General features: G+C 38.6%; 1 long non-coding RNA gene across 1 annotated transcript; it reads left to right on the forward strand.

Moving 5' to 3' along the window:
* The first annotated feature begins 8,017 nt into the window (after positions 1–8,017).
* Positions 8,018–121,409, forward strand: LOC144054108 (uncharacterized). Its single transcript, XR_013294602.1, has 7 exons — positions 8,018–8,219; positions 8,317–8,397; positions 70,028–70,133; positions 99,450–99,525; positions 100,657–100,727; positions 100,940–100,985; positions 120,998–121,409. It is a non-coding gene; the product is annotated as an uncharacterized LOC144054108 (long non-coding RNA).
* The last annotated feature ends 22,770 nt before the right edge of the window (positions 121,410–144,179 follow it).

A 144,179-nucleotide genomic window follows, 5' to 3' on the forward strand; every position in this document is an offset into this window, starting at 1 on the left:
ATTTATATTATGTATAGTACAGTATAGCATTGCGGGTTGCAGTCCCTTCTAGTGCTGCAGCAATCGAATATTTTGGTATTCAAATATCCTATGGAAAATTATTTTGAATAATCAGGTATTTGGATAAAAATAATATTTTTGCATGGTGAAAGAACAATTATGAATACAGAAGGCATTAAAAATATATTTCCACTTACTAATGATCAACCAACTTTAATTTATAGATAAACTTCTTTTTGTTGTTTTTTTACTTACATTTAGTTGTGCTTAACAACACATTATTTTCCTCTCTAGAATGTAGGGAGATTTTAGACAAATTTCTCCCCATGGATTTTGGAATGACCTTTTGTTAAATATTAGGCAACCTCACTCTCTACCCACTTTTAAAACACATCTTTGTTCTTTTGCGTTTGACTCGGCATGAAACTTATTGTTTCAATGTTTTAAAATGGTGCCTGCTGTATTTTGTTAATAATTTATTAATTGTATTTACTTGTGTTATTTTATTGACTTATTCATTTACCCACTTAAGATAATTATTTATTTATTTAGTGTTATTTTTGTCCTGCTCTCTTTATTCCATGACTGATTTTTACTCAATGTACAGCACTTTGTATGAAATGAAATTCCGAGTTGAGCAGTTTTTGTGACGTGAGAACCACAGTTGCGAATTGAGTGATCTCAGTTTATTAAACTCATCTCTAGTAACGGCAACTGTGTCCGGCTGTCAGCATCAAAGTGTGCAATCATCACGTCGATTAGACTGCCTTTGAAAAGTAGTCCGATGACTCTAGCTGCAGCCACGAGCACCTTTAGCACGCTAACACTGTAGTTGCCCTAAACACTGGCAACAGGCACCGCGCAATACAATGTTAGTGTAATTAAGTCGTCTTTTAATGCCCTTAACTCTTTGACTGCCAGACGTTTTCAGAAAAGGGATGCCGTCAGTGCCAGCCGATTTAAGCATTTTGACTGATCTTTCAAGGTCCACAGAAAATTTTGTGTTTGGACTATGGAAACACATACTACCAAATGAAAGATTGGACTCTCATCTTTCATCAGAAAAAAAAAGTTTGTTTCTACCTTTTCCGTTTTTCAGTAATCAACAATAGAAAATGGTTAGTTTCACCCAAATGCTTGTAAAAAAAATTACATTCAACAGTGTAACAATTTGACAAAACAATTTGGCAAACTATTTACAAATGTGTGCAACCGTGGTACTATTTACAATTGTGTGGATGTTTCAAATACAGTTTTTATTTTTGTAACGCTCTCCTGGAGACGCAGCAGGATTTGCACAACAGATTAGTTTCACTGCGATTGCAGACGCTACACTTTTTTGCTGGCTTTTTTTCCCGGGGAATAGCAAGTATATACCGCAGTGTGTGCTTGGCCATGTTGCCATCAAGTCTACTCTCAGGATCATGATACGGTGACGTTACGGTGGTGTTACGTCTGGCTTCCTCATGTCCTTCAGTTCCTATACCGGGTGGTTGATCCATCTTATCCGCTCCATTCATGGTGGCATCGTAGTCCATAACCAGTATCTTCTCCGTGATCAGACTGTACCCACTCCTCCGATTAATATGCATTGGACTCGGGGCACTCTTCGTCGTCCGATTGAACGTCCGCCTGAGAGTCCGCCTGAGCGTGCTCGGTTGTGCGCCGCGTTTTCCGGCGTTAGCATCGCTAGCCGGTGAGGCTTTATGACGTGATCATAGCCGCCGCGTCAACGCTTCCAACTTCGGCGTCAACCTCGGAGTCACCATCATCATCATCGTCGTCATCAATGTGCTCTTTAGCATTGGTCGATGCTTTTCGTCTTTGAAAAAAATGCTCAAGCGTGAGCTGCTTGCAACCGGTTGCCATTATGGCTTCCTCAGCCATTGTCCCCTGAACACTCTAGCTCCGCCTCACGTCTTCTACTGACGCCTACCCAATCTTGTCCAAAGAGAGTCATCGCTGCCATCTAGGGGCCAAAAATAGGCATTAAACTAACTAGATCTGCTTGATACTTTCAGCACAGCTGGCCAAGGCTTTCCTCCACCCGTTTCCAAAAAAACCCCCAAAAAACTTGGTGAACGTCTTTTAACGTCATTGGCGCTCCTCCGTAGGTTTTTACGAAACGTCATTTAATGTTTTTGGCAGTAAAAGAGTTAATTGGCGATCGAACGTGATTTCTGTACAAAGTTGTTTTGTTGACTTTGGTCGCAATTGTTTACGCCGGCAATAAGAACGGCAGACACACATTCCACAGGACGAGCCAAATCATCCGTTGCACCGCGACTGGCAAAACGCTCCCGGGAAAAATGTCAAAATAAATGCGTCCATTGGGATTGCGCTCCACATATTACTCGGTAAGGGAAGGTTTATTTTGAAGTTGGCGTTCTCACCAATGCATTGGCGGTGTTTTGCCAGACGTATCAAATATTCCCCTCATGTATTTGTTTACTTTGCTGGATTTGTCATTGCGCTAGTGGCTCTTATGCTGGAAATCCGGCACCGTGCCGGAATTCTTTAAGCCCTGTTATTATGACGATCTTGGGAAAAAATGCTACTTTATTCTTAAGATGATCGTTTTTCTTGTAAAAAAAATAAAAATAAAAATACACAACTTAATACTCATAACCTAAACATAATTAAGAAATACATTTTGTCTCACTTTTAAAAACTGTTCCCAGGCGTCTTTGATCAAAATACACGAAATATCAAGAATAACAGCGCGTTTCACCCAATATTTATTCATTCATTATTTTTGCATCACTGAAAATAGCCAGTTTTGAGGGAGCTGTCGTGTCTCATGCAAATGAGCCACTGCTCACCCCGCCTTCTTCTACTGCTGGGCCAATGCAGAGTATTGCTATGGTTTAGTGCCAGCTAGTTGTTGAGCCAGATATCTTTAGGACCTTTAGTTCCCTATAGGACTTTCAGACCTCTTAGATCAGGGATGGGCAACTGCCACTCTGTGAGTGGCCCCTTGATCAATTTCCCCCCGAAAAAGAAAAAAGAAAGAAAAGAAAGCACATTTGTATTTTTCTACAATTCCACGAAATTCCTCAAAAAATGCTTATAAATCATCAATTGCGATTTTCTCGGCAATTTTTTTAAAATAGGGATTTTTTTTATCTGCCGGTGTCAATCTCTGAATATGCAGTGATTGACTGTAGTTTTAAGTTGTAATATCACAATTCACCACTACATGGCAGAGTAGGACTAAAAAAATAAAATAAAAAAAGCGGTTCAGGAATGAGATGGACAAGATATACAGTATCACCACAATAATATTGATACATTTTGAGTGAGTTGATTTTTGTGAAAAAAATACAAAATGGGTTCTTGCACTTAATGTTGGTTTCTTCCGCAGTTTTGTGCCGTCCTTGAACGGTATTTTTTTTTTTAATCGAAGAGTCCTTTGAACAGTGAGTGGTTGCTTTGTTGTTTTTAATACATACAGTGAAAAATATATTATCAAAAAATATATTAAACGCGTACATGTTGCATGTATACAATTTTTTTATTTAGTTAAAATAAATTTGGTGAGGAAGTGTGTGGTCCTATGCTTTTATTTTTAGACTTTCTTTATAATCCGTGCTTTGTCATTTTACGGTTTTCCTTTGTCTTTTGATTTATCCTGCTTTTATGTTTAGGTTTTAGCTTGACTTTCATCTTTTCATCTAATCCTGTTTTTAATCATTCTTTCTCTTTGTAAAGCCCTATGGATTTGCCTTGTGTATGAATGTTACTATTGTAACGATGACTATCTACACAGGTGATCTTCTAGGAACTTTTTCAAGGAGGATATAGATGAAATGAAACCAATAGGCTGGCTAAACTTTTTTTGAAATAACAACTGCCAACATTTATTCAATACACAACTAATTTCAATCACACTTTACTTCCCCACAAATGTATTTTGTTCTGTTTCAGCCTTTGGTTGAAACTATCACCTAAAAAAAATAAAATAAAAATAACAATCAGAGCTCTGAGAAAACAAACAAAAATATTGTTCATCTACCCGGTTTGTGTGTTTTTACGGAGCGAATGATATTTTAATTTCTTATCTGTTCGATGAGAAGGTGTGGACAAACAATGTCCTCAAGGTTGGCGAGATCTTCCACTGTCACGCCAACGTAGGTTGTTCGTAAATCCACTGTCCGACTCACACATCACTCCACGAATAGTTGTCCATCAAATGGTTTCATCCGCTTCCATGAACAGGTATTCAAAAAAACAACCTGCAGGGCGAATTATCACTCTCTATCAAATAAACAGGCTTTTTACATTTACAGATTTAACTTCAAACTATTTGGAAATTGAACAGTTAAATTGTAGCGTGCAATACTAATACATAAAACCACACAGTAGTATGTAAGTTTTCTGTAACACATATTCAGGGTACGATTTGTCAGTGCAAATGTTCATAAATCGTCCGATTGTTTTTTCTTATAAACATCTCATCATAAATGTACCGTATTTTAATACATATAGCAATTCACATAATAAGGATGATTATCACGATGCCGACAAAATGGCTCCTACACGACAATAGCTTAGCTTAGCAACATTAGCGCAGTTTAGCACGGCAAATAATGAACACACTGGAGAATGCAAATTCAATGTACAGTCTTCTGCAAAACTCCAGGCAAACAGGTCTGGGCGAAGTTTGCGTTTAACCTGCTGGAAAAACCTTTAACTCGATTTTCACTGTTGTTTCTCTCTTCTGGTATCTCACTTCGTAACGCTCTCAACTGCGCACTAGTTGCGTCACTTCCTCCCCCATCTCTCTCTGACTTCTTAGACATTAGTTGCTTCTGCTCTCTGCTGGACAAAACCTGCTACTGCGGGTGATATAAAAAAATACAAGTGAAGTGTACAACTTGAGTGGGTTACACTATATAAATAAACTTGCCTGGCTTTGCCTTGCTTACACTAATTGTCAAGTGTAGTTTGCTGGATGATGACGAAGTTCTGCCTCCATGAGTGAAAATACAATCCATAATTTTACTATTGTTATAGGGGTTTACGTTGCACTCTGCAGTTTGCATGTTGCTTTTGCTTTTTTAGACTCGGGGCTTAACAAGTACCCCCCGCAGAGAGGGGTCAGGGTGAGTAGTGGATCATTCGCATAAGACAGGACTGCCCCCTCAAAACAGGCTAATTTAAGCAATGCTAAAAAAAGAGCAAAAACACTTTTTGATCCTTGCCGTATTCTTTTAAACTGTAAAAAATGTAATGTTTCTATTGCGTGATATTTTTTTTTCTTCCAATACGGTTTACGCAGAGAAAACACAAGTTCTCCCAGATGAGTGATTCCGTCCTCAGCTGACCAGCAGAGTAATCAGCGAGCAGCAGGCCCGTTTAAGATCAATGTCCTAAATAACCACACCCAACGTGATGATGTGGGGGGAAGTCACAGATCATGGCGGATTAGTGCATCTTATGTGCTTTGGCAGTTGAAGCCTCCATGCGTTTCTTCTTTGCGCCCGCGCGCACACACACACTCACACTACATGCCGCTTGTTTGGCACGGCTGCCCTTCTAATGGGGAAGCGACTTATATTGTGACAGATCAAAAGCGAGTGGCAAGAGAACACATCACAACTGCTGTCATGTAATTGGGAGAAAGACATGACAGTCAGACCGTGAACATTCTAAACTATGCTGTTTTCCAGAGAGGCCCCCCCCAAAAAAGTCAAGTTGCTTTAATGTCATTTTTAAAGAGCAAAAACAAAATGTAGTTTTAGTTATTTTACTTACCTGATATATATGATGAGGGAGGACATTGAAAGGTTTGGGAAAAAAAAAACATCTCAGCAGATTAGCAACATAAAACCAGAGGTGGGCATTCCGACTGTCATGTCCGTCAGTCACTGACAGATGCTCGCTTTTTATTTTTTTGATGAATGACGATTTGAGAAACACTAATGTCAAACTTTACAAAAAAGTTTGACATTAAATTGTCGCTAACCAGGCCAAGTATTGGCGGACTGACGGGACAGTCCATCAGTACTGATGGAATGCCCACTTTTGTCTGTCGGTCCTTAAATAGTGGTGCCGAAGTGATGACAGAACCATGATTAAAATAAAATGACGCACTGACAATTGCAGTTTGGGTCAGCTTGAAAAAAAAATGACGAATGACGGACCAGAAAAAAATTGTAAATTGCCCACCCCTACATAAAACATTCCAACAAAACTCAAAGATTTGAGAACCATGGTGGTCATGGTGAGCTACGACATTGTGGCTAGTATGTAGCGTCTATTTTTTTCCTCAAAGAGCCCAGAGTTTGAACACTATGGCAAGGAGAAAAGGTCCAGAGAGTCAGATATTTTATCTAACGGAGACAGAACCTGACTACTAAACTGCTGAGTTATAATTAGATGTATAAATATATTGTGAGAAATTTCCTTCTGAATTTTGTGAGACGATAGCCCATACAGGGCGGCCATCTTGCTTCTCCCATCTCGCGAGCAGACTACTGTATAAACCAGGGGTGTCAAACTCATATTAGCTCAAGGGCCACATAGAGGAAAATATATTACCAAGCGGGCCGGATCGGTAAAATCATGTTATATTACTTAAAAACAATTGGCGTCAATTATACGCAAATTTTCACTATTTGTGGGTTAGCCCTACATTACAGGGCTCAAATGTAATTATATTGTTCCAAAAAAGGTGGTGTGTAAAATAATGACATCCAGGGCAATTTCATGTACAAGTTGCATTGCTCATCTGAGGATTACTTGTAAAATTAAGAATTTACATGTTTTGATTGTGGCCAGCTGATAAATTGGTCAAACTTTTTTTTTTTGCTTTACAAAATTATCTTGTGGGCCTAATCCGGCCCGCGGGCCGTATGTTTGACACCCCTGGTATAAATTATACGTACAGATTAGACATATACAACTCGTAGACAGTTAGTATATGGCCGGGGGGCGGGGGTGGAGATTTTGTGGCGGGGTGGTCACTATTTTTTTAACAAGTAAAAAAAAATAAAAAAAATAATTAACAAGTGGACGGTATGTGCTGCTTTTGAAGACCCCCTTTTTCTTTTATCGTTCAGTTCTTTAGACCCCAATATTAGATTGGGCATCTTTTGTTGAATTAAAAGGTATAATTCTTTAATAAAAAATATGCAAGTTTCCTCTTGTCAACATCATGAAGCATTTAATTTATACATGCATTTAAGTCAAGTTGTAAAATGTCTGAAATCCTCTTGTTTATGTTTAAGTAATTTAAAACGGTTAGGGTTAGGGTTAATCATTAAATCATTAATCATGCTGTTTCTACTAAGTACTGTCTCAAATGTTCCCCAATTTCGATACTGTAAATGTATAGGATCGTATGCTGTGGAAACGTTTCTTGGGAGGAGCAATATGGCGGCCTTGTGGCTTCAAAAGTCTTGGCCTATCGGCTATCCAGTCATATATATATATTCAGATCAGTAGTGGAACTGTTTGAAAATGTTTATTCTGTCACACAAAGACACAACAGGCCACATGGGAAGCTGGTGAGAAATATTTGGCTCCTTTGATTAGCATTTGAAATCATGTTTTAAGTGATGATGAGCTAAAGCTTCAAAAGTCAAAAGGCATTGAAAAAACGCTTAAGCCAATTGGTTTGAGAAAGGATTCCTCTCTTAAAGCTTCATATGTTCACGAAACCACCCATTGCGGCAGGGTCTGGAATACATTCCCTGCGATAACTATATATTCATATGAAATATGCACTTTACTAAAAGATAAAGTACTTGTCAAGTGATTTGATCTTGAAAGGGTGTGAAACCTGATATACAGTCAATTCTCAGGTTTTCACCTGTACGTGAAAATGCAGCAATGGCATAGGTGCTCACTCACTGCGATATAGCTGCTAACATCCTACACCTACTACTACTGCTGAGATAATGGATGAGTCCCACTGGGTTTACACTCATCCAGTCCCGTAACAAACGTCCAAGCCGGCAGTGATGCCAGTGTAGGAATGTTTGACGCTATTGGAAGTGACAGTTGCTGCTCTCTCTGTCCTCGTGCACTACTGATTCCCACACAGTGACCAATCTCCTCCTCCTCCTTCCCCACAGCCAGTCCTTAAAGAGCCAGGTCACTTTTACTGCTATCGGATCCCTCTTGAACCCCTTGTACTTCCGTTAAACGATTTGATGTATTGAATCATGACAACTTTCCAAGTGGGATGCTGCTTGCACTGCAAGTGAATGAAGGTACAAATTTGTCAGTTAGAATCTCTGGCAAGTGTGCTTTGTGTAGTAAAAGTGGCCTAAATATAGAACTCTGACACATTTACCTCGTACGCCACAGACAGTGAGGAGGCATACGAGAAGGCAAACCGAGGAGACCGGAGCTTGAACCGTAAGACGAGAGAGGGAGTGAGTCAAGACGGTGAGTAAGAGCACGCAGATGTTGTACAGGGTCAAATGCAGGATGAAAATGGCGCAGTAGCTTTTACAAATAGCACTGTTTAGTATTATTTGACGAATTTGCCAAGAAAAAGGAAACGTAAAGAAATAAAAATCAGCCCTCAAAACTAGTTTCACCCATTTGCGTAAAATTGGGTGGAAGTGTCTACCATAACAGGTAGCATGAAAATGTATGCCTGGAATTCAACAGGAAGTCAGCCATTTTGTCTTAAAGTAGCCAGGTACATCCTGGACTGGTCTCTATAAATCGCAGTACCCATACAGTATAGACAAGCATTCACAACTATATGGACAATTTAGAGTATTTCATCAAAGTAATGTGTTTGCAAAGTGGGAGGACATGCAAAGTCCTGCTCACAGTTGGAGGTGAGCCAGAACCTCAGAACTATAAGGAAGAGGTGCTAACCGCAAGGTCACTGCACTGTCCAATCAGCATTTTATTTAAAGAAGTGTATCAGTTGGACTAAAATTGGGCTAAAAAAAGTTTGTATAAACCTCTTAAACTGCATAAGTGTCAACTTTGAACTGTAATTTGTATAATATATGACACATCTATAATTTTGCATATCAAAACATGTCTACAAATGTAGGTAATATTTCAGTTGTCAATTCAAAAAGCAAAAGCAAAACTCATAGGTCGACAGATTTAGTAATAAATAAATAAATAAATAAACTCCTTAAATTGCGCTACAGAAATGAATAAATGTTCCCACCATGTTCTAATTTATTAATGCACCTATGAATATTGACATCAACCAATCATTTCTCTCTTCTTGGTGCCTACGATATTGATTTGTAAAAAAAAAAATATATATATATATTACATTCATGATGTTGCATATCAGTCTCTTTGCAACCTTTCTCAATATTTACTCTATATTTTAATATAGAATAAAAGTGCAGTCACATTATGTTACAATATCATTACTTAACTAATCAAAATGTAACATCTGCAATGCTTATGATAGCTCAAACACATTTTACTTATAACAGACAGTGTAGAGGAGTAATCTAGTACATATAGATAGTTCCCTTACTGCATAGTATGTAAAAGTAAGTGCTGTTAGAAGTTGAATAGTGATAGTGGCAATAAAGCGTAGCAGGTCGCCTCCATCCTGCAGAGGGCAGTGAAGAACCACGATAGAGTGTATAAACTGCACTCTGTCCTCTTCAGAGCCGAGTCTTGCATGTTCTCAAGTGTGTAGAGCAGAAACAGTTCAGGCATATATCTACAAAGGCATGTGTAATCCATCAAAGCTTTTATGGAGCCGCTGACCTTCTTGCGTACACTTAATGACAAGATAACCAGACGATTGTGATATTAAGTTTGCTTCATTTTATGCCAATTTAAAACAATAGTTGCGTTTGTGTGTAAGATATATTAGCGTTTTAAGAAAATCAGTCACTCACAAGGAATAAGCAGATGGTAATATCTGCTTAAATTCCTGTCTAAAATGAACAAGACAGGCCGATTGCCACTTAACGCTACATTATAACGATAACAGAGGCTAAAAGTCTGAAGGACCCATGCTTGGAATTGAACAGGAAGTCGGCCATTTTGGTTTTCAAGAAACCTTTTTGAGGGGAATGCTAAAGCTTGAATTGTGACAAATAACTACTAAAAATTGTCATTCAAATGAGCTCCAATTTGAATCAGGAATACGAGATACAAGGGCAAGGCTTAATTGCCGAGATTAAATTTATTTATACTTTTTAATTATTATTATTATTAAAATTATTTGTTTACCTACACCAATAAATGTGTACAAAGCATTGTTTTGATCAGCATTTTGGAGATTTGCCATGAATAAGGAAATCTCAAACCAGTTAAATTAATGCGGATCTATCATAGCGAGAAAAATTGTACAAAAAACTTTGTAGGGCCTACTCATTAAATGAAATTGAAACAGCCATTTTGGGTCAAAAAGGGAATTCATCCAAATGAGCTCTAGTCGGAAGCAGAATGATGAATGAAGTTCCAAGCTAGTTTGCTAATGTTGACTAAGCATGACATCAAAGTATGATGATTAGTAGAATAATTCCCATAAAATAATGGAAAACTATATTTCATTTGCTATCTAAATTTTTCAAAGGTTTTCTGCAAGAAAGTTTTGTAATTTTTTAATTTATTTAAGAAGGTGAAGTACTTTATAAGCTAGTTTTGAAGGTTACCGCATGTCACACAAGTACGCACACACAAAAGACACTTCTTTTGGCAGTCTTCACATTCTGATCCAATTTATCTTTTGATCTAACCCTGATTTATCTTCTATTTTAATAAAATGGATAAGGCTACTGCTCACCGTTGTTTGCTGTTAATAACAGTTGAGTTTGGGGGGGAAGATAGCAGACAGGGCTGGGTCACGGTGGCAATCTTCCAAACAGCTTTTAAACGCCGCTTGGCCGTTGATAAACAACCACGCTTGTAATTAATATTGTACATTTGCGGTAAAAGGCATTCTGCATAATTACTCCAGTGTCTCCCTTTGGAAAATATGCACATTCAGTGATATTATAAAGAGGACCAGTATATCATATAAAGTCATAAATAATGCGGCGGTAGAATTAATTAATTATATACACATTCCTCATGCAGTACTTTACATTTAACTATGTCAGCAGTTATTGATGCATTCTTTAAACAATGACTGTTTACATGCCTCTTTAATGGAGGTATTTTTCGACGGTACTCTATGACAGTACAGTTTAACTTTAGGTTGTCTGGACAGATTTACTGGGAGGATTATAGTATAAATTGGAGCGAAAACATACAGTATAACGATTATTATCACAATATTGAAAACACTGCAACACATGTACTTTTCTTTGGTCCTAATTTCCAAATTCTTTTATTAGCCGTATCCCACTGAGCGGCGGCGGTTTGTGAGTGTTTGCAAAGAAAGCAAATGTTGATTTTTCATTAGGGTTCGTTCAAGGTCGCAGACTTTAGCCAACAGTTTTAATGGTCGCAAACAGTTTTTCTTGACGCCAAGACATTTCGAACATGCTCAAAACTTCCTGTTTGTGACCAGTAAAACTGTTTGCGAACATCTGGTGAACGTCTTTGCGGGGTGCGGGCTTGAAGTTTGCTGTACAGATTAGCAAGTAGTAAGTAAATAGACAAAAATGAACACAAATCAGATCAAAAGTTGTATTTGAAATTGGAGATCAAACAACATGAAGATTTCAAATAACTATCATGACAAAAATGATCATGTTTACCAGTATATATATTTACTATCATGATATTGCGAAAAGTATGTAAATGAGGGGAAAAAATGACATACATTGCAGTTTGAATTTAAAAAATGTATAAAATCAGGAACTCTGGTGCCTTTTACACAATTCTACGCAATTTTCATGCATACAGGATAAAAAAAAAGACCCATACTTTTATCTGGTTTGGATGTAATTAGGAAGTTTGCTAGGCAATTGTTGGCATCTTTAATAATTATTTGGACATCCATTTTCAGTCAAAGCTAGCAAATTGCAAAGTGCACTTTAAGGCAACACGTTATCCTCAAATAGAAGACAACTGCATGCTAATTTCAAGACGTCCAGTAAATCAGCGGTCTAATCTATCTATTCCTCAGTGTAAGGATTTTTTTTATTTTGGTAAGAAAATCAACAGCTTCCCTCCTGTGAGCTTCCAATTCTATCGCTTGAGAGCAATTTAAGGTACTAACAATAATGACAATTTATTGGTAAATTATTTCATGACTAGTAGAAGACTAGACTAGTAGAACAAGGAGGAAACAGTTGTAAACTGCTTGCCTTATTCTGCCGGATATTTCAAAATAGTGCCTCTGCTGTTTGGAGCCAAGTAGTGCGCTCCACATGAACACGGTTGCTTACATTAATCAACAATGGATTCCGTACAATTGATAGAATTTTTAAATAAATATTAACAGATATTGGCATGATAACAGCCCATCCCTAATAATATGTTTGTGGATCTCTGTTTCATCTGTGCTTCCTTCCTTCTTTCCTTCATTCTTTAGTCTTTACTCTGGTCTCTTGAGGTCTCCCTAATCTGTTGGAATTGAGATGTTTCTGGGGTTGGTATAAGATTCTGATTTTGTAACTCTGTGAGTGGTAGGTTGTGTCTGGTTGGTGCTGGATTCCACTTTGGTTTCATTTTTCTTTCCTTTGATCCTTCCTCTGATCTCCTGAAAACTTCACGACTCAGGCGGGACTCTGAGGTATCCGGTTAAGGTGAGGGGTCTGGGATTTATAACAGATTTTAGATGAATTAAAGAGTACAAACTCACATGCACACAAGCACGCACGCAAAAAAACGAGAGCGATGATGATGACATGTTGACTCGGGAAGGCTGACGAATGGATAATACTGAGCTAAACAATTGATTTCGTACAATTGTAAGAATTAAGAATTAATTAAGAATTTAAATCCGTAAATATAAAAATGCATTAATGCAATAATGACTATGAACAAATATGACAACACCTTTGGCTGACAGTCTTGTTCTTACTGAAAGAATACAACAAAATGCACCGTTTTCATGGCTGACACCCATCTTGCGTCCCCCAAATATTCCTTTGTCCCATTTATAATGATACTTTCAGATTAGTGAACCGTGTTGATGTTCTGTTTTTAAGCTTGGCGACATCCTAATAACAACATACTGTACTCTAAACAAGACCCAATCAGATGAATGTCGCGACCGTTTGCTAGCATCTCTGTTGTGCTCATCTTCTCGTCAGTTTTTCTTCTCTCTCCTTTATTTTCTGTGCGCATGTGTGAGTGTGTGTGCATGAGATGTTGTCTTTGATGGCTGCTCAACAAAGAGAGGGCTGTCTTCGGCTGTAACCTTTCTGCACCAGAATCTGGAACATGACACATGTCAGGCTGTGATAAATGGTGCAGAGTCTCAGTAATTTCACCAGGAATGCCCTTGAGATGCCCAAAACCCCAATCGCAAATGGTATTGTGTTGAATTAAACCATAAAAAGAAATCCTCTCCACCCTTGACATGATAGCGACCGTACGCTGGAAATGAAGGATGTTTTTTTTTGTTTGTTTTTTTGTTCTATTCTATTACTTGCACTATTTTGTCTCTTGTGTAAAAAGGGTGTTTATGCAATGTCGCCTTGCTTTCAACGGCACTTGAAGGTTGTGTTGGATGTGTCATTAGATGGATACCGTGGTGATGAATGACCCAGACTTTGTACAATTTAGAATTTCACCAATGTGACTTCTCGTCACATAAGAGCAAGAATTTAGTTTACGCAAAGGATACAATGAAGCCACAAGATGAAGATTAAGTACCGGATTTTATATAAGTTGCATTTTGGAGGGAAATTATTTTACAAAAATCGAGAAAAAGAACAGTAGAACTTCTACTCTCACCCCAAATCTCCGTTTTCTAATCGTTTTAACAGGCGACAAATGAATTCAAAGCTTCAGCTTCTCTTTAAGCAAAAGTTTGTCTTATTAGCTTACCTTAGCTATAGAATCCCGGTCACTTAGTGCATCTTTTGGGCCTGTAAATAATACACCCAAAATATTTGCCAAACACATAAGAAAATAGGAAAAGAAATAGAAGAAGAAGAAATAGAAGAAGAAGAAAAAAAGGATGTAGTCATGGCAACCAATGTGTGACGTCTTGCTAGTTTAGCATGCATCATCCAACACGAGGATTCACTATTTACCACACCAAAACCGACCACTCTCTACCTTTGCCCGGAACGCTTTGCTGGATTCTAGTTATGGTAAGCCATTTTAAACTAAAAAGACAAACTTTTCTGAAAAAAATAAAATAAAATCTCACAACAATTTCTGTAACCTCTATTAGCATGTGTGTTGACACTCATAGAACAGGTAATGGAATTTGTGGCAAATTGTCTCTTTAGTGGCTGCTCAATGCTTACTACGAGATGGCTGTGTCAACAATAATAATAGCAAGAAGAGTTTGAGAAGTGGGAAAGCGAGCTCCGTTATGTCTTGTTGGAAGAGCCTCCAAGGAAGCGACAACAATATTGTAGTGATTTTCTTATGTTTACATTTGCATGACAGGTAGCAAAGTTTAAAAACATGAACGGATTTGCATACAGTTCTTACAGTTAAAGTAACATTTCTATTAGTGGCAGTTGACTTTTTAAAAAATATTTATATTATTCAAACATGGCCTGTACAGTACAGTTTGTCAATTTGTGCCAGCAAACTATGCTAGCTAATACTATATGTTATCATGCGACTAGGCTAGCTAATACTTTTGATGAGCCACTTTCGGTTGTGTTGAATAATTTAGTTGCTAAATGCAATCATTTATGTAACATGGTTGTATGATTGCGAACATGCTAGATGTATGGTGTTGATGTTTTATGATCCTCTCCATTTTAAGTGCATATTGTCATGTATATACAATTACAAAGCACTTTTAGGCCGGATGTCAATCTTATGCGCATTTTTGCTTTTTACAGTAGATGGTCCAGCGTTGGCTACTGTAAAAAAACATGCGATATAGCGGGGAGTCGAACCATGATCTGCGATCTAGTGGGGGAAGGCAGTAGTGTAGTAATTCATGGACATTTGTTTGCGTATATTAATAGCATCCGATTAAGACATTTGAGTCAGTTTTCATCTACATTAAATAAGTAGGTACAAGCTTTTCTTAGGCACAAGGTGTAGCGGCACCAAGGTAATCTGATTAGGACAAATCGGCACTCGGTTTCGCAAGTCTGCATTTAAAGTGGAGAATCTAATGACTATGCAATTAGGCTTAAACAAAATAGATGATGGCCGCTGACAAATAGTATAGACGTAACTCCCCACGGAGGGTCTGAAAAATCACACAATGCAGAATTAGAGTCCCTGGGAGTCTCTCGCTGCGTCTCGTTGTGAGCGCTGATTTAGCTGGCAATTAATCCACAAAAGCAAAAAAAAAAAAAAAAAACTGTGGCTAAACTACTGCTAAAAAAAAGAAGTTGGAATCTTAATTAGGAGTGATGTGTTAGAGAAGCGATGAGGCCCCCTCGCCCCCCGTTGCTGTTTCCATCCATACTGGTGGGCACGAGAACGTCACATGCTTTTTGCTGTCATCTGCACAGTGCAACTGGGGGCCCCAGGGCTCCTGGGGGGGTCGTCTTCATTGTCCACAACTTGAGCTTCCCCACTATTAGTATTGTAAGGATCCCCAAACGTTGGTACCCAAGGGCCACATTGGATTTTTAAAAACAAGCAGGTCATTTGTGGATAAGAGAATGACAAGAATGAATGAATGAATGAATGAATGAATGAATGAATGAATGAATGAATGAATGAACGATCACAGAAGACTTGGTAAGTTCCATGGTACTAGCCTGACAACCCACACTCACTTTCTTGAAAAAAAAAAAGTGTCTGGACACTGGACAGGCATCCATAGACAGCAATTCGGCACCAGCCGAAAACAAGCCGGCCAATCAAATTGGTCTATTTGCGTGATGTCACGCTGTTCGAATATCAAAACAAAGTGACTCATGACACCATGAAACTTCAAGTTTTTCTCACAACAACGACATAAGTCATTCACTGCTGTCTCTCTTCGGCTAGTAGCCATGTTAGATTTTTACTCCGTCTCAGAAAAAAAAAAAAAAACGGTAAAAGATGGATGGATTTCATTGGGGAAAAAATTAGTTAGTTAATAATTATAAAAAATATAATCATTAAATAATAATTAAGTATGTACAATATTTCATTTATTACGATGAAGAAATTGACCAATTTAATTAACGAGATGGATTAACTCATTCACTGCCATTGACGGCTATAGACGTCAAAAATTCATTTGAACTATTTCTATTAGTTTAACATTTTTTTCGAGTATGAAAACCTAGAAGAAAATTATTGTACATTTAGAACAGATATAAAATTTGTGATTAATCGTGAGTTAACTATTGAAGTCATGCAATTAATTACAATTACAATTTTTAATCGCCTGACGCGCCAAATTTTTAATAATCTTTTATTTAAAAAATAAAATAAAAGATTATTTTTAAATATTTTTCTAGGTTTTCATACTCTTGTTAACAAAAGTGGAAATAAATGTTAAACTAATAGAAATAGTTAAAATTATTTTTTGACGTTTATAGCCGTCAATGGCAGTGAATGAGTTAATCAACCAATTATTTAATGAAATTAGATCAAATGTTACTCATCTGTTTTAGTCAAGCCAAGTCATCTTTATTTATATAGCGCTTTCAAAACAGCTTTAGCTGTCACAAAGTGCTTTACAGAAACACAACATAAAACAAACATAACAGTTATAGTCTGTCTACTTTAGACCCTTTTAATTAAGTGAAATAAAAGAAAAACAATTGTTTACTGAAATAAATGAGTAAAAACCCATACAAATATAACCAAATAATACATTTTAGAAAAAGAAGGGGAAAATTAATGCAACAACATCAAATGCTCTGCGGGCCAAATGAACGAAGGGCCATACTTTGCCCATCACTTGTGTTGGCGAGTAGTTCCAAATTTCGACTACATAGCAAACGCTACAGAGGTTCAAAAGAAACGGCTAATAAATCATCGTATCATATATGCATAGCTTTGCCCTATGTGCACTTCTTTTTCTTTTTTAATTTATTTATTAGCTGTTTCAGCTTTCGCCGTTGGTCATCGAGAGGTCCCCCGTTTTTGAAAAATAGCCCTGGTTTGACTATGCCTGTTCAGCTGGCTGCCTTCAATTTTATACCTGCAAAGTTTCAATCTTGGGCCTCCCCTCGTCCTTTAACACTCGGTTCCCACACTTGCAGCCTCCCCCGCCTCCGCCGCCTCCCCCCTTTTTACGGGATTACTGGTGGAGAGCGCGCTTGTGCTGTTATTTTCAACCTTGGCGGACAGGGTGGTGGGTAGGAGGGGGTTTCTTGGCTGTGTATTCTGGAAATACGTCAAAGAAAAGCAAAAAGGCAACAATTTTCTGCTTGAATATCCCTCTGACTAAATCCATTGATCATCCCCGGGCTTCCTGGGAGAGAGGGGGAGAGATGGAGAGGCATGTTTTATCCTCTAATAACTCCTACCTTCACCCCCCTCCTGCCTCGCTGTTGTTCTGTTGTTGTTGGTCGCACTTGCGCTCTATTCCTCGGAGAACCGGCGAGATTGAAGTTATTTTATGCTTCAGCTCCCCGGGCCCCAATTTGAAAAGTCCTGTGTGTCACTTTTCACACTCAGCTGCTGTCAGATAGCAGGGAGCGCCGCACACTTCTGTCTTTTTTACTTGGTTCTCCCGGCGAAGGCGTCCGTGGTGCGTTGACAAAATGGGTCAAAGTAAAACAAGGCCCGCTTTGTGTATGTTTTAAAAGATTCATAAAAGTTTGGTTCTGGAGAGCGTGTAACTTGCAGCTCTTGATTTATTTTGCCTAAATAACCTTTTGACCAGACGTGCTGGGGAACCACATCACTGTTGTTATGCTAACATTTACAGAGAAAGTGCATTAGAATCTGGAAGAGCAGGAGAACCGGGTCCTCTCTCCAAATAGGTAAAGTAACAAACAAAACAAAACTGTATATTTGCCATAAAATAAAACAATAGAGTAGCTATTCCTAAGCACTGTTCCATGTGATCGCCAGGTGTAACATGGAAAATTGTACAATTTGATTTAACTGGTCCAAAGCTCACCTGCAATCATAGTTAGGATAAAGGCTATAGAAGTTGAATAGGCGGTTGGATGGATGGATATTTTTCTTGGGGACCAACCAATTAATGGCCTGCCAATTTTTTTATCGACCAATATTAGCTCTTTTAAAAAGGCAGTTTTTTTCTTGCCAATTGTAGTTGTTGTTGTTTACACATTACAACACAAAACAAAGACGCTATAGAAGATGGATGGACAGATGGATGGATGGACATTTTTCTCGGGGCCCAACCAATTAATGACCTGTCGATTCTTTTATCGACCAATATTAACTATTTTAAAAAAGGCAGTTTTTTTTGCCAATTGTTGTTGTTTACACATTATAACACAAAACAAAGATTCAAACATCCTCCGTACCCCCAAAAATCAGCCGTGTTTTGCCGATTATTCTCTGTATTTTAAAACTCAAATGTTCTGCCTGGAATGAATATATTTGTTGTTGGAGGCATTAAGGGACCCAAGAAATAATTTATTTTCATCATTATACATATATTTTAATTAATCGGCTGATTAATCGGCGATCTGAATTCTATTCTGCCAAATATCAGAATCGGCAGTAAAAAAAACATTTATCAGGACCTAATTTTTATACAGTACAATCCTATTGATCTTACATAGGTTTTACTCACACACGTTTTGCTTTTTCATGTACAAGAAAATTGAGTCACAAGCTTGATAATAAAATCAGAAATATCAAACACAAATGTTTACAATCTTCAGCAAAAATAAAGGCCTCACACTGTTCCAATACTTTTGGTATTTATATATGTATTAGCAAAGTGTCTAAATCCATTTCCCCCTTCCAGTTCCTAGTACGTGTACGTATGGCCTCTATCATGTTGTGTCTGGCCTGTTTAGTCATGGTGTCAAGGGGGGCACAGTAGTGGCTGTCTAATTGTGCTTTAGCAGCGCTGGCACCTTCCAGACTGGACCCTCTTCACCTGCCAGAAACCTCCGTCTCTGGCAGACTCAATAAACTGCAGCTAATTGGACGGCGATGACAGACAAGCCGGCCCCAATTTATTGCAGTTTGAAGACAAGCCATTCACCTTGCCTCTGTGCTCCCCTTGAGTCATCATGTCGGAGCATCGCTCACAGACAAGCCCCCACCTCTTCCAGCCCACCAAAGCACATATTTGGCATGTGACGTCTCCATTGTGTGATGCAATGGACATTGGATAACCCATAAACACAAATATGAATACTTTTGTATTAGCCTTAAATGATGAGTTTGAATTATTTTATTGGGTCCCTAGGAACATATTTTGTTTGATTTAATTTTTCTGATGAATGAATCACATTTAAGTGGGCATCAACATGCCTGAAAACTCCCCAGTTTTGGCAGGTGTGTATATTTTGGTGGAAATTGACAGATTTTAGTGGTCTTGAACACAACCCTATAAAACTGACTTTGTAGCACCCGTTGAGAAGGTATCTTTAACTCTTTGACTGCCAGACGTTTTCAAAAACGGGTTGTCGCCAGTGCCAGCCGATTTAAGCATTTTGAGTGATCTTTCAAGGTCCACAGAAAATGTTGTGTTTGGACTATGGAAACACACATACTACCAAATGAAAGATTGGACTCTCAGCTTTCATCAGAAAAAAAAAGTTGTTTCTACCTTATTCCGTTCTTCAGTAATCAACAATAGAAAATGGTTACTTTCACCGAAATTCTCTGTTTTGAAACAAAAAACGGAGAAAAAGAGCTTTTTGTGAAACGATGTTATTTCATGCACTCTAGTGAATTGTACACTTCTTTTTGTCCATGAATGATGCCACAAACACCTAAATAGTGCTTTACTTCTGTAAAACGCTTTCACCAACAATGAAAAAGTGTTTTTTGATTGCAAAATACGTTTATTTCCATTCAACAGTGTAACAATTTGACAAAACAATTTCGCAAACTATTTACAAATGTGTGCAACTGTGGTACTATTTACAATTATGTGGATGTTTCAAATACAGTTTTTCCTTTTGTAACGCTCTCCTGCGTGCAAGGAGACGCCAGGACGCGCACAACAGTTTACTTTCACTTTCACATTGGTCCGTTTTGCGTGCAAACGTTACACTTTCTTGACGGCCTTTTTTCCGGGGAATAAAAAGCAAGTAGCAGACTGTACACACTTCCTCCGATGAATATGCATTGGACTCGGGGCACTCTCCGTCGTCCGATCGAACGTCCGCCTGTGCGTGCTCGGTTGCGCTCCGCGTTACGACACCGTCATAGCCGCCGCGTCAGCGGTTCCAATTTCGCCGTCAAGCTCGGATTCACCTTCATCATCATCGTCATCAATGTACTCTTTTAGCGTTGGTCGATGCCTTTTGTCTTGTAAGTGTAGAGCTGCTTGCAAACGCTCGCCATTGCCCGTTCCCTCCTCCATCTAGCTCCATCTAACGTCTTCTACTGCCGCGTCAATGCTTTCCAACCACGGAGTCACCATCATCTTCATCATCGATGATGATCATCGTCATCAACAATGTGCTTTTTTAGCGATGCTTTTGGTCTTTGAAAAAAACGGCTCTGGCGTTAGCTCCTCGCGACCGGCCGCCATTTTTCCTTTGTTTTCCATTCTGATCTCCTGCTCAACGCTCTAGCTCCGCCTCTACTGACGCCCACCCGATCTTGTCAAAAGAGAGTCATCGCTGCCCTCTAGGGGCCAAAAATAGTCATTAGGCTCAAAAAACCTGCTTAAAACTTTCAGGAGAGCTCCGCAAGCCTTCCCAGCACCCGTTTCAAAAAAAAAAAAAAAAAATGGGAGGACGTCTTTTAACGTCTTTGGCGCTCCTCCGTAGGTTTTTGCAGAACGTCATTTAATGTATTTGGCAGTAAAAGAGTTAAAAGAAAAAAAACAAAGCCCCCGGCATCAGTTTCACCAATATGGTGGACCTGTTTATCATAAAACATCGCATGAAAAAGTCTCAAAAACCCATGTCCAAAATTGAACAGGAAGTCAGCCATTTTGGTTTAAATCAGCCGTTTCTGGCAAATTAAAGGGCTTGTATTTTTACAACTCCGACAAGGAGCCCCAACCAGAAGATGGTTGGAGGTCTCCCTGATTTGTTGGAATTTAGATGTTTCTGGGGTTGGCGAAGGACTCTGGTTGGTGGCCCGGTAGGTGGCGGGTGGTGTCTGGTCGGTGCTGGATTTCACTTTCCTTTCTTTTCTTTGGTCCTTCCTCGGGTCTCCTGACGGCCTCACGACTCTGGCTGGAAGTGTTCGGTTTAGGTGAACGGTTTGGGATTTTTTTAATAGGTTTTAGGTGAACTAATGAATACACACACACTCACACGCACACACGCACATACACATACTCACCCACATACAAGAAAAAAAAGAGCAATGATGATGACATGTCAAATCGGTAAAATTACCGAATGAACAATACTGCTCTCCAGAAAAAATAAAAAATAAAAAAAATAAAGGAAGATGGTTGGATGGTGTAAAATTGACAAGCTTTTTGACCATGTCATCAAGCACATGGCATCCTAATTTGATGATGGTTAAGGATTCACCATGGATTCTCAAGGACCCATATCGAAGTTAGCCATTTTGGCTAAAAATCGTGCATTTTGGTCTAAAGTAGCAATTTTGACAAAGTCTTACGAGCTAACCTATGAAAACAGGCGAAGATAAAGGGCAAAGCTGTTTTGCCGTTGCTATTTGATATGGGCATATATGGTGTAAAAAAATTATGGGAATTTCAAACCTACCATGAAATAGGAAACTTAAAAAAAAAAAAAACACCAGCATCATTGTTTGTCCATCATATAAGGACATACAAAAAAGCACTTAGACAAACTCTTATAAGAGAATCAACCAATGAGCCTATCATTTTATATGTTAATTTATTCGTGTTATATGCATTAGAATAGAATATATACACGTTGCATTGCAATTGTCACTGGAATCAGTATTGCCACAGTATGAACGTCAACATAGAATTGTGTAAATTGCCTTTATGAAAACATAAAAGTAAAATTCTACATTTATGTCGGCATATAAACATTATGTCCAAACCTTGACACTTTTGATGTACTCTGCCAAGCACATTAAGTATCTGAAAGTGATAAAGCTTCAATTTGCTACACCATTAGACTAATTACTGCCATAATTAAGCAACTACTTGATTAGAACTAATGGGCACCTAATTATCCAGGAAGAAAGGATCAGGTGGTAATTAATAGAGTCAAGTTGATGTCTTCTGACTTACCGGCGGCCATTACCGAGCATAAGGGAGTGGGAAGAAGACGAATGAAGACAAACAAAAGAGTGCATTTCCGTGTTTACCTTGCCCCTTGTAGCTAACACAAACAACGGTTACACCAGCATGTTGCTAATGAGAGTTAATACAATAAAGTAATAAGAGTATTTCATTTGTTGTCACTGATAATAAGTGCACTTTTACACCACGTTTAACCGTGTGTGTTTGTTTGGGCACGTGTGTGCACATGTGGATGCTATCACTTGACTGTAATTGCATTCCACAATGAACATCTCCGCCAGATAAATAGAGACAAATCTAAAATTTATAGAATTCCACCATTTGCATAAAGTGTATTATCTAAACATAAGTGAAAAGCGGGGGTGCCAAAAAAGGTCATTAAAATTTAACTGTATCGAATGCTGAAATAGGGACATAATCAATCCATCAATCGGCCGGTTATTTAAGGTGTGTGATTGCAATAAGGCGGACGGCAGCGGTCACGCAAAGTCCGGATAGAATATGCATGACCAAGTCAAATCTGACACTTTTTGATGTATACTTCTTCTTTATATTAATGTTTGAATAATATGTGCCTGGAGGGTGGGCTGCGAATTAAAACCGAAAATGAAAGGATGTCTTCGAAAATGTTTTTTTTTAAAATTTTTTTACATTATGTTGAATCACCTGAATTAAGCAGACACTAATGCCTTGAGTGATTGCCAAACGTTTTACTGCCAGTAATGTCAAAAAAAGAATTTGAATGACCAGCATGAAATTACACTAGCATATTAATTGCTAATACTGTAGCCGACTTAAGTATTTGAAGAAAAAACAGTTAAAAGTAAATGTAAAGAAATGTCAAATAAACAAACTAAGCCCTAAACTACTGCTTTCATAAACAACGTAAACTTAGTGAGTTTTTGTGGTGTTGACTCTCATCCAGCTGCAGACAGCGTAGGAGATATGCACCCTTGCAAACAGAAGTTCACATGATTTTCTTTCTTTTTTTTAAAAAAAAATGTTTTTATTTATTTTATTTTATTTTTATTTTTTTCTCTCCTTTTTTTCTGGAGAGCTCAGTATTGTTCATTCGGTAATTTTACCGATTTGACATGTCATCATCATTGCTCTCTTTTAAAAAAAAAAAAAAATAAATAAAATATATATATATATATATATATTTTTTTTTAATATATATATATATATATATATTTTTTTTTTTTTAATTTTGTATGTGGGTGAGTAGTTCACACGATTTTCACTCATGGATGCAGCACTTCCTCACGCCACCTGGAATTTCATACATGATGGGTTAGCCAGGCACTCCAGACACCCAACTTTTTGCACACAAGCCCTTAAAAAGTAAAATTTCCATAATGTGTCCCCTTTCAAGTTACTTTCAGGAAGCCTCACAAAGAATAGAATCCTCAAACCGACACCAATCCCACATGGGCACCGTTTGACATTGACGCTCGATTCTATATTCACAAAAATGTTATTGTTGCTCTGCTTTTTATAGCTCCATGTCATTTTGACAACATTCCAGTGCACGTGGACAGGAAGAAGTTGTCATCGTGGCTATGGGAATTGTCCAGGGAAGGTGAAGGACATTGAGGGAAATGGTTTGGGGGTCTTCTTTTGACAAGCCCAACACAAAGCTTTGGAGTAGCTTTCTTAAAAAGATGATGACGCATAGAAAACAAACTTCCTTAACAAGGAATAAAAATAGACTAGAACTTTCTACAGATTTGGAACTTTTATGAAAGAAGCCAAAGACACAACTCAGTTTTTGTGCGACTTATTGTCGGGCATATTTTCCTGAAAATGTTGGCGCACCTCCAAATTGTACAACCTTAGAAGTATTAACAGAGGTAGGATTGTTGCATGTGCCTGGGATTCAAGTCTTTTCATATTGATCTCCACCAAGCAAACTCACGGGAATATTTTTGAAATGTTGGTTGAACTCCAATTTGTGCAAAAAAAAAGGAGACATAATATGCATTCCACCAACAGTTTAAACCAGTAAAACACTTTTTACATCATTACATCATCATGATATTTCTTATCTCGTTAAAAATAGTCAATTTTTAAAGGCGACCCTCTCTCATACAGTATAAGTGAGCCACTGTATATCCATCCATCTATCTTCCGAAACGCTTATTCCTCACAAAGGTCGCGGGGTACTGGAGCCTATACCAATTACAAATATGGCTTTTGTTACCATGACAACCAGGGACAGAGCCCTGCAACTATCTCCCACTACCACTGTACTGACAACATTGAGCAATCAAGCGCATGCTGGGTATCAGAAGCTAATGCTGTTCTAACACTACTAATTTGTGCAGCCATCAAAACTCAATGCAGCTCTGCTTACCTTTTGACTTTGAAAGCGATAACAGGGGCATTGCATCTGTGGAGGATTCAGACAGTGGTGAGCTTTGTGCAAGGCAGAACATGTATTTGTATAGCACAGTTCATATACACAGCTGAAAAACATTACTATAAAACAGATTATTATAAAACAGAATTGAAGATGAATTCACAAAGCAGAGACAACAAAAAGGTAGCTTATTAAAATTTCAATAAAAATATATACTGACAACATTCACTTCAATTCTGATGGCAACTTATTCCATTTGCGTGCAGCATAGCAGCTAAATGCTGCTTCGCCATGTTTGCTTTGCAAGACTCCCCTTTTGGTGCAACCACCATCCCTTCTGCAGAGGGTGGGTCCACTTAAAAGCACCAATGATTGACATGTCAATCGAAAACCTTTTCATGTATTTTTTTGAGAGGGGGTGGGGGTGTCAAATTGACCATACAAATACCACTGATTTACATGTCACGATGCCATTCAAGAACTGTTTTTATTTTTCATTTTTGGGAGGGGGTGGGGGGGGGCATACAAACACCAATAACAGTATTTAACTGTCATGATGTCAATAGACAACTTTTTTTTTTTTTGGGTAGCCGTTGAGTGTTTCAGACATCTTGAAAGTGGCTCTGTATCTTCATCCAACCGAATCATGACCAGAGAAACTCAGTGTGCAATTAAAGTCAATTATCCACAAAACAGTTTGTTCTAAAACTATTGAGAGCGCTTTCATTCCCCCCCCACCCCCTCCTTCAACACACAAACCTGTAATGAAAACAAGTTTGGGATTTGCAGATGCATTACATTTTTTAACACGTTTATCACATATCTTAAATATTGCATAAAGGATATGTATAAGATCACGCTGATTCTTACATTTACCTTTTTTTTTTCTTTCTTTTTTTTTCTTTTTTCTGGAGAGCTCAGTATTGTTCATTCGGTAATTTTACCGATTTGACATGTCATCATCATTGCTCTCTCTTTTTAATTTTTTTTTTTAACATAAATGATCAAATACCTATCGCTAAAGAATTTTTCATGTTATGAGATGTATTGATGCGCGGCACGGTGACTTCGGCCTTCCAGGGTGGAGTTTGCATGTTCTCCCCTTGCCTGCGTGGGTTTTCTCCGGGTTCTCCGGTTTCCTCCCACATTCCAAAGACATGCACAGCAGGTTAATTGAACACTCTAAATTGTCCGTAGATTTGATTGTGAGTGGTTGTTCGTCTCTGTGTGCCCTGGATTGGCTGGCAACCAGTTCAGTGTGTGCCCGAAGCCAGCTGGGATAGGCTCCAGCATCCATAACATTCCTTGTTAGGAATAAGTGGTTAAGAAAATGGATGGAGATGTATTGGTGAGTAGAATAAAAAAAAAAAGAAGAGTTGAATCCATTTTGGAATAAGGCTGGATTATAAGGTGTATTTGGTAGAAAAAGGCAAGCACTGCGAATACTTCACTTAAAATTTAAGAAGCATTATTTGGACTCTACCTACATATAGAATAAGATCCAACCGAGTCGCCTTCCCCTGCAGCGACTTGATATGCAGTGTAATCATCTGCTCAGAGCAGACGAGACGTAAATGGAAGTAATTAGGGATATGTCAAACATAATTAATAAAACAGGTTTGGCTTGTGAAAACACTTGTCAGCGGGATGAATAAATATTCCGCCTCTTGTGTCTCTCACACCGTCCTCCCCTCGCTCTTTTTTTTTTGTTTTGTTCAATTAGGTCAGGCGTTGCTTCTGTAAGTCAGCGCTGCCCTCTTGTTCTCTGAGCCTTTCCTCTTCTAGCAATGAGAGGACCTGAGATGTGGAGGAGGTGGCGGCGTAGTAGGGGGTGCTGGGTGGAGGTGGGGGTGAGACACCAGCATCCTCTGGAAGGGAAATAAATGTGCCTGTCCATCCAGGGCCTGGATGAAATTAATTGCGGGCTCCTCATGCTGTCTGGGTACAACTGGGGCATTAACATAAGCAATTTGCGTCCAACTTCTGCTTAATAGAGCAACGGACCTGGCCCCGATAAGGCTTTTAAGGTCCCTAATGCATTAGCATAATCATAATATCCAAATATTATAGCGCCGTGATTTGCTAAAGCCCATTCATTATTGATAAGAACAAAAGGTTTTATAAATTACAAAAAGGGGAGCGTGACCTATAATTACGGCTGGCAAATTAGGCCGCGCCGTTTAAGTCGCTTTTGAAGGGAAAATAATGATGTTGGAGACCTTTTTTTCTCCCTTCCGGACGGAAACAAATAATAGATGCCTTCATACGTTTACACGGAGGGTTGAGGAGCACGCTCGCGGGTTCATCAGGGACAATATCCGCATAAGACCAGAGAGCAAAAAGTGTTCCTGACTCCCACATAACTACAGTTAGCCTACCTGCTAGTCCTCAACAGTGGGTTTTATTTTTCGTTTTATAAGTCGTTTCTAGCACACCTAAGGAAGGAATGTGCTGTTGGTTTTATAGATTGTTTACCACGCTTATAGTTAGCATACATTTGTATTGTATCTGCAATTACTAATGGGCAAGCATAATTGGGCGGCTAAGTTAAATAAAAAAAAATAAAAAAAAGAGAGCAATGATGACATGTCAAATCGGTAATATTACCGAATGAACAATACTGAGCTCTCCAGAATAAATAAATAAATAAAATATTGGGCGGCTAAGTAATGAAGTGCTGCCTCCATGGGTGAAAACACAGTCTATGTTTTTAGTGTTTTTATGAGCTTTTTTTCTTAACACACTGGGATCCCACTTGCACAAGTATTGGGCATGCGCCTCGTTGCAACACCCTAGTTCTGCCTTGGGTTTTAGTAATTAGTGGACTTTTAAAGCAGGTTGAATTCAGGGAGGGTGGAGGTAATTTCTTGACGTTTTAAAACTGCTTTGAATTTTTACAAAAAAAAAAAGAAAAATGTCTAATTTGAAGATGCAGTCCAAAATCTGTATCATTCCAAGATTAAAAGTGAATTCTGCGGTGTTCAGGGCGCTAGCAAGATTTGAACGTAGCCTCACTTCATTACCCCCACCTTTGCATCCTTAATTAAAGCTATGCTCCTCACACATGTGCACACAAGTGTATGAGCAATATGCACTGAGTAGAGGTAGACATAAGCCAAGACCACTACGTTCTAGTAGCATGCTTTATTCATGTTGGGAAGTTGCCAAACATGAAATGTTACCGGTTTGTTTTTGTATTTTTTCAGAATATACAATCATTTAAAGCTATGCGAGGTGACAAATCACTGAGATTAACGTGATTGGCGGTTGTTTGCCGGGCCCAACGATACAGTCGTCTGCATTGGAAATCACAATTACATATATTTATCCATTATTTGTCCCGTGGGCTGTCCTTTAATTTTTGTTGCTGTGTGTGTGTGTTTGTGTGTGTGCACGTAAAAGTGATTAAGATTATTTGGTTACACCTTCTGTCTCTAAAGTCTACAGTTGGCCAGTTTTGTCATACCGTGACTAGTTTAGACATTTTTAGAGTTTAGAGTTTAGAGTCCATTTTTAGACTTTTACATACTTTTGCTTTTGCAAGACTGCGATCTCCATCTTTAATTTAAACATAGTTACATTGGGCAGTATTATTTGAAATTCATAATGAATAAAACTAGTACTGGTGGAGTTAAAAAAAAAATACTTCTGCAGATATTTATCTTACCTAGAAATGTTCCTGTTCTTGTCCAATACAAAAATGACCTTCTCGCTGGAGAATATATGACTTTTACAAAGGAAAGTTCATAATACAAAGACATTCTGTCAATTGTTTGCTTTCTAAATGAATATTTACGTATAATTGATGCAGGAATGGTCAATTAGATCAGATTATATTGCACTTTCTAACAAGCTGATTAGAATTTGGTAGGGGGGGGGGGGGGGGCATGACTACACAGTTTGATTCTGAGTACCAAAGCCAGACTTTGTATTCCTCATTCTTCCTTCATATCAGACTGAAGTGCCAAAGGGAGTTATTTTGTTATCTCATTTATTTTTAGGGAAAAAGGGTGGACTAAGAGTCCCCCATGTGGCCCGTGATGCACCGCGCTCCTTATCGTTCATTAACCTCTCTTTATAACGTCATTCACGCAGTTCTCCAGGTCATACATCCAGAAAATGATGCTATCAAAGGGCGGACATATTGTGAATCAACAGCTTTGTTAAAGGTGACTTAGTGTTTCCACTTCCTCTCCTCGTCCCCGTCCAAGTTTTCTAATCTCCGTCTGTCCACAACAATAAGAATTAATTAGCCCGCTTATTTTCCTCTGGATGTTCCGAGGCTCCCCATCTGGATGGAAGCGGGTCCTCTGTGGGCCTGATTAATGGCGTGCGCAGACAGTTGCCACTTCCCCCAGCCATGCCGTGTGGTCTGGGTCACAACTTCCAGAAGGCAACATAATGGTGTGGGAGGGAGGAGCAAAAGTTGCACTCAAGTAAATTTCACTTCTGGTGGTAAAATATGAGACAGAGACATTCAAAGTTTGACATATAGTGACATTCACCAAATGCTTTACCACCCCATTTGCCACCCCTACTGTTGACATTGAATCTCATGATCTTATTAAGAAAAAGGAAATAGTGTGTGATTTTCATGAGAATGCACAAAGGTTGATTGGCTTGGTCCCTGTAATCTGATATTTGACTTTATTTGTCCAACACTGACTATAAATACTACCATAATGATGGAAATGTTAGTTTCTTCTTTGTAACTGTACATGCATTTGGAAAGAACAGCTTGTTAGCTGGGCCGAAGCGTCACTCTTACTAATGGGCCCGTGACTCGCTTGTCAGTAATGTGTCAAAGCAAAGATGACATTTACAGCCTGCTTAAGTCTCTGCCTCCAAACCCCCTCGGGGAGCCCCTCTTGTAATAAATGGTTACTGGGTTTTTTTGGTGTTTTTTTTTTTTTTTTACAAAAAGGTCAGTGGGTTAAGGTTTATTTGATTTTCTCACACTGTGGAAAATGATTTTTTTACATGCTGGGCTCCCATTTTCTCCTTCCCCAGTTAAACTTTCTAACAAATGTGAATAATGATGTGTCTTTGCTGATTGGTTGGGAGATGTCACATGGTTAAACAGACAGAGTGAGCCGGGACTCGTGTGGCATTCTTTTTAATGATTTGGTGGTCAGAGAATAGTGTTAATTTTATCCGCCATTTTTAAATGTAGTCTCAGTTTTAGTCCAGTTTCAATCCTGCTTGTCAGTTTTTATCATAGTTAGTCAACCTCATCCCGTTTTTATTTTGTCCATTTTTAGTCCACTATAAATCTAGCATTTTAGTCTTTATTTTAGTCCAAGAAAACACAATTTTATTCGTCTAGTTTTAGTCAACAACAACTGTCAACGTTTTAGTCTAGTATTAATCATTTAACCCCTGTATTTTTTTTGTCAGCAGATTATGTTGAATATTTCGGATCTAAAACTATTTTACATCAAATTTTCTCTCATCTTTTTGATGAAAAACAACTTTACACACTATTACTGTATATCAACAAGTGGCTACTAAGGCTCCATGCTATGAGCTAGTAAATTAGCCAGCATTAGTTAGCGGTTGGATTAACATTATTATTGGAACGTTAGAGCCATTGGATTAATGTTACGTTATAATTTCTTTTTTTTTAAACCTTTCACCGTGAATTCACTTTAGCAGAGATTTACAAAATCAAATAATCGTTTTCATTCATGAAGTAAAACATCCATAGATTTTAGTACAGTTTTTATTAAGTGAAGTACATTTTTGTCTTGTCTTCATTAGTCGACAAAAATGCAAACTGATTTTGTCCAAATTATTGTTTATTAATGAGGGTTTTAGTCTGGTCTAGTCTAGTGTTAGTCCGGTAAAAAATGTGTTGACGAAATTATTTTTGTTTAGTTTTCGTTGACGAAAGAATAAATTTAACTCGTATCTCAAGGCATCACTGTACACACTTCTGCATCTTCCTCCCACACTACATCCATCAATCTTCTCTTAGGTCTTCCTCTTGCTCTCAATCCCGGCTGCTCCTTACTCATCACCCTTCTACCGACATACTCACGATCGCTCCTCTAGACTTGTCCAAGCCATCTAAACATCTAACCTTGAGTGCTCCCCTGATGAGCTAATTTCTAGTCCTATCCATCCTGGTGACTCCTAAAGGAAAACTCAACATCTTCATTTCCGCCACCTCCATCTCTGCTTCCTGTCTCCAATCTGTACATCATGGGCGGCCTCGCCACCGTCTTATACACTTTCCTCTTCATCCTTGGAAAGACTCTTCTAGTTATCACATAACAGCATATTCTGACTTCAGCTAATCTTTATTCCTCTCCTTTCAAGTGCATGCCTGCACCTTTCGAAATGTTCCTCCACCTGCTCCCTGCAAACATCATGGTCAATAGGGGTTCAAGTCTAACCTCATTTGTCAGCCTATCCGTCACTATTGCAAATAGGAAGGGGCTTAAAGTTGATCTCTGATGAATCCCTAACCACTCGATCCTGTTACGCTCATACATGTTCATCGTCATGCACCACCACAGTTCTTCACTGAGTAGAGGCTTTCGCTACATTTTAGGATGAACGGTCATAATTGTTTGGTAAAGTTTTAAGACAACCCGTTGGGTTTGAGACACTTTACACTGCCTTGCGCCCCCTGTAGGACTGCATTCAATTTTCCATATATGTCCTCTTTAACTCATTCACTGCCATTGACGGCTATAGACGTCAAAAATTCATTTTAACTATTTCTATTAGTTTAACATATTTTTTCCACCTTTGTTAACAAGAGTGTGATTTTTTTTTAATTGTACATTTAGAACAGATATACAATTTGTGATTAATCGTGAGTTAACTAGTGAAGTCATGCAATTAATTACAATTAAAAATTGTAATCGCCTGACGCCCCTAATTTGTAATAATCTTTTCTTTTCTTTTTTAAATCGCGTCAGGCGATTAGAACAGATATAAAATTTGTGATTAATCGTGAGTTAACTAGTGAAGTCATGCGATTAATTACAATTAAAAATTGTAATTGCCTGACGCCTCTAATTCTTAATAATCTTTTCTTTTCTTTTTAAATCGCGTCAGGCGATTAGAATTTTTAATTTTAATTAATCACATGGCTTCAATAATTAACTCACGATTAATCACACATTTTATATCTTTTAAATGTTAAAATTCTTTATTTTTTAGGTTTTCATACTTATTAACAAAAGTGGAAAAAGTGTAAAACTAATAGAAATAGTTCAAATTAATTTTTTACGTCTGTAGCTGTCAATGACAGTGAATGAGTTCATATAAATCGGGAATGTATTGAATTGTGAAAAACTAGACTGCATTGTACAGACAATAGCCCATCCAGCATATGGAACCGAACCAGTGTAGGGAGTGAGAGAGAGAGAAAAAAAATCCCTCATGAGGTCAAGATGAAGACGGCATGTTAGAGCTTGAGGGAAAAGCTGAAGCACAACATCACACCCGACTCTTATCTGCGCTTGCATCGTTCCCCCTGAGAGCTGTGTGCACTCCGGCAAAGTAGCAGGATTCAAAGGTATATCAGGTGCGTGACCTTAGGCTTGAGTGAATATCTACTGCCAAGCAATATCAACGCTCAAACACCCAGCTAGACATGCTGGGGCCAACGCACATGCACAAACTCATACTGTCCAATTTTCCAGAATAAGTACTTTCAAACTATCCAGTTTTCTATGGAATTTGATATTCAGGTCTGAAGTGCCTGCCCAGATGCCGATTGCCCTAAATGAGTGTGAGCAAGCCTTTCTGAATTTTGACTATGATGTCACAATTTAACTATTTGACATCATATCAACCTCACACAGAGTTTCTTCTTAATCTTGATGAACTTAATGAACTTTTGTGGATTACGTACCATGACGAGGCTGTCCGTGAATATGCGTCCATTGACTTTGCGTCATGTACATTGCTCAATCCATTTGGATTCACTTTTCTCCTCATTAACCCTTAGTTCATTGCTTAATGTGTCACGGGCCAAAGGCCATTGTAATCTTTCTCAATGGACACACTGTTCTTGATCAATACGCCTCGTGCTCAGCAACAACTCTCATTGTTTTATTTTCCTGCTGACGTTCCGAGCTAAGGTGTGAAGGGATTATTCCAAGTCTCCAAGGAGCGCCCCCACCCGCCCCTCTTTGCAGTATCCTCAAAGCAGCGGATCCCACCCACTCAATTGTTCCCCGCATAATCATATAAAAAGATTCAGGAAGAGTTGTTTTTTTATTGTTGTTGTGCTTTTCCTCTGCCGAACAATGCCCTTCCGCCGCAGGGTCCCATAACGGCTTACCAGTCTGCTCTCGGCGCACCTCCACCCCTCATCCCACCCTCGCTATCTCCTTTTCCTCATCTGGCCCAGGCCCACTTCCATGTCCACGTCCCATTGTCTTGAGCTGAGGCAGCACGCGCGGGGCTGGGGCCAGTCCAAACATACTCATCTCTGGCTCTGGACGCCTGCCAAGCATTATTTGAGGGGAGGGGAAGAAAGAAAAAAAGTCACCTCCGACGCGACTTAAGACTTGGTGTCTCACAATGGAACAAAGTGGCGGTCAGCGTGACTATCAAAGACAGAAAGAGGGAGGCTTGACTTGTGATTATTTACAAGGTGTCTTTTCGCAATGTGTGTTTGGCGAAACCAAACCGTCGTGTGTGAGTAACTAAGTACAAATACCTAAAGTACATTTTTCAGGTAACTTTTGGTACTATACACTTGAGTATTTATTTTTGCACACAAATATCTGCACTTTCTAATCTTACCCTACCGATCATCATAACGCTAGTAAGGTAAAGTCAACAATGTTCATGATCTTAATCGATTGAGATTTTGGAAATTTGTATGGCGGAAAACAACACGGTCAGCAGCAACCTGGAGGAATGCGGACCATCGAGCAGTAGCAACACTGACGCAACAGATTAAAAAAAAGCAAGATAATACATAACCATGGCCATATTTAATAGAATTCTTTGAAATGAACTCCCAGCCATTTTCACTGAAGCAATCCCCTTCGCTCCCTGGCTATTTTACTAGATTCTGACCTACAGAATATTGTGTTCTATTGCTATAAAAACATGAAACCTACCAAAAGAAAGATTAGTCTCTTCTCTCATCAGGATTTTTTTTTTTAAATCAGTTTCCGTTTTGCAGCAATTAGCATTAGAATATAGCCAAGTTTAATCATTATTCACAAACCTGTTTAAAACTAAGCTTGTTGCAACATGGCCCTGATTGATCTCTTGTACTCTGCTGCCACCTGCTGGCCATTTTTTGTAATAACTACCATTGCTTTAAGTGACATCTTCAGGTCAGAGGCTGCATCAAAGCCTTCTGTATGCTTTAGCTTAAACAAAAAAAAAAAACATAAAAAATACAATATTTAAAATAGAACATGTTTATACGTTTTTGGGAGCAAATGAGTTAATAGCACTAAGAATGTGACATCCATCTAATCCTTTATCTTCTCAGAAATGAGTACTCTGCAAGTTATTAATAATCACTTTTTTGTTCTTTTACTTGAGTGGTGGCAATAAATCAGTACATCTACGACCAGCTCAGTGGCCTAGTGGTAGAGCGTCTGCCCTGCGACTGGGAGGTTGTGTGTTCAGTCCCCGGCCAGGTCATACCAAAGACTATAAAAATGGGACCCATTTGTCACCCTGCTTGACACGCAGCATTAAGGGTAGGAATTGAGAGGGGGGGGGATTAGATCACCGAATGATTCCCGAGCGTGGCATCACTGCTAACCGCTCCCTCAGGGGATGGGTCAACAGATTTTGCCCTACTTAGATGGGTGTGACAATCAGTGGTACTTTAACTTTATTTTGACTAGTGTTTTTTTCCTTTTACACAATTATTTGTAGCCTACTTCTACTCAAGTGCATTAATGTGAGTACTTTGTGTGTGTCACCATCCTCTGTCAGGAAAAGCGAAGCGGGAGCGTTCTCCGGACAAACCTACTTTGGCCGAGGAAACGCTCCTCTCTATTGGCCTCTTTGTGGCCGGCTAATGGTGCTTTCCTGTCAGCGGGCCGCACACTCCCCGTGCAGGGTGCGCTACGTGATACTGGCCCTCTCCGGAGCTCCACGGGAAGTTCTGGGATCGGCAGATAACGCCGCTGCTACTTCATCTTCACATGCAGGAGGCGTGCGTAATCCGTGTTCGTTCATTCGTTCTTTCCATGTTTAATTGGCAATTGAATATTTAAAAGAATAGTTTCTTTCGTTGTTCGTAATCTACCGCACATAAAAAAATCGGATTTTTCGTATTTAAATTTTAGGCACAGTTTTGGGTGTGGATGGAAAATTAGATCATATACAGTATAGGAACCTGTGCTCACGGCTGATAGCAGAGGGCAGCCATCTTGCGTTGCCACTGTTACTGACAAATTTGTTCGGGTTTCGCTGAAAACACTGTAACCAATAGTTTGATCCACCTTCAAAAGATATTGTTGACAGGGAAGATTTCAGATTTTTTTTTAATGAATGATGAGTCTGGCTATTTCTTGGCAAAAGACATTTAGATGACGATTAACACATTTTTTGTCAGCGGAGGTCTGTGGATGCCCGGGGCCATCGCCTCGTCGCCCCCACCCTTTTGCACGCCCCTGTGAAGAAGTGAGATAAAACAAAAACACTGATTTCGACCTCAACTGCCAAATTGAATGCTTCAATAATGTAACTCGGTCCAAATATATAGATAATGTTCCGACACATGTCTGTTAAACATCTCGCTCCGGCCTGGCAGAGTCTAGCAATGTCGTGATGAAAAGCCACAAGGAATTCTCCACTCTACCAGGGTGGGGGCGCGGGTGGAGGGGGTGATGGGGGGTGGCGTACTCTCTGTTTAACACTCTTATCAAATGTAAGCGGAATCAAGTGAATAGTGGCCCACAGAGGAGCCGGGCTCGACTATTCAAAACCAATTATAAAATGATAATCCAGAGGTGTCACTTCTATTTAAATTTGCCAGTTAATTCAAGCATTTGCGCTTGTGTCAGGGGGATTTGTCAAGGACGCCCAAGTCCCCCGTCCACCGTTTTCTCATGTCATTTCATTTAGACGGGATGTTAGCGTTTGTATTAACGTTATTATTATGCTCCCGTAGGGGGGACGTGTAACAACTTCAATATACTGTACAGCACCTTTTAATAACAAAGCAGACTTTTAAAGGAGACATTATGCATCTTTTTCACAATTTAAAAGTTCCCAGGTGTCTGCGGAATACTTATGTGAATATTTCCCAAGGATCAAGAATTGAAACGTTTTATACACCCAATTTTTTTCCCCTTAGCATCAGCCTGTTTTGAGGGGGACGATCCTCTCATGCACAATCCATTGTGACACACTCCATCATTTCTGACAACATGAAATATGAAAAATAGAAGAGAGGACTTAAAGCACCTTATGTCTACAGCAATTAGCTTGATGATGCTATATCTGCCGAGTCATATAGCTCACTATTTTTCTTCTCCTCCAGATGGCGAACAACGTTTCGGTACAAGACATCAGATTGGTTTTATGTAAATTTGTATAGTCAGATAACAGAAATTCACTCTTGATGACTAGGCACGCATTAGTGAGTTATTTACTAATCTGACTGTACTAGTCAAATTACGCAATAAAACAAACCACCTTCACATGAGGATCATCAGTTCTTTTAGCTAGCATGCTAGCATTCAAACTGCCGTGACATAACACGTGGGCAGAAAAAAATATGGTAAACAAACTGTATTAAATCATTAAACCTTTCTTTTGGAACTTAAGAGTTTTAACACTCTTATCAAATGTAAGCAGAATCAAGTGAATAGTGGCCCACAGAGGCGGGCTCGACTATTCAAAACCAACTATAAAATGATAATCCAGAGGTGTCACTTCTATTTAAATCTGCCAGTTAATTCAGGCATTCAAGGACCGTCAACAAAACGGGGCATCTCGAATGCAGTTGAAAAACACTAATGAATGAAGCCTAACAGCAAGACCAAAATGGCAGCAAAGTACTACTTTTATTGCTTTGTCCTGAGCTAATTTCCCTCACGGCATGAATACACTATTTAAAAAAGAAAAAAGAAAAAAAAGAAAAACAAAATCTGACGAATTTGTGAATGCTGAACTGCGAACATGCACCTTAGTTTCTCTGTAAGTGGATCAAATGGATTTCCTTAGTCGGTCACTCATTGTGTCACACTACATTACACTGTGACTATTTTGTCGATTATTTCAAGTCATCGCTTATTTCAGTGGTGCAAGTTTGTGGTATCATTATGAACTAGCGGCAGGAACGAATTTGTTAATTATATGGCACATGAAAGTTGTGAAAAAGCCCAACAGTAAAGAACAATTGCTTGAAATCCTGCTCAAACTGAAAATAAAACTTTTACCCCCGTGTTCCTGAATCTAATAAGAATTTAAATGATGTGAACAAAATGTGTGTCTCAACAATCTGGAAGAAAAGGACCTCACAATGCACATGCACGCATGCACACACACGCACGCAAATATTTACATTGTGCAGTCTCCACAAAGAAAAAGTAATTAGCAAGGGGTAAAGCCAAAAATTAATTGTCCATCAAAAGCAAATGTAGTGGAAAACATAATTTATGGAAGAGTTGTGAAAAGTGCACTTAAGCAAAAGTCTACATTCACTTGATTACCATTTAATTGGATTACTCTTAAATCTGAGCAACAGCGTACGCAAGCTGTGAGTCAAGGGATTTTTTTTCTCTCTTCATCTTCTTTTAGCTTTTAGAAAAATAGTTGTTAATGTCGTGTGTTAGGAAGGTCAACACAATGGTATAAATTATTATAGTCATTGGTGTCCCTCAAGGGGAAATTTAAATCACACTCTTGCAGGGGATGAACGGCTGGGAGTAATTGTTGAGTGGGGGTGTTAGGGTTTGCGGACGGCGGCCATCATGCAACATAATCGCCGTCGGGTTAGACCAGCCCTGAAATGGACCGGTTGTTCTCATACGGCTCAATATCCCCCAAAAACTTTCTTGGGCAAAGTAGAGTCACCTCATATTTGCTACACTTGCTAAAAAATGATCATAAGAATGCACAGAAAAAGTCACGTGAAGGCTAAAGTTCAGGGGGGTACATTATATTGTACTTAAAAAAAAAAAAAAAACATGCTCATGAAGAAAATCCCATATTGTGTCGGTGGAGCGAAAAACCAAAAACTCCATCATTCGCATCTTAAACCCGCCGTCCATGTGTGTTCGAGCACCCATTTGAACTGATGTCTTTACTCAATGCCGTTCTCTCTCCACTTTGGCCCTTTATGTTACGAAAGGACTTGCCCTTCTTCCTGTCAGCCGTCCTCCGGGACCGCCGCTCTCCATGTAGCCTCATTGGCATGCTAAAGAGGCCCTGATATTACATTTAAAAGAGGGACTTACACTTGCCTACTAGGGGGCTTACGTCCTGGGCATTCTAATGTTTTTTTTTGTTTTTGTTTTCCGCCTCTCTCCCAGCTACGGTTCTTGGAAGTCATCCAAGTAGATTGAAAAGATAGGGAGGTTGTAGAGCACGGATAGGGAGCTTATTGACAGCGTTGAGGTTGGACAAATGGAAACAATGCGCTGACTGTTAGCCAGTGACAGGCTTTGCTGCCTTTATTATTGCACGGGGAACATAAGTGTCCCGAGTGGGCTTTTTTTTTTTTTCTCTCTCTCTCAAAGCTTTCTTTTCCTTCTCCCTAGAAAGCCAGTCCACAGCAGCAATTTGTAAGTCAAGAGCCCAGCAGAATGGCCAGTGTGTGTTTAAGGGGGCTGAAGTGGTAGTAAGGGAGGTCTGCATTGCTGTATTACGCCCCTCACATCTGTATTTATTTATTGTCTATTTTGTAGTTAAGCTAATTGCTGGTATGCATTGTAACTATTAGAGTGGGTTGCAATGATGTCATTAAAAAAAAAAAAAGTCATTAAATATAAAATACTCAACAACAAAAACTTAATGCAGCAATGTCAGAACAAGGGGGACATGTCATGCTATTTATATTTAACATATTCCACGTTTACGACATTTTAACAATTTTCAAGTTAACCCAAAAGTGGACAAATATGCTTATCTTATGCAAATATATTTACTGTATTATTGCAATATTGTGTCATACAAACACATTTTCCCATTGTCTTCATGTGTTTGATGTTGTTAAGCACTATACTGATGCACAATCGGAAGTGAGCTATTTTTAGAGTTGCTGAATAAAATATATCTATAACAAGTTAACGCAAGACGGGGTTACGATACTGCCTGTGGACACTCTTCAAGTCAATTCTTTGATTACGTGGATAAAGTGCTTGGCACATATGACAGGTCATGTCTCCCCTCAGGAGCTGTAGCTTACTAGCTTGGCGGTGCATTAGCAGCCCAGGGTTTTAGCCTAGCTTGTGCTCTTCGCTCTCAAAATAGAGAATAGGCGGCGATGCATGAGTCTCCTCCATTTTAGCGTTCTCCTTTTTAGGGACTACGGGGTAGGCCAATTTTGGGTCGTTAATGGGATGCTAAGAAAAATATATTAGCATTAAAGGGAATTTGTGTCATTAATGTTTTAATGAAGCATTATTATCATTAGCCTAAGTATAAACATTAAATATAGTACATTAGATATGTAAATAAGGTACAAAACACTACGCATGTTAAAACTAAAACGTTCAACTAAACCAACTAACTTTAAACTTTTCTAATAAAAGTCAGCTAGCTTAATGCTAACATACAACATGAAATGCCCTTAATGGAATCTAGCATCGTTGCAATAATTATGATATGTCCAACTGATACTTCAACACGTGGAGCAGCAACAAAAACTACAAAAAGCATACTCACAGGCATATATTCTCTTTGCTTTATGGGAACGATAAGTTTAGTTGGAGATTTTCTCTGCGTCTTCTTCAACCATGCTGTATCACGTTTCAGTAGAACTCAACTTCAGTGTTGCCTGGCAGGCTGTGGCACAACATTGTTTAAAAAAAATAGTTGGGTGAACTCAAAATCACAAGGCAACAAATTGGAATTAAAATTGGGGAGGGGGCTTGGGTGGTATACTTTACAACCCAAATATTTCCCATGTGCTCTGTAACTCTACTAATTCTAATGTAGAGGAAGCTTTGCCAAATGTTTGTAAAATACCCCGGCAAACGTGAAGGGAGCAAATTAATCAGCCGTCAGCGTGACACGTTAGCCAAGCACTTGGGAGGGGGCGGCGGGTAGAGGTGTGGGGGCCGTCACCGGAAACAAACTCAGTGACACGCTGATAAAATCCTGCCCCGTGTTTATGTGCCATTTTGCAAAGAAATCAGAAGGTAATCATGTATGAGAGCCGAGGTTAAGGCGCAATGTAACAGACTATTAAGTTTAATATAGATATGTAGAGTAAGCATATGTGTGTGAGTGTGTGGGTGGGTTGGGGGTGGGGGGCAGCATTAATAAATCTGGGCCACGCCAGCCTGCATGCTGCTCAATTGAACTCTCAATTAGCCTCTGCACCAGCATTTGATTTCACTTTTTCTGGAATAGAATTCTGTGAGTTTCTGCGTCTATTAATGGAATGTTGCCGCTGTTCAGCAGATCTTAATTTAGATGCGAGCGATTTGCTGTTTGCTGCATTAACCCCATTAACCACCCTCATGCTAATGTCTTTGCAACATGGTCAAAAATTAAGTTATTTATATATATATATATATATATATATATATATATATATATATATATATATATATATATATATATATATATATATATATATATATATATATATATATACATACACACACATGCAGATTATGCTAATATAAATACATACAAATAATGTTATAATTTTAAAATTTAAATAATACAGTAAAAACTTTTTTTTTGGTGCAATGTGTGGTCCTGTGGTGATTTTTTTTAATTAATAATTTTAATTAACTTTAAATGTTATTATTAATATTATTATTATTATTATTAATTAATGATCATTTATGTGAAGACTATCAGCATGTTGATGATTTCTCACAATCTCTACGAAGGGGATAAACATAATAATGCAACACTATATTTCTACAAATCTTTGCCAGTGTTTATATTTTCAAATGATCACTTCCAAAACATTCCTAGAAAATTACAATGTCTCATCACCGGTGAGCAATTTTAATAAGACCCATGGGCTACCATGCTGGTGACCTCTGCTCTAATTGTTTGTCTCTTTGTGCCCAGCAACTGGCTGCAGTTTGGAGATACAGTAGTCGATGTTAACATGTGCAATATTTTAAGTATGCAAGTTTTTTAAATACTGCAACAATATAAAATATTAAATAAACTGCACTTTATACAATCATTTTTTAGAATTTTAAAGAATTTATAATGGACAGGTATTACGTTTTTGGATATTATAAAAATTAATTGGCAAATGCAATACAAAGTAAATATAATATAACAATATGGAGAAATATAAATATTTACACATTGTTATGAATATTTAAAAAAAATTATACAAAGCATAAACAATGTATGTAGTATAAACATAAGTATAAACAAAATAATTTTTATACTCAGATTTTATCTTGCACAAGTAGACAATATCATTATTTTCCAAAAGTAAATAATACAAAACAATATTATAAATATATTATAAAGTATATCACCTATTAAAATAAAATGTTTAGTGTTCAAATGATATTAAAAAAATTAGAAAGATTTGCTGGAAAAGGCACCATCAAAGTGATATATCACATGATGCCAAACACTGCAGTCAAGTGAGTGGCTGCTCTCTGTGTTGCCTTCAGGGGCTCCTAATTGGATCTGTGTTTAGCAAGACCCGCAGACCACCAGAACTCTCATGCGTAAACAAAAATACAGTAAATCCTCTTTGGTTTTGGCCAGGTATCATTGGATTGTCTCCCCACCACCGACCCAGCCCCATTTGCACGGGAGTCATGTAAGCATACCTTAGTCACTGCACAGGACGCAGAAGAAATGATGTGGTATTAAATTTCAATAACACGTTTTCCCAGCTCCTCCAGAGTACAAGCAATCAGAGCTTAAATTGGATCTGTAACGTATGCTCGCTGACCCACAAATCGCTTGGCCATCAAACAGACTCATTACGTGGCGGCAAGCAGATGAGTGTTTGTGAGCCTTGGAGCGCTTTTTTTTTTTTTTTTGGGGGGGGGGGGGGGGGGTGTTGTGTGTAGTACTGCTAACACAGTTGAGGTATTTAAATTGTGATTTTTTTTTTTGTAATGGGTTTTGACATGTTTCATTTCCTCCAGGGGGGGGACACGCTCCACACCCTCCAAAGTAAATGTTGCTAAAAAGTCATCAAGGCAGAATATTAAAATGCCATCAAATAAGAATTTCACTAATGCGATGGGGTCGGGGGCGCTGGGGCTGCAGGTACGCAGGGCCTGCTGGGGTCAGGGAAGAGGGGGTGGGTGGCGGATGGCACGCTTCCGGGAGAAACACTATTTGTTCCCCTTGGCTGGCTTTTTTCCCTCTTCAATAATTTATTAAACTAGCTAACCCCCGCCCTCCCTTTTTCTTCTTCTTCTCTGCCTGTCCACATCATGTGTCGCTCAGCTTAGCCATCAAAAGGGGGGAGGTGGTTCAACTTTAAAGGGAAGTCAACCTTTAACATTTCTTGACAATAATATGTTATATGTGACCTCACTAGTCTAAACATGACATGCTGATTAATATTACATTTGTGGAATATGAGTTATGCCGTTTTTATCCATCTCAGGGGGCGGCCATTTTGCCACTTGCTGTCGACTGACGATGACATCACAGTTGCTCAGGGCTCAGGCAACGACCAATATCAGCCCACCTCTTTTTTCGGAAGCTGATCTGTGATTGGTTGTTACCTGAGACCTGAGCAACTGTGATGTCATTTTCACTTGACAGCAAGTGGCAAAATGGCCGCCTTCTGATACTGATAAAAACGGCTGGATCTTGCTGCTTAACTCATATTCCACTAATGCAATATTAACCAGAATACCTTATTTAGACTAGTGGGGCTGCATATTATTGTTAAGGTTTTTTTTTGTCTGGGGGAAACTTATTATGGAAAATAGACTTTTTAACCCTTACATAATGTTTAGTTTAAATTCAAACATATGCTGTTAGTCAATTTTTAACAAGAAAATCCTCATAATGATATATACAGGGTATGTTATTCTACACCAATATTTTTTTATGAGTCTCTACATTTTTTTACATTCCACTGTATGCTTGCACATTTCTCAACTGATTCAAATCATTCACTATGCCAAACATGAAAGATTCCATATTCCGCATTCCAAAAACTACGTTCTAAAAGAATGATACTATTCGCGTTTGGGATGTGCCTCCAATTTGGAGCGTAGTGCCTACAAAAAGTGTTTAGGGGATCATTTCTTTTTTTGTTTGTTTTTTTACATCACGACATGGCTGCACAGTGCAGCAGTGTTTGTATTGCACGTCTCGTCCTTTTGAGGCCATTACCAGGCTGACAAGCCACCAGCTGTCTCTAATTGCCCACTAATGGGGGTGCACTGCTCTGATGGTTTGTCTGTGAGTTGCGTTCCAGCTCGACACGGGGGTCCTTCTGGCTGGCCATATCAAGGGGATGCGTTGGTAAAACGCATGTCGCGTTGACGCGTTATTACACTAACACCATCCTTAGCATGGTCACTGCTAATTTTACACACAAGTGTATATCTATATGCACTGTATAATGCTTAAGTCTATTTATAATTCTATATAAAATGAAAAGAATCACCAGGCAAGGAGCTGCTCTAGACCCCAGACCCTCACACCAGGACTCACTCACTAGGCCACATCCCTTAAAGGCACACATCCAACATATGGATGCTACAGTGCTAATAGTAATTTTTCTTTATCAAGCCAGTGAATTTCTTAACATTCTCATGTTTTATAATGTGATATAGTGCTACTTTTCTGCTTCAAAAACATGTATTTATTTATTTATGTTTACTGATTAAAGGCATTTAAATTTATTTCACTTGATTTGGTTTGAGTTACGAGCTTGGTCACAAAATAAATTCAACTTAATTTAAGATACCACTTTAATATTAAGAATGGCCGATGTGTGTTTTTTAGACTGATACCAGTACGAATAGTCAACTCTTGAGAAGTCACCGATACTAAGTACTGATACAACTAGTACTTTTGATACATAAAATTTGCAAAACAAAAACAATGACAGATAGTTTTAAAGGAAGAATGAAATTAATGGCAATGTTCTATTCTTCTTTTAATTTTTAGTATCTGTTCGTAAAACTTTGGCCGTACCGATACCTTAATAAATCCGGGTATCGGATACCTGTTAACAGTACTTGCCCCCCTAGATAATATACAGTAAACAATTACTGTATTAAGGGGGAAAAAATCAATTACGAGTATTGAGCCAGGGTCCCTAGCCTTTGCAAATAGCGAGAATTACTGCATTGTCATGCAAACACTTTCCCTCTATTAAAGGGTGAGCAGTTTAACAGTATTTTTTTTTGGGCATTCTGTACCTGTTATTAGCTTCACTTCACACTTGTTTATAATGTCAAAACGTTGCTAAGAATGTTGCCTGTACATTGATTATTTGAATAATAATTGAGTCATTACATGCCGTTATTTAACACACACAAAAAAAAAAAACACATGACTCGTCACATCAAAGACAAGCGTGCCATTTTCAAGTGTTGCTATTTTCCGTTCTTGTCATTGAAACCTTAGCGGGGAGACAAGGGGTCTTCGTGCGTCCACCCCCCACGTCAGCCTGCCTCGCTAATAGATGTGAGAAGGTCATCAGACATTAGCGGCGGCGCGAGTACGTTAGCATTTGTGCACGGCGGCCGGTGCGCGTGTGTGACGGCGTTGGGACAAGCAGGCCTTTTCACGGTGATGAATGGCTTTTTTCAAGCGTTCTGCTCTCTAGTTATGAGAAGGCTGACCTGGTCATCGGACGACTTTATGAAGCTATAAAAAATGTATGTCAGTCCGCAGTCTCTAATGCCATCCCTAAATGGGGGAAAGGCGGCAGGTGGGTGGTTGGAATGGTAAAAAGGACATTTACCGTCACCCTGTTAATCTCCTTTTTGATTTTTCACCTTTTTTATAGGTTACATTTAAATCCCGGCAAGGGTTTTCACAATCTACTAACTTGTCCTTATTTTCAATTGGACAAATTGGTGTAATTTAAAAATATTTTATTTTGATATTTGACAAACGTAAACATTTTTCCAATCCCTCGCATATTTATATATTATTTATATATTCGGAGTTCAACAAGCCTGGTGAATATTTTTTTGGGGTAGTTTTTATTTTTGAATATGGTCCCAATCCCATCATTGTTGATGCATAATCCTAGTAGTTTGGAGTGTTTTTGCCCCTTTTTTTTGTCTGCACTTACATTTTCTAAGTTATGACAATATTGAGAACACCAAATTCCCCATGTTGTTAGGAAAAATATAATGGCAGAACCAGATATGCGGCTTTACATATTGCTACAGATTTGCTCTGTTAATCAGTATTCTCGGTTTAGGAAAATGAAAAATTAACTATATTATTTTGTTTTATATTAAAGGTCAATTGACTTTTTACTTGTTTTTACTTAAGTACATTTTCAAGTAGGTATTTTTGTACTTTTACTCATGTAAGGGAGTGACTTCAGTACTTCTACTTTTATCAGAGTACAGACGCTCCCCTACTTACGAACATTCGAGTTACGAACAACGGTACATACGAACATGTCTGCGCGCATGCGCGCATGTCAAAAAATGTTCGGAAAGAGATGCTGTAAGTTAGATTTTGTATTGCGCGCCTTTTTCCGAGTACTGTAAAGCTTCTTTCCGCCGCTAATACCGATGTTTGGCGCTGTGAGAGCTCACCCAGCATTGGAGGCTCAGCAACGTGTCGAGGAGGAGGAGGAAGAAACGCCTGTCCGCATGAAGAAGCCATCGCACTCTTCGAGCAGCAAGACCCAAATATTGAACGTTGCACAAAGGTTGCAAATCAATTGAATGATGCCATACAGTGCTACCGCATCATTTATGATGAAAAAAGAAGAAAACTGTGCAATCGTCGTTAGATCGCTTCTTTCGGCCAGTTTCTAGTAAATCCTCCAAGGAAGATACTCATCAACCCTCATCTTCTTCTCCGCGACCCTCAACTTCTTCCTACATTGAAGTTACGGAGGAGGAAGTAACTTTTGAAGCCCATTCCAGCGACGACGAAGAACCTCTCATGATATAAAATCCTCCTCTTCCTCCTCCTCCTCCTCCATCAAATCCTTAAGCATCGAGTACATCTTCCAAAAGTAAGTTAAACTTCATTTTATTTATCTTATTACGTACATGTACATACTGTGTGTGTCTCTCGCTCTCTCTCTCTAACATACGTAGTACAGTACTGTACGTATTCTCTTTAAACATAAATTATAATACAAAATATAGCACTGAAGCAACTTACGAACAAATTCACCTTACGAACCATCGCTCGGAACGTAACTCGTTCGTAAGTTGGGGAGCGTCTGTAGTTTTTTTGCACAAATAACAGTACTTTTACATAAAGACTTAACACTAGTACTTTTGACATCTCTGCCTGAAGAAGATTAAAATGTCCTGTCTTTATCTGTCTCTAATATTTGTTTATTAGATCCCTAGCAACGTAAACTACAATTCTCAAACAACAAATTTATGTATGATATCAATTAACAAAGACGAAAACCAAGGACATTATCGCTAAGAATATAGTTACTTTTATAAGCGGTAGATGTAGTTTTATTTTGTAAAAAAAAAAAAAAAACTTCTTAAAGAACAGTGTGTAAAATTTAGTGCTGTCTAGTGGTGAATTAATAGAATGCAACAGCCTAAGTTCAAAGTGCGTGCATTTTGAAGTATGTGCACTACAGTGCTTCAGAGAGAGACCTCACTTCGCAAGCCTACCACCAATTACTACATTCGCCAAATTCTTCTCCTTCATCCTGTAAATTGCGGTGCAACCTATATAATATAATAGCCGATTGCTAGAACTACAATTATACTAAAAAAATGTACATAGATGTGATGGAACATATTTGTTCTGCTTATTATTGAATTTAATAGGGAACTTTTAAAATTGAATGAAATGAAAAATCGAAAAATTCTACACACTGTCCCTTTACAGAGTTGAATCAGTGCTTCTTCTGTTATCAGAGTCTTTATTTCACACAATCATCATCATTACGTCTACCTAAGTACAGCTTGTGATTACTTTTGCCACCTCTGGTTCTGACAGGAACTTGTTGAATCACCTGAATGTGTGAAATGTAAGAAAATCCCCTCAAGAACTTGGAGGGAATACAGGAATGTTTCCATTACCAGATTAGAGAGGCAAAATAGAGCTATTGGGTGGGGGGGGTGCGGTGGTGCGGTGGTGGGGGTGAACCGCATGACTCTGTCTCTTGGCCAACAATCAATCATGGTTCTTTCTGCAGTCTCTTTAATCTGAAAACAGCTGTAATCTGCGCTCATTGTTGGCCGACTAGATTGTTCGGCAAACTATTACCATAACTGTCAGCCCAAATCGGAGAAATAATCTCATGGCCCCGCGGGGACAGATGCGCTACCCCTGCATTATTGATACGGTCATCCGAGGGAGAGGAGGGAATTATAAGACATAGCTCTATTTACAAAGGGAGATTGGCCCGCTGCTTGAGAGTGACTGAGTCGGACAGGCACGGCTAGAAAGTGAGATACGGCTGAGCCCGGGTGGAAAAAACACATTTCCTGGCTCGTTGAGGGTCAACTCACCCCATGGGTATACCTCTTTGCTGGAAATGAGTCACCAGCATACACAATGGACTGATTTCAGAGAAGTGCTTCCCCATTCACCTATTTTACCGTATTCTAACATGTACTGTGTTTTTTTTTTTTTTGCTTTTGTTTTTTTAACTGGGTTACATGACCCCTGTGTTAAATAAACGAAAGTATTCATAGCGTTGGGTCTCCGCAGGCATTTATTGTTAAATGAAATTCAAGAATGTTAAACACGAGGGTTTCCATTAGAACGCACAGTTGTGCCTGGAGTAAAGGTGGCAAACCACATCAACTCATGCATGCTTATTTAGCTTTTAGCCTGTGTAGTATGTGTGGATGGCTGACCGGTTGAGGGTGGACCCCATTTCCCCAGCTCACCCACGACCCCAATGGGGATAAGCACTATAGAGAATTGATTTACGTGCATTGGTGGTGTTGGTGTTAAAAACCACTACTGTACATAAACATTATTTTCAAACCTGAGGTTACTGATTGTGCAGTGGTACACATGGCTGACTTGTTCACCCAGCGTGGGATTGGTTCCAACTCAGTGACTGTGTGTGTGTGTGAATGGTTGTTTGCATGACATTGACTGGTGACCAGACTGCCACTTTGTTGCCACGTACAGTAAGGAGAGCTCCTCATAAATTCCAAAATAATAATAATAAAAAAAAGATATGTTAAAAAGGAAAAATGCAATTTTCTACATTTTTAACATGTTTTTTCTAGACTTTAAGCCTCATAAAAGGACGGTGCGGTCGCCAAAGTTCCCCTTTTCTGAAGAGTTATCCAAATACTTAACTCCCTGCAGTGGACTACTAAAAAGCGGTCATGGGAACCTGCCATCATTCAAAACATGATTTGACGCCCCCCTCCCTAAAAAAACAAATAAAGTCCAACATGTGGTATCTCAGAGCCACTTGTACAACTTAGAACTACGATTATTTATATAAGAAGTCTTTGCGGTACTCATGTATAGAAATAAACACTGCATTTCATAAAAGCAAATCATTGTAAATCGTTATAAGACATCGCTAACCCCAGAAACATAAATCTGTATTTTTACAACCATCACTGATTATTTTTTATTTTTAAAAAGCTGCTTCTAAGTGCAAAAAAAAAAGTTTAAATGGCTTATCCTAATTAAAATCACATTGTGGCCAAAGGTAGAATCATGGTTGATTATTGCGCCTTTTGGTGCTTTTTATAGTAAAACTTTGTGGCGGATGCTACATGCTAAACTAGCGCTGCATCACACATTACTTGCCATTTTCATTTGCTCCTGCTTCTTCTTCTTCTTCCTCTTCTTCCATTTGATCTTTTTTAAAAAAAAAAAATCAATGTCCAGATAATACCAGGGTAAGTACACAATGTAGAGAGAGTGAAAACAATGAACAGAAATACAATACAATACCATTTCTTGTTTTCCTTATTTTCCTTTTCTTGTTCTTGTTCTTTTCTTGTTGTTGTTCTTCTTCTTCTTTTTCCTCTTCTTCTGTTAGATTATTATTATTATTATTTTAATCAATGCCCAGATAATACCAGGGTAAGTACACAATGTAGCATAGAGTGAAAACAATGAACAGAAATACAATACCATACCATTTCTTGTTTTCCTTCTTTTCCATTTCATGTTCTTCTTTTTCTTCTTCTTCGTCCTCCATTTCTTCTCTGTCTTCTTCCTCCATTTCTCTTCGTCTTCGTCTTTTTCTTCTTCTTTGTCTTCTTCCTCCATTTCTTCTTCTTCTTTGTTTTGGCAGCCAACTGTACAACTGCCAAAACAAGTGGAATAATGAACTGGAGGAAGAACAAGAAAAGGCAATAAAAAAAGTAATAATAATAAATTGCAATTTAAAACAAAGTAATGGCTGTCAGTTTGTTGACCTCATTGTCTTTGAGGTTCCATAGAGGGCAATTCTGATGGCAAAAAAAGCAACAATGAAATAAAGTAAGGAAAGTTAGCACCAGGCCTTCTTTTCATTTCAGAGGAAAGTTTTGGTTGTGAATGGAGCAAATTAAATAAAGTACAGGCAGTTCTTTCCATGGATTTTGTTTGTTCTTGTTGTTTTTAGAAGGACAGTTATGGTTTTATTTTCAGCTCTGATGACAAATACAAATAGCCTTCTTTCTAAAAGCATGACTCAATATTGGTTAAATAAATATGCTCAAAAAGTTTCTGTCCTCATAAAGTGGACTTTGTGTGCTCAGATTCCTACACAATCATCAGCTACAACTATTTGCCAGGCTTTGCTTCGTTGTAACATGTGGGCCCTCGTTGGCAAAGGGCCACGGTTGGCAGGCTCCTGAAAAAGCGATTACAAGTGCTGGCATATGGATGGACAAATAGTTCCCCCTCGTTCAGCGCATCGAGTGTGTGCCATCTTCACGCTCTCAAAAAGAGACGTGATGGATGTGGGGAAGTGCCGGCTGGGCTCGGGCCAGCTCCCACTGTTGGCCAGGCAGCGCGAACCTTCTGCTTTGCTGTAGATTTCCTTCAGACTGAATTCGGGGTGAAAATGCTTCGGCTGTAATATTGTCTTATTTGTTCTTTGCAGAGGATAAAGAACATGGGCTGTGGGTATCGGTTTATTGTCTCTACATGTGTTGCCATGTGTTTGTGTTCAGATATCTGTTGCTTAAATAGTATGAACAGTAACACTGAGATGCTAATTGCTAGCCCAGGAGTTAATGGAGTTTCTCATTTTGTGGTAGCATTTTTAAATAAACAATGTAATTCTCCGTTTTAAATTTAGTCCGTGTCATGTTTATTTTCAGTCTTGTTTACTCCCTGTCATGTTTAGCTTCTGTTTTCCTTGTGTTTTCCCCTTGCTTGTCATTTCCTGTTTTATTGTGAAAAGTCTGAATCCTCTCGTTTCAGGTCACTTGCCCTTCCTTGTTTGGTGTCTTTGTCAACCCTGATCCCTGATTGTGTCCACCTTTCCCCATTACCCTCATGTGTCATCCAATCAGTGCCCTCAGCCAGGTGTGTCTTGTTATGTCATTAGTGTTGGTGTATTTAGTCGGTTGTCTCCCCCCTGTCTGTGTCGGTTCATTGTTGCCACTGTCGTAAGTCATTCGCCACGTCACGCTGACCTTTTTGCCTTATCAGGATCCATGTCATGCTGTTAGTTTTGCCTAAGTTGTTTTGCCATGTTTAGCTTCATGTTTTGTTAGTTCCGTTTATTTTGCACTTTGAAGTTAGCTTTTTGATTAGAAATTAAAACCTCTTTTTTGGACTGCACCTCTGCCTCCTTGCTCTGCCTTCCCGCATCTAGGTCCTAAAGCCCCCACCTTACTGACAGTCTGACCCTAAACTTTTGCTCAGGGTGGCAATAAATAGCCTCGGGGCCTCTTTTTTGAAGAATATTACAAATATTGTCTGCCAAACTGCTGCTTGCTGTGAAGTAATTTGAGTCATTGTTTTTAATGCACCTCGGCATAACCACTCGGGATTATTAAGAGCCATCCAATGGGGCGAAAATTGCTCAAATTCAGATTAACAGTTTTTTTCCACCGTACCCTGCTAGATACTATTGAAGTTTGTTGTTTTTTTTAATACGCAAATTGTGGATGTTCATTAATCATCCTGACCTCCATATACTGGTTTTCACCATGGCACACTTAATCCTGTATTTAAATTGTGTCATGCATTAACACATGGGCTCACATGCCGTTATAACTCCACGATGCCGCTTTCAAAAAAAACTTCTAACTGCATTTCTTCATGTCTGGAGCTGTAAAGGCGCCAGTCGGTGGCAGAGGTTCCGTGACCTCCTTGGATCCATAATTCACACCTGTTAGTCGACTCCCCCCCTCCCAAACCCCCCACCCTGTCATTTGTGAGTATACTCAGGATTAGAGGTTAACAAAAGAGAAACAGGCCAAACACCGCCGCTGCTACAACAGATCAATGTCAAGTAAATAACCTTTTCTACCTTATTTCCTGACTCGTATTGATCCGTCTGTGCCGTCTGCACTCTTTTTCATTCACTTGCCACACACACACAACACACAAAGTGTATTTTAAAGTGCTGTTAACTGCTTCGTTTCCCCCCTTTCAAAACATTGTTCCCACTAAAAATATGAATTTCTCTGGAGTACGTTTGACTTCAATTGGTATTTTTACAATATTGTTGCTGTTATGTTATTATGTATTTTTTTTAAATACATTTTTCATGTAGTGATGTTCACCAGTTTCCTTTCTGATCCAATACTGAGTAAAAATTTACCTTGTGCAGTTGATTGGGTTAGCAGTATATTGAGAGAGCAGTCAGACTCAAATTGAAAGTTAAATACGGCAAATGTATCCCACTAAAATTGCAAATGTTTGTCAATACCTATGTTTTAAAATGTTCATTTAACAGTAAAAGCCAATTAGATTGGTTGTAAGAGATATGTATAATAGATTATATTATATTCTTACTATCAATCTTTTCTCTATATTTAAAAAAAAAAATCTTATTTTGATTTAATTCGTCATACACGTAAAAAACTCATATAGTTTGTTTACAGTTACAGAGAACGCTGTGTACAAAAATGCCCGCATTATTTGACCAAGTAAATTATCAGCCAATCCCATCCTGTTCAGTGACGTCTCTGCATTTGGGGCCGCGCCCCACCAGATGGCGCTGTTGAGCACTATGCAGGCTCATAATTGATTTTCTTTATAACTAATAATTTATAAAATTTTATTTTATCAAGAATAATAATATTCAAATAAATAACAATTATGTTTGTAAGTTAATTTGTATGTATAATACTAAGCCAAGTTCAATGCTCTAACTTTCTAAACGTGTGTTGAAGTGGATGAGCCACTCAAATCACAGTGCACATTTCTTAAGCTGCTCTCCATAGACAGCCATGGGGCCATATTAACTGGGCCCCATCGTCCACTTGAAATGCAGGACTGATGTCACGTGTTGTCTAGACCCAATCAACACATGCTCAGTTCTATTTCGTCCCTCCCGACCGCTAGGTGGCGCTGCTGAAAACAGTACACTGTAATTTTTTGTAATTTTTGAGTGTAATAATTAATGTAATTGGATTTCGATTGCTTGCACAGCCCTATTTTGAACCATTTGAAGGTTTTATTCATAGCCTTAATTTGTATAAATGGTAGGCTACTTCATTTATATACCGCTTTTCCACTGGATTGTGATCTTGAATTGAATTAGAATTTATTGTGTAGGCTTTGCTGCTTGTGAATGTAAAGTGCCCACTTTTACGCCCCACTCAACTTTTCATGCCAGAGACGCCACTGATATTGTTCTCTTTTGTTACAAATGCACAAATACAGATTTTAAAAAATCCTCTCCCCTTGCAATCCAATCTTTGTTAATTTATCTGATTTAGAATCTTATTGGATTGTGCAGGTGTACGGGAGGAGCGGGACAAGATATGGATCTTCTTGCGTGCTTGCTAAAGCAAACATTTTCATTAGCCGCGCCGGGCTTGGAGTGCCAAAGGTGGCGCGGTAATAAAGAGCACCTGCTGGTGTCACACACACGGCCCAGGGCTTTTCTGCTCTGACTTCTGTGAGCTACTCGAGTAATTCTATATGGTCCCGGTGACATCATGTCACAAAGACCACCGGTGATGGCATTCTTTTAGGTGAAACCCAAGGAGTCAGTGCGTTGCCCTAAGAGTTTTTATACGTTTTTTTGAAAGCAACTTTTGTGGTTGACTTTGTGGCCAGTAAACTTGTAGTACACCCCCCCCCCCCCCCCCCCGTGTTATCAAAACTGATCTGCTGCTTTAATGCGGGTCAGCAACTCTAAAAGATAACCTTCCGCTTGCTGTAGTAGTAATAGGAATCAATGAAGAAGTCCAATGATTCTCAAATGTTTAAACAAAGTGAAAGTAGCACATCACACATCATCACGTTTACTTGCTGTGACAAGAATTTAATATTTATTGCACCAAAAGGTGCAATAACTAACCAGGATTCTTCCGGGGGCCACAATGAGATGCAGGATTCTAATTAGGTAAGCCATTTTAAACTGAAAAAGCAAAACTAGCCTACTTAGAAGTGGAAACTGGTTTGTTGATTTGGGGTCTGAATCCAAGCTCTATTTTTAATAGTCGCACCTGAGTATAAGTCGCAGGACTGAAAAAATTGTTACAAACAATACGGTAAGTTAAGATGAGATCACCATAATTTCAGTATAATTTTCCCGTTATTTTTCTTTGGTAGTGTGACATGAGTTAATTCCAACGTAAAATATGTGCATTGGCTCTGTAAAAGTTAGAAAACACGTTAGAAATAAAGGTTAAGGGGGAAAAAGAAAAAAGAAAAAAAAAGGGTTACGTTTCTACAGAAAAAGTTGGCGCAGATATGGAGCAAAGGTTACGGGAAATGATTAATAAATGATTTGCGGCGTACTAAACGTCGTTTGTGCAGCGTTTTTACACACTCACTTGTTATTGTTCACCAGTTTATCGGCTAAAGAACCTTCCTACTAAGTGAAAGCAGGCCCTGCGGTTTAAAGGGAAAAAAAAATGGAGAAAGCTAAAGACGTTCTGCACGGTCCAAGGTCGCTGACCTTATCTGTAGCTGTCTGTGTTGCACCTCGGGGCACCTGCTCATGTCAGGCCTCTCTTAGATTCCCCAATTCGCAGTTAGCTACTGGTTATTTTCAGCTGCGATAAGTGATCCCCGTGACCCCGGAGGTCTGACGCGCTGCTGTTTTTTCGTTTTTTTTGTTTTTTTTTTTAAAGCTACAAGTCAAATGCCACCGCCATCGCCTCCGGATCAAAGCTTTCAACGTTGAGCCCTACTCAAGTCCATTGAAATAAGAGCTTCCAGCCCTGTTAAGTGTACCAAGTCGCATAGTGGCCTGACTTGACTTAATCACCTCCTGCCAAGTCGCCAGCCAACATTAATGCTCACATGCATGCAGACTGCGTTCTATTCTCTGCCCAGTAAAACCATGTATACATAAACGGAAAACCGCACCAGATTTGAGGATTTTCCCATTATCGGATGCCTCTGAAAGATTATCCTGAGCGATTATCTGATAGTGTGGGCCAACAATTATAAAATGTTCAACCTGTTCAATATTCACGATGGCATCTTGATTTTTACATGAACACGCATGCTAACAAAATAGCACCAAATTTTAAGAAATTTCCCTCTCTTGTGATTAGTCAGCAATGGCAGACATCTCGAAGTGATTATCCTGTGGTGTGTGATTGATTTATTGCCCTACCTTGTCTGCTTGCGAAACCATTTGACTACATTTTGATTGAACGTCAACATATTTTCAATGTGAACATTTTAAAAGACTTAAAATATGTGAGTCATTAACAGAAAATAAAACACTCAAGACTTGTAGTATTATTTGGGGAGGATTCAGCAGTTGCATAATTGGCACAAGTAAGGACCACCCCCTCAAAACAGGCTAATTTCAGTGAGGCTCAAAATGGTCCTTTTCACTGCCAACTGTTTCAAAAATTGTGAGAAAAAATGCCTCCATTTGAAAAAAATTGGACCTGCCCCTTAAATGGAATTTGTTCTGCTTCTGCGACCGGCATGCTCCACCCCTCCCAAGTTCAAATGATGATGTTTCCAAATCCTACCAACACAGACCGATAGACAGACAAAGAAGTGGCGCAGGAATCCTCCCAGGAGGGGAGGACACTTGCTTGTATTGTCTCGCAGTCGGCAGTCATTTCGATTTTTACAGTTTCGAAAATATGACACGCTTGTTTATAAGTTATGGACTGCAGACGAAGGAGAGATATTGTACTCTGTTCCTTCCATTCTCTCACCTAATCCTGCTTGCGTTCACTTCCCTTTCCTGTTTCCACCGCCGTTGCGCGGACCCTCCCCCCCCCCGCCCGGCAGGATGCCGCGTCTGGGGCCCCTCGGCAGATAATGTGACGCACACGTGTGCTGGCGGAAGACGGGGGGCCGCCAGCCACAAAAGGTCCGCTCTTGGACGCCCCGTGCTACGATAACACGAGGAAGCGAGGGGAGGAAGAGGTGTCTGCAGGAAGCTGGCAGCCCTGCGCGTGAAGGTCCTCGCCGAAGATCGCACTTATCTTCCAGAGGAGACGGCGGGTGACACCCTCCCCCCACCCCCATACACACACACTCCTCACTCTTGACACCCCTAGTCACGGGTGAAAGGCTGAGAGCCTTTTTATTGGTTGTCATCACAGCGCTGGATAGTTACAGAGTACCCAGCTGCGACGACTGGAATTGTTGTAAATTGAGCCGGTTGAGGTGACGCAAAGAAAACATCCTTACAGAAAATGTCTTTTAGACATTTTTTTTCACATTTTAAAATAGTTCCCAGGTGTCTTAGTAAGATATTTGTAACATGTATTCACCAAAATAAGATGAAAAGTTTAGCTAACTCCATGAATACTTCGTAATAAATAAATTGGGGTTGAAATTTTGAGCATTCCAAATTTTTCGTTACAAGAAAGAGTGTTTGCGACATGTAAAAAACGTCTCCGAACATTTTGCAACCTTTTACCAACCCTGACGAATGCCAACATTAGCTACATTTGCAAGCATCGCCGCATGATCACAAACATAAAGTCACCTCTATCAACAAGTCAGAGTCTAACACTTCCTAAACTCTAATCTGTGCTAGAGATGCAACTCTGCTTACCTTTTGACTTTGGCGGGAAAAACCCAGTGTTATTAAGTAATTAGCCCAATTGTGACATAACAATTTGTCAAAAGTCAGAACAATATGTTTTTGGAAAGGCTCAACTCATTAAAGAGTTACTTGGTTGGGGAATCGAAAACTTGATGGACCCAACTATCCATATACAAGTCAAGACAAATTTGCAAAATATGTCCCTTTTAAATCTTCAAAATCTCACCGTGCGGTTATTCTTAAAGGGATACTTGACTCATTGATCCATTTCAGCAGTAACAAGTTAATATTTTGTCCAGAATGAATTTGATAACTTCACTTAACTTCCACTTTTGCTGACCAAACCCAGAAAACAGGTGAGCCATGATTGGTCGTTACCCAATTCCTCAGCACAGTAAGTGTAAAAATTAGATTTTAAAGGTATTAATTGTACATGAAAAATAATGATGTTATCAAATTTACTCTAGACAAAATATGAACTTGTTACTGCTGAAAATGGCTCAATGAGTCAAGTATCTCTTTAATATAAAATAACTAAGAGAAATTGCAATGGCTCCTCCCCCCTTGCTCCCCCCACTGCCCCGCTGTACTGTACAACCTCCTCTGTCTGCCAAATGATAAACTTATGAGCGGACCTTATCCTGTCGAACTGCCCCCCTGCTGCCTCACTTTCCATTCCCCAAACAGATGTAATCCGGGGTGGAAATTTGCCATGAAATTGGGAGCCACTTGGTGAAGAGCTGTTCTCATGACAGTGCAGTGACTGAGCACATACAATCTAGCCACAAACCCCCTCCACCCCTGACATCCCCACTTGCTGTGTATGGAGTGGAGAGTGGGTGGGCTGTTAAATCTCTCATGTCCGACTCAATAAATCCTGGTGTATTTTTGTCTATTTTTTGAAGTACAAATGACTTCTTAACTAGCCAAGCTTAAACAGCCTGCGATTTTATGGTCTGACTCCATCCAAAATAATCATTTGTGGTTCTGCAAAAACTTACAGCGAGCCTTGAATGTTCTCCCAAAGATGACATTTGTACATGCAGAAATCACAACAGGCTTCCAAGCAAATAATATGATTTTCACTTGACGATTAAGGGTGTTGAAGCCATTAGCAAGGAAAATATGAGGTATTATATTCCGTCCCTTTTCTTTAGCACTTGTCTTCATGAGGGTGGTGGGTGAACTGGAACATTACATAGCCTTACATTGCTAATATAAAAGATTGTTTTAAAATTTCTCTGCACTGCACTGTAAGATGAAGAAATTATTCCTTTTTTCCCCATTTTTTCCCAATTTTTTTCCCACCACAAACACACAACACATAACGATGTGAAATATTTTTAGATCTTTAAAAATATATTAAAATTAAAGAATTTTTTAAGGGTCAAAAGTTTCTTTACATGTTCACATATATTACATACATATGAATTAAGCAGAAAAATCGACCTGTTTTTATCTATCTTAGGGGGCAGCCATTTTGCGTTGTACTGCCACTTGCTGTCGACTGGAAATGACATCACGGTGCTTACTAAGGGGGAAGTCAAGTAAAAAAAAAAAATTTTTTTCCCAATAATATCTATATTCTGCCATCAGTCTAAACACGGTATTCTGATTAATAATTTGCCAGTGGAATACGAATTGAGCAGAAAAAGCCACCTGTTTTTATACATCTCAGGGGGCGGCCATTTTGCCTTGGACTGCCACCAAAATGGCTGGATTTTTCTGCTTAATTCGTATTCCACAAACGTTGTATTAATCAGAATGCTATATTTGGACTAGTGGGGCACATAGAACATACAGTACTATTGCGAAGAGTGTTTTTGACTCGACTTCCTCTTTGGTATAAGCTGTAAAAAAAGTAAAGCACTGTGAATACCTCCCGGATGCACTGAATGTTCTCCCGCTACAAGAGCTTGCAGCGATGACTACCGCTTCACAGGGACCCAGAAACCATAAAGGTGCTAAATTGCTCTTTTATTCAACGTGTAGATTTGAGTCCTCTGTCACCTTTTGCTCCCGTCTCCCTCCGACGTGCTTTGGGGTTTTTGTTCACCTCTCATATTGGGCTGTCATTGTCACGATGCCGCCGTCAGTTCCAGGCCGGAGGGCAACGGAGCAGCCAAAGAGTCGTCCTCAGCCTCTCAATTTGCTGCTTTTCATTACCGCTCTAGCCGACCTACTATTTCAGGCAGGGGGCAGACAAGGCCGTAAAAAGTCTGGACCGGTGACCCCCCTGTGCGGTCACGGTCATGGGTCACTTAGTGAGTACACGCTGGAATTGGCCTCACTACGGAAATCCCCTTTGGGTGAAAGACAGTTGGATTGAGTGTCAAGGCACTTTTCTCTTTATTTCATCTACGGTAAACTCTCTTTCGTCGCTGGTTCTAGGTTCACGGTCCCGGAAGATTATTTTGTTGTGCATTTAATAACTATTTTGGTTTAACTTTCCTGTATAATGAGTTCACTCTAATTCCACTTGTTACATGTTGAGTCCACGGGGTACTTACGATTTACAACTGTACTTAAACTTACAGTACAGTAGTACTGGAAGGTCAAAGTTTTCACTTTAAAATATGGTGTTAACATGATTAACTCATTCACTCCCAGTCATTTTCACTGAAGCAACCTCCTTCACTCTCGGATGGTTTACTGGATTTTGACAAAGCCAGCAGAATATTGTGTTCTATTGCTATAAAAACATGGAACCTACCAAAAGAAAGATTAGAGTATCTTCTTTCATCAGGAAAAAAAGTGTATTTGTATCTGTTTCCGTTTTGCAGCAATTAGCATTAGAATATAGCTTACAGTTTCTTCATTATTCACAAACCTGTTCAAAACACTGGGGAAAAGACCTTGTTGCAACATGGCCCTGGTTGAGCTCTTATACACTGCTTCCACCTGCAGGCAATTTTTTGTAATAACTACTCTAACTTGCTTTAAGCGTCCTCTTCAGGTCACAGGCTGCATCAAAGGCTCTATGCTCTAGCATATAAAAAACATATAAATATGTTTTTGGGACCACGGCAATATTTTAAAAAAGAATGCTTTTATCTGACTTTTGATTATAAATTCATTCATTTAACAATGAATGAGTCAAGTAATTTGACTCAACAATACAACACATTGTCCTAACATTGCAGCATGTCAACCGCCTACATATCACCTTACAACAAACCCGTCTATATTATAAGAGACAAGATACCATAGTTGTGTAACATCTTGGGCTGATGTTGCAGCTGGAAGAAAAGACAATGCCTTTTTATATTTACTCTAGTTTCCTTCCCTAATTGAGTAAGCAGCGGCAAAAGTGAAGTGATACAAAGCCTTTTTGTGTTCTCTTCAGAAGAAACACCTATCCAAACACATTGTGCGTTGCAAGGCCATGCTGGAGCAATTAATACGCCTCCCGGGCCAGCCACTTGTGGATGTTGTTCGAGTTGTAGGCCACATTTGGCCTAACAATACTTCATAAATATAGAAATAATTAGGCTTCTAATTACTGGGCCATTGTGCTTGCTTTGGATCTCGTCGCATATGAAATTGAATATGTTAGTGTTTGGGAAATGGGTTCAGCATGCTTTTGTGGATTTCTTGCTATTTTTAAAAGGCAAAATAAATTGTACACATGAACAGGCTTAAGAACCGAATGAACCAAAACATTTGCTCCTCTAATTGTGTCTGCGACGAGAGTGAAGCTCAATAATGTTAGCTTAAGAAACCCATGACGTCTACAAAGTTATATTTTAACAATATACGAATATATGAGCAATCTGCAGGCACACCTGTTAAAAATAAAATAGAATGTTAAAAAAGTTCAGCGTGTCAATAAACATGCCCTCTCACTGCTTTTTCTTGGCAAATCCTGCAATTGATCATCAAACTTTGCTCCACCCACATTAAATGGTGTTGGCAATTCAGCATTACCCATTTGTAAGGATACTGGCTTCTGATTGGCGTTCATTTGGGCGAATTTCCAAGTAGACTTAAAAACCAAATATTCAGACTTCCTGCCCAAATCCGGGCATTTGTCAATGAGAGTTTTTTTGTATATCTCATTATGATGATATTCACCCAATTTTGTGTTGATTGATGCTTGTGTTGGGATATTTTTTTTCTAACCTTCCAGAGGGCGCTACTGAGTGAGTTTTGGGGGAGCGTACTTGTGACCTAAAAAATTTAAGCTTTCTTACCAGGATATATGGGCTTGCCAAAATTGAGGTGTTTTGGGGTATGCTGACACCCCCCAAAAGACGTGTAATTAATCTTTTTTAAATTTTTATTTGATAATAGTAGCAACGGAATGTTGCTCCAAAGTCTGGGCTGCCATAATGAAGCAAGTGACAAGTGATAATCTCCGATATTACGTCATCTAACCCCCGCTAATGGCATCCTTGCAATGGGAATATTTGGGCAGCTAACAGCATGCTAGCAACAAACGAAAGGAATCTGAGAAATGAACTACCTTAGCGCTAGCTAGAATGAAGCTAGTAGCAACGTAAATGGATTTAAAATGGGACCAAAAAGATCAAACATTCTTTGGTCTGCCGTTGATCAGGGTACGGCATGAATTCCTAGCGGTTAGAGTAAGTTATTTTAAACCACAAAGGTTAACCTGCGTTGATACGCTGCATCAACGCGGCGGCGATAGTTTTGAACGAGAAGTGAATATGGCTTTATAAACATTTGATTATATTATTCAGTGGCTAACGTCAATACAAATAGTGAATTTGGATTTTTGAGCTATTATAGCAACTAAAAGTTTATATACTACATGCGATATGTTGTAGTTGCCTTGTCGTAGCAAAAATACAAGAAGACTTTAGCACTCTAGCACTGGTTATGTCCCCCTCGGCACACACTAACTGGATTTAACCACTGCAGTCTTGGCAGTGTTATGAAGCGCTTCTCTCTGCAGGGATGATCTGTTGCTTCTGGAGCTGTTAGTTATTTCCTCGTGTTTTCCACAAGCCCGCCCCTGCCCCCTCCCATCAACCCCCCCACCACCCCCCTCCCCATTAACACGTAACACTTAGGAGATCGGCGGGTAAATGATCGACTCGCAGGACAGTTATGGGTCTCTGGCTGCAGATGACGGGGAGCTTTAAAGGCGCCGTAAATTATTTTGAAAGTAAAAGCAAAGGCGGGCGGTTAGGTGGGCGAAGGCAGGGGGGGGGTGGAGGGGATCCGGGGAGGGGTGGGGGGTTGTCGCTCCATTAACATGCTCTCTATTAGAAATACACACTACACATTTCATTTAGCTGACATTTGTGTGGGCTGCTACAATTAAGGGAATATGAGGCTTTTCAGCGCACTTTGTAACACATAATTGTACACGGGAGCCGTGTTGGCTTTAAAAGAGTTAATTGGAACAGGGAGGGTTTTATTGAGGGCTGGGGGTGGGGGTGGTTGTGGTTAGTTTAGCAGCCCCTTTGACCCACAGGCATACACCTGGTATTGGGTCAGGTTACAGCCAGGCTCCAAAGGCCCGAGGGTCGAGACCCGGTGCTTGGCGCTTGTCTAATCTAAGGCGAGGCAAAGTATAGCCCAGGGGCCACGGACCACTAGCCCGCCCAGCACTTACATTATAACCGCCCTCTAGTATTTGTTGCATACCTTCGTTTTTTAAATCAGTTGATTGAAATGCATTTTTTCCGTTTAAAGATTTTTGTGAATATTATACTTACAGTATATTATATAAATCATGTTTATTATTCAGTAATTTTACTTGAATATATATAAATTGTTAAAATACTACTAAAACAATGATTGCTTAATTTATTGTAATGAAATACGATCAGTAAAAAACAATTATAAACACAGTATATGTGCATTTAGGTATAAATTAAATGTATTATTAATTTTGTTAAATTATAAATATTACAAAAATACATTATTGGCTATCTTATTTATAGTAAATAATGAGAGAGAAAAAATGGTAAAATAAAAAATTAAGATGCATTTTTATTCATCTGTGAATATTTTACAGAAGTATTAATTTATTATTAAGAAATATTAGCATCAGTAAAAAATATTAGCAAATAAATATTGCAACAAAAATAAGTTTGATATTATAAATGAATTATTCATCCGTCCGTGTTTTATACTGCTTATAAATAAAACACAAAAACTCGACAGTTATTTTACTATTAACCAAACTAATTACATTAGTTTACATAATTCAATATTTTTCATGCACATTTTAACGTTATTTATTTATTTGACGTCATCTCCAAAACGACCTAATCAATAGGTCTGTCCGCTATGAAAATCAATTGTGGCCCATGACCACAAAAGTCGGCCCACCCCTAATCCAGTCCCTCACAAGGCAAACATGTTGGGTGGGGAGAGTCAGTCAGATGTTGTCTGGAGAGGTTGTCTTCGTCTTTCTGTGCTTCCTGCCAGGCTGGCCACAAAGTGATGATTTAGCACTTAAAGGATAGCAAAAGGATTTTGTGGCGCATTAACCCCGTCGTGATTTATGAGCTTTCTGAAATATGAGAAGTAGATTTTGTCTTTACACATGTTGGAGTGGGTGGACGCATGTAGTGTGTGTGTGTGTGTGTGGGGTGGGGGGGGGGAGCTGAGCCCCTTTGTGTGCTTTTTGATACTGAGGGGGCTTGAAAAGAAATCACACATTCCTCACCACAGAAATGAAATCCGCAAACGCAACTTTTCTTTTCCTTTCTTGTGTGAAATATATTGTTAAAAAAAAATGTCAGCAAATGTTATGCAAGGCTCCCCGTAGTGTTACGAGAATAGTCGTATTCTTTTCTTTTTTTTACACTCAACTTGACTTTATATATAGAGCAATTTTAAAAAAGCCCGAAACTGCTGTGTAAATAAAAAATGTACATAAAACGCGATCATAACGAAACTGCCACTAATAGTAGTTTAAATAATAATAATAATAATAATATAATTAATTGATTTTTAAACAAAAATTTTTTAGTCTCTGACATGGAAACCATCCTGCAAGCAAACTATCAAGCGACCTGGCGTTGGGTGCCTGCTGTTCCACCGGCGGCCTGTTGGTGGCCTCAAGGTGAATGAGTTTCTACTTGATTCCCCAGTGGAGGCGGAGAAGAAGAGTCGAACGCACAGGAAAAAGTTGCACAATTTCAATCGTTCCTTTTTTCACAAAAACATCTCAAAATGAAAATAAAGTTAGAATATTACAAGAATAACATTTATTTATTTATTTATTGTATAGTTTACAAGTTGATTATTAGTACAAAATTGGAAAAATGTCATAATGTTAGAGTAAAATAACATTAGGAGAATACTGCACATTTGTATTTTTGACAAAATAACTCAGCAATGTCATTTAAAAAAAAAGCTCACAATATTACATAAATGAAGTGGCATATTTGACCAAAAAAAGCCATTTTGAGGTTAAGTCATTTTTAAAGTTCTTATCTCATTCTGTAAATGCCAAACATTATTTTTTAAAAAACACACACAACAAATCTGTATTCAGTATATTTTCAAATGTCTTAGAGTTGTAAACATATGAGCACAACTGTATGGTGAGAAGAAGGCTCAATAGTTTCAAAATCCAAAATACTGTGGCAATTGTTGAGATATTTTCAGAGGTGGAAGTGGACATGCATGTGAATTTGGGTGACAATAGCATTAATAAGCAGTGTTTAGCTTTTCTACATGTACAGTTGTATGAGCACTACTGTAACTCCTGAAACACTTTGTAACGTCCTAACATTTTTCTATAAAATGATCACCTTATCAAATTCTGACCAGTCACATAAACTGAAAGCAATATTCAGATTAAATGATACTCCTTAATGTACACACACAACTTAATTCTCAAAACATGCTGCTTCTTGAGCATAACTGTTTTGTTGCACAGCCTTTTCTTGTCAAACTTTTTTGCATATAAAATGAGGAGTTTATTGATCCTTGAAACTATTTTTTTGTAATATTTCACATTTTTATCTGCAAATTGTCCATCTATTTTGAAAAACTGACATTTTCCATCCAAGTTTAACTTTATTCTAAAATCATGACTTAATTATTGAAACATTAAGCAAAATATTTCAAGTGAAATTGATTTTTTTTTTTAAATTATGCATTAAATTGACAACTGTTTTAATAAAAGTACAGTAGGATGTTTTGTAAAATGACAACATTAGATTCCTATTTTTTTCCTTTCAAATGTTTCTTTTACTGTGTGTGTATAAAACGCCTTATGTAAAGATATACCAAAGTGCCCCCTTTGACCTGGGGGGTGTCTGCATGCTAATTAGGAGGCATCCTGTGCTTGTGCTAAACAGCAATGCAGCAGCAAGCACACCAGGGGGAGCAGTCATACTGTTACTTTTGCTCCCGAACCGCGAGACAATGAGGAGCTTGGACTCGTCCCACCTCCAGCACGTCAATGGATATTCCTTGCATGATTACATACATAAGCGCATTTCTGCTGGCACCTCTCCCACCCTCCCTCTGCCTTTACACTTTGCTCAATTGCACCGCCTGAAGTGGCCCCCGCGGCTCCTGTTTCAGATTATTCCACAGGCCTAAGCCCCCCTGCACAACATGCACTATTACTTTACAATAATAATACTCAAGTAAAAAGCAGTCAAGTAGTGATTACTACCGAAGTATTCCGATAATGGTTACTTAGGTTTATTATTTTTAATTAGAGCTTAAATGTCAAATAGTCATAAGGTCATTTTTTAAATGTATTTAATTTTTATTTTTATTGCAGCTGTGACTATTATTGTCTTTAGTAAGTAATACTAGTCACATATATGTGTATCAAATACACTTCAATTTGGTGCAAATGATACTGCAAACTACAGTGAGGAAAATAAGTATTTCACCCCCTGGTGATTTTGTGAGTTTGACCCTTTACAAAGAAAGGAACGGTCTATAATTTTCATGGTAGGTTCATCTTAACAGTGAGAGACAGAATATTAAAAAAAATCCCAGGAAATCACATTATATTAATTTTAAACATTTATTTGTCTTTTATTGAGGAAAATAAGTATTTCACCCCCTAGCAAAACATGACTCAGTACTTGGTGGAGAAACCCTTGTTGGCAAGCACAGCGGTCAGACGTTTCTTGTAGTTGGTCACCAAGTTTGCGCAGATCCCAGGAGGGATTGTGGCCCACTCCTCTTTGCAGATCCTCTCCAAATCCTGAAGATTTCGAGGCTGTTGCTTGGCAACTCGAAGCTTCAGCTCCCTCCACAAGTTCTCTATAGGATTAAGGTCTGGAGACTGACTAGGCCACTCCATAACCTTAATGTGCTTCTTCTTGAGCCACTCCTTTGTTGCCTTTGCTGTATGTTTTGGGTCATTGTCATGCTGAAACACCCATCCACGACCCATTTTCAATATCCTGGCTGAGGGAAGGAGGTTCTCACCCAAGATTTCCCGGTACATGGCCCCATTCATCCTCCCCTCGATCCGGTGAAGTCGTCCTGTACCCTTAGCAGAGAAACAGCCCCAAAACATAATGTTTCCACCACCATGCTTGACGGTGGGGATGGTGTTCTTGGGGTCAAAGTCAGCTTTTTTCGCCCTCCAAACACGGCGAGTCGAGTTGATGCCAAAGAGCTCGATTTTAGTCTCATCTGACCACAGCACTTTCTCCCAAGCCTCCTCTGAATCATCCAGGTGCTCATTGGCAAACTTCAGACGGGCCTGTACATGTGCCTTCTTGAGCAGGGGGACCTTGCGGGCACTACAGGATTTCAATCCATTACGGCGTAGTGTGTTACCAATGGTCATCTTGGTGACTGTGGTCCCAGCTGCCTTGATATCATCAACAAGCTCCTGCCGTGTAGTTCTGGGTTGTTTCCTCACCTTTCTCATGATCCGGTTCACTCCACGAGGTGAGATCTTGCGTGGAGCACCAGACCGAGGGAGATTGATGGTCAATTGGTGTGTCTTCCATTTTCTAACTATCGCACCAACAGTTGACTCCTTTTCACCCAGCTGCTTGCTAATGGTCTTGTAGCCCATTCCAGCCTTGTGCAGGTCTATAATCTTGTCCCTGGGTCTGTGGGAGCCAGAATTCTTGCTGGTTGGTAGGGGGTGAAATACTTATTTTCCTCAATAAAAGACAAATAAATGTTTAAAATTAATATAATGTGATTTCCTGGGATTTTTTTTAATATTCTGTCTCTCACTGTTAAGATGAACCTACCATGAAAATTATAGACCGTTCCTTTCTTTGTAAAGGGTCAAACTCACAAAATCACCAGGGGGTGAAATACTTATTTTCCTCACTGTACTTGCAATGCTTTTTTAAATTGTTAATTCAATGTATGATACTCATTAAAATCCCCGAAGCACAGATTTAACTCACTTTTTTCAATAAATTTGGTGCACAAAAGACACATTTCCACCTTCAATAACGTAGTTGTATTTGCATTGCCAGCCTCATCTTATTGCACCCTTTGATCTTAAAAGACAACGTTTGCCTTATTGCACACTCTGAACTTATCGTGCGTGACCCTGTGTGTGTGTGTGTGCGCGCTCGTGTGTGAGTGTGATTTGTCAGGATCAGCTAAGCGTCTCTATTAGCACCCTTCCCGAAGTTGCTTATTGCGCCATATAAGTGACGTACGGCGCAGCCTCCATTTTGGTGGCAGGCAGTTACGGGGCGACGTCGATCACGTGAGGAATTTCTTTGGCTGCCCTTGGTTTAATAGGATGTGTGTCTGATAGATACTCCCATTTCAGCAAAGTAGTGCACAATGCAGGCAGCCCGACACCCCCCACCGTTGTCTTTTTCCCTTCTTTTTTTTTATATTCTGTTCCTTTTTACTGTGCCGTATAAGCGACACTTAGCCATGTCCATGTGAGCGTTTAAAGACGTGAAAAGGAAAACACCAGTGAACCTTGCTTCACCTGGTTCAGAGTACCCACAGTCGTATACCAAATCAACGTTCCCCATTGAAATAAATGGAAATGTCATGAATGTGTGTTAGCCTCCCAAATAAAGAACGTACATTTTCGTAATGTTTTTACCTCATTTACTGCCATAAATTCTATAAAAAAAAAAGTTTATTAAAAATTAAAGGCAAGAGGCAATTAATTTTTTAAATTGTAATTAATTGCATGAACTCACGGTTAATCACAAATTTTACATCCGCTCTAAATGTGCAATAAAATAAATTATAGGTTTTTATACTCTTGTTAACAAGAGTGGGGAAAAAATGTTAAACTAATAGAAATAGTTAAAATGTTTTCTTTTTTCCGTTTATAGCCGTCAATGGCAGTGAATGAATAAAAAAAAAAGAAGAAAAAATTATTACAAATTCAGGCGATTAAAGTTTTTAATTGTAATTAATTGCATGACTGGCGATTAATCACTAATTTCATATCTGTTCTAAATGTACAATAAAATAAATTCTAGGTTTTCATACTATTGTTAACAAAAGTGGAAACAAATTTAAACTAATAGAAATAGTTCAAATGAAATTTTGACGTTTATAGCGGTCAATTACAGTGAATGAGTTAATAAAGAAAAACAGTACTTTACAGCGTTGTATGTCATAAAAAAACTTTTAGTTAGACACTTTTAGTATACAGTATGCCACGGGCCGCTTAAAAATAGATAGCAGGCGACAAATGGCCCCCCAGGCCATAGTTTGGACACCTGAGCCTACAGACAGAGGAAGTCTTTCACAACTGACTCAGTAAACTGCAGTAATAAATATTTTTTTCAGAAAGGATTAAGGATATGCACACGTTTTGATTACACAACCTGTAATTCTGTTTGTATGATTTTTAACAGTTGACAGTAAGCTTCCCAACTTTTTCCAAACCTGGTCACTCATATCTCAAGGCACTACTGTAAAGCCCCATTAAAGATATGCTGTAGCTATAGCAAATTTTTGCAATTCATTATATTAGTAATTCGCAACCCCCTGCGAGTTGCGATGTTTCTCTATATCGGTCGCTTCATAGTCTCACTGGCCTTCTTTCCATAGCAATTGCTGAACTCTGACTCTCCCATTCCCAGCGCTCGATGGCCCCCCCGCCCCGATTTCCTGCCTTAACAGATGGAGGACGGCGCTGTCGTTGGGTCGCTCTTGGCCTTTCCCTTCCTGCGGGAATCACCCGGCGTTTGCGGCGCGGCGAAGCAACTCGTTTATTAAGTTTCCACGCTGTTAATTTCCCGCTTTGTTGTGCCTCTGCCTGCCTCTCAGACTTCAGCTTACCATGTCGGCTCGCACCCGCCACCACCTTGACATGAAATACGTCATGGCTATTAAGTGCGTAACGCTGTCTGCTACAGTCCCACATATGTTTATGTGATTATGAATCCATACTTGCAAGTTACCTCACAGCAGAGCTTGTTTGACTTGCACTTTCTTGTAATAATTAAAGTGGTGGGCGGGTCAGGGTAAGCAAGGTCACTGACCTACAGTACAGTACAGCCTGTTTGCTCCCTGAGACTGCATGCATTTTTCCCAAAAGCAGCATTTCTATTGGCTGCTTCTACGAGCTAACGGCTAGCTCGCGGATTAACGGCTATTAGGTAAGCCGCAGGAGTTTTTTTTAGCGGTTATTTTTATCCCAAGGTTAGTGTGTGGGTGAACAGTTAGCCCACGAGCTAACAGTTAGCTCGCAAATTAGCAGCTATTTGGGAGTTAGCGTGTGAATGAATGGTTAGCCCGCGAGCTAACAGTTAGCCCGCAAATTAGTGGCTATTTGGGAGTTGGCATTATAGTTGGTGCACAAACTGATGGCAAACAAAAAACCTTTAACATGTTGAAAATCATAAAAGCTGTTTAAGCAGTCAACTGCTGGAGTTTTTATTATTATTTTTTTGTTAAAAATTTTGACGCCAACTCTTTTTCCCATGCAAATGTATATCGGCTTTAAATATCGGTTATTGGCCTCCCTGACTACCGATAATCGGTATCTGTATTGGCCATGAAAAAAGCATATCGGGCTATCTCTACTTTTGTCCAATCAGATTTTAGCTTTTGTGTTGCCATGTCAGTCTAATCTGCCGAGGGCTTTAAGAATCAGTAGTGTTGTCCATGTGGCTATCAGTGGGTGGAGAAAATTTATATTCAAATTTTTACTGAAATCTGCGTTTAGAGCTTCTCCCACACTTATTTATAAACTGTACGCCACAGGTATTTTCGTTGTAGAGGAAGAAAATAAGTATGCAGCGGAAAAGTCAATTTGTTCAACTTACTGTAGGTGTGGCAACGCAAGATGGCCGCCACCGGCTTGACTTTTCGCTGCAGCATGAGCAGCCCGGGTTATTTTTACGGCCGTGCTGTATCATCCTTCGAATCCACCTCAGAGTCTGACCGTGGTCTTTTTTGAAGCTTTGAGTCAGGACAGCATGGTAGCGTTTTCATTTAATTTCAACTCAAGAGCTGTGGTTGTACACGCGTTCGGTCGGCTAGCATCGGGCTAGCGGGCGACTTGAATGAAGTATGCGCACTTGTCTTGCAAAACACAGATCTATAGGAGTTCTGGATTTAGCGTGCGCAAGGGGATGTGATGAGCGCAGGACATCCATACTATATGCAAGTCGGTGGATGAGCGGCACTCGCCGGAACCGCTTTTGGGGATCAAAACATGAATTGTCAAGCGTGCCAGAAGGCTGATAGTACGTTCTTTGCACGTTGAGAAGTGCCTGAACGCTCAAGGGAAATTTTTAGAAGTGCCGCAGCTCTGTACTGGTGCGTTCCGGCCCACTTAAAACACTGGCTAAAAGAGCCATTTAAGTTGGAACAACTTTGGTATCTTAATGGGCATCTGTCAGACATGCATGCCTTTAGTTCCTGATTATAAAACAGCCACAAGAAGTCACACATTTCAGCCGCCGTCCCAAGTACAAATACCTTGAAATAAGGCCACGTATTGCCCGATACAGTATTTTGTTGAACAACTTTTTCAACTAATTTTATCAAAATTGTTTGTCTTGAAATTTTGAATTGACCCAACCTTTTTTTTTCTCATTTTTTTTTCTCACAGTGTTGGAGATGAAGTGCAGACTCCATGAGTGAAAATACATGCACATTTACTTAGTGCATTTGCAGTTCCTACACAGGTGGTTGGAGTGCTACTCTTGGAAGTTGAGGTAAACTTCAGATAAGTCGCCACTTGACTAAAGGCCACACCCCTTACAGGACTACAGGACACAGTAATTACACTTAATATAATCCATTTATTTATTTATTGGGATGTTTCATACTTCTTTTTTCAGATGATTACCAGTACTCAACTCTTGAGTTCTGGTAATCATTACCGATACCAATTACCAATACTACTAGTAATTTTGATACATAAAATATCCCCCCTAAAAATGGCCAATCATTTTAAACAGAGGCTCATATGCTAATATAGCACTTTTCCTTTAAAATTGCATGAAATTAATGGCAGTTCTCTTTTCTTCTAATTTCTAGTCCTGATCATAAAACTTCCACTAGAGTGTGACTGTTACTTGTATGGGCCACGCAACGTGATTACAGATACCTTGAAATAAGACCGGGTATTGGCCTGATACCGATACCTGGTAGCGGTACTCGCCCATCTCTATTTATTTACATAATACATTGCTATAAATTTGGTTTTGATAGGGCTGGAATAGATTCATGGCATTTCAAACCATTTTAATGGGTAAAATCATTGTACTGCTTTTAAATGTTCTCGTATTTTCCAAAGTGCTTCTGGATTTTCTCTCTCTCACGCTTTCCTGTTCCTGAAGCATCCCTGCCATTCCCAGCCCTGCAGTGTGACGCTTCCCCCAAGCAGAAGCTCACACTTGAAGTGTTTTCATGTCAGACCAGCAGCGAATTTGAGCCCTCAGGGAGGGAGGCAGCGTTGTGATGGGGGTGGGGGGCGGGTTCGGGGGGGGGGCACTCGGCAGCTCCCCCGAAGAGGCCGAGAAATCTATACAGCAGATGTATGACGTTATATGGTCAAACTGGCAAACACAAAAGGTGTAAAAACAAAAGTGGCTGAATTAACCGAGAGGCTTTCAGCGGCGTGTTTTGAAAACAGCCCAGCTGAGCGCTCGCATGCATCTCCTCCCTCGCAGCTCTCTTTTCTCTCTCTCGCCGTCTGATTCTCCCGGCCACCCCCTCTGAGACGAAACGCTTGAAAAAGAAAAGAATGGACACCATTTTTGCTAATTAGCTGAAGACTTAACAGGCGCGGCGTTAGGCAGACTGGAGCTTTTTTTTCTTTTTCTTTTTTCATCCACGGGCTGTCGAGCGCCGTGTGAAGTGGAGGCCGGGCGGCTAAAAGCAGAAGAAAGGCGAAGGGGAGGACGCACAAAATGCCTCCGTGAAGATGTTGAACAGGCCTCCAGTGGGGGTTGAACTCAGAATGAGGGGAGGTGCCACAGGGGCTAATTATTAGTATTTAACATTTGAGCGCAAAGAAGCCTTAAATTGGAAGTGTAAACGGCTCTGGAGGCCACCGCCATCCTTAGACGTGCCCGTTGCTTTAGTCAAGTCAGCAGCTTTATTTATCCAATTCACTTTTTGTCTTTACAGTAAATCCCTGTTTTTCACATGGGGCGGGGGAATACATTTTAGACGCACCCACAAAAGGTGAAATTCCGTGACCATATATAAAACCCTCCCACACACTTTAAAACCTTTTAAACTGATTAAAACATGCTTTTAAGCACAAACTAAATCTAATTGTCAATACTGTACTTATTGTAGTGTTGATACAAAACAACATTTTTGAATATTTATATAGGGTGGGAGCCGAGAGTGTTCCAATATATCTAGAAATTACACATACAAAATATTTCTCTAATATATGATGGTTTAGGGCTGCCACCATATATTTATTTATTTTTTTGATTATTAGTAAAAGCGATGTAAGGTAAAAACAAAAGACTGCTTCTCAAGAAACTGAAGTGACCTTCATTGTTTTAGTTGGGTATTTTACCATCATATCTTTTTTTGTTTGTTGTTTTTTTACTTTTACAGTCACAGATGACTTTTTATAGTTATTTTGTGTTCATTGCATAAAGCTAACATCAGTTAGCAAATGTTTGCTAACCACAGTTAGGCTAGTTAAACAAACCTATTCAAAAAAAATGGTTACATCACAACATGTTAAGATGGACCAGAAGGTTTTTCTTACAGTATAATAAACCCTGATTGATATTAAATGATAAATTATTGACTGTTAAAGGGAACAAAACCATTTTATAGCTAAAATTGCACAGAATAGCTACTAGCAATGACCCAATTATTGTATCATACCTGTAAATGAGTGTGTGTGTGTGTGTGTGTGTTTTTTTTATTTACTTTTGCACTCATTTAGGTCTTTATATAGTTATTTTGTGTTCATTACAGATAGCTAAGTTAGCAAAGGTTTGCTAACCACAGTTAGGTTAGTTAGTTAGTTAGTTAACAAACCTATTTTAAAATTGGTTACATCATAAGGTGTTAAGCTGGACCAATAGGTTTTTCTTTTTATATAATGAACACTGTTTGATATTAAATGAAACAAATATTGACAGTTAAAAAAAAAGGAAGGCCAGAAAGGAGCAGGTGCAGATAGTTGAACAAACCAATCTTCGCAGCTACAAACGCAAGCTAATCCCTCATCTTTAGTATCAGGTGTGTTGGTAGGCGAAAACATGTAAAAAACCTGCAGGACTCCGGACCTCGAGGACCGGAATTGGTGAACCCTGTTTTAGTTAATATCACCTTTTATTTTTCTATTAGTTAGCCACTAAAGAGAGATTGTTCCTCTATGTGTGTCAGTATTGCTCCTTGTGTGTAACAATAAAATCAATTCAACTTTATATGTGTCTAATTTCCATCATTATACTTAAAAAAAGCAGGCTAAGTTCACACAGGCATGCCCCATTGACCTACATTCATTATGTCTACAGGACAAATGAATATAGAGTTTTTAAGGTTGAGTTCTGAGAAACGTCTAAGTTCCCTTAAAGGGTAAACAAACTAAATAAACTTTGATGACCCAAGAGAATATACTACTGCTAAAATTGTACCGTATTTAACATTTCCCAGTGAACTTTGGACAATAACACTAAAAATATCACATTTTAAAAACATTTGCAACATTTGTTTGTGTGTTTGGTGGCACCCCCAAATTTTAATAGATTTCCTCAAAATGTTGTTAGTCATTTTTGGGATAATTGGACTAAAATGCAAATTCATATTCTCACATAAAAAAATCCCATTCAAATTTGATGCACCCTAATGTACATGCATGTGCCTTTTAAGAGGAATCGCCCAGTGGGGTGCACTCTAAAAACAGTTGGGTCAAAAATAACCCAACTATGGGTCAAAAATGGACCGATCCTCTACTTGGGTCTATTTGACCCAACTTTGAGTCTTTTGAGATCTTTTAGTGTTAAACTCATAAACATTGGTCAGATTCTTAGGTCAAAAAATTGGGCCTTTTTTTATAAAACAACCCAGAAAGTTGGGTCAAATTGACCCATAAAATGGATCGGTCCATCTTTGATCCATAATTGGGTTACTTTTGACCCAACTGTTTTTAGAGTGTGGCGTATGTGTGTAAGTGTGAGCTGTGGTTGACAGCAGCTTTTTGCGTGAGTTTGATTATTGTTTAATCTGGCTTTTAAACAAGCAAGTAAAATGAAATATGGAACAAAATGAAATTAAACACTGCATATTACATCTCAAACTGGTAATGAAGTCAATGTGAACAGCTCTAAAACTGGGGCAAAAAAATGTGCATGCAGCTAATCCATGTGATCGCAATAGGTATTTTGGCCGAATGAACAATACCGAGCTCTATAAATAAAAAAACCCTGATCTGAACGATACTAAATGGGGATATATATTGTCATATGGATATTAAATTAGCTGTCTCATGATGTTTTTGTCCATATCGCACACTAAATATTCCCTTGTGTTTTCAAACAATTGTGTTGCATTTGGGGCCTGGAATGGATTAATGACATTTCACTTCATTTTAATGGGAGGAATTGATTTGATGTATGACTTACAAGTCAAGCTCCCACTGTATTGTGGAAGATAAGATGTAGAAAGATAAGTGGTAAATGAAAGAAACACATAAAACTTCGGCGCACACAAAAAAAGATGACTGCACCCATGAAGGGTAAAGGGAGAGACGGAAAGCCCAAACATGTACAGGGGTTATAAATTAGGAGCTGTCAGTATTACAATGTATATTAATAGTCACACCTCTTTTTAATGAGTTTGGCATTGGCAGCTGTGAGGAAATACAAGCCATCACAGCACCCCCCGATGAGAGAAGCTCTAATAAATCTCAGAGAGCAAGGCTCACCATAAATATGTATCGCATAAGGCATCTGTTTTACATTCTGCATATAAATCAGCCCCGCTGCTGAATAGCAATGAATCAGACGCCCGACGCTTGATTTGATAACAAATCGACGGCGAACTTGGGAGGGGAGAATTTAAAGCCCCCTAACAGGAGCTGCTGAGTGCTGGGGTCACTTAAGAGACATATTGGCTGCGTCTTATCTTTTACAACTTATCTTTTTGTACATTCCCACAGAAAGTAAGGAGGACACAGCTATACACTGGCAGTCATCTCCCCCGTTTGATGACATTCTGACTCCAACCAACTTAAAACTGTTGGATGTGATGTTATAAAAGGTCTCTGATCTGCTTTTTCATTGAATCCAGCTCAGAATCACAAACGGTCGGTCGATTCTGGGCTGAAATTGGCGTGCTTCAGGGCCCTGTATCGCAAACCCTGCAGTTTATACTATACTAGTGTTTTGGAATCAGTAATAGCACCTCCCTATACGTGAAATTTAAAATGTATTGATCAGGCGCTAACACAAGTGGAAAAAAGGTGGCAGAAATGTCTCTTCTCTCTCTAAAGATCAGAATTGCTTTGATTTCTGTACATTTACTTGTTATACTTAATGTCAAATCAATATTTTTCTATCAATATTTGAATACCATCAATATTAAAAAAAAAAATGCATTTAAATGTATTTAATCTGGTCCTGCCTGCCCAAAAACATCACAATTTTCAATTCAATGTATCACTGTGCGTATTTGCGTCAAATGCGTATTTTTCTTACATCAGGAGTTGGGTAACTTTTTATTCTGTGTGTTTTTAATTTAGTATTTTATGCTAATAGTTTTTATTTTGTTTTAAAAATTTTTCGATTAGTTTTTTTAGCACAATTTTATTAGTTTATATTAATTTTATTTTGTTTAAAATTCTTTGCTTCAGTTTTTTAAATTAGTTTTAATATTAGTTTAAAAAAAATGATATGGTGTATTTGTTGAGTGTACAAAAATGGTCACTACTATGTCCTTAAGTAAACTACAATTGTCAAACATTCATTTGACCTTCTTTCTTCTACATCAACATAAATACTTAAAATAAACCCCTCCAACTCATGTATGATATTTATTGACAAAAATACAAACTAAGGACGTTGTCACTATAATTATAACATTAACCCCGGGATAACTCCCACATAGCCGCTAAAAAAAGGCTATTAGGTTAGCCTAACCATTCACCCACACGCTAACTCCCAAATAGCTGCTAATTTGCAAGCTAACTGTTAGCTCGTGGGCTAACTGTACACCCACACGCTAATCTTGGGATAACTCCCAAATAACCGCTAAAAAAACGCCTGCGGCTAACGTTAACATTAGCTAGTTTTTTAAATGTAAGATCTACTTTCACTTAATTTTAGTTTTTTTTTTAAAAACATTTTTGTTTTATTTTATTTAATTAACAGAAAAATGTTTTAGTTTTTTTTTAGTTTTAATTATTTCTTTAGTTGATGTTAGCTTAGTCATTAGTTTTGTTAACGAGAACATAGTTCTATAGTTGTTACCTACAGAAGCTACTTGCAAGTGTTTTCCTTTCGTATTTGTACATTCGTATTTGACTGTCTTGTTACGTAAACGGCTGAAAGTGCATCAGCGATCGTGGCTCTCCTTGCCTACTGTAGGAGTAGTTTTGTTGGCTGCAACTCCTCACGTAGCATCTCTCTGTGAACATGTAAACGAGCTGTCGAAAAAGCGGCTAAAAATAAGCCTCCCAGCCTGCTTTCCATGTTTCTGGAGACTTATTACTTGACGCTAAAATCTACCCCCTGTTTTGCAAACTGAACGCTTTTACTGCGAAACAGCGGCATTACCCGCTGAGTAGTAATTTAACTTGGCTTCGACGCAGTGTAAAGAGAGTCGACGTTTAGTAAGCGAGGCTGTTATCAATGAGATATCTCTGCTGGATACCTTGTTTCCCGCCCAATTGATGTGTTTACATGGGAGGCCAATGTGAGAATAATGGCTATGAGGATTTAAATAAATAATTAAATGAAAATAATGCTTTTTTTCCCCCCCAGATACTCTGGCTTCTTCCCACATTACAAAAAAAAAAAAAGTATGTTACTTTCAGTGATGACTCTAAATTGTCCATACGTGTGAATATGAGGGGATGACCAATTCGGGGGTGTACCCAACCTCTCCCCCAAAGTCAGATGGGAGAGGCTCTAATAATAATACTACATTCAGGTGGACAGGAAAATAGATTTTTATTGTTTTTCTCATTATTCTTTTCTCTAAACAGTTTGTTGAGTCTGATAACCCAAAAAAGCTACTTACTACTATAATCCAAATTTTTTAACTGAGCACTGATAAGATTAGATCAGTGCTTCTCAATTTTTTGCTACACCGCCCAGGAAGTAGAACATATCTCCCCCCCCCCATTTTTTTTCCCCCCACACTTATAAAGTGTGTCATTTGTCCATACAATTTTTTTGTTAGTACACCTTCCACATTCTTCGACGAGTGTGCCACTGCCACCTACTGTAGTGGATGTGCAACTACACTTCATTTGAGTACAGGAAAAAAAAAACATATTTCCTGAGATCGCACATGCCCCCACTGATTTCAGCGATGCTAGAAAAAGAAGAAAAAGATTTAAAGTGGGCTATCATTCTTGATCGTTGATATTTTGACAAAAGCATGTCACTCTGGGAACTGTTTTAAATTGTGAAATAAAATGGCGTTACATGTCTCCTGTAACATAACAAAATTTACAAAACCAAATTGAAATATTTGGCAAACTTAGAGAGATATTTATTCTTAGCTGACTTTAGAGGCCCCACTGTATATGGTTTATGCGCTTGAGTAGGTGTAGTGACCTAAGCATATTCCTATTGGGAAAAAGGGGCAAAATATATTCTCAATGATCCTGGCTGATTTGCAAACGGAGCAAAACAATCAAGAGTAGGAGAATCCAAATGGGAGGCCTCCATACAAATATACAAATGATATTGTAATAGCAGCTGGGCTCCAACATCTGTCTGGGAAATCAAATATCCAGGGAGCAGATGTTCACATATAAGCAGTGGCGTTATTTTTTTGTACTTCACATTGCCCTTGGCTGCTGAGGCGGTGCTAAAAATAAAATAATAATAATAATAATGGTGTTGAACGCGGTCTAAACTAGTCTTTCGGCTGGACACTAACATGCCCGTCCTTTATTTGTAATATGCTGGCAATGTTAAAAATGAAGTCATACGTGTATTAAGAGATGATAACTAAACAACGGAAAGTTAGCGGAGAATAGCTAACATGACCAGTGTTACTTAGCATTAGCATACAGTATGCTGGAATGTTCAATTTAGTTGCCAATAGTGTTTAGATCTGGACTTTTATTTTGGTAGCTACATCCTACCATCAGACTAGAGAACGGGCTACCTCCAAAGACGGGAACCAAAAGGAAGAATCAGAAGCCAGTTGCAAGTTACATCTTGCGAGCGTGTTGTTCTCCCCTGTTGTTCGGAACAAGCAGATGGTGTTCAGTGAGATTCTACAGTCTTTCCTCGCTGCGGGGCTTGGAAAGAGATGGAGAGAGAACGCCTGGCGATATGAGCTAAGGCGGCTCAGTGTGATCTTTTGACACAATTAGCTTCCTATATTCAATATTTACTGTTTGATTTTTGCCGTAGAATGTGGCAAAATATCTTTGTGTAGTTTGAAATACATCGACAATGGACGTGTATTGTCGCCCTCTGCAGTCCATTTCAGAAGTGTTCAGTATTTACAATGTTCTTCTACATTTATATATTTATTTAAAAAAAAAAATTGGCAAAGATTTTTGCATAGCCTTAGGTTTCAAACCATACTTGGCAACGCTGACCTCCAAGGTCATTTTGAAAACCTTTTTTTGGTACCACGAAGGAATTTATACATATACGGGTGCGTCTCATAACAGTACATGCATGTGGTGGGAAATTCAATTTATTTTAAAAGTTGTTGCATTTTTCATGATTATTACTTACATCTATTGACACAATACACAAGTCGAGTCACTTGGATACCAAGTCCCAAGTCAAGTCAAGTCATTCCCAAGTTTTTGACAAACAAGTTGCAAGACCATGTCTGGTGACCCGAACGTAAGTCCTAGGATCAGTGGGACACACAAACCCGTCCACCATCTACGGTGATGACTCGGGGACGAGGATTTGAAGTCCATTATTTACAAAATGTTACTAATCAGTACGGGATTGGCTCCTAACCCCGCAAATAGCACCGGTTTACTACTTTCCCAAGATCTAGCATGTACTGCATTTGCCTTAGTGTGCTGATTTATCATCTGAGGTTAGCGGTGCATTAAAATGTTTATGCTAATGAAATCACAAGGCTTATTTTATGTATAAGTCAAGACAATTGTGTACTTTTCAGTGAGTTGAAATTGAATTCAAATTGATTTGGCACATCAAGATTTATGCTTTCTGTTGACTAAAGAATAACTAAAGAAATGGCCCGTGACAAATAAGGGAAATTACAGAGGTGGTTTGTTCTGAAAAATGTTCTTTACCGTTGGCTTCACACATGCGAAAACGCTCCGCAGCAGCATGTTCTGCGAGGCTCGTCTGTTGCACGGCGGGAGTATTTGGGGATGATTAATTGCTCTGTCGTGTCAATGGTGCGCACCAAACAGCGGGATCCTCTGCATATGTAAATAGGAGCGGTCCCGGCGCAGCAATCGAGAGCAGGATTAACACCAGCGAGCCTCAGCATTGGGACCCTATTCACCAATCTTTTCTATTAGCGCTGACATCCCAGTCATGTTTGGCGAGACAAAACATCCCTTTCCTTTCTCCTGATGCACGCGCATACATCTTGTCATGAGAAGCCTACATCCTCCCTCAGACAACACATTCATCTTGTACGCTATTTGGCTAATAAAGGACGCATTGTCCTCAGCATGAGGTGACACAGGTGCAAATAAATAATCACGACATTTTTAATACATCTTTGTATCAAAGCTAATGTGTAAAGTTCAAACACTAGAGCTAATAGCTGTGAATAATCATTTGATTGCAGCAGTTTGACCTGTAAGTAATTTTCACTTTTCCTGAATAAACACCATGCCTCAAATAAACGTGTACGAGTCAAACGGTGCCCTCCGTGCTAATGGACACCACGCCTAATGTAGCTGCAGCTTTCGTCGGCTATGTGAAGAAATAAACTCCACACCTCAAATAGACGCGTCGGAGTCAAATAATGGCCTCAGCTTTAATAAACACCACACCTCACACACACACACACACACACACACTCGCACGCACGCACGCACACAGGCACATACAGATACTCACCCACATAGAAAAAAAAGGAAAAAAAAAAAGAAGAGCAATGATGATGACATGAACACTGAGTTCTCCAGAAAAAAATAAAAAAATAAAATAAATAAATAAATAAAAATAAACACCACACGTCAAATAGTCATTGTTTTCATCGTTGACGTGGAATAAATGTGGACTATTTTCTCAAATAGTGAAATGGACGGGTATGCATAAAGCTTATATACTGTATCTAATTTCTGTAAATAATCATATGCAGACCTCATTCCTCCTTTAGTGTTTGAGTATGTAATTCCTCAAATAGTGACCTGTGCTGTATTAGACACAAAGTCTCAGTTAGTCTCTGCTTTGGTCATTGTCATCTACATCCATGTGAACAAATGAGTATCATACATCACATAGTGTGCATTTCCTCACATAATGGCTCTGATTTAGACGTAGAGTAATCTTCACTTTCTTCATCCACTTTCCAATGAATAAAAAAATATCAGGCATCTACTGTATAGCCACAATAAATGTAGCGTATTTCCTCAAATAGTGAACTCAACTCTAATAGACACCATTCTTCAAGTAATCTCCACTTTCTGTAACCACATCATCAAATAAACATCAAGTAGACATGTATGACCGTAACACAGTGTAATTCCTCAAGTAGTGGCCTCTACGCTAAATGCCTCAAGTAATCGCTATTTCCATTGTGAACAAAAACAGTGGCCTCCGCTGAGTAAAAAACATGTATTCTGTTGTTCATTTTTGTCATTAACAAAAAAAACACCACACCTCAAAAAGGCATGTCTAATATGTAAAGATCAGTAACCGTAAATAATCATTTGTTTAGGGAAGTCCACCATGCCTCAAGTAATCTCTACCAAATAAATGCCACACCTCAAATACACTTATGACTCAAATTTAAGTATTTCCACCAATAGAGGTGTCTGCTCCAAGCAACTGTTGTTGCAAAATAATAAATACCCAACCTCAAACAGACATTAATTGAGGTCTGGCCTCCACTCTAATGGACACCAGACCCCAATTAATCTCCGCTTTTGTCATAATGAAATGAATGTCTCATACCAACACCTTATTTTCAAAGAACCTGGGGGGGAATCAGGTGACACCACCAGATGACTTACCACAAATAAACAATACTTGCAGAACAGGTACGTCATCGTTAAAGATTAAGTTTACAAACGAGTTTGAAGAGAAATTCAAGAGACTGAAAAAAAACAATGTGATCTCACCATGCAATGCAGAATAATATAAGCTATGTTTATTGTAATACGTATTGTATATTTTATATTATATATCTTATAAAACCACAAGCAGCAAGTGATAAAGGCTTTTCTAAATGAAGATGAATCCAACCCTTTCCTTTAGACGCGTCTCATCCCGTAACTCTGTGAGGCTTTTTATGGGTGAACTCGCAGCCTGCTGGCAGGTAAAGGATTTACGGGCGCTCCATTATTAGGGGGACGGCACGGAAAGAGGAGCAAATCGCTATGGTTTTCCGAGGATGTTACGACCCCATCCTAGATTACGCCTCGTGACAGGTTTGTCATCGCTGTGTGCTGATGTTCCGTATAGAGTGCTCGGATGTTATTAGCGTCATTGCTCCTAATGTGTCTGCTTCCCACCGCGAGGACGACAGGTCATATATTGTGCGCATCAGTGGAGGAAAAGCTGCGAGATGGAGATTATTGGATTGGGTTAAAAAGGAATTTTACATTTAAGTCATTTATGTTCAGATGCTGCTTTTGACAGCACCTGCCACAGTCTATCACTAACTCACCATAATGAAGCAATAAAGTCATTACAGTAAATATTGACGAAAAATAAGGATGGACCGATTATCGGCCAGGCCGATATTCAGCAAATCGACGAATATCGGCCATCTGACGTATGATAATTGATCAATTTAAAACTGTGTTAAGTGTCAGGGAACTATTTATAAATTTTTTCTGTTAATTTTATAAGAGATGCTACTTATGCTGGGAACGCTCTGCACCTTCTATTTTTGTTTGAAATGAAAACAAGATAAGTGAAAATTTTACATTTGAGATATTTTGAAATTTTGGAAAACTTTTATTTATTAGGGATGCTTGATATCACTTTTCCCCACCAGACAGATACCAGTACGAATACTCGACTCATGAGTTCACCGATACTGATACCAAGTATCTGTACCACTAGTACTTTTATTACATAAAATTGCCCCCCTAAAAAAAAAAATTATGACACATAATTTTAAATAAAGACCCATCTATAAATACAGCATTTTTCCTTCAAATTGGATCCAATGAATGGCGATTTTCTATTCTTCTAATTCCAATTTCCTGATCATAAAATGACCACAAGAGGGCTTGCTCATCCTGGTATCGATCACCACTGCAGACACCTGCCGATACCTTGACAAAAGGATGGATATCGGCCCGATACCAATACCTGATAATCGGTACTCGCACATCCCTATTATTTACTGTAGAAAACAATAGGCATCTATTTACTTGTTTGGACTTTTCATTTAAGTTTTTAAGGCAGGCTGATGAACCTGGGAGCTCCCTGAACTTTTTGTTAGAAATTTTAAAAACAAATGTGTCTATTGTTTAAGATTTTAAAAACATTAAATTAAAATTAAAATTAAAATTAAAATTAAAATTAAAATTAAAATTAAAATTAAAATTAAAATTATTTAAAAAAAATCTATTTTGTGCAAATCTGAAAAGTTGTTATTGGCCTCCTACTGTATCAGCCCTGAAAAAAAAAAAGAAAACATATCGGTCTATCTATAATAAAAATACTTGTAGGACATGCATATAAAATATTTAAATGAGCTGGAGGTGTTTTCTATTTATGCCTAACTGATAAGTGAACTACATAGTTCACAATATAAAACCCCTATAAAGTGATTAGAAAGAGGAAGACATACAGATTCAAAGCACAGCCATAAAATAGTTGTTGTTTTAACTATATTTTCTTTGGTCTTAAGAATTTACTTTACGTGCCCATTAAAAACAAATGTTGCACTACTTATTAGAACTCATCAGTCAAAACTGCAGATTTTGCTATTTGGATTTCAACCTCTGTCAATCAGTTCCAACAGAGAGCAACAAAATTCCCCCGAGACGAAAAAGTGCTGACACCGCCAGTGTTGACAGGTACACCAATTTAGGAAATTCCCATTTTCTCTGGGACCGGCAAGCCACGCAGTCCGACGGAACGTTTGTATATTTTGCTTGGGATGGAGAGGGGAGTCGAATGGAGTGAATATTGCTGAAAGAGCGTCGCTCGCATTCAGACGCACACAAAAGGTGGAAATGAAATGACTTCCTTTTCTCGGGAAAACACAGGAGCTCTTGACAGAATAATAGCAGCTGGGTAGATGAACAAGGTCCTGCACCGCCGCCTCTGAAACAACGGAAACGCTTGTGCCGCCTGCTTGCTTTATTAAATGTGAAGGGACACACTCCCCAAAACAAACACCGCGTCCTGAACATTTGACTTCATCAGTGGCAGGATATTGTAGCTAAAGGTTAGTCCGTTTTGCAATTTTACTATCATTGTGATGACTGACCCATTGATGTTTACTCCACAAAACGCCATTAGCAGCCCTCAGCTTACGACGGTCCGCAAATACGACAGTTTGAGGTTATGTACGCGGTTCTTCTTTTAAATTCATATAGCATCGTAAGTTGGGTGTGTTAGCAACACCTCCTTAGACTAGACTAAGTGCAATTTCTGGAGAAATTGCATGGGAATACTGAAAGCTGAAGATTTGAATGCATGTGGAATGCTTATGAAGTAAATTGAAAGATAAATTATTAAATTAGGACCTCTTGGGTATTGGACAATGCGCTTTATCAACTGCGGAAAGTGATACTTTGAAAAAGTTCAATGTCAGTCCCATTGAAAATGAATGTCTGGTCGGTGCTGGATTTCACTTTCCTTTCTTTTCTTTGGTCCTTCCTCGGGTCTCCTGACAGCCTCACAACTCTGGCTGGGAGTGTTCGCTTTAGGTGAACGGTATGGGATTTTTTAATAGGTTTGAGGTGAACTAATGAATACACACTCACACGTAAGCACACATGCACGCGCACATACACATACTCACCCACATACAAAATAAATAAAAATATAAATAATTTATTTTTTTTAAAAAATAAAAAGGAGAGCGCAATTATGATGACATGTCAAATCTGTAAAATTACCGAATGAACAATACTGAGCTCTCCAGAAAAAATAAAAAATAAAAATATATATATAAAAAAAATAAAAATAAATAAAAATAAAAAATGAATGGGCAAAAGTTGATATTTAACGGTAAATTCTGCAAATACTGTAAGTAATGCGGAATCAGACAATATATATCCCGGAAGGCGTGAATTTTTGAAGCAAGTTGAAATTTGAAATCGGAAGTATTATGTGTAAATTGTTACACGGCAAAAAAATTGTGCATAATAAAAATCACAATAACATATGTGGGAACATTCCCACAATGAAAGGAGAGCACACTGTAAAAAAAAAAAAAATGTTTGCCCTATGATTGACTGACCAATCTAAGGGCGTGGCAGCTACCTGTCACCCAAAAGCCAGATGGGATAGGCTGCCGTCCCCCCGCCATCCTTAATGACAAGCACAATGGAACATGAATGGATGGATCTCCTCATAGTGTCTATCGGACATGTTTTGAATTTTCATGGGTATCAATCTGCACACTGTTAATGATGTAGGACATTAAACAACCTCATTTGAGTACCCGGACCGCTCCCGTTTTTTAAAAGCTCCGTCCAATCAAGCAAATGATTCCTCTTGTGCAATATGATAATGACTGTGTGTGTCTTCAAGAGGACAGGGGAGGGCCTCCATAGATTATATTAGCGCCGTAAAAGATAATTACCATATGTCTGCGCATCCTGTAAACTGATGCGCTTGATGTTTGTATCGAGGATTATTAAAGTGTCTTTACTTAATTACTTCAGACTCCGCTTGAGTGCGGTTCGGGTCGGTCGTTTTTCAAGCTACGCAATGTGGAAACACTTTGAGGTATACTATTTGTTTATGAATAACAATAATAATAATAATAATAATGCATAGGGGAAGCTCAAAATCATCAAACTTTGACGCCATTTTACGGCAACATTTGATTGTGTACGTACACAAAAAAAAAACCATTCACAATTTAGTGTCGCTCCTCTGTTTAGGATACATGCTCCTTTTTTTTTCCGGAAAAAAAAAGGATACATGCTCCTGATAGAGGTTCATGTGTGCAAACTTCATCAGAGTTCACCAAAGTACAAATCCTGGAATCCACCAGTTCCCTTCCTCTTCATTTCCCGGTATGGGTCCTTGAGTCACTTTCATCCGTTTTGTTATGAAAGATCTGCCAACCAAATTCTGTATCTGATGTCCCAAGTTAATTTATTTTAAAACTATTTCTAGGTAGAGTTTTTGGAAGAGTTGAATCATGAAAAATTGCAAGGACAAAAGACCTCCATGTTGTCAAGCCCTAGAATTTGCTCAAAATGGCCGCTTCAAAGCAAAATGGCCGACTTCCTGTTCAATTTTATGCATGGTTCCAAGAAACTTTTTCGTTTTCTGTTTTGAGAGATTTTCCACCCAATTTTGTGTATTTCTATGCAAGTAAATTGTGCTGAGGGATTTTGGAAATATTGAGAATGAATATAAAAATGTTTGCGACCTCTTTTTTTCCTGATACCGCTAGGACTTTTGATATATAAATATATAATATACATTTCATTTGACACAATGACCAAAAAATGTGAACAAAAACCTTTCTTTCTGACTCTTGCTGACAACTTTCCTTTTTTTTTCTCCCAATAATTAAAGCTATCATTACATTCAAACGCAACAGAACAATTTTGTAAGTAAATTGCTGTGTTGCATTTTTACCTGACATGTTTGCCATCCCCGAGTGTGAGAACTCATTGTGTGCCAACCTGCGTACGTAATAATTCCATTATTCAAAGCCAGCATACTCCTTTTCTTTCCTTCATCATTGTAAGCGTCGCTGATGTTGATACTTGACCTGCGCAGGTTATCATTTGTGTACACCTGAGCCCCGCCCTCCCACCCCTCCCCCGTGAATCAATTGTCTGCTAATCTCTCACTCTCGCTTTTCAATTGTGAGAAAATGTAACCAGCGCGAGGGCAGCCCCCTTAACGGCTTGACCCGGTGTGCTTTTTTTTTTCCCTCTCTCACACAAACAAAAGGCATATGAGGGAATTTGAAAAGTGGCGTGATGATAATAAGTGTTGAGAACTCTTCATGGTGCCACTGCTCAGACTAGAGGATGATGTATGCGCCATTCATAGTTTAATCAGCTCAAATATTTGCTTTTATTCATGACAACAGTAGTGTACCATTTTGATTCTGGTCATTAATTATAATTGAGTCCAATGACAAACAAGTAAATGTAAATTTTTTTCAGAGGGTACTATAATAGTACATAATACAGTGTGTAAAGGAGTACTTACTGTAACTTTTTGCACAGTATAAATTCCCGTTAAACAAATTAAAAATTGACAACATAACTTATTATTAACATTTTATGCCGTTGGTTCACTAGTGCTCAATAAATATGAACCCAGTAAGAGGTTGAAGTCAGAAGACTCGGTTTCGTTAGTGTAGTCTACAGCTCAAAGCAAACATGGTGAAGCAGCATTTAGCCGTTATGCTGCTTACAAATGGAATAAGTTGCCAACAGAACTGAAGTTAGCCCAATGTGTAAATGCTTTTAAAACCAGATTTAAAAAATATAATTCCCCCCCATACTTGTGATTTTTATTTTTTTTATTTTTTACAGGATTCCTATAATGATTTTTTCCAAAATCATGTTTTTGGACTGTACATTCTTTTAGTACTTTTAGCTAACTACGTTTTATTTTTCTGCATATCTTTTAAATGTCTTTAAAAAAAAAATCATAATGTTTTTTTTTTTTTTATTCTGTTGCCTTTAAATGTTATATTTTGCCTTTAAATGTCGTTTTGTAAGTGTGAAGCACATTGGGTTGCACTATAAAAATAAAGCTGCTTTGCTTAAAGCACCCCAGAATTCTAAAAAATAATAATTAAAAAAAATGCACCAGAAGCCAATTTTATTTACCGGTACATAAATGCAACAGTAAATTGCAATGGCAGGGGGAAAAAATATTACATATGAATGGAGGAATGTGTGGTGAGCATTGGATGCTTTGATACAGAATATTAATCACTTGCTTTATTTCTCTCAATGTTGGTATTTTTTCCTGATAAAATTCATGATGAAATTTCCTCCTGTTTATAATGGGAAGATTACCTTCCACATCTTCCCTTATCTTCCTACAGAAAACTGTAGACTGAATACAAGGACATACGCTGCATGTATAAATATAGTAGGCAGCTATTAAACGGTCAAGTCATTGACGTTGACATAAGCCCTTGTAATGAAACTAAATAGGAAACTGCAAAATTGTCAACTTATCTTATTTGCGCTCTTGTTCCGTGTTTTGAAGCGCTCATTTAGCCCTCAAAGGCACATAATTAGCTGGCTTCGGGACCTTTGGCTCAGTGAGCGCCTGCCTGAAGTGATTGGCGTCATGGCCATGAAAGCCAATGTTTTAGCTTCATATAAATCTCCTCCTTCTTTACCTAAGGGTGAATGTAGGGATGGCAATGTTGTTATATTCTTACATGGCCTTTCATTTATAACATCCATGGTATTTTAATAGCTAATGATATGTTTTGATGTTCATGGAATGACGGTGGAGTACAGTATATGTTGACATATGTCACCCAGGGGGGGGGAGATGTTTTGTATCTACAGACTATTTTCAGTCATAACATTAGATAGTTATTAATAATAATTTTAATGATGCATACACAACCTTGACATGAACAACCTTAACATGGCCACAATCATGTAGAGCATACAAAAAAACTAAACAAAACAAATATATTTTTTTAATTTGTGATTTAAGACTTTACCATTCATATTCTCAAGGAGTGGTGGAATTCTAAGCTCCAACCATGACTCAAATCAATAGTTTTCAAACCATATTACCAATTACTACTTTCCTATTATTATTATGATTATTTGTTGGCAAATACTTTTGCAAAAAAAAATCCCTTTTTTTTTCCTTTTCTTCTTTGAGAGAGCTCAGTATTCATTTGGTAATCTTACCGATTCAACATGTCATCATCATGGCTCTCACTCTTTATTTTCTGTGTACGTGAGAATGTGCTCATTAATTCACCTGAAACCTATTAAAAATCCCATACCCTTCACCTAAAGCAAATACATTAGAATCCGGCTAGAGTCGTGAAGTTGTCAGGAGACCAGAGGAAGGATCAAAGAAAAGAAAGATGAAACAAAGTGCAATCCAGCACCGACCAGACACCACCTACTACCCAAAGGGTTACAAACCAGAATCTTTCACCAAACCCCAGAAACATCTAAATTGAGAACCCCCACCAAAGAGGGGAGCCGTTGACCCCGGCCAGGACAGGGCAAGCACAACCCCCAAGGACCCCCCACGCTAACAGTTTTAATGGTCGTTAACCTTTTTTTTTTTTGCATGTTCAAAATGTCTTTTTGCAAAGAAAAGCTGTTTGCGACCATTGAAACTAAACCTTGAACAAACCCTAACAAAAAAAATCAACATTCGCTACTTTCGCAAGCATTCAAGCTAGCTTAGTGAGATATGAGCTTTAGCCGCTAATTAGATGTCACTACTGTCAATAGCGCTCCGGACCATTTTTATTTTATTTTTTGCATCATCTTAAGAAGTTTACCATTATGCTACTATTTTGGCACCATCTTGGGGCATTATTGAAAGCACACAAAAAACTTGAATAGTTGAGTTTTTCAGCCATTTTTTTTGTTTGACGAAAGAAGAATCTCAACTAAGCAGGGGTTAACGGAATTTTTTCCCTAATTTCTCATTAATTTTCCAAAGAAATGTAGTTAAATGCCTATCTCTACTGATAGCTAATGAAAAAGGCTAGATATTTTTTTTTTGCGGCATTTGCGGCAGATTTACCCTTCCTCACTCGTCCCGATTTTTTTTCTCTGCCTGCACTCACAGAGACAAATCCCCAAGCCCTGCCCGCTGCTTTTATTAAATTCGCCTCAATAAAAAAAGCTCAGACAGGATTTATTAGGTGCTCAGCGCGACCGTTTAGTATTTCCCTGCGTTATTAACTGAAAATCAATAGAAAGCAAAGAAAATGGAAGTCATACAAGTGTTGTCGCCTTTATATTATGTCGGCTGTCGGCTCAGATTCATGGTAGGCGGACTTTCTGCTTACATTGCAGGAGCTCAAGTGGAAGTTATTCATTAGAGGAAGCCGGCGGTCAGATACATTCTCGGTGGCACCTTCTGGCACATCCGTCTTGGTGAGGCTGGAATGGAGTGAGAAAGGATGCCGATGTGGCCTGATAGAGATGTCACACGCAACACGCAGCCCGCCCGATTTATGATTATTTTGTTCTTAAGACCTTTTTTAACACCATTATGAGGCCTGTACCCTTGGAAAATAAACTGTAATAGCATTACGCTTAACCCTCTCTCCCCGCTATAAAAGCTATCAGTCATTATTGGGCGGTGCCATTCATTCCCTTAACTTCTGCCTTTGTCACCCCGGTGGCGATGACAAGGCTTTAATCTTGATCTTAAACAGAAGGGCTGTTACCTGCTAATTCAATATACTTAGTATGACGCATACAAGGCTAAAAGGCTTCATTCCGCACCTTACCAGCAATATTAATGGTTCAATGTAACCCATTATGTAGGTTATTAAAAATATATGAATAACAGCCTGCATAATGCTGTGAGTTTTCATAAGAGGCTATTCACTACTGCTACAAACTATGGCGACATTTATGCTAGTTTCATTAGCCCATCTATAGCGCTTTGAATCACGTGTTAGCTTTAAGCTAGCATACTTTTGTAAATTCAGTTTTGGTGAATACATAATATGCAGTTCAGTTTTTTTATGTTGAGTTCAGGCTTAATGGTTAATCTTGATTTTCAACAGAGGTGCATTACCTGATAATTCATTATACTGTACTCAGTAAGAGTAATAAACTTGAATCTGTATCTTACCATTAATGTTCAGGGGTCCATCTGAGCCACTCTGTATTAAATCATCAAAAAATAAACTCACCTGAGTAGTCTAAAAGTTTAAACAAAAACTGAATGCAATCATCAAAATAAATTAAATCCAACTTTTTAAAGAAATCAAAATGTTCAAATGGGTCAGTCTGACCCACAACCCAGCAGGAGGGTTAAAATAAGGCTGTTACGTGCTAATTTAATTCTTTATAATTAAAATACTCTCTAAAACACAAAGCCTTAAGTTATTATGCAATTCAACATGTCTCCAATGTCCAATTTATATTCACTTGTTTCTTACCAACAATGTTCACGGGTCAATGTGACCCGCTATGTTGAATCATCTAAAAAATATAACAAATTCCATTTTTAAAGAAATTAAAAAAATCAAGAACAGAAAAAGTTCAATCCAATTTTTGACTCTATTTTATAACGGGGCGATTTGACCCGAAACATGACCTCAGGGTTAATATAAAATATATTCACTAAGCCTGCAAGGCAATTCCATCACAGGAAAAAGTGGCTTTGTTCACATATTGGACCTTTTGGAAAAATGTGGGAATAAAGAGCTGCCCCAAATCCCCCCCCCCCCCCCCCGTGTTAATTTAATTACTCTTAGGGACCTCCATGACAGTAATGTAAATATTCCATCACGAGAACCCCAGATACAGCCAGTAATTACTTTAGGCTTTCCTTCACATCTCTCCTCACTACTTCTTTTTTTTTTTATTACCCAAAAGCTTTTTAACATTAGCACTCTCTTCCTGACAAATTAAATGAAATTTCATTAGCCCGGCCGTCCTAATGGCATGAAACTATCAGCTGTTGTACGCCCGGCTCGCTCTTCGCACTGGGCCGGCCCCGGCAGATTAATCAAATAGTCAGCTTGGGAGTCAAACTGAGGCGAGGCGCGGATCGATCCCCGTGTCCGTGTTTGTCTTAAGCTCGGAGAGGTAAAGTCTTCCGTATTGATCTGAATATCTTCAACATGTGCAGTCTATCACAAAACAATTATTACGATGCTGTGCGCTTAATTGGAGGAGAAAGGAGATTTGTGAATGCGGTTCGTTTTCCCAAAACGTCTACCAGCATGTCTTACCTTACTGTGATGTTGTTTTGGTAGCCCAAAAATGTTAATGGGTCAAATTGACAATTGTAAATAAATAGGGTTAGGGTTATTTTTTATTTTTTATTGATGAAAATCCCATAAATAAAGTAAAGGAATGTTACATACGTTGTACTATTTGTTTTTGTATATGATAAGCATTTTTTCTAATTAGGTAATGAAACACACATTCATGCTTTATGTTTGTGTTAACAATAGAGTATAATATAAAAATTAATAATAATAATAATTAAAATGTATAAATTCGACCGTTTTGGCCACCCCTTTGTGTCCCTTGTGTCACAGATGAGTCAATATATTAAATATACCATGTCAATTCAAAATTAATTTACAAAATCCATATAATGAATAGAATGCAAGAACAAAGCTATCCTAAAACATTTTTACTACAATTTCAATGATTGGAAAAATCTTTTATGTAACTCGTCACACTTTTTTTTTAACGTTTTATTTATTTATTTATGTACTTTTTAAATGTATCTTTATTTTTTATGTCCCCCCCTCCATCATCGGGTAATAAATTTGATTTGGAAGATGAAACGTGTATAACACAGAAATGACAACATAGTTTAATATTTAAAAAATCCAAAACATTTTGCCTCTCACAAAACCAAATCTTTTTATGAAATATATCAAGTAATAAGTGGTTTAAAATGTAAATACTTTCTGTATAATAAAGGGGGGGAATACTTTCTTCTTCTTATAATAATAATAATAATAATAATAATAATAATAATAATAATTATTATTATTATTATTATTGAGCATTTAAAAAAAATGTCAATTTTTGAACAGGTCAGTTTGCAACATAATAGAAGGGTTAATTGCTAAATTCGATGTGAATTAATAAAAAATTCAAATGTGCTTAATGACACACTAAATCATATTAGAAGAATGTATTGAGGACAGCCCATTAATGTTTGTCCCATTGGTTTTGTCACAAGCCACCATTAGCCATCACATTTAACACCTTGGCTCTGGTCAACTTTGAGCTGCTTGACCTTTCAACTCCGAGGGGGGGTTGGTGGGTTGTGGAGGTCCTGGCCAAATGCGCCTCGGCCACACGGGACCCTTAAGGGACTTTTCAATCCAATTGGCGTCTGAGAGCGGATGCAGATCTCAAGGTTGCACCTGAGTGTTCAAGGGCAGGTCCAAGTGTAATCGGCACTTAGATCATAGATTAATCTTATTTGCTATCTATTAGGCTTGATTCTTGCTTCCTTGGCTTCCCCCGCCAGCCCCCTCCCAAAGCCAGGATTACTGCGATAGTTTAAGATAATGGATTCTTATGGAAGAGGAGGTCAAGAAGCGTTCTTGTTTCCCAACCTACGGGTAATATGATTAATCTAAAAGCCACTCTTTCAAAAGAGGTCCCACCTTCAGCGGCCCTAATTGGCAAAAAGGTATAACATAAGCGGTGAGTATGCCGCCATTTGATTGGCTCCCCTCGCGTGTAGGTGAGAGGAAATACAATTTGTGTCATTCACTTATTTACCGATGGAAACGCAGCCGGCGTAAAGTGCGTTTTCCATCCAAACAAATCAGCCAGGCTGCACAGATGGGATTTATTCAATATATTACGGCTAATCTGATATTCTTCAGCGTTCAACCTTTCAGTTCTCCTGTGCATTGTATTGCTATATAATGTCATACATTGATGTTAATGACCCGAGATCGTACGGATAATTGACATTTCCTTCATAAAGGAGGCGATCACATACTTTGAAGACATATATATAAAAATGGCTCGGTTAACATTTAAAAGCACTTCAAATGCAGCATATTTGTCCATCAACACAAAAGGTTACATTGAGAGATTTATCGATTTCCCTAAGTAGCTCATTCTGATTCCAAATCTTGCCCTTGTTTTGATTTCTGCGCTTTGCCACGCGCCGGGCAGATAAACGGCAGATAAACTCCGATAAAATATATCCAAATGTGACAGCCTCACCGATAACCTCCCCAAGACTCGTCACTTATCTCTACCGCTCATCAGCAACTGAATATTTATCGCAAACAACAGCCGCGTGTTCATAAAGATTATATACAAGTTGTTGCACATCTTGTTTATTTCCCCCCACCTCAAGTATATCAAGTGATACTTTAACCCCGGGCATTTAAATCATTGACGCACTAATTTACAAATAAATTAGAACAGTTCATCAATCATTAAAAGAAAAAAATATTGATTGGGGAATTGCTCTTGTATACATTTAGGAGCATATCAAGGTTTATTTTTTAATGCATTTTAAGAAGGATTTATATCCACCATTTCACCTTGACTTGCCACAAAAGGAAGTAAAACCTGAGAATAAATTACTTGTTTTGATGACGTAATGCAAAGAGAATTACAGTTCAGAGGTCGTGGGTTCAAAACTAGCTTCCTGCATTCCAAAAACATGCTTGGTTGGTTAATTGAAGACTGTAAATTGTCAAACGGTGTGAATAGGATTGTGATTGGTTGTTTGTCTATTTGTGCCCTGTGATTGGCTTAACTGGGTGTACCTGCTGCTCGCCCAAAGTCAGCTGGGATAGTCTCGAGCACAACCGCAACCCTACTAAGGATAAGCGGTTTAGGGAATGGATAGACGGTTTTGAAGTGTCAAAATAAAGACAAATAAACGTTACATTTGAAAAACTAACTTCAGCTACAGAAAAGTTGGGAAAATCAGTTCACGAGTGCTGACATCAAAAGGATTAACACATGTTGATAATATCATCAGATGGCCAAAGTCAGAAATTCCCAAACTCTCTGACTTGAGATTTCAGTAGGTATTAGCAGTATCAAACTCGAGGTTTGGGGCCAGATCCGGCCTGCCAGATTATTTCATGTGGCCCACAAAAACAAATCATATGTGTCCATGATCCTTGCTAAAAATCTGTACCAAAATTTTACATTTTTATGTGAAATAGATTGCTTTTTCTTTCTATTTTTTTATTATTCTTTTTACAGTACCTTGAATAATAAATTGAATAAATGAAACTATTGTTATTGACTAGTAATCTACCAATTTGTTTTGTGCATACAATAATACAATGAGGCCAATTTTTCTTTTTTGAATATAACATAAACGTCAACACTTAGAGAGCTTCCAAAGTTTTGGTTAGCAAATGATGGCTGAATAAAAAAAAAAGGTTAATGGGTGACATGTAATAATCAACAAATTGGTGGTTGGTTCGCACAAACTACAACACTAGGTAGGTAGGTTGGTAGGTACAGTATAGAAGAAATAATGTACCTGGGTTAATTGGACCAGGGACAGGTTTAATTATCAAAACGTGAAGTAAAAAATAATCCTAATAAAGATTGTTTAGCTCTCATTTTAACTCATTGCATGCATGTGAAATTAACCGTTTTCATTGTTATGTGGATTACACGCTACGGGTAAAAAAACAACATCAATATAATGTTGTTTTGACTTTAAAATGGGTCAATTTGACCCACACCACAACAATGGGGCAAGCTAACATACATATTTTAATCACGTTTCACATACTCGGATGGAAAACCTAATTAGATTATCGTTCCTAATACCGTCCTAAATGAGATTGTGTACCTGTAATGGCGGAATAAACCGGTGTGCTGACGTGAAACATGACTGACTTGGATTTAAAAAACGTCTGACCCTGTTTTGTCACCTCTCACCGTCCGTTTAGCGCTTCAGAAATGGGATTTCAATTACTGCGCGAACGTCTGGCCCACCTGCGTGTGTTCCTACCAAACGGGAGCGCAACCTTTTGCTTGGAGTGATTGAGGCCTCATTTCCATGCTCACCTGATAGCGTCACGCTACTGTGCTCATTAAAAGCTGTCAGTCACCCAAAGGCGACGCGCTTTGTTTACACCATTTGTCAACGTCAGCGCCGTAGTGGGAAATGCCACCACTCTCAATCGGAAGCAGTCCCCGGCTGCAATTAATAGTCAGGTTTAAATTCATCTTGAAGACATATCAATATGCTATTGATTGCTTGAAAAAGCCCTGCGACTGGAGTTCTGGTATGAGGAAGCAAAATGTGCAGTGCAACGTTGTGGTATGTCGGCAGCCTGTGCATGCTTTCCACTTGTTGCTCCACTAGCTTGTTCTAATGATTCAACAGGATTGTTGTGTTAACTGTTTTTGAGTACTTACCTCGCACAACGTCTTCATTTACTTCACGAGATACCAACAGAAAAACGACGGGGAAGAACGATCTATTTATTTTTCTTTCTTCTGGAGAGCTCAGTATTGTTCATTCGGTAATTTTACCGATTTGACATGTCATCATCATTGCTCTCTCTCTTTTTTTTTTTGTATGCGTGTGAGTGTGTGTGTATTCATCAGTTCACCTAAAACCTATTAAAAAATCCCATACCGTTCACCTAAACCGAACACTTCCAGCCAGAGTCGTGAGGCCGTCAGGAGACCCGAGGAAGGACCAAAGAAAAGAAAGGAAAGTGAAATCCAGCACCGACCAGACACCACCCACCACCCACCGGGCCACCAACCAGAGTCCTTCACCAACCCCAGAAACATCTAAATTCCAACAAATCAGGGAAGAATGATCTTGTCGAAACTGTTTTATCTTGGGAAGATGGCGTCAAGTCATGCCTTGTTTAGCTGTGCGTTCGGTCATTTTTTCGTTTTTTTCTTTCCACTAACACAAACAGAGTCTCCCAGGTGGGGAAGCGAACACACGGCATCTACACCGAAGGCAAGTGACGGTGCCACCCAGAGCCCCGTTTGGACATTGTTTACTTCTTGTGTCTTTTACATTCTGTTTACGTCTTCAACTTGCAAAAGAAGAAAAGGAAAACCTGCTCTGATTGGCTGATGTCACGCACATTTCCATCGTATCTGATCACTTGCAGATGCTCCCAGCTGCCAGTTCCATGCCATCGTGATATCACAATTCTTAATCATGTAGCCCTATTTATATTGCCCTTTGGAAAGTAACCCCCCCCAAAAAAATCGGAGCTTTGTGAGAAATTTAGGTTGCCATTTTGGTGTGTCTATGACATATTTTTGATCCGGGAAATAAATTATTAAATGATTCCATGTACCCCCTGCAATGTGCTCACGTAGTATTTATTTCTGTTTGATACATTTAATGAGTTTTTTTCTATGTATGTTTGAAATATCCAACTGTGTGAGTGGTCATTGAACGCACCAAGAGTTTACTGCCGAACGTGAATGACGTGCTTGGTTTTCTGTTGCTTCTCCACTATTTGTTTCAAAACCTTGTTTATGTAACTGACAATCACAATACATGGGGTCTTCATGTCAAAACAAATCGCATCAAATGCATGCGCGACGAGTTATAATTTACATTTTATTTGTATGATAATGTGCGGCTCTCAATGTGCAGCACTTTGGAAATGCTTGTTTAGAAATAAAGTGGATTGGATTGGATTAGGATCGCTCCTTTGGTCTCTTGAGGTCTCCCTGATTTGTTGGAATTTAGATGTTTCTGGGGTTGGTGAAGGACTCTCTGGTTGGTAGCCCGGTGGGTGGTGGGTGGTGTCTGGTCGGTGCTGGATTTCACTTTCCTTTTTTTCTTTGGTCCTTCCTCTGGTCTCCTGATGGCCTCACGACTCTGTCTGGAAGTGTTCGGTTTAGGTGAACGGTATGGGATTTTTTAATAGGTTTTAGGTGAACTAATGAATACACACTCACACGCACACACACACGCACATACACATACTCCCCCACATACAAAAAAAAAAAAAGAGAGCAATTATGATGACATGTCAAATCGGTAAAATTACCGAATGAACAATACTGAGCTCTCCAGAAAAAAAAAAGGATCCAATCCAATCCACTTTATTTCAATTGCTAATGTACTCACTATCAACAAGTCTGCTCTCCGTAACATTATCTTCAAAAAATATACCCTCTAATGTGGTCACTCCAAAAGAGAACCTCCCAAATCTCGATCTCTCTCACCTCCAGCTCTGCTTCCTGTCGTCTCTTCAGTGCCTCTGTCTCAAAGCCATATGTCACGGTTGGCCTCACCATTGTCTTAGAAATCTTATCCTTCATCAGAAGAGAGATTATTCTATCGCATAAAACACCTGACACTTTCCTCCACCTATTCCTTTTTTTTTCCTGGAGAAAACCTATTCCATTGAGAACTACTGGCAGCAAATACACACACTTTCTATGAAAAAAAAATCCACTATGTTGAGATTGCAAGAAAAATGCATAATTATGCTATTGGTGTTCTGTTTTAGTTAACAGACTTCAAGTCAATTGTTGCAAAGTTTCCCTCAACATGCTGTATCCAGTGCTTTTCCTCTCGCTGTCTGATTTACCTCCATATGAGCTTTATATTTTGTGCTGCATAATCACTGCATCAAAATGAAGTTGAAAATGCTAATGCCTCTAATTGGACTGCTAATAGAGACCGTTTCCCCAGCTCCAAGCTTTCGGGGGGTCTGTGTAATCAGTGTCGACAGTCGTTAAGGGAATGGAGAGGCAACTAGGAATGTCAGGAGAGGGCCCAGGCGGTTCCGGCTGACACTACCCCAATCTTCCGGCACCCATTAAATGGCAGTTTCAACACATTACCAACCATAACATCCTTGAATATCACTGATTTTATTTGCAGTATCAAACATTTCATTTCACGCGCCATTAATGGAAAAGTGCTGAGGTTCTAATGCTGCCAAACATTTAGTAACTACCTGGACTCGGAGAACCAATTAACTCCAGCGACAACATGGCCAATTAAACACACAAATAGGTGAGTCCGGCGTTGGTTACTGCCCTAGTAATTTACTTTTGAATAAACCCGTGCAGAAAAATACAACAAAAAAAAAAACGCTCACGGAATTGTCCTGTGAAGTGAGTCGAGGAACCCAAATGGAGCCGAAGACTGTCGAAAAGATTCGGTAGAGATGCAAGAATATACAGTATGTCATGACGCAGACTACCAAAAAATGGATGACCGAGAAGAATGTTATTAAATGTTTTAAACATACAGAAACTACATTTAACGTGCCACAATTCAAATACAATATCACATTTGACTATTAGATGATATTTACTTTTAATTAACAGTATAGTGCACATTTATATTAAAAATATATATATTTTAAACAAATTATATACATTGGCCATTTTTCCAGCCCGCCATACATTTATCTGCTGCCCACCGCACATACAAAAAATGTATACAAAAACATTTGTCATGGCCCACAAGGCTAGTAAGTGTGCAGACTGACCAGGAAGGTTGTTGAAAAATTTGGTATCACTAGTTTGACTAAATTGGCTTACATACCGTAGAGCTTTTGTAAATAAACAAAATAGAAAAATAAACTATTTACAACTAAAATAATAATACAATTTCTCTTCAAAACACTGTTTCAAATGAAAATAATCAAAAAAAATATTTTTTATGGTCATTAGGTCCACGGGGTACCTACAACGATTTACAACTGTACTTACATTTATACAGTAGTACTGGAAGGTCAATATTTTCACTTTAAAATAGGGTGTTAACATGTTTAACTCATTCACTCCCAGCCATTTTCACTGAAGCAACCCCCTTTGCTCCCGGCTGTTTAACTGGATTTTGACAGATTTTGCAAGGCCCACATACTATTGTGTTTTATTTCTATAAAAACATGGAACCTACCAAAAGAAAGATTAGAGTCTCTTCTTTCATCAGGGAAAAAAAAATATTTGTATCGGTTTCCGTTTTGCAACAATTAGCATTAGAATATAACTAAGTTTCATCATTATTCACAAATCTGTTTAAAACCCTGGGGAAAAGAGCTTGTTGCAACATGGCCCTGGTTGATCTCTTATACTCTGCTGCCACCTGCTGGCTGTTTTTGTAATAACTACCATTGCTTCAAGCGTTCTCTTCAGTCCAGAGGGTGCCTCAAGACTTCTGTATGATCTAGCATTAAAAAAAAAAACATAAAAAAAAAAAAACATAAAAAAAAAAAGTTGTGAAAAATATGTTTTTGAGACCACGATAATATTTAAAATAGAACGTATTCATACGTTTTTGGGTGCAAATAGGTGAGGTTTTATTCCTAAATATTTGATATTTATGTTTTCTATTAAAGTATCTTACTTTTTTGTGCAAATCCTACTACATTTGCATACGCCTTTAAGAACTGCAAGGAATTTCAGACAACCTTTCAAACAACAACTTCGGAATTGAAGCTAAAGAAATGCCCTTTTGATTTATGGGAACAAAAGGCAGAGAAATGTCTCTGTCTAACTTCTTCTTAAAAGCCATATTACATTAATCACATTACATTTCTGAAGAAAAAAACTATCGTTTGTAAGACTAAAAAAATAATAATAATTGTAATAGTGTGAGCATTTAAAAGTACAATATGTCCTGTGTTTAACTAGAAGTGTGTCTAAGGTTTATACAGGAGCCCCCCACGGCTGTGTAGTTCTCTTGTTGTCATACAGTACGTCCTCATTCTTTTGTCTCATCCGCACACGACACTTTAATCCGTTCCTTTCGGCCACCTCTGGGATGGATATCTTGTAGTATTCCAGTTTATTGTTCAGGAGCAAAGAGGTAGCCAAAGGCCAGGTAACTTGGATTTGACTGGTGTATTCTCTCGTCCCAAAGGACACAAGATACAAATCAAGTTCCTTTGACCTCATTGTCCTCTCTACACTTCGACTCCCCCGAAGGCAATACTCGGGTATGGGATCTTTTCTTCCCTTTTATTTATTTCTTTATTTTCCTTCCCTCCTGCTTAAGCCATAAGGTACATACATTTCCTTGGGTAAACCCAGCAACTGTGAGACCAGCTAATGTTTTGATTACAAATGACGTTTACACATTGTGTAGGCTGAATAATAATCAGTCGAATACAATGCCTGGTCGATGTTTTGGTTGTTTTTCCATTTTAATGAACTGAAATTTCTGCTCCTGATCCCTCTGCAATTTTATTTTTATCGATGAACAATCTTCTTCTCTAAGAGAATTAGCCCCAAACTAGTATAGCCAGACACCCCAGTGGCTCGTTCTGTGCCGCGCGGTCCGCTTTCACCGCCGAAATATGCTCGTCTTGTCATCTTGACCTTTCTTCCGTTTTAATGAAATCAGACTTGGCTTAAAAACAAACAAGCCCATTTCCCTGCCCCGTTAGCCCGCAGACGCCACTGACCTATGAACTTAATTTTCTATCCAAACATATATTCATAGGTGGCACCTTCCTCTAACCGTGATGGAAAGTGTCACAGGTGTTGAAGTCTGATTAAAAATATGATAATGTCCCTGTCCTCGCTCACAACTATTTTGACCAGGCAATGACATGAATAGGATTAAATGTAATATATAGTCGATTTTATGTGCTGCCTGTGTTGTTTGGATTATATTAGCTATGACTTTACAATTCTTACATTTCTACAGTCATTTAACAAGCACTCTTTTTCAGTCAACCAAATAATCAGATGTACAAGTTGGAAGATTGTCACTTGCGATTGGTGGTCAGAATAGAGCATTCATGTACATAACACAAAGTATAGATTCTCATTATGTCAATAAAATAAAAAAGTTAAAAAAGGTCACCGTGTATTGTCTGCATCCACATATTATTAGCCATTTGATTTGGCTTGGGTTCAAATTTCTTTGTGCCTGCGGCGATATTTAAGATCGCAGCTTGATAGGATTTAAGTCTGGAGATTGAATTGCCCAGTTTAAAATTTTACACTTGTACACTACAGTTGAGACTTCCGCCACCAACAGAGAAATGGAATGTTGTCGTTGCACTGAAAATATCTATAAATTGCAAAATTTCAAAGTTGGACATTTTCATTGTACCATACAGATATGGACACTTGGTTCGGAGACGTTTGGGAGATTTACTTGGTTCTCTCATCTGAACGCTTCAAACAGCCTGTGAGTATGTTTACATGCAGTCAATACCCCCCCCCCCCCCCCCATAAAAAAAAGACCAAAAAAGGTAATGAAAACACGCAAAAACCTGAATAAGACCCCTGGGTCATCCCTTTTCTAACCAAAATATTTGGTCGTATAAATGTGTATCGTGATACCGCCATTGAATGGAACATTCGTTTGTTTGTTCACATTTGTTTGTCTTTTGCATACAGGAACTACTTGTATGTGTGGCGGCCATCTTACGTTGCCACCGGCTAGGTGAGCCTAACTGGAATACATTGATTTCGCCGTGGCGTTTTCATATTATTTTCAGTTTCTACGCCAAAAATACCACAGTGTGTGTAATTGGGCGTTAACCCGGATGTTTCCAAAACCATAATTTTGACCTTAACCCGAATATTGTAAACATAGTCTGTGATATAATCAACAGTGCCTGCAAACTCTGCATGGCTAAAGTTAGAAATAAATCAAATTACCATGCTAAGTTGAGTGGTTTGTACGCCCCTACGGCCATTATATTTAGGAAGTGGCACCTGTTTCTTGTCAGTGAGACAAAGAGTACAGACCTCTGCACTCCATACCACCATCCTTATCAGCACCTTGCCCACAAAGGGTTAATTCAATCATGTCAAGGTTCCCTGCTCTGTTCCTCGCCTCTGCCATCATACTTTAGGCCCATTGGAGCATTTCCTCATTGATGGCACCTTTGGCTTCACAATAGAAGCTAATTTGTTAGAATCTTTCACAGGTCAGGGGCTGCTTAAAGGCGACGAGGGCGCCTCGGCCCCCGCTGGAAAAATAAAGCCATCCGAGAGCCGAGGGCAAATTAAATGCCCGGTCGTTTTATGGCCGCAGACATACAAAGCATAAATATCCATTTATGTTACTTCATTTCAGTCCACGGGATCTTGCCATGCCATCCCAGTTAACGTAGGTTAATAGATTGATTCCACTGACATGGCTCATAATGAACAGTAAATTGTTTTATCTCTTAAGTCTTATTTGGTCGGCCAGGAAAACATACGAGGTAATATGGCTGTGGCTAAATGGAGCGTATAATAGATCTCTCCCTAAGGCATAAGGATAGCTTGATGGCAGGGCTATGATTAATGAAAATAATAATGCTCTTGAAATAGACATTTTTCTCCCTTTTTGGCACTTTTGGCCCGTCTCTCCAACGGTCATTCCGATTGCTCATGCACAACGTGATGGATTCTTAGCATTTTGATTTCTGTCCGTGGGGTTATGTTTCCCTGGGAGAGGCTCTCTGGACGCTTGACTCAAAAGTGAACTCAACTGACTTCATAGCCCGGAGTACAGACATGTAGCTGCGATCCAAAGCATGAAGGTTAGGTGGGCTCATGAACAAATGATATCACTTGTTTGAGTACAACTACTTGCATTGAGAACTTGCTGATATTGAGTTATTGTGATGAAAATGTGCTGGAAGCATTCCCACCTTTTATTACTGTGATTTTTATTCTCTACAATTTTTTTGCCGTGAAACAACTCCCACATAACACTTCCTATTTACACCGTTCAGATTCCAACTTAATATAATGCATCGGATTTATATAGCGTTTTTCTAGGCACTCTAAGACACTTTACAATAGAATGGATACATTATTCATGCACTCACACATTCACACCTGCTTCAAAAATTCACGCCTTCTGGGGTATTTATCGTCTGATTCCACATTACATACAGTATTCGCACAATTTAACGTTAAATATCAATTTTTTCCCCATTCACTTCAAGTCCCACTTTCCACGTCCACTTCCATACAAAAAACTTTTCATCATTACAAGCTGTCTGATACTGCTCAGTGGCGCATTTGGTCCAGTAACCAAAAAGGTTGTAGGTCCGAATCCCACCCCCAACTGTACATTTCAAATACATCCATGGCAATTATGCAAAGGGATATATATGTGTACCATCATAGTTCCACTTTTCCATCTAAATGAATGGAGGATACTGCATGCCTAGGTGGCGCTATTGAGTGATTTTTTTTTTCTGATCATTTTTCCATTGGATATTATTAGTTCCACTTTTCCATCAAAATGAATGGAGGGTACTTTCAGATAACACTTTTCCATATAAATTTCAACTTGTTTAAAAATAAAAACGCCTCCGGGGTTCAAGTGTTCTTTTTATTCATTTATCTTTCAACTACAATTCATACTTTGCAATTTTCACATAATTTATCTTTCAATTTACTACATAAGCATTCAGCTTTCAGCATTCCCACGCAATTTCTGCAGGAATTGCACTAGTTTCTAGTTTCAATCAAATATTCGTTAAAAGCACCAAACGCAAAATCCAACTGCAGATACTGGTATCGGTGCATCCCTCAATTTCAATACTCTTCAATGAACTAAGTAAAGACCTAGATATGAAATACCATCATTTTGATTGATTGATTGATTTTATTTTATTTTTACCACTACTATAACATCAGAGATAACTGATAATTAAAAATATATATATATATTAAAAAAAGAGAGTGAGAGAGAGCAATGATGATGACATGTCAAATCGGTAAAATCATCGAATGAACAATACTGAGTTCTCCAAGAAAATAAATAAATAAATGAATAAATAAATAAATAAATAAATAAATAAATAAATACTCTTCAATGAACTAAGTAAAGACCTAGATATGAAATACCATTATTTTGATTGATAGATTGATTTTATTTTATTTTTTACCACTACTATAACATCAGAGATAACTGATAATTAAAAAAATAATAATAATTAAAAAAAAAGAGAGCGAGAGAGAGCAATGATGATGACATGTCAAATCGGTAAAATCATCGAATGAACAATACTGAGTTCTCCAAGAAAATAAATAAATAAATGAATAAATAAATAAATAAATAAATACTCTTCAATGATCCATCATTCTTGCTATTACTCTTTTGCTATCAACACGGCATATCCAGACGACAATGAAAACATTGGCTGTTCCGCTCCGCTCCGCTCATTGATGTACTGTATCGTGATATTATTACTGGCAAAAATGTTGCGAGTCAGTCACCGCTAGTGGGTTCTCCAGCCCAAATAAAAGGATCCAAAGAAAAGTTAGCGTGGGTGTCTAATCTGCTGATAAAGTTGCTTCTGAGCTCAAATGACATTAATTACACTAAAGCGCCACTGAATCGTCTCCTCCCATTCCGTCATTTAAAGGCACCCCGGCTCCTGATGCCTTCTTTTAACCAAATCAATGACTTTTAATTCTGTCCTATTGATATGCTTAGATAATGCACCAATTGAACTGTGCTTTTGCAGATGAAGAGTAATTGGGCCCTGACCCTTTGCGCGCTTCCCATCACCGCATCACCACCCCCAGTACATTCCATCCTGCAAGGAAGAAGGCTGGCGGGCGGGCGAGGGTGGGTGGGGGGCTCACTTTGTAGACACTCACTTGTGGCAAGGTGATAAATTACCGTTCTTAACTACCATTGATTACCCAGTGTTTCTCTAGCTCTGGTGACAACTGTTCAGTCACTCTGAATGGCTTTTAATGGCACATTAGAGAGAAGAAGGTGTACAGTTTCCCCAACATTGATTCCACTCGCTTGTTGCCTAATAAAGACAAACTGACACACACGCCTCTCAGGGAATATCCAGCTTCAGACATCCGACCCAAATTTTTTGCAAAGCAATACGTTACAGCTGCCAGTGCACAAATGCTTCCGATGGCGCCTCGCCAACGCTCTATTGTTAATCCTTAACCTTGAGACGTTTTAAAATGTTGTTTTTGTTGTTATTTATAGCACATCGGGAGAGAGCCGGACAGTTTTACTCTGCGTTGATACTGTTGGGATTGATCACTCTAAAAACAGTTGGGTCATAAAATAACCCAGCTGTGGGTCAAAAATGGACCAATCCTCTAATTGGGTTGATTTGACCCAACTTTGAGTCAAGAAATGGGTAAATATTGGTGAGATCCTTCACTTGGGTCAAAAAATTGGGTCATTTTGTATAAAAAAAAACAGAAAGAAAGATCAAGTGGATCGGTCCATTTTTTACCCATAATTGGGTTACTTTTGACCCAACTGTTTTTAGAACACAAAGTGAGAAAGTGTTTAGTGAGGCTGTTTACAATGAAGACCCTATTTAGTAATCTTGCTTGTGCATTTTGCCAACAGAGACTCTTCACGCTTTGCTTTTTGTAGCCACAGGTGCATAATATTTTTTTTAATGTACAATAAACATTCAAAAATGTTATTCTTTAATTATTTGTGAAAATCACCTCACTTGATGATGGGAGAAACAAACAAAATAGCCACTATCATCACATTATTATAACATAAATTACTTTCAAAATGATGACTTTGCACAATATTTTGACTACATTTCAAAGTAAAATGTTATTTTCTCACAGTACCGTGATGTTAATCCAAGCTTTTGCTTCAACAATGGTGATGTTATTTCAATAACCTTTCCACTATTTTCACAATTCTATGACTTTCATAGGAATATTATATAAAATATTGGTCAGATCCTTCACTTGGGTCAAAAAATTGGGTCATTTTGTATAAAACAACCCCGGAAGTTGGGTCAAATTGACTCATAAATTGGATTGGTCCATTTTTGATCCATAATTGGGTTACTTTTGACCCAACTGTCTTGAGAGTACTTAGTAACATTTAGAGGTGAAGATATTAAAGTTGCAAATAATTGGATGGTTTTTCATGAAAGATATTTATGAAGCATTTTAAATCTAACAACAGAACGAGAGTTTAAGAATACTGTAGAACCTACAGTCCCCTCCAACAGTATTGGGGCAGCAAGGTCAATTCCTTTGTTTTTGTTGATATTTGGGTTTCAGATCAAAAGATGATTGTTAGACAAAAGTATTATATAGTATAAAGAATTTCAGCTTTTACTTCATGGCATTTGCATCTTGATGTGTTAAGCAACTCATGAGTGAGCAACATTATTGGAACTGACATTATTAAATTAACTTAAAGTGAATGAAATTTAATATTTGGGTCACAATACTTAATTTGCAATAACAGCATCAAGCCTGGGTCCCATCGACTTCACCAGACTGTCGCATTCTTCATTGAGATGCTTTTCCAGGCCATTACTGCAGCCTCTTTCAGTTCTTTTCAGTTCTTGTTTGTTACTCCCTTCAGTCTCATTTTCAGAAGGTAAAATGCATGCTCTATTGGGTTAAGGCAGGGGTGCCCAAACTTTTTTGCCCCAAGATCTAATTTTCAAGCAGCCAACCTCCTGTGATCTAGGAGTTGTAATTAAAATTAGCATGGCCTCCATTGCCTTTCCATTACAACAGGCGGGATGGGGGGCGGGAGCATTTGTCTTTAAGGAGTTCTCACAGGTAAGAATGCCAAGAGTATGTAAAAAAAAAAGAAGAAAAAAACTAACCAGAGCAAAGGATGGCTATTTTGAAGAATCTCTATAATATAAAACATGTTTTCAGTTATTTCATTATTCATTATTATTTTTCATTAAATACATAACTCTATATCGGTTTGTACATAGTTTTGATGCCTTCAGTGAGAATCTATAAAGTAAGTAGTCATCATGACAATAAATCAAATGCATTGAATAAGAAAGTGTGTCCAAACGTTTGTCCTGTACTGTGTGTCATAAACGTAAAACCAACTGAATGGAAAGTACGTTGGTAGCTGTTCACGTATTCTCACGCCGCTGCGCAAGCTAGTTCAGTGCTCGCCGTTTGTCAACCTGAAACCTCGTATGTGAGATTTTCGTAAGCCAGGGGCCACCTGTAAAAAAAAAAAATAAAATAGAAACGATGCACTGTGGTCAACATAGTGATCAGTAGGTAGCTACACTCCCAGTTGTCACGGTAACGGAAGCTTGACACATTTGCATGAGACAGGCCTAAAACAGGCTAATATTAGCAAGACCAGAAATAGAGGGTCTTGCAGTGTTTATTTTTATTTTTATTTTTATTTTTATTTTTATTTTTATTTTTATTTTTATTTTTATTTTTATTTTTATTTTTATTTTTATTTTTATTTATTTTAATATATTTTTTTATATTTTTATTTTTTATTTTTTATAATTTTTTATTATATATATTCTTGCGGTGTTTTGATGAAAGCATGTTAATGAAAAAGCATCACGTCTCCTTTAAATGCTTTATGATCCTTTTTTTCAATGTTGGCCAAAGTGACCCTGTTTTTGTGTATTTTGATGTTACAGAACGTGGCTTCAGGTCTATTTTTGTTTTTCCTTAAATCCTGCTGTGCTTTTGTCTTGGAGCGCTGAGCAAATGCAGGTGTCCGACGCTTAAGTATCACACACCGCCGCCACGCCACCCGCCCCGAAACAAATGAAGCGGCCAAGCCTGTCGCCGGGGTCCTATTTTAACTGCGGGAGTGCAATAAGCGGAGCAAAGCTGTGGAGTTGAGCTCACAGAGCGTGTGGGCTTTGCACGGCGCACCTGCTCTTTTGGATCTTTTTGATTTATGTACGCGCTCGTAGCACCAAATGCGCAAGGGTTCAGGTGAATATACATCAAACGCTGTCATACAATCGCAGCATAACTCACGTCAAGGCTTTTGTGCGCTCCTATGAAGTTTGGTTGAAAAGTTGATGACTGACAGCAAATGAACTTGGATGAAAGCAGGCGAACGTTTGCCAGTTAGCTAGTTTGTATACTGTAGTTTTTTAAATTATGTTATATTATATTTGTAAAGGAATTTTTTGGGAAGGCGGAATTTTTGGGGCACAAAAAAAAGCAAAAAAAAAAACACTATGAGAAAAATGTGTAAAATTCAAATAAGTTGTAATGTTATGAGAATGAAGTCATATATAATAAAGGTCAAGAGCTAGTTTCGGACTGTTTGAGGAATTTTGACTTTCCCTCGTTAAAAAATGACTGCTTTATTTTCTCCTCAATGTTATGACATCATTCTCCCGAGCACCCGGCATTGCAAAGGCCCTCTTGGAATGGATGTGTTTATTTGACTTAATCTGAGGAAATAATCAACTTTTGCGGGGTCTCAGCATACAAATCTTGTAAGTAAATCTAACCTGGTCACAAACATTATCACACCAAAACTCCTCTGAGAGCTCAATTAATTTGTCACCAATCAACCCAAAATTGGGTGGTAATGGAAATGTCTCAAGATTGAGCAGCTAGTTGGTCGCCGATTTGGGTGAATTCCAGTGCTCATATTTGGCGGACTTCTATCGTCCCCAGTAGCTGTGCGGCCACGCAGGGTGGTATTTGGGGGCGTGGCAACATGCCCCCCAAAAAAGGCTTTGTAATGTTTTCTATCGGACTCATTACATTTGATGCTTCATGTACATCAGAATTTAGAAAAATATCATCGTACACTTGCTCACAATTTAAAACAAGTTCGAGTTTTTAGTTGCAGCGTAGTCTGAGCCCGAGATTTTACAAAGACTGAATTTCGCAAGACTAAAACTAGATTTTTCTCTCTTTTTTTTCTTCTTTTTCTGGAGAGCTCAGTATTGTTCTTTGGTAATTTTACCGATTTGACATGTCATCATCATTGCTCTCCTTTTTTTTCTTTTTTTTTATGTGGGTGATTATGTGTGTGTGAAAAAACTAGATTTTTCCAATGATTGCTTGCAAAGTTTCCTATTTCGGGTTTTGTTGGACTTTATTTATTAATTATTGGTTGTGTCACGTCACCGCAAAGACTGGAAGACTTGTGATCATGTCAAACATGTTTGATAGTGTCACAAGGTCAAGACTGAGATTGACACTTTACACTAAACAATCGAGATGATGGGCGTGCCATGTGAATCCATTAAGACTCTAAAACTTTCTAGAGACTTTCAGATTTCAGTCTGAAACTGAAAATCATTAGGTGCAAGCCCAGCATAAATGTCTTAAACGATTTTGCGGCTAATGGTTGAGAGGTTTTATCCATCTGTGACATCTTTCGGTTGAAGATCTCCGGTGACTAGCTAAGATAAGCTTGTGCATGTCAACAGCATATTTTCATGCTTTTTTTTTTTCTGGAGTAAAAAAAAAAAAGCATATTTTCATGCTCATTTCAAAATGGTTTCATTTTGATTTGAAGCAACCTGCAATGAGATTGAGATGAGAGTACAAGAACTAGAATGGAAAATAAAGTCAATATGACATCATGTTGTTGTAGCATATAAAGTTTTTGGGCTGCTTTGTCTACCACAATATTGCTTACAATTGATTCAAAAGCAATGAACTATCGCTATCTGCTCCAAATCCTGTTTTGTTTCGTGTTCTCCCGGAGATTCGGCGCTCTTCCGTAATGTCGGAACATGAGCCGCACATGAGGTAAATGAAATAAGCTTATCTCTTTTTACATAAATATATCCACATCTGAAATCCATGCACAAGAGTTTATTGACCTAACGGGCGTGATGGGTTGTGACTTCCTGTTGGGCTTGTGAAGTTCCGAGATTCCCCCCCCCCCCCTCGGGAAGAACGCGTCCCGGGCTTGAGTGAAGGAAAACAAGACGGGCCATCCTTGAGTTATTAGTCATTAAAACGTCAACAGAGTTTACAGGAAATGATCCTCCTTGCTGTTGGAGTCAACCCACAGATATTTAATTGAAAATGCGAGCATAGCGTCACTGTCCAATTACAAGCATGATGTTTTGTTTCAGGAGCAATAAAACTGTTTTACAGTATAAACATTGCACCATAAAACTTCATGGTCACTGTATGTTCTGCATGCACATGTATTGTAAAAAATGACTTTTAAGATGTACTGGTAACCTGTAAACAGTTTAACGATGTTTATAGGGAAAACTAAAGACAAAGTCTCCAAATATGTGTCCGACCCAGCATGATATAAGCGTCTTTGGCACAATATAAATTATTAACGTTATTATAACGTCAAAATATTGCATTTATATTTTCCATTAAAATGAACATGTTTTCATTGTCTAACTAGGTCTCTAAACTGAGACATGTAGAAAAAACGTTTTTTTTTCTTTTTTACATGAAACCAAAATATAATCGTATGCAATGAAAATGGTCATTTGCATCCTGATTCCAAGTCAGTGGGTCTATTTGACCCACAGTAGAACAGTTATCCCTCCTTTTTTTTTTTCTGGATTTTTTTCTTATTGTTCATTCGGTAATTTTACCCATTTGACATGTCATCATCATTGCTCTCTCTTATTTTTTATTTTATTTTATTTTTTTAAATTAGAAAAAATATATATATATTATCAGTTATCTCTGATGTTATAGTAGTGGTAAAAAAAAAAAAATCAATCAATCAATCAAAATGATGGTATTTCATATCTAGGTCTTTACTTAGTACGTAAGTTTGTGTAAGTTTTTTTTGTGTGTGATGGGGGTGATCCTCATTTATCTTCCATTTCCTGCTCTTCTGTTTTTTTGTGCTGTGATGCTCAAAATTTGTCACAAAGTTTGTTTGTTTTTTAATCTATGACTAAAATTAAACACTCGTTTTAGCAATGGCATTGATAATATAATGCAAATAAGGTCAATCAAAATGACCCTGAAATAGTGATGGAATAGGATGGAGGTATCTGATACCTGGCATTATTTCAAAGTATCGGTACTCGTGACCCACTTGTGTGTATGATCAGGATTAGAAGAAGAGAAAAAGAGAAAATTGCTATTAATTTCAAGCAGATTAAAGGAAAATGCTATAGTGGGATATATAGGTCTTTGTTTAAAATTATCTGTTGTTTTTATTCTTTTTTGGGGGGGGGGGGGATGTTATGAATCAAAAGTACTAGTGGTATCGGTACTTGGTATCAGTATCTATGATTATGAACTGGTATCAGTCTGGAAAAAAAGTGGTGACATTTTTTTTGTTTTGTTTTCATTTTTGATTCATTTTAACAGTTTGTGCACAACAACCTCATCAAGGTGGACATAAGATAAATTCTCTATATATGCATTTGTAGTTCATGACAACTATCTGCCAAAATATCAGTCAAAAAAACAAACAAGCCTCCTATATTTGACGTCTACTAGACTTGTCAGTCTCAGCCAAAGCAAACACTGGTGATTGTGTTTGAATAGCCAAGGAAACCATTTTTGACATTTCTGTCAGCTTGTGACCCACTCCTCATCCAGCTGACCCAATCCGTCAACAAAATGTCACTGGAGACAAATCAAAAAACAAAAGCAATGAGCCCTCATTTGAATGAGGATAATATCATAATAGCGGCAGGTTGAGGAGTCTCTAAGATGCCGTCGGAGAGATTTCCATTGTGCACTGAACCTGATGTCAAAATGCCACGAGACGCGTCCCCCCGCCGGGTCAGCGCGCCTCGGAGGTCGGGGCTTTTGCCCCTGCCCCGGGCACCGGGGCCGCGCTTAACTCTGGAGTGGGCCTGGCACTTCTGTCAGCCGCGCATCATGTGAAAGTGCAGAGTTGAAGCGCTGTAACCGGGTTAAACTGATTAGCGATGCACTTGTGTTGCCCGGGTCACATTCTGAAGAACAAAAGTCATATTAAAGGAGCTTTATGTTTCTGCGCCGCTCGCAAAAGTCACTGACGGATAGCTGCCATTTTTCCCTATTCACTTTTTAGCAGTTGCCGCGCTCTCTTTGTGGATATCCCAAATCCCCCCGCAGCCTGAGCCCAGCCTTCACATTCTTAACCCGCCCTGTCAATACATGAACTCCTCTATTCCTTTTAATTCTCACTTTGTTGGCTTTCACTCAAACTTGTGCTCCGTTTCCTTCTCACTTTCACCCACACTCGTCCCTGGGAAATGTGGATCTTTTCCTGACAAGTTCCTCGTGAAGCAAAGCCTCTGGAGATCATCAGCAGAGCTCTGCCAAGAAAAAAAAAATGTGTGGGAATGTCTGGATGGGAAGGAAAAGGGGGGACTTTTAATTGTTTTTCCCTTTTTTTCATTCTTCTTCTCCTGGAATTAGTCTGGTACCAAAAAAAAAGGCTATTTTTTATTTTCTTACAGTAAGTGAGACTAAATACTCAAACAGGATGCTGTTCTAATGCAACTCCCGTGTTTAATGCTTTGAAAATGTTCTCCATATGCTAGAAATTACGCATCCCAATTCCATGTTGTGTGATACAAATCAAACTACTTAGAATGTTTTTTCTCTTTAATGTACTGGTGATTACACACCGGCTAACCTGCCTGCATGCGCAGCTGGAACAACAAGTGCTCTGGCTTGACGTTAATTAAGAGCTGCCTCGCTTTCCCGACCGGAGCGCTGAGGTCGAGAGTTAAAAAGTGCTGCAAAAGGTTCAAGCAGTGTAGAGTTGTACCAAATTGGATTTAGTCAAACTCATTTTTACAGAAGCCAGTTTGTATTATTCGTACTGATCTTCGATAACACTTTTTTTTCAGACCGATACCAGTATCTGATACCGATAATACTTTTGATGCAGATTATTATTATTTTTTTTAATGACCTATATATTCCAATATCACAATTTCCCCTGATGTACATACCTGGTATTGGTACTCTCCCATTCCTAATTATTTTTTATTATATAATTTTGTACCAATGTCCATTTTATCTCTATGCTGACCACTGCAGGTGGTCCTTGGTTTAGGACAGATTTCCACCTTTACAACACAAACAAAACCCGATTTTGAACATTAGGTGGAGTTGCTATCATTAACCTATGCTAACCCAGTAGTGTAAAGTTTTGATGGGAATTTTCACTGGTTCTTTTATCTTTAATGCTCGCTATTCTAATAATAACATCTGGGAGACTGCATATTCTCAGCTGAACTATTTACTGAATGCTAGAAAGATCGAGTACACAGCTGTGGAGCCTTTTCTGCTGGATGCGGAAGAAGGTCTAATCTGTCCAAAATGGTTTCTACTCTTATATTGTGTGGGCGGGCAGATTGCTCACACTAGCCCATGTGGTCTTAATTGATTTCAAGTGTGCTAGAGTGCAGATAGATAGGAAGAGACCAATCCAGGACAGGTCACAGCAACACAACTGTGTAGCTCAAGTCGTGTATAGTATATAATCATTAAGAGCCTAATCTATCAGTAAAGTCATAATTGTGCTAGATATTGAATGGAAATAGACCACAAATAATAAATCCATGAAAAATGTTGCTTAATGAAAAGGAAAAGCGTGACAACAAAGTATTCATTGCATTCAGTTTGTATTTATGAGGTTTTCGTCATCTACGAATTAAGGTTGGGTGAGTACCGATACCTGGCCTTATTTCAAAGACACTGATAACAGTGCCCGATACCAGTATCGGCCCCCTTTTGTGGCTGTTTTACGATAGAAATGAGAAGAATAGGGATTTGCCATTAATTTTGTGCAAATTCAAGGAAAAGAAAAATGCTATATTTGTTATTGTTTTGGGAGGGTATTTTTTTTAATATATGTACTTGTTATTGTTTTGGGGGGTATTTTTTTAATATATGTACTTGTTATCGTTACTTGGTATCGGTGACTAATCAAGAGTTGAGTACTTGGAATTGTATCGGTCTGAAAAAAGTGGTATCAAATTCCTAATTTGAATATAAATAAATTACAATATTCCGAAATATTAGTTCCTGAACAATAACTTAATGTTGCCGAAGAAACAAAAAAACGTGCAATTTTCATATAACTTGCTTTGAAATGTACTCAAGTTTTTAATATATTTTTTAAGTCTGCAATACAAAATGTTCCAGTCCAGTTACAAAGACTTAAGTCTATTAATAGTCATTATAGGAGCCATTATCTCTAAAAAGAGTTAGAATGACTAAGTTATTGATTTCATAGAGAAGATTAGTAGTTAAGTTAAAATAAGCAAGTATGCAAGTTGTACTTTTTGTGTTACTTTTGCTTTGTTTTTGAAATCTTAACCATAGTGTGGTCATTTGTTTTGTATGCCCCCCACTGGCCAGGTATGGCTACTACATTTAGATGTGTACACTTCCTTCTGGGAAAAGGTTTAAAAAGCAAGATGGCTGCCGTAGCTCTGGTGGTTTGTGTATGTATGTGTGTGTGGGAGGGGAGACAAACTAGAGGCAGGCCTCTCAAGCGTTATTAGCATTATTTATGATATTCTGCAATATTTTAAGCTGAAAGGATTAATTTTGTTTATGAATCAACTCCTCGAACCACCCAACATCCATAACCCGCTTCCTGACCTCATCGCCTGAGCAAACAATTGATGAGTCAAATGCATTGAAGCCCTGCTGAGACCTGCACTTGTCTTTGAATTAAGAACGTGGCAATCTTTGAAAAATGGAACAAACAGTCATTTTGTCTGCTTTCATACCAACTCACAGGATAAGGAGACTCAATTCTTATTTATTCATTTATGTATGTATATATATATATATATATATATATATATATATATATATATATATATATATATATACATATATATATATATATATATATATATATATATTGCCATACTTTACTCAAACAGTGCGCACACACTTTGAAAGAGTTTGTGTGTCAATTGCCGCCGTTGCACAATGATGGACATAAAAAGGCGCCCATTGTTTCCACACAATGAGCCTCCATTCTTAATGCAGATAAGCATAACAAAGTAAAAGTGGGGGGCCATCAAACATCTAAAACTAGGAGTGTCCAGCCTGGATTATTTACATAATACATATTGGCAACATTCAACCTCTTTTTGTACTGAAAATTATTCTCATTAACAGCAGATCGCTTTTAAGAAATTCTTGAAGTAGTCTGACTTTTTTTTTTTTTTTACCATGACTTTTATGCAAGGGCGGCAAATAATCGGGGTGATTATATGTTCATAAATCACTGGAAAATCAGGGAGAGCACACTTTGGCTCATTTAGTAACTTTATTGTCTTTGCATTGCAATTGCCGTGATTGCCATGTCTATTACTGCATCACATCAGGGGGCTGATTGCCCGCATTTATTCTAAAGATAACAACTGGCTGATGTAAACAAAGGCATGGAGGACGTTTGAAGCCAAACGCTTTTGGGCCAGTACGGTGGCCGCATGTGGCTAGCGGCGGGCCGCAGAGGTCTTAACTAGCGCCTGCGACTTGAATGGCCGCTCCACAGGAAGCAGGCCTGCTGGTTTGTTTAGCTGGATGTGATTTCGAGAGGCAAGAGGGGCGAGGGGGGTGTGGCCCCACTCATACGAAACACAATGGGGCATACTTTCTGAACACGGCTATTAGGCAATAATGATGTGGCTCGGGTCCAAGCCATTGGTGCTCGGTCCGTGTGTGCGCAGATTAAAATATGCCCCTCCTTGTATTAATCAAATCGTGGCCTCCGTGAGAGGGCGACGCATGAGTGGCTGCTTCTGGAGCAGAGGAGGAAAGGCCATTTCCTCACATTTTTCACCACACTGTGACACGGTCGGCAAAGGCAAACGACCCGATTGATAGCTTGTTTTGAGGTATTGATATGTTTGTAATGTTTTGTGTGGTGAAGTTGTTCCAATTTGTTTTCCTTGGACTCGTGTGACCTAAAGCTGAACTAATATTGCCCTCGTGTGCAAATATTGCAGGGAGTTACGATTTAGTTTGCGTATCGCATAGCGGCGTAAGAATATGTAAGAAGGTAAACTTAGTTTTCACTGTACTCACTATTTAGGCATGGTTTGGAATTGTTTTAAATACGAATATTGATACTGTAAATATGAAATTTTGAGGTTACAAACGTAAGAATATGTTGTCATGCGACAAAAGAATGGGAACTCAGTTCTAAACCGAGGAACCACTAAACTCATAAATAAAACCATAAAACTTAAAAAAAAAATGGGTACAGTGCAGTGCCAAGTTTAGTTGTAATTTTTCACAAAAGACAAGCAACAACTTTGGTTGTTGAATAGCCATAAAATGTGACATCTCATCGGATTCAGTGATGCCAACATCCCCGGTAAGGAAAGATTTTTCAGAAAATGTTAGACTTGGCTCATTTTACTCATTCACTCCCAGCCATTTTCACTGAAGCAACCCCCTTCGCTCCCGGCTGTTTAACTGGATTTTGACTGATTTTGCAAGGTCCACAGAATATTCTGTTCTATTGCTATAAAAACATGGAATTTACCAAAAGAAAGATTAGAGTCTCTTCTGTCAGTATATTTGTATCTGTTTCCGTTTTGCAGCGATTAGCATTAGAATATAGCTAAGTTTCATCATTATTCACAAACCTGGTGAAAGCAATGGGGGGAAGAGCTTTTTTTTCAACATGGCCCTGGCTGACCTCTTATACTCTGCTGCCACCTGCTGGCCGTTTTTGGAAATAACTACCATTGCTTTAAGCGACCTCTTCAGGTCAGAAGCTGTACCAAAGCCTTCTGTATGCTCTAGCATAAAAAACAACATAAAAAAAAAGAAGAAGCATAAATACGTTTTGGGGAGTTCAGGACAAAGTATTAAAAAGGTTTTGGGTTTGAATGTGTTAAGGGCTGAACTACACTTTTTCCACTTTGAGCAATACAATTCATTCTCCAACAGTTACATACAAAAATACATTTTTGGCAATAGGCGCTAATGTAACTAGCATGTAGCCAAACACATGAGCTACACACAAATTCACATTTATTTCCTGCAATATAAAACCAGTGGCATACATTGTCGCTGTTCGTCTTCCCTCCCCATTATGTCTTCAAAGGGTTAGTGGTTTTATGTAATTGTCTTTTTCTTGTACAGCTGTTGGCTTCTTTTAATACTTGCGTGTACTTGTGAGACTTTTCTTCTGTAACAAGCCCTCAATACATAATTTCTCAGGATGACCACTCTTAACCCAACTTTCAGCGTAATAACATCCCCCGTGTACCGTCCTACAAACAGTGGAGTAAATGTGCTATTAACATATTGAGCAAACAGCGAGCTACCCCCCCCCCCCCCCCCCCCAAAAAAATCAACTACAAAGACACCCAGGAGTATCCCATTGCAGGAAATAGCTCATCTCATTTTCTCTGTAACCGATTCCAGGAAAGGAGCTACATGAGAGAAAGAAGTCAAGCGGTGGGATTTAGACCACTGAACAAGATGGATTCTTCCAAATTCTAATTGCACAACAGTTGATTTAATTGGGATCCATTTGGCTGACAAAAGAAAGCGAGAGTAACGGGCCGGCGAGGGGTGCCTCTGGGGGCCCGGGGCGAACACCGAGTGGCTGGGCTCGGCGCTCGGGGACGGATCGCTTCCAAGGCGAACCGTGGGAGCTGGAAGGATGGATCCAGGCGGTGGGAGCGAATTGGAGGGGGGGGGACTAAATTCATGGCAGAGTGAGGAGATTTCACTAGAGAGGTATCTTTATTTGGAGAAGGGGGCCCGTTTTAAACCCAAAGCTAAACTCCCACTCGGCCCTGTAATGTGTAACGCGACTCCGACCCCGAGATGAGACGAGTGGATATGGTTCAGCGGGACTTGTAAACGGGCCGCCGTTAGCGTGACCCCAACAAATTGTCGGAATCACAGAACAGAAAGAACAGAGCGCAGAGTGAAGGATAATATTTAGGACTCAAATGGATCAAAAGGGAAGCTCGGAGGTCCAACACAATCTGTATGTACAATTTGTTTTGGATTGTGTAATAATGTATTCATTTTCATAAAATGTATATTATTAGAAATGTTTCAAATAGACATAATTTGAATTTTAACTTCCTTCAGGGTCAACAAGGTAAACGCAAATAGTGAAACCTTAAAAAGTAGGGCTGTTCGAGACCACTTTTTTTTCCAGACCGATACCAGAAAATTAAAAACAAGAACAATGACGGCTAATTTTAAATATTGGGATATACTCTATATGTATCCCAATGTAGCATTTTGCCTTCAAATTTCATTAAATTAATGGTAATTTTCTATTCTTCAAATTTCAAATTTTTAGTGATTGTAAAATGGCCACAAGAGGGCAGACGATACTGGTATCAGCCGCCGCCACTGCGAGTACCGATACCTTGAAATAAGGCCTGGTATCGGAACAATAGCTGGTATCGGTACTCTCCCATCGCTATTAAAGTCGTAACTGCCATTTACATCATTGGGGGTCAATCCATTCATTTTCTACACCACTTATCCTTATTTGGGGTTGAACCTGAGCTGGAGCCTATCCCAGCTGACTTTTGACAAAAGGCAGGGTACACCCATGACTGGTCGCCGACCGGTCCTAAAGAGTCATGTAAGTGTTAATTTGTTAATATAGAAACATAAAAACAATGGCAATTTGAAATGATTCATTTAATAACAATTAACCACAATTTAAGTGAAAAAAATTAATTCAAGATTCAAGAATAAAAAAAACTGTAGCATTGAGGAATGAAATTCTTACTCGCTAATCTCTCTCAATTTATGTAAAAAAAAAATTTAAAGATAAAAAAAGGAGCAATTTTAAATTTCATTACTTAATGAATAAATCGTGTAGGTAGACGATGTGCATGCTAAAAATATAAAATCACAGACAATGTAAAAAAATAAAAATAAACAAAAAGGACAGTGTATTTGAATTTGATAGTTGTATCAGTCTTGCAAAAAATAAAACAAAAATATTGTGTACATAATGTGCAAAGATGCAGGCCTTCAACTATTCACGTATTGCTGTGAGCAGGATTACCAAAAGAAAAATATTGCACAGTGTTGTTGCCAGACAGATTGTCATTTGCTTGATGGCGTGTGGTAGCGAGGAAGGAGAAGAGACTTGTGATTGGTGGTGGAGAGATGGTTATGTGTGGTGTGCTTTATTGATCATCTCGAGTACACCTTGCACGATAAGTTTGTATTTGATTTGAAAATCGGGTTATGTGAATTTTGCATTACAGTTAACATTAATCACATTAGGTATGTTTAACCCGTGGGCAGTATTTTATTTTGAAATGGCTTGGTCAGAACCAACAAAAAGCCAAAAAATGGTCACAATAACGCCTAGGGGTTAAAGGTCACATTATTATGTTTTTGTGGGGCCCGATATAATTTGGCTTTTGTTTCTGGTGTTTGGTTGTCTGCAGTTGAAAAATATAGTCAGCGGCGCATTGCAGCGAGGAGGGGAACGCAGGTGTTGCGGTGTTTTTACTGCCTCTGCAGAGAGGAAGGGTAGGAGAGCGAGGGCACATGACCTGGAGGGGGTTCAGAGGTAGGGGCCAGACCTTCACAAGGCTGCTCGGGGGGATACAGCCACTGCTTATCTCTTCCTACACTTTTACTTCTTTTTTATCCTCTTCCACAGTACTGCTTTCATTTCCCCTTCCTCTCACTTTAGCGGGACGAGTACTCCTCCATTATTTCCGACCAAACGCCAGCTATTGTCTTATCTGCTGACATGCATTTTTCGAAGGCTGAAAACACTCCCTTGTTTTTCCCTCTTTGTTTTTTTTTTGCAAATATCTGAAACGATTGTCTTTAGTCGTTCAATGAGTCCTGATCAATGGAACCGCACACACTAAAGACAAAATATTCTCTTTTGACTTCACCGTTACAGTAGCGGTGACTTTTAATCCGCACACATCGTGTGTCGGGCTTGCCCTCACCTTGCCCGCCACTTAAAGAAGCAATCTCTCACAAAGTCCCCCCGTAAAGCCCGCTTGAATGTGCGCGGCGCTGATGGAGAATGGGCCCATTCCCGATGTAAATGAAGAGATGCATATCAGTGTTAATCCATTGCTTTGTAGTCACGGCCATACCCAAAGTCTGTCTAATTTCCCCCTCACGCTCCCTTTTGCAGCCAGGAGTGTATCGATCGGCAGTAATTGAAGTGTACTTGATAATCCGTGAGGCAATTGGGGGGGGGGGGGGGTGTTCAGAGGGAGACCCTCAACTCTCACATCGATGCACAGAGAATGGGGCTCAGGGGTTGTGTGTGTGTTTTGAGTGTGCGGCGCAAAGGGGGAGGAGAAGGGGAGTGGAGAGGGTGCGCTCTAATGTATGGGCGGGTAAGGCAACACCCCCCCTCGCGGCTTCTTCTCAGCTGATTAAACTCATTGAGGAGCAGACAAGTGGAACAAATAGATATAAAGGTTTTTGCCTGGCAGCTTACAGCCGTCGCCGTTTCTTCACTGAAACGGCGAGCGAGCGCATCTACATGCTAAGCTTGTGTGCTAACATTTAGCCAGCGCTGGGGTTCGCTTTTCACAACACAAACTACACTTGAATGCTCTTAAATGGGGATAGAGGTTAGCATGTCTGCCCAACACTTTGGGTTTGAATTTTGTCTGTGCTTTTCTTGTTCACACATTCCAAAAAACATGCATGTGAAATTTATGAAAGACTCCAAATTGTTCGTAGGTGTAAATGAATAGTCCTTGAATAATTTACCCCCTAAATTGGGGTTGTAATTCGATTTTTTTTGTCAAAAGATGACGACAAAGCACCAACAACTGAGAAGATCATAAAACACCAACACCATGCATCTAGCATGTACACAGTCATGAACCCATGTTGCATAAACCCTGTATGTCATTAAATTACTGAACATACAAGCCACTTTCACATTAGTATCATAAATCGTATTAGCTAGCATACTAGCTCAAACAACACGCTAGTTAGTACCAAGTGATGTGACGCACATGGGCAAACAAATATGCGCTCGTTTTACACAAACTAGTAAGTTATTAAACGCACCTTTTAGCATTTATACACTAACAAATATGATTATTATGATTATATATTATATATTAATATATATGGAATACAGGCAAATTGTAGCAGCAATACTACAATTGTACTACACGGGCTATTATGAGTAGCATACCTGTGGGAGTAGAAACATTAACTTTTTTGTGATGCCAAAGGTGCATTCAAGAACCACAACAAAAAGGGAACATCTCAAAAGCTGAGTTGAAAAACTGTTGATAAACGCCAGATGGTGCCAAAGTAATATTTGTATTGTTTTGGCCTTAGTGTAGAAACAGCAAATAGATGAGATTTTAATCTCAGGACTAATATTCGTGTATACAATTAGGCTACTGTATTTTTCAGATTATGTTTAGCTTTGTAAAGGTTTGCTGAAAATGTGAAGTATTCACATTTCATTTGCTTTAGTGGGCCACATCAAATGATTTGGCGGGCCACATCTAGCCCCCGGGCCTTTAGTTTGACACCTGTGCTCTAAAAGATCATCCTCCAGAATTTTTTTATAAAAAATTAAAAATTAAAAATTTAACTAAAAAATAAAAAATTAAAAATATTTTTATCAAGCTTTTTTGTGCCTCTGACTTTGTTTGGTATTACTCGTCTATTTTTATAAAAAATAAATAAAAATAAAATAAAAGATAATCTTTGGCGTGCGGTGTGTTACGAGAGCTTTTTCCTCCCCGACCTGCTTGTCAATGTTGAACGTGTTCAATATTCCCGATGACGAAACCTTGTGTGTGCGGTCAACAGATTTGGGCTGAGCCACGGACTCCGTGATTGCGACGTGAAACGGAACGCTAGCCAATTAGGAAGTGGCCTGAAGCAATTGTGCTCTGTGCTGCGTTGATCATCTCAAGGACACGACACAACAAGCGCAGTAAGCACACACTTGCTGATTTTTTTTTTTCTTCTTTCTCGCCATGCGAGGGGCTTCACATTTCCGAAGCCGGAATGTTCATACTTACAGTCAGTGGTGGTTTTTGCATTGACATCAACAACTTGTCTTTACTGAGCACGGTGATTATGTGTGACCACTTGCTGAATAACCAACGGGAGCATTTAAGGCCATGCAGATTAAAGGAGATTATGTAAATATCTCATGTGATGATAATGATGAGAATACTGAGATTGTACAACTATTCAAAATGTCTCATTAAAAGGAAAAAAAAAAGCATCAATCGACAAAACATTTATCGTTCTTAAGTAATCAACAGTGAAATTTAATGCTTTTGGAGCTAGTGGAGTTTACATTTACAGTAACCAGTATAGTATACATAGTAAATTGTTTAGAGGACAATACTGTTGTTAATTATTGACAAGTATTGCCTTCAAGAGAAATGTTTACTGTTACAAGATAAGTAAAAATAAATCCATTGTTTTTATCACTCTCACAATGGAAAAAGCACATTATCATTTTTTTTTATTCTAAAATTTCCAAAACAACTTTTCTGATTACTGCAAGTTCCATTTTTACATACCAAGTACTGATAAGCTCTTATATAATTTAATTAAATTTTTCATATTTTAGAAATAATAGTCTGGAAATTATTAGTGATCCCCCCCTTTAATTAAACCTGTTCCACAAAACATTTCTTATTTTTATTAATATTATTTTTAACCGTTAAGAGTAAAAAAAAAAAAAGAAGGAAACTATTTGAGATGGAATAACGCTAATTTAACCGTGACTCATGCAAAAACACCCTCCCAGACTACTTATCCGAAGGAGGAAACGGGCAGTATAAGTTGTCTTTAAAACGTGAAGTGTAGTTGCGACCCCTCGCTTACACACCGGCGTGCAGAGGGACGAAGAGGAGTGTTAAATCAGAAAAAAAAAGAAGAAATAACCATAACTCCTTGCGCCGCCAACCTGCCCTGCGTGACCCCTTTTTTAAGTGGCCAGCGGGTAATTGCTGAGGCGGCGTTCCCCCCATCAGCCTTACAAGTCGGCGTGTGTGTGCGCCTTACGTGTCATCTCTATTTATTATATTCCGCATGCCGCCCGGGCCCCCGGTAATCAATTTCACAAGGATACAAGGCTGATATCGGGCCGCCGTGCACATTATGAGGCCAGCCCTCCCCTTATCAAGTGCAGAATTGCCGGCTAGAGGTCACCGGCAGATAAACAGGGATGTAACACAACCCCCCCGCCCCACACCTCGCTCACCTGCCCCCCCTCCTTGGGTGAACACAAAGGTTGGAAGGTGACGGCGGTGCGAGGGGAGGGGGGCTACGTGGAACAAAACACCCAGCGAGGGCTAGCTTGTTACGGCCGACCTTCAGAATTTCATCACCGCCGCCTCTTGATGATTCGGAAGCGCCCGTCTGGTCTCTCTCTTGAGTCAGCGTTTGTGTGCACATGTGCAGTGTCGAGAGAGGGCTCGGGGTGGGGGGCGGGGGGGGGGGGGGGGGGGGGTCGCCGACACCCTGGCGTTGATTATCTCCAAGCTCTCTTTACAGACCTTTATAGACCAACCACAACTCCATCAATCATTTTCTCGGCCGTCGTCGTACTCTTCAGGCTGCCCGCGTCCAGCCTCGTCGCAACACGGCTAATATGATCACATTGGGCTGTGTGTCTGCACGCACTGCATCGTACAATCAAAAACACAAGCACTCGTTTTGGCTGTAATACAGTCCAAGTACAGTGTTTAAGAATGAAGTACGAAACTTTTTTAGGCAAAAAAAAAAAAGCCACTAATATAATAATGCGAACATTTCATTGTATAATTCGTCAGAAAAGTATTTTCTTTTTTCTTTTTTGCAGAGACGGAGTAAAAATCCAACATGGTTACTAGCCAAAGAGAGATAGTAGTGAAAAACTTAGGAGTGACATTGCTTACCAAGATGACATCACGCAAATAGACACATTTGATTGGCCGGCCTGTTTTCGGCCTATGGACGCCTGTCCACACCCACTTTCTTGAAAAAAAAAGTGGGTGTGGCTTGCCAGGCTAATCACAGCTAGCCTGTTTAACGAGTTTGGTCATGTGACAAAAACGGAGCCATGATTAGTCCTTACTTAGCCATGAGCGCACGTGATGTCATTTTCAGGTGACAGCAAGTAACAAAATGTGTTTTTAAATGTATTAATTGTACATGAAAAATAATTCAATCATCTAATTAATTCTCGACAAAATCTTAACGTTTTATTTCTGATAATGGCTAAGTCAAGTGTCATTTGGTAAAAATTAAATAGATAATTTTATGAGAAAAAAGTGATATATGAGACAAAGAAAAAATAAAAGTTGTGATTTTGCAATAAAGTCATAATATTAAAAGAATATTATCCCTTTAAAACAATTCTCCTGATCTGAAAATTCCAACTTTTTTTCCCCGTAAATTACAACATCTTTGTTACTTTTTTCCCAGTGTTTTACCATTACTCAAAATATTGGACTTTTTGTCTCAAAAGATTGAAACTTAATTCTTTGTTGCAACACAATTCATGAATGTCAAATTACAAATGTTATTTTCACAATTTTTGTTTTATTCTTGTCTAATGTTGTCATTGTTCTTGTACAATTATTTCCACGTATTTGCACATTTTCTCTGAACTTTATTACTTTTTTCTAGCTGAATTCCAGCTTTTTTTTCCTTGCTAATATTATGCAAGTATTCAGTGTTATTCTTATTATATTGTGATTTTTCTTCTTTTACTAATTTCAAGTTTTCATTTTTATTCTCCTAAAAAAGACCAATTTTATTTTTTGTTTAGCTAAATATTTTTTCCCCGTCTGAATGACTTTTTTTTTTATGTTAACTTTTTCTCTCTTAATTACAACTTTTTTCTTGCATTGCTTGTCATAAACATATTACTAACTTTTATTCTCGTAAAGATTTCAATTTCATTAACATAAAATGTAATTTTGTCATCTAAATTATCTGCAAAATTTTTTTCCATGACTATTTTTACTTTATCTTTTTCTTTTGTTCTTGTTTTCAGTCATCATTTTCTTGCTCATATTGTGATTTTGTTCAGTATTATTCATTTACTTGACTTGTTTCTTTTGGGTGTGGCCCTAATACTCCTTGCAAATCAGACACCCGAGATGCGCGAGCGACTTAAGAGAGCGCGTTTAAACATGTTTGCGGCATGTCTGCGTGTTTATCGAGCTCATTTGCGGTCAGCGGACACGGCAGAAATGTCATGCGCTTGCATCAGCCTTAGTAAACATTAATTACGAGTCCATCTTTGTTGACTCGTTCCTGCTCCCCCGTGCAGGCAGCTGTGCATATTTGCCGAGAGGATTGGCTGGCCGTGTCACTATATTTTGGCCATATTCCCATATTGTGGACGGTGCGGCGCATTCGTATTTGAGGAAAGCTCGGCGCTATTAATGGCTAAAATAGGTCAGCGGCGTGGCGTCCATTGCGGAAATGATGCGGGATTCCTTGTGGCGAAATCTAGCAATCGTCACCTGCCTTTTGTTGTAGACTTGCGTCTGGTCCCGCCCCCCCCGCCCGCACAGCTGACCTTGTGCAGCCTTTCCAGGCCAAAGATTTGATGAGTGTTTTTTTTTCTTTTTTAAAGCCCGCCCTTTCCCCACCCTCACAACACCCCCAACATCCCTCGGCATGTGCGCCGCACATCCGCTGTCATTAAACCCTCCGACCGTGGCTTTAGGATGCAACCATATGGTGCAGCTAGCCGAGTGTTGCGAGCAAGGCTTTGCCGCGCTCATAATCTGATGAATCTTTCAGGGAAAAGAGGTTTTCTATGATGACATCACGACCAATCGTATGTGCCACAATATCCCCCTGGCGTGTGTGTTGGTTTGTTTTTCTTTGTTTTGATCGCGTGTATGGTAGGGATGCACCGATACCATTTTTTTTTTTGACAGAGTACTTACATTTGTGTGATTGCCAATACTTGATAACACCATTATAGCTTGTAATTGTGATTAAATGTTTCTAAATATTGTTCAAAACACAAACTTTTCTTGAACTTAGCATTGGTTTCACTCAAATTAGTTACAATGTGACAAAAATGTCTTTACAATATGTTTTATGTGCCGCCACAAGTCTAATTGATTAATATTGTGTCTGTGGAATATGCATTAAGCAGCAAAATCCACCTGTTTTTACCCATCTCAGGGGGTGGCCATTTTGCCGCTTGTTGTCAACTAAAAATGACATCACAGTCCCTCAGGGCTCAGCTAGCGAACGTCACATGGCCAAACCCCAAAAAGCAGGAGAGTCGTGATGGTCAATAACTGAGCTCTTAGATGTTGTGATGTCATTTTGAGTAGACAGTGAATTTTTTATTTTTTTTTTATCCATCAAAAAAAAAGAAGGTATTTCAGTTACATGGTGTCTAAGTCTGAAAAGTAGGGCGCACTGTGTAAATTATGGAGTACCTCAAGTAGGCTCCAACCTGGGAAGTATACAGTATTTCAGGCTGGTCATGTTGTATCTGTGTTCTAGTATCAGAGCATTTTTATGTGTACAGATTATTTTCCAAAATGTACTGCATCAAGCACGGAAACCAATAAGTGGTATCTTTATTTTATTTTGTGTGTGGCCTCACATTAGAAGTGACTAAATATGGAGAGTGACGACTACAAACTTTTTTAAATTATTTTTTTTAGATTTTTGACAAATAAGGCCAAATATCTTCTTTCTTTTTTTCAAGTGTATCTGTTAAATCTATCAAGTTCATTGTCAGCAAAGCTTAATTTGTACTATGGTTCCCAGGTTCTTGTTACTTTATTGTTCTAATGTTATGATTTTATTCATGTTGACATGCTAACTTTATAATAATAAAAACATTTTTTTACAATATGACTCCATTCCTGTAAAATTGAAACGTACCAAATTAGTTCTTCTAATTCTAGTTCTTTATTGAGAAAAATAGTAGAACCTTGTATTGCTTCTTTGTTCTATGTTGCGTTAGTTTTCATAAAATTGTGCATATACAGTATATATTTCTCTAAATGTTGAGCATGACCTACAAATTTGGCATCTGTCAATCAGTCTTTCTCGAACTGGGGGTCCTTTATCGTAATTTAAACTTCTATTTGATGTCTATGACAGTAGTTAATTTTAATCTGTGCCCCCAATAAAAAAAAGTTTACATGAACCCAAAAAGTGATCTGTAAATAACATGAAGCGTTTTTAGCAGGCTTGTAGCCGCCACATGAAAGGTTGCCAATGGAGTCGTCGCAGGCATGTTCAATTGCAGCGTGAACAATAGTTGCCAGTTTCGTAGTTAAGACATGACCAGTTGTCTGGCAACACGCTTAGTATGCAGCTAGCGGAGCGTATCGCACAAACACACACACACACACACAAAGATGGAGGAGATTTTCCGTGAGGCTCACGCCGTCGCAAAAGAAGCCGTCAATTCCCTGACCGGAGGGTTGAATACACGCGGCTGATGTTCTGTAGATGTTATCGCTGGGCAGATTCATGTTTGGAAAAGGACCTGAGAGGAAGCAACTAGAATGGTACTTGAAGAGGGGTACACACTTTTTTTTTTTACATCTTAACCATTTTTTTTTAAAAAATATGAGCGATCCCACATATGACAAGAAAAAAATGGTCACGTATGCTTACTTGACCTATGAGAGGCAGCATAGTGGCACAGAATGTCCAGACTGACGTAAAATACAAAGATGGAGGAGTACCGGTGGCAATGGTAGAAGAAGCTAGGCCAGGGAGGGTAACTGAAATGATGTTGGAGGCCACACCCGAGTTCTGCCAGTTGTCTTATATTTGCATGAGACAAATGCCAACCCAAAACAGTTTTTATTTTCTAGCATACCGCAAGTGTGCTCAACTTTGGCGATGAAGACGCTCCAGCCTCTGATTGAGCATGCAGGCCGACAAATGGAAGCATTGTGATGCCATGACACTCTTTGACAGGCTCACTGTGAGATCTCTTCATCACTGCTGCTCCATGTTTAAGCCGTCACACTCCAGCGGCCATAAGACCGCGTAAGACCACGTGGACCATCAATATCAGGTCATTACATCGGACACACCCCCGAGCGAGCTAAAGCCAATGATGGCGTCCTAGTTCATAAAACAAAAGGATATTTTACAATGCTGTTTTTATGAAGGAGAATTCTAATGGAAGTCAACCTTGAACATTTATTGACAATAATATGTTATATGTGACCTCACTAGTCTAAAAATGGCATGCTGATTAATATTACATTTGTGGAATATGAGTTATGAAGCAAAATCCAGCCATTTTTATCCATCTCAGGGGGCGGCCATTTTGCCACTTGCTGTCGACTGAAGATGACATCACAGTTGCTCATGGTTCAGGCAAGGACCAATCACAGCCTACCTGTTTTCTGAAGCTGATCTGTGATTGGTTGTTACCTGAGACCTGAGCAGCTGTGATGTCATCTTGAGTCGACAGCAAGAGGCAAAATGGCTGCCGACTGAGATGGATAAAAATGGCTGGATTTTGCTTCTTAAATCATACTCCACTAATGCAATATTAACCAAAATACCATATTTACTGTAGACCAGTGGGGCTGCATTGAACATATTGTCAAAAACATTTTGGGGGGGTTAACTTCCCCTTTAAATAATATTCCTATGAAAGTCATAGAATTGCGAAAATAGTGGAAACGTTATTGAAATAACGTCACCATTGTTGAAGCAAAAGCTTGGATTAACATCACGGTACTGTGAGAAAATAACATTTTACTTTGAAATGTAGTCAAAATATTGAAATCATTTTGAAAGTAATTCATGTTATAATAATGTAATGATAGTGGCTATTTTGTTTGTTTCTCCCATCATCAAGCGAGGTGATTTTCACAAATAATTAAAGAATAACATTTTTGAATGTTTATTGTACATTAAAAAAATTATTATGCACCTGTGGCTACAAAAAGCAAAGCGTGAAGAGTCTCTGTTGGCAAAATGCACACGCACAATTACTAAATAGGGTCTTCATTGTAAACATCCTCACTAAACACTTGCTCTCTTTTATTCTTTGTGTTCTAAACAGTTGGGTCAAAAGTAACCCAATTATGGATCAAAAATGGACCAATCCACTTGATGGGTCAATTTGACCCAACTTTCTGGGACCCAATTTTTTGACCCATGTAAAGGATCTGACGAGTTCTTTTATGCTGAAAGACTCAATTCTTGACTGAAAGTTGGGCCAAATCTACCCAAGTAGAGGATCGGTCCATTTTTGACCCATAGTTGGGTTATTTTTGACCCAACTGGTTTTAGAGTGTATATGATGGCTCGATCCTTGTCTTTTCTTCCCCGCCCTTCCTTAGCGCCTTCCTTCCTTTTCTAAGAAAAGTGAGTACCGACGGGCCTTTCCGTCCGGTCCTGTCTATTGATCATTGGTTTACATGTTTCTTGGACATGTTTCAAAAACTTTATTTGGTCGCGGTTTGTTTTTGTTGAGTTATGCATGCAAGGGTCAGTCATGGACGGGAATTTATGCACGATTGTCAAGTTAAGTGCTAGTTGTGTGGCACGCTTTATTCCCACCTCGGGTAGTACAGTATGTTTTACAGAGCATGTGACAAAATAGCGAAGTCAAAAGCAGAATCATTTGAACTACCTGGGATGTAATGGGAACAATACATTACATTTGAGCAACTTGATCCTGATATATTTGTCTTTAGGTAAAGTGCGGCAGATTACAAAGACTAATTGACCTGATGTCGGCACTTTTCACAGCCAGACGTCCATCTGTACAGTTTCAATGACTATGCACGGGTGCTCTAACCTCAGCCATTAATAATCTTGTCATTGCATCCCATTGCATGTTTTTCTTCTCAATACTCCTACCTTGCCACACTTTAAAAAATATATATATATTATTCTTTTTTTTCCTGGCGAGCTCAGTATTGTTCATTCGGTAATTTTACCAATTTGACATGTCATCATCATTGCTCTCTCTTTTTTTTTTTTTTTTGGGAGAGTAGGTGTATGTGCGTGCGAGTGTGTGTGTGTATTCATTAGTTCCCCTAAAACCTATTAAAAAATCCCATACCGTTCACCTAAACCGAACACTTCCAGCCAGAGTCGTGAGGCCGTCAGGAGACCCGAGGAAGGACCAAAGAAAAGAAAACTACCTTGCCACACTTGATGCGAGAGTGATTTTTTTTCCTTCATTTTTTCTCAGGTACTAAAATTTTTTCTCAGATCCACATACCAAATATCTGCTAGCTTGAGTGTGCCGGCGCATAACCGTGCGCGACGGTGCACTTGCCCTCTCGGCGAGAAAAAGCAAAAGGGGTAAGAGGACTGACACAAGGTAGCGTTTGCAATTCGGAGGTTTTGGTTTCAAGCTCTCCAGTCATCAATCATGCCGGCCCTATTCTGCTCTTTGACAGCTCACTACAAGGCTTGACATTTAACACTCGCGAGCCTGCGCCACCGCCGCACACCGCAGACAAAAATGGAATAGAACGACACTTTCCCCCCTCGTCGGTAAGTGGGCGACGCTGAGGCAAAGCAGATACAAATTAATAATTCCCATCTGCAATACACTTCAGAGCGTGGAGCGAAATGAGTGCCGTCCACCCCCCCCCCCCCTTTTGGCCTCACTCTGACACGCACAAAAGAGCTAAATGAGAAAGTCAAGAGGCCTCTGGGCCTATTAGACTAAATGCTAGTGTGTGTGTTTTTTCTTTTTATGCTGGGATGGACTCTGTGAACTTTGCGAGAGGCCCGACTTGGACAGTTATTATTACACGGCTCACGAACTATTAGTGTTTATATCACATTTTTCTATCTTAATATTTCAATTAATAGTGAACACGTATGTATAATAGCCTCAAGCGATAACAGCACGGTGGCACTTGAGGCCATTTAATTTGCTATTCATGCCACAAAACTTGCCTTTGAAGTCGCACCACCCTGCGAGTTTGAACCTCAGTCCAGTGCGTATCAAAGCAATCTTTATTGACCCAATGAACCCATATCAAAGTAAGCCACCGTCTTAATTGACACAAATTGGCTTCCACAAATTTATACTCAAAGGAAGCATTCTGTTATATAAATGGGAACAGGTTTATACCTTCGGCCAGCAAACTAAAGAGCATTTTAATTGTTCCGCCATTCACTTTACTGGCATAGGTAGATAGCCGAACGAAGATATAGTTGGAATTAATACTTTTTGGACACATTAAGTGAAATTAGATGTCCTACTGCACCCCGATGAGCTCTCAAGGAACAGAACTTGGACATCATCGCATCAAATGATTAAATCTGCACATACATTAGAAAAATTCACAACAGCTAACAAAAAATGTACTTGGTTGTGTAATTTCAGCCCCAACTCTATACAGGTGAATGTCAATACTTGAAAAAAAAATCTTGAAAAGAAAGAAGTGAAACTCTGATTAAATGCAGAATATCTATGACACATACGAAAATACTTTAAAAAATACTTTAAAAAATACTTTAAAAAATACTTTAAAAAATACTTTAAAAAATACTTTAAAAAATACTTTAAAAAATACTTTAAAAAATGTCAATCTTAATTTCAATTTTTCTTATGCCACTGCAGTTTCTAAAGAAGCTATAATGATCAAAATTATATAAAAATTCAACTGTCAAATATTTCACTGTCGAAAATCTTTAGGTCATAAATTCGAACTTCTGCAAAAAAAAAAAACTGACATTTCCCAATATTTACAAGATGTATTTATTGAGCTGCACCTTTACAAACCATTTAAAAGTCCATTTTCCTTTCACTTTCTTCGTCTAAGTGAGGAAGACGCTCTGGTGGTCGGTCACTGGCACACAGCTTATCGTTACGGTAGGTGTCATTTCACTCACTCAAGAGCAAATCACAGCGTCGCAGCAGCGTGTGACCCGCAGTCGCAAGGCCCCGCCTGCTCCCGCCTGCATTAATAACCCAGATAAACATAAAGCTAAATACCAGGCCATGATCTGTTAACTTTTATGAGCATCGGAGAGATTGGCTTATGATTTTTTTTTTTTCTCGCTTCGCTACGCTGGAAGGATCGGAATAGGATATGAGAGCGTCCGACTCCCCATGGAAAGGCTTGCGCTCCTCTTTTAAGTCGCCTGCATATATAATTGTCAGGGTTCCCACTTAGCGTTAGCGCAAACCTCCACGGGCTTGTCGCACACAATAATGTGTGATATGTACTTAAAGGGCCTTGGCAAGGTGGCAGCGCTGGGACTGTTCAAGCAGCGCGTACATAAATATAGAGCGCGTGTAGCTTTAATTAAAGCCTGTCCTTTTAAAAGCAATTCTAAAAGATAAATGATGCATTAACTGTCGCAATAGAAGGTCATCTAAATAATGTGTAGTACGTTTTATGTTCACTCGCTGGACACCTGCGCAGGCTGACATTTAATACATTGGAATTCTACTTTGTTGAAGATAATAAAGTTTTGAGAGATATTCATCCTGCATTGTTCATTATTGAGCTGTAGTGTAATTTCGAATATCTTGACACTTTCATGTATAGTAACCAAATAAGAAGCAGTTCTCAGTATGATGCGGTACAATTTAAAGGGAAAGTCAACCCCCACAATTTTTTTGGCCAATAGTATGTTCTATGCAGATCCACTGGTGTAAATATGGTATTCTGGTTAATATTGCATAAGCAGCAAAATCCAGCCATTTTTATCAATCTCAGGAGGCGGCCATTTTGCCACTTGCTGTCGACTGAAGATGACATCAATGTTGCTCAGAGCTCAGGTAACGACCAACCTCAGCTCACCTACAAAATGGCCGCCCCCTGAGATGGATAAAAACGGCTGGATTTTGCTTCCTAACTCATATTCCACAAATATAATATTTATCAGAATGTCATGTTGTCACTAGTGAGGTCACATATAACATATTATTGTAAAGAAATGTTTAAGGTTGACTTCCAGCTACAAAAAACAAAGCAGACCGAATTAAATGAGATGTTTTAAATAAATGTTAGTTTGTTTGTTTGTCCGAGTACACAAAAACTACACGTTAAAATAGTTGCAAGATGCTAAGAGTAGTAGCAAGACGCTAAAACTACAGTTAAAAGAATCACACAAAAACTATCATAGGTACTTAATTACAAGATTACGCAGAAATGATATTGAGTTACTAGGCTTAAAGATAAAACCAACACGCATAACACCAAAATTATATTTGAGATTTCACAATAATGACACAAGTAGTTAGTAGCGGGCTTGCGCTAAAGCTACGGTTAGTGAGTATGGTTACATATAACATGCGTTGCTCGTTGCAAGTTCACGCTAAAATTACAGTTAATACACTCTAAAAAGAGAATTGTTGAACCAATTTAAGTTTAAAAAGAATTGTTGACCAACTTAAAAAAAACACTTTAAATGGTTACACACGATTGAATTAAATTAATCCAAAAGTGAATATACTAAATTCAATTTTCATTAAATGTAATTTATTCAGTTTGGATTAACTTAATTCAATTGTGTGTTACCATTTGAAGCAATTAAAAAAAAGAAGTTGGTCAACAATTCTCTTTTTAAACTTAAATTGGTTCAACAATTCTCTTTTTAGAGTGAAGGATTATACTAATAAGATGTTGAGTTGTGAGATGATAAAGAAGACCAGATTAAACCATTAAATTTTAGTGCGATTATCTGTCGAAAGTTGGTAACTTTTTGCCATTACGGTGCGCTAGTGGCCAAGCGGGGCAGTGACCAACAGATCCATCAGATGGAAAAAACAAACGTAGTACACATTCAAAGCACCTAGAGGTTGAGTTGGACACATACAGTATAGGATTTCCCGTGCTTGGTAGAAATATGTACTCCACTGAGGTTCATTCTACTCTTGCCAGAACCTTTACTAGATTGCGCAGGTGCAACTAGTTGTTTCACTTTGAAAAGCTCATTATTCCACCTGAATTCTTGTTGAAATGGAGCAATCATTTCCTACTTGTTGTGACGACTGCGATTTCCCTCACTTCCAGTTATTGCACTGTGATTTGTTTACCCAATTGCAAAGATCCATATTTCACCGTTTGACATTTAAAAGGGTGGAACTGAAGGTCATCAAGAGGTAGGGGATGCGGGCAGACGTCTGCAACTGTTTGTTTACCGTAGCGCTCGTTGGTGTCAGACTTCCTGACATTCTTGTACCTTATCTGCGCTATTCCCAACGTCTGCGAACCGGTGCCAGCGAACACGCGGGCCGGTGGGGGTGGCGTGTGTGAAGTATGTGAGTGTGTGTGCGTGTGCGTGTGGGCTCCGCACCGGGCCAACGTCCAAAAGAGTCAGTGCTTGTGCTTTTGAGGAGTCAGGGTCACGGGAGATTAACCCATGTGATCTGGCAGTGCTGGAAGAAATGTGACTAAGTGCAGAGCAGAGGTGCCGCAGAGGGCAGCACAGGCCGGAACAGGTTTAGCCCCGGCTTGCTTATCTCGGGAGGTGGGCCCCCACAACGGCCCCCTCGCTGTCGACAAAACTCCCTTGGTCAAAGAGTGCTGAGAGTGGTGTAAAAAAGCTGTTTACAATTCAAGAAGGTCAAGGACTTGAGGACAGATAACTATTAACAGAATAATGCCACAGTCACTCAAAGGACACCGCGGCCTGGCAGCCGGCGCGACAACACAAATCATTTTAGCAGATTAACTCGCTTTATCAATTTACCATGCTAACACAATTGTACTACCAGAGAACATTTTCGGATTGTGAAACTAGTACGGTCAAACTGACATACTCTTGTTTTGTTCTTTTCAATCCACATATCCCAAAATACAAAAAAATAACTGACTGATTATTTTGTTATTTGTGTTTTTCACGTTTTCGGGATTTCAAAGTTTAGTACCTTAGCGTTAGCTTGTTAGCTACCACAATCGGTCTGATCATAATCCATCAAAAGATTTATCTGCCATATTATATGAAGGACAAACATGTGTAAAGTGTGTATTGTAATCAGCTTCATGCGCTACATTTTTCACGGAAGATCTGCTTTCACCGATATTTGTCTGCTAGCATTGTTTTGAACTCATTCATATCCACACGAAGCACCATGTGGACTAGCAGACTTGGGGAAAACCACTTAAAGAACACCGTCATTTTCATTCTTTTTTCAGCCTCTGTGCAATAATACATGAGGAAGTGTGTGTACATTGTTCTCTGATTATAAGCTAACAAGCTAACATAGAACATGCTAACAAAGCACGCTAACATATCTTTACTGGGTCATGTAAAAATGACCAATTAAATATTAAAATCAATATCGATCCTGTGGGCTGTTTTCCAACTTGATGTTTTTGATCTGAGTGCAAAATGGAATTTTCCTTTTTGTGTAAGATTACAAAAACTATAAAATAATCATCCACTTGAGTTTACTCATTCTTGCTCGTAACTATTTAAAAATACACCCGCATGTGAGCCAGCTGGCAGAGGTGATAATCTTTAGCCCTTGAAGTATTTTTTTTCTTTTTTCTTTTTTGAAGGATCGATTACACATGCCTCAGTAAATAGGTGACAAAAACACAGCAGAGTACTTTGCCCTATGGATCGCCGGGGCAGCTGTGAGGCTGTCAGTCACGCCGGTTGAATAGTGTCACACTTCTTTGAGGTCGCTGCCTTCTTGAGGGACCTGTGATCCGACTATCTTGGATCGGTCTGTATCCGTGCAGAGTAGCGTCAGTGACAGGTGGCTTGCCGTTTTAATGTGGCTCGCCAATTCTCAGAAGGACCGAACGCACAAGATTTCCTCTTAAAAGTCTCCTCGGAGGAGACATTATGCAATTTTTTTGCCCCAATTTTTATTTTTTTTTAAAGTTCCCACGTGTCTTGATAACATGTGTGACATGCTTTTGTCAGAATACACCAAGAGTCAGGAATTACAGCACACTTATCACCTTTTCCAAACAGCCCAGTTCAGAGAAGATGGTAGTTTTTCAGGAAGGGGGGGGGGGGGGTACTCATGCAAATGAACAACTGCCGATCCCTGAGCCATAAACAGCATTTATGCTTAAACCTGAGGCTTCCAAATGGTTACTAAATGGACGATAAAATGAAAAATTATAAAAAATATATTAAAATGATTGGTATCGCAATATTAAGGACAAACAAAGATTGTTGCACACATACTTCAAATACGGTACATAAAAGTAGCTGTACTTTGTACTTTTTAACATAAAAACTCATGTGAATTTTCATGCATATATAATGACATTTATTGACTAAGACGGGCAAAACAATCTAGTTTGCCTTTTTAATTAAGTAAAGTCATTTGACACAATAAGCAATAATTTGCAGTTCAGTTAATTAATTAATTAATTACTTTATTATTTATTAATTACTAATTAATTAATGACCAAATTTATGCAAACATCTTTATTTTATGCACACAAACGGATTAGTGCTCTTCAAAGTGCCAATGTGTATTCAAGTTGGCTGTAGGACTTTTTTTTTCCAACTCAAATTTTTTCTGGCTAACGCGAGTGAATGGTTACAGGGCCCGGCAGGGGTCATCACGAAAATATTTAAGATTGCAATAACATTTAAATGCAATATTGCAAATTATTGCATTATAATGCAATAGTTATTGCAATATGACGCAAAACTAATGCGTTTTAACTTTTTCAAAAAATATTGCGAAGTAACGCAAATGTTTGTGAGAAGAGAGATTTCACTACCAACAGGCTTGGCTATCATCAACACCACGATTGCTTGGTTAATGAACTTTTAGTGAATATATAATAATGATAATAATAATAATTATTATTATATATATTTTTTTAATTTTTATTTATTTATTATATATATATATATATATATATATATATATATATATATATATATATATATAATAAATTTGTATTTTTTATATATATATATAATAAAAAAAAAAAAAGCATATATATATATATATAAATAATTATATATTGCAAAATAAACCAGTGTTATTTTTAGAGAAGACTTCCACTTCTGGGTCATTGATTTACGTGTATTGCGACGCTGGCAGGAGCATTGGTAATGGTTTGGAGAGATTTTTACGATCTGGAGATGTCCGAGGTGAAGACATACTTTGCATTCATTCGGATAAGGTATGTACTAAATATTAACAGTTAATTAACAAAACAATCGTCGGGTCGATTATAGCCAAGGCGATTGTAATCTTAAATATTTTCGTGATGTCCCAGGCTCCGTAGATTGCTATGTGGCGGCTAACGTTAAAAACGCTAATATACGCATCTAACACTATTGCAGCTCTGCTCAACTTTCAGCTTTGACGTGATTGTAGATCCGTTTCGTCCAGCTAAGAAAAGAAAATGTCAAATCTCCAGCTTGGTACGGTAGCAGCCAAGTCATAGAGCTGAACAAAACTCGATGTGTGAATGCTATTTCAATGATCGTGCCGCAACTTCAGAGCCAAAAATGTGAATAGCTCAAAGACACATTTTCAAGTAAGTAATTTGACACTCTAAAGGTGTCTACAAAATACATTCAAAGTCACTTTTCCACAATATTCCACAATATATAACATGACAGTGAGATCTACCTTATGTTCTTCCCCCGCATATCCAGTGGCTGATGCCTCCCACAAATGGTTTGCGGCAGCCATGTCTTGCCCAAACCTGTCTAAACATACAATCGTCACATTGTTCCAGGGGTTAGCAATGTGAAGCAGCTGTTTCTCTGTACAGTATAGAGGCTACGCTTCTTCAGCCCACCCGGCCCCTCCTCAAACCCCACCAGCACTCGTATGCACAAACACAAACACATCAAACCACATGGTCTCTTTCATTCCTACACACCTCATGTGTAGCTAAGACCCTGGGGGCAATTATTATTATTATTATTATTATTATTTTTTTTTTTTTTTTTATTATTTTTTTCTGATTTGACATGTCATCATCATTGCTCTCTCTTTTATTTATTTTTATTTTTATTTTTATTTTTATTTTTATTTTTATTTTTATTTTTATTTTTATTTTTATTTTTATTTTTATTTTTATTTTTATTTTTTTGTAGTTTTTTTTTTGTTGTAGTTTTTTTTTTTTTTTGTATGTGTGTGTGCGTGTGGCGGGCAATTATTACCTCCAGTCAAGCACCAATATGACCTGATCAATGCAAATGGGAAGAAGGGAATTATAGACACAAGTTGCCAACTGTTCAGAAATACGATATTTGTTCTTTTTTTTTATTACACACTAAACATATATTTACAGTTTATTTTTCACGTCTATCTTGACATACATTTCAAGTGACACATGTCCAACATCAGTGTGTTTACATTCACGGAATATGTGAAACGACCCGCATGCCCAGGCACCTAAACTGCACGTAAATAACTCCACAACAGCTGGCAGTGACATAATGGACATAAACAATAAGACATTAATAAATAAATAGTCAACATTACATAGCATTTAGTTGGCCTGCATCCACACATATTAAGTTTAAGTGATTATGAGTTTATTATAAGTAATACTTTGGATTGATTTAATTTAATTCAGGTGTATATATTAAGTTTAATGAACTCATAATCACTTAAAGTTAATATACTCACTTTGGACTAACTTAATTAAATTTTATTTTTTTAATTGGTTAATTCAATTTATAATCTTGAGTTTGTTTAACAATTCTCTTTTAGAGTGTGGACTGACTAACCCCCGCCCCCCCCCCCCCCCAATTGATCTCAATAAGGCGACGTCCACATTATTCCACTGGCTGCTGTCGGTAATTGTTTTGATTATTTAATGTACACTTTTAATGTAGCATATTCAGACCCCATTTAATTGTGTCTTTTTTATTTACAACAGTGTTTTTTAAATGTGTTTATTTGTATTGCTAGGGCTGACGCGTGTGTGTATTTGTCAACAATCAGCGAATTTCGATGACGTCAAGGTGGCAGGAAGTAATTGTCTGAATTTACTTTGCGTTAGTAATTGCAGATATATTATATCTGATTTTTATCCAAATTTGTAAGAGGGCTGATTCTGATCTGAAGGTATCCCACTCAATCAGTTTTTTTCCTATTTCTATTTTTTTCCTCCCAATTTTGTGTCACTTGAGAACAAAAAAGTCAGAACTCCTCATTTGAACCATGCATGGTAAATCTAGCCTTAGACTACCATTTTGTAGTCCTAAAATATTATTTTAATGGCATTTCATTTTTTTCTAATGCCTGCCGCAGGACGTCACAAGATTTGCATACAACCCCAAACCCAACCTTTCATAAAAGTCACTGATTATTTTTGAGAGATTCTTACTATTATTTGATTCGGAAAAGAAAAATAAACCTGGAAAACGCTGTCCTGTATATCGCCATGGCAACGCATAAAAATAGCAATTACTAGCTTTCTACTAGCAAGCGCTTTAACATCTTACAGTACGTTGTTACAGAAAGCAAACAGGGAATTTGTGAATAGTGAAATGTGATTTTTTTTGGGGGGGGTTTGAATTTCACGACCTTGGCAGCATTTGACTTTGACTAAATTCTAATCTTAGCATTTGGCATGTATGGTACATTAACCGGTTTGACTCATTTAGTATCTGACCACGTCTTGATGACTGGAAAAAAAAAATCATTGGTTTGTATTATGACAGCGGTCTTAAATGATATTTCTGTAGATGGCGCAAAGGAGCAAACTTGGCCAGGCTTTTTTTTTTGGTGGCACTTTTTGGCTAACACCTAACAATATTATCTGGATGCCGTTTGTGTTCCACGCAATGTTTAGACACAATCCCGCATGAATCCATATTAAATGTGACTGCATCCATCAGCACCTCCCTGGCAGCAGCCCGGTTGTCTGGCTCGGGCTGTTTAATCTATTAAAGTGCACCCGTGCCTTCCTCCGTGACATTGAGAATGTGAGACCGGCTTTGAGCTGACATCATGCTTAAGGATCAGGCTTCCGTGGACACCAGCAGTCTGCCGCCTCCTCGCCTTATTGATACTGCGACTTTAATGTCATTGAACGTGTCGTTCAGTCCCTTAATCCCTTTTCTAATCAAAATAGTGTATTTTTCTTCTATTCTGGTCCAGTTAGACTACAACTTGAACTCTTATGCTGATACTTTGTTTTGGACCGCTTTTGAAAAGTAAATCAACATCATACAGTGAAATAATGAGAAGTATCCTAGAGTTTAATGTGGGCGGCATGACTTGGTGGTAGAGTGGTCGTTTCCCAGCCAGGAGGCTGTGGGTTCGATCCTCGGCCCTTGTGACCATGCCGAAGTGTCCTTGAGCAAGACACTGGCCTGCAGCGCCCTGCACTGGTGTATGAATGTGTGTGTGTGTGTGAATGTGAGGCTTTGGGCACCATTTGCCGGGTGTGGATAAAGCACGATATAAAAAGCAGTCCATTTACCGCTTAATGTTCCCTGAGAAATCAACAGGTGGATCGCGGGAAATTATCCACTTTCATTGAATTAACAACTTTACTCAGATCTGATCAGCGAGATCGGATAAGCAGATATTTTGCATTTTGCTGGCGTCTATTGGTAACTTTTGGTAAATGTATTATTTTGTATTATAATTATACTATTGGTCAGTCAACACAAGTGGCTGTTATTTATTAATTATTTTTATTATTTTTTTACAAATATTGACCAATCTAAAGTGTTGAAAATGGCTTCCTCTCTTTGATGATGCAATCTTAATGGCGATTTTTTTTTTCAAAATTGGTCATTAGATGTCATGTCATAATTTGCTGATGATCAGCAACATCATGTTTGAAATTACATCAAACACAATCTCGTTCACTAAAGGGACGTTCTGTCCTGCCATCATTAGTAATAATAATTATGATAATAATATTATTTTTGTTTAATTTATTTTTTTTTTTTAAAGTTTCTTAGGCTACAGTCTTTTTTTTTCCTTTCCCCCCAATATTTGTAAAAAATAAATAAATAAAAAATTAATTAATAAAAAATGTGCCCCCTTGGCATCAATTATAGGCACATTTTGGCTATTTGTGGGCTGGGCCAGTCCTAATCTCCTGTGAATAGTGTGAATGCACACTATACAGTAAATAAAGAAGTTGTTTAAATAGAATGGATGGATTGGTCCATATTCCGATCGGATCGGTGATTGGTTATCGTTTTGATTTTCTTTAACTTGCCGATCGGCTTAAAATCCTGATCATGCAAGCCTACTTAGTCTGAAAATTATTTATTTACTACAAATAATGTATGTTTATTCGATTATCTATTCCAGTGGCATATAATGCCAAGCAATGATAATTGTTTTGTCATGTAAAATATGAGCCTAGGCTCAATAAAGGTCAATCAATAGGCAATTCAAAATTACATTTGTTTTTTTGTATTTGTATGACAAAATTTGTATAAAAATGTCAGTGATTTTCTATTTCAAAAAGTGGCCACGGATGCTGCTTGCATCTCAAAAGAACGTTGTATTTATGAACACTGCTGCTTTCATGGCACAATAATTGTATATACAGTAGCTGACTGCAGTGAAAAGCGAAACATCCATTGCTGTAAACATTCACTTTAAAGTTGGACTCTTCATTATCAGCATCTGCAGGACTGAAAAAAAAAATAAGGGGAACAAGTGTCAGTGACGTGATTAGCCTATGCAATTGCTGTAACAAGGAGAGAAAGCGAAAGCGGCAGTAGCTGGTACTTTAAAGTGTCACCGTCTTTGTGGCGATGACTAGTTTATGATGCTGATGTCAAGCATTGCACTCAATGAGGCTTTTGTCCCGGGGGCTGAGACCAGGGCAGTGGGAAAACTGCCCACTCTTAGTCGGCAGGCCCATCCATCTTTTCGTGAGGCCTCGGCGTCCCCCTTTACACCCCAAAAAAAAGAAAAGAGGAAAAGAAAAAAACTCTTGTGTATTAAAGATCTCTTGGGTTAACGCGCTGGAAAATTGGCTTGCATTTTTATTGGTGGAGGCCGGCTAGATGAAAGAAAAGACGAGGCATGGAGGGTAGAAAAAGAGAAGAAAAATATCTGGAGGAGTGGACACCGGTGCAAGACTGGAAAATGGAGCCTTTTTTTTTTTTAAACATAAATTGTAGATTTAATAGTAGCCGATAACCTCCTGTATCCAGCCCTTTAAGATTCCTCCAAATTATTGCTAAACTGCAGTGGGAAAAAAAGGTCATAATAGAGATGGGAAAAGTATTGAAATTCTCTACTTGAGTAAAAGTACAATGACTTGTGTAAAAACAACTCTGCTAAAAGTAAAAGTACTCACTCAAATAAAAGTACAGGGTCTGAAATGTACTTTACGGGTCAAAGTAAAAAGTATTCTTACCGTATGTTCCTCCTACGTCAATTTGAAAGATATTAGCTCAAATGGAGCAAAAATGGGGACACTTCGGCCAATTGAGTCTGACTTGCTATCAAGTTCGAATTATCCTCTGTAGTGGCGGCGCGCTTTGCCCTCATATTTACACATTGTTCTAATCTAGCTAATTGCATGTCATGGAGACGGTCCTCCAATAAATATGACCACATAGGTCGTTTTGAAAAGGTGCCAAAATACGACCAAGTGTTATGTGTTTTAGTTTAGCGACTTCTATCGGCCATGTTGAAGAGCGCAAAAATCCAAAAGCTGGACTCGAGACCCCTCTGATCAAAAGACAAGTGCTTATCTCACTGAGCTACTTGACCAGTGATTGTTTTAGTGTTGTCAACGTCACTGTGCCTTTTCCTAACTACAAACATTAACCAACAACACTAAAAAAGATGCTAAAGTCATTACCAGCCTGTTAGCTCAGGAGATAAATGTTTGTCTTCCGATCAAATGGGCAGTGTTCAAGCCCAGCTTTTGGATTTTGGCGCTATTCAACATGCCCGATAGCTAGCTAGCTCAACTACAATATGTGACACTGTAGCTTTGTACAACCTCACTGTGCCTTTTCCTAACTCCAAACATTAACCAACAACACTAAAAAAGATGCTAAAGTCATTACCAGCCTGTTAGCTCAGTGAGATAAATGTTTGTCTTCAGATAGCTAGCTAGCTCAACTACAATACGTGACACTGTAGCTTTGTACAACCTCACTGTGCCTTTTCCTAACTCCAAACACTAACCAACAACAATAAAAAAGATGCTAAAGTCATTACCAGCCTGTTAGCTCAGTAAGATAAATGTTTGTCTTCCGATAGCTAGCTAGCTCAACTACAATATGTGACACCGTAGCTTTGTACAACCTCACTGTGCCTTTTCCTAACTCCAAACATTAACCAACAACACTAAAAAAGATGCTAAAGTCATTACCAGCCTGTTAGCTCAGTGAGATAAATGTTTGTCTTCCGATAGCTAGCTAGCTCAACTACAATATGTGACACTGTAGCTTTGTACAACCTCACTGTGCCTTTTCCTAACTCCAAACATTAACCAACAACACCAAAAAGGATGCTAAAGTCATTACCAGCCTGTTAGCTCAGTGAGATAAATGTTTGTCTTCCGATAGCTAGCTAGCTCAACTACAATATGTGACACTGTAGCTTTGTACAACCTCACTGTGCCTTTTCCTAACTCCAAACATTAACCAACAACACCAAAAAGGATGCTAAAGTCATTACCAGCCTGTTAGCTCAGTGAGATAAATGTTTGTCTTCCGATAGCTAGCTAGCTCAACTACAATACGTGACACTTGGTCGTATTTTGGTGCATGGTAAAACGACCAATTTGGTCGTTATTGTTGGAGGACTTGTTGCATGTGATCACATGTCGTAGAGCCAATCAATTTGGGATGTAGTGTGCCATGTGTAACGCTTCATATGATTGGTGGAGCCAGAAGCCATTAATGCTACTTTTTCTTCCAGGTTAAGTATTTTAATCATTTTCATGCATTTTAAAACAAAAGTAACAACCTTGTTTTGAAAATGTATCAAGTAAAAAGTACAGATACTCATGTTAAAATGTAACAAAAATAAAAAGTAGTCTAAAAAATTAAGTACTGGGAAAAAAAGTAGCGAAGCATTTGTAGCTACTTCCTTACTTCCCATCTCTGGTCATAAAAACAACAAAAGCTAGCACTAGCCTTGGACCTTTTTTTTTTTCTTCCCCCACCCAAACGTATAATACTTGTGAAATGATGTTGTAAAATGATACCCAAAGTGATCTTGTATGTCATCACAATCTAACAGGAAGTAGCCATAAAACAGAAAGTCTATACAGTCATCCTGTCCACTGTCGGACATCTTTTAGTGCCCCCCACACAATTGCGACAGGATGAGTGATGGTGGAGGGCAGGTCCTTAAAACTTGTTTGCTGTGACTTTGCAAAAAGAGAAATGCGCACGTGGCTGTATGATGTTCTTACCCCAGCCTCAAGTGTTTCCACCGGCCCATTTTTCATGGGCGTCATAACCAGCGCAGACTTGTTGACCCGGTCAGGACGACGTTTCAAATAAATCTCACCAGAACACAACAAGACCTTTGCCATCAGATCAGATTTTTCTTAAGATACGTAAAAAAATAAAAAAAACAGTGCGGAAAGCTTCCCTGTGACACGTACAGATTGCTGGCGTCACCTGGCGCCTCTCGCTCATTTTGATGAAGTGGCTGGAGTCAAACCTCAGCAAGGAAGACATCAGTGCGATCGATGCGCGCCGAGTGACTGACCTACTGGACGCATTTATGGGTGTGGGAGGCTAATTAGGAAGCACTTCCCAGGCTTTGGAAAGACAAGCCCACGGAACAGCTGCTGGTCAGCACTGGACTCCTCCGCCAGGGTCAAATAGGTGGCAGCTCGTCATGGACGCTGGCAGCGCGATAGGTCTAGAGAGGACCATTTACTTAATGGCCAGCCCCGAGGCTGCAGGGGACTCCCAGTATTTCTTCCCCGGGACACTTGTGGATGACGCCGCCAGAGCCAAAAGCATCCACTTAATCACCGACGGCCTCATGAGAGGGCCACGACTTCGGCCCTCTTAAAGGAGCATCTTTTGTCTTTAAAAGTGAATTTAATTGAGTGTGATGCTGAAGGTTGCAAAGTAACAAGGGGTAGGAACGCGCTCGAATGAAAAAAGAAAAAGGATATATACTTACTACGAGATG

This window comes from Vanacampus margaritifer, chromosome 6, assembly GCF_051991255.1.
Source record: "Vanacampus margaritifer isolate UIUO_Vmar chromosome 6, RoL_Vmar_1.0, whole genome shotgun sequence".
Taxonomy (NCBI): Eukaryota; Metazoa; Chordata; class Actinopteri; order Syngnathiformes; family Syngnathidae; genus Vanacampus; species Vanacampus margaritifer.